Below are 144,179 nucleotides of genomic sequence, written 5' to 3'. Positions count from 1 at the left end.
GTCCAATCACGATGGAAACCATGATATCTTTGGGGAATATTTTACATCTAATATACTACATTGTGCCATGGTTACCAAAAGATTAATGTCCATCTCATTATGCTAAAAGCATTTAGTCCATCTCTAAGAGTTATCAAGTCTTAACATCTCCAGGATTTCTGACAAGTCCAAGTCTACAGTCTACACTGAGACTCAAGGCAAAACCTTAGCTGTGGGCTCCTATTAAAAAAAGTTAAATTCTTCCAGCATAAAATGGCACAGGGTAAACATTACCATTCTAAAGTGCAGAAATAGGAGAATAGAAAGGAACTGGACTAAAGCAAGACGGAAACCCAGCAGGGTAAGCATAAACACAGTAGTTTCATAGCCAGCACCCAGGGCAACCTGTGGCAAGATGTGAGTGCCAAAGGGCTTGAATGACCCCACCTCTAGAATACTGCCATTTGTACCCCTCATGGCCTGGCTCTTGGACAGACTCACTGCCAGCAGCTTTACTTGGACTGTCTGAAGGACTACAGTTGGTCCACAGTAGCAAATTACTTTTTTCTTCTTTGTTTTCAGCAGTACTCAGACTTTCAAAGTAATCTAGATCCCTGCCAGTATCCACATCAGTTATGGTAGATATCAGTTCTTTGAGTAACTCTCCAAAATGCCAGAATGTTGGATGCATACTCCATTCTTTTATTTCATTCCTGTGTGACTAACTATGACTTTAAAACCCTCTCATGATCACACTGAGCCTTACTAGATTCTGTCTGCAGTACTGAAGATTTTAATATTCCTACTATTTAGATTTCTTTGGCACTCTAAGACAGTGAAGACAGACACCACTATCTTGGCAGCCCTTGTAAAAGTTGAAATTTGATGTACATTTATTTCATTCTTCTTTTTCCCTGAGGGAGCTTCCGTGAGCTAAATAATCTGAGCAATGATGCCTCAGGATCAGAAAATCATAAAGAAAAATGATCTTTTTTTTTTTCACCTATTTCAACATGGCTTTTCTCAGCCTTGACCTTCATCTGCTTCTGGAGTTCTTATGAAGGGTTTTTGATTCATATATGGTTGCCCATGCAGTGTCCCTATGGGAGAATGGATTCTAGGAATTCTTCATACACTATTTGGTTTATATAACTCTCACCACATGATATACTTTTAAATCTGCTATTCCATTGGTGGTACACAACACACACACACATTTTTTTCAAACATACTATACTGTGCATCATAATTTCTGGCTGATTAAAATATAGAGAATTTTATTTCCTTCATTTATTTTTTTCTCTCAAGATCATTTGTTATTTTTGCAAGCAGAAAAATATTATTTGTATATATCTAATATTACATTGATGTCAGACAGTTTCCAATCTTTATCCTCACTCAAAATGAACTCTTACTCCCAAAGTTTTCCCATAAATTGACATATATAACTCTATTCTTTCATTTGATCAAATCCAAGAGCTTAAACTATACTCAAAACATCTGCTTCTCTTATTTTCCATACTTTATCTGCCAGGAAATTGTGTTAACTTTACATCTAAAACATATCTAGAACACAGCCAATTCATATCTTCTCCATAGATACCATCTGGGCTAAAATCTTCATCAACTTTACCTTGGATTATGAGACTATGCTCCCAACAGGACTTCCTGCAGTTAGCTTTGTCCTCTTTAAAACAATGAATACATTTAAAGAGATCTTCTACCAAAGAATATATAACATCATTACTCAAAAGCCCTTATTTATTTGACTCTCAGTAATAAACAATGTGTTTACAATATTATGCACATTCCTTCATGGTCAAGAAATTTCCTCTTAATACCTACTTTATGATACTTTGATCTTCTTTTCCTCTGTTCCTTGATCATGCTACATTTTTTCTAACCATTCTTTCTACTGGGATAGTCCATCCCCTTATAATTCATTGGCTAACTCCTTCATAACCTTCAAATCTTTTTGCAGATATCACCTTCTGGAGGAGATTTGACTCCTAACACAACATATTATTCTGCACTACATTCATCACACCCTTGATGAGAAAATATGTAACTGTTTCTTCTTCATTATACCATGCACACAAGCAGTCAAAATACACATAGGATGTACCTTAAACAATGATTCATTTATATATAGTAGCTACAGACTAAAATCTTCCTTCTATAAGAAAATACTAGTGCATGATTTAAATACTCTCTCTGGTAATACACCACAAACAAAATGATTCAGGAATATTTCAGTTTTTATGTATGAGGTACAATGTTCTAATGAATTCAATATGGTATCTTAAAATCCTATACTTCTCAAATACTTTCATTTTGTTTTCTATAATAGTGAATTGAAATGTTGAAGTTTCCAAAGTTAAGATATGAATACCAAAAGTGTACAACATTAAATCGATTGACAATTCACTCAACAAAAAATCCATTTGTTGAGTACATAGTATGTGATAGACTATGGAATTTGAACTGATATTATTGAAACAAATGAGTTTATTCATTCAATTGGGAAGATCAGGTCTAGTAAAAAAAAAAAAAGACAGATACAAAACTTTTCTTAAAGTAGCAAAGAATTCTATGTTAATAATGTGACTAAAGAATTAAGAGAACCAAAATGGATAAATGATAGAATAAATACTTAAGATTATAAACATTTTAAAATTTCTGATAAGATCTCAAGTTCAGCAGTGATTATGCATAACTATGTGTGTACTGTATCATAATCATCTTTTTCTCCCTTCATTTAGAGTGTTTGATTAGATGCTAGTTTATTTTACTATCTCCCAACTGTTAAAGAGAATTAGTGTCATTTACTGACCAAAGTAGGTATTAATCAAAGTAGGAGAGTGTATTAATCCTGCCTAGGAAGAAAATGCAGTCATTTCAGCAGTGTTGTTAACTGAAAAATCAATAGAACTCTCATCTTCCAGGATTGTGGGACTTTGGCTATGTGTGTATGACTGCACCTGTCTTCCATAGCCTGAATACTTCTCTAAGCCCCTAGTGTCACAAATTTAAGATGACAGCTGCGTATTTACCCTGTCAAAAATTTCAGATTCAATATCTGGTTCACTTAGTAACTTCATATTCCTACTAGTGTGATATGATGGGCAACACAAATGGCATATGGTAGCACACTAATGCTTTCTTGGAGGTATCTGCAAAATTTGATTTTTAAAATAACATTCTGGAAACTAGGAAAAGATGAGTGTTGTTTGATCAATTATTTTAATAAAAATGAATTAATCCAATTGAGTTTTTGAGACTCACCTTTGTTAATTAAAAAAATTTCAGGTTAAGTAGTGATGAAAGTAAAATGAGAAAAATTATTTTAAAGGTAAATCATCTATAACTTTAAAAATGTATTGTTATAAAATAATAAAGGTAATAAAACTCTTGTATTTTTAATTTTCAGAGCTTAACTCTCCAATTTTGATATATCTTTAAAGTTCTCTGATCAAACATAAACTTTCACCGAGACCAAACACAAGCACATATTCTTCTTTTTTCCTTGTAAGACTCTTAAACTAAGAATGCAAATAAGATTTCATAGGCAACCAAATGCTTGGTAATGAACAAAAGGATGCAAATTCCATTGCAAATTTTCATAGAATATAAATCATTTTTTAAAATATCAAAGTATTAATTATTTAGAAATATACCACATAAATCACTTATTCAAAATAAATACCCCTTCTTATATGTCATGTCCTTAAGCCCTCTGCTTATGGTTAAGAATCAGAATGTTAAATTTTAAATGCCTTTTTTGTCCAAGGAGGTTTCTATTGGCTTTAAAAGATCACAGGCGATTAATAAAGGTCTTTTTATTAGCAATTAAAACACTCCAATTATATCATCAGCATGCTACCCACCTAGTCTGAACATTTCCTCTACTATATATGACAAGAAACCATAGTAAAAGAAATTTCAAATGAAAAGGGTCAGGTGAGTTTGAATGGAAACTCCTACCAGCATACTAACTACAATCCTTAACAAAGACTTACTTTAAATTCAAATGTGATTTTTAACTTCAATTTAATATTAAATAACCACACTATAGTTCTCTGCAAAAAAAAGTTTAATGTCTTTTAATTTCAGTAAACAGCCAAAAATATATAGAATTTTAACATCAAGTGTTTTTCTTTTTTTGTTGTTCTTTTTCCCCCAGGAATTATTATTTTCTTAAATTAGATTATACCCTGACCTTACTAATCACACAGCTATATATTAAAGCTAATAATCTACATTTTATGACTAGTTCCTAACAAAATTTTATGCGCATAAATTTTAAAATAAAATAAAATGAATATTTTCTCTCTTAAACCATCTTATATTTGTTACATAGTCCCTTGGACTTATTAAAGTATAGAAAATTCTTTCAAGTTTTGATAACTTCATAAATACATGTTTCCATCCATGTTTTTCCATTTTATATTAAAATTGACTTCTTTCCTTTTTAAAACTATTTCAACATGTAGCAGGTATGCTTAATAATTGTAGGAAGTTAGTTTTGTTACATTTATTTGTACAGTAAGTAAAAACTAATACATTTACCTTCAATATGAATGAATTTTATAGCAGCATGAAAGGAGTAAGTTGAAACATTTTTAAAGAAAATATATGTTTATCACTCTAATTAGTTAATTTTATCTGAATGTATGGTGCAATTTAGTTCAGCCCCCCAAGAAAAATCGTCACAAGTTGAAGGTAAAAGATCATCAAATTTTCTGCTCCAGACAAAATTTCTTCAAAGAGCCATTTTAATGTATCTTAGCTTGCTATAATTGAGCAAGAGATGGACATATTATAACTTGCTTGTAAAATCTAGCAAATCAGTTAAATAAGAAGAAAATTCTTAAGACTAATTACCTGGAGAATATTTTGTTTGAATTCCTGAGATAGTACTTTTTCTTTTTTTCTAGTTTCACATTTAACTATTTGCTAGTGGATTTGTTCTTACTTAAGATATTTTAGTTGGCTATGATAATTTTACATGAACAATGGAAAGATCTGAGTTACAAATATGATAACCTGAAAGAAAAGCAGATATAATGGAGGCACTTTTTAAATTATTAAGCGTCAAGTGATAGTGTTCTATCTTGGTTAAACAAATAAACACTAACAGATTTTAGAAAGTTTAGTCCTTGAAAATTTTCTTAATGATTATTTAGTAAAAGAGATTTTTCGACCTGTGACTCAAGCACATATACAAGTATTTCTACACTAGCACTTAAGTCAACCTCTTTTGTGGAAAGAGGGCTAGGACTTGGTTCCACACCATTTTCCATCATAAATTGCTTCTATTTAAATTAACTGAGTTATTTTATATATGTAATTTGAATATGATAAGTGCAAATTTAGCACTAAGATTTCCAACCTTCTATGTTAGTCATTTATCCAACAGCTGTGTAGTATGAGTTTAACAACTGGGCTGGACTCACTCTTAGGTGTTTATGGTGTGACCTTCTTCAAGATCCTACACTTTAATGAATGACTATAAATAGACAAAAAGAAAATAGTATTTTATTTTATTCATTTATTTATTTTGCGTCTGTAGTACTAGGAAATGAAACCAGGCCCTCAAGCCTGCTGGAGTAGTGTTTTAATGGGATGTAACATGGCCAGCTCCAGTTATAAAACTTTAGGTAGTCCATACTAATAAGAAAGAAAATTAGGAGCAGTAGAGTGATAAGGTTGGGAAAATATCAATTACTTTCAAAAATTAAAGAAGACCTGTTTTAGGAGGTGACATTGAACCTAAAACTAAGTGAAATGAACTTAAGAAAGCATAAGGGGAAAAAATTCTGGAAAATTTTCTGAAAAAGAAAAATCAAGTGTATAAAATAAACAACTTAATCTTAGCATGTTTGAGAAACAGAAACAATACTTGACAAAGGTGAGAGAAGAGTGGACAAGGAGTGAGTGGGGAGTCACCACCTGAAAATGTACACAAGGCTGGATGAATGTGGGGGAAGGAAGAGCAAATGCATTTAGGAATGTGGACTTAATGGATTTTTGAGGAGATTGTAGAATTTGAATGAGGGATCAATGTGATTTTTAAAATATTCTAGTGAGGATAGATTTCAATAATCCATTAGTGATCCAAGTGAAATATTAGGAAGTCAAAAACGTTTACTCTTGGGATAGTTTTACAAATCCTATCTTAAGGAGTTAGAATAGAATTAAATTTGAGTTTCAAAAGAAAAAGAGAGAAAATTGCATGATATTGGATTAGAGAACATGTTTTATAAATTTGAAGTAAATTTGCATTTTTGACATTGTTATTTCATTATTTTGTTTGGCAGCCTTTTAAAGTAATTAATTTTGTGTCATTTTCTGAAATAACTCTTCTTTTTGTAAAACTAGGGAGAATATTCTATTTATCTATGGGTGTTCTATTTAGAATATTTTATTTCCTTCCTAGGTAAACGTGAACAAAATTTACTTTTATAGTCCACATGTTTTATTTAGGGATGTGATGATTTCTCACAAAAGATGACATAAAATTTTTTATTCTAAGAAAAAATAGGTGGACAGTATTAGAACTTGTATAATAAAATATATCAATTATTGAGCATTCTCTTGCTTTCCAAATAAGTGGCAAATAAAATTAGGCAAAATTTAATAGTGCTTGGTGTTATTCTTTATTATAGGTTATATAATTAATAAATTAGTGCTATACAGTAGTGTATTGGCAATGAAAATCTGGTGATCTTGAAACAACTATATGCCAGCTTTATAACTAATCTCTATGCCAGTACCCTTTCATCACATATAAGCACACATACAAACATATAAACATTTTTTTTTCTGAAAGAGAAGAAAATATAGTGGGAAACACACTGAAAATCAAATGCAGGATGACTTTTTGTTTTGAATTTAATAGGATAAGTTACCTTACACAAGTCATGTAACCTCTAAGAGAATTAGTTACATAATGGAAAACAATGTATATCTATTCTATTTGATGTGATTAAGAATTAAATGACTCAAAATAATAGAATATTGATGAGATTATGAATATGTGAGGAATAATCCATTGTTACTCAATATTCACTGTTAAGTATTTACAATATTCTACTGCATATTGTAGGTGTATAATTCTAGCAAAGAAAAAATGAGACAAATCAGTACTCATGGTTTTCATATTATTGTGGGAAGAAAAAAGAAGAAATGAACAATATGTCAAATGATGATGAATGGTAGGAGAGAAAATAAAGTATAAGAATGGGAGAGGCAGCATGGGGTTTCTGGGTGGCATTTCTCAGAAAATAATGTACTCTGAAAGAGCACAGGAAAGACACTACTTGAGCAGAGATCTGATGAAAGTGAGAGAATACTTAATGCATATGGCTCCAAGGTGCAAGCACACTTTCAATTCAAAAGATTACAGCAGAAGGCAGAGTAGTTTTAAAAGAAGATGTAACTGGAGCTGCAGAAAAAGTATCAAGTTTCAAAAGAAGATCATAAAATCTGATAATAGAAGCAAATGTGTTTTCTGAAATAATTCAAAATATTGATGTGTCAAAAATAGTAGTCATAATAGAAAACAGTGTTTTCAGACTTCTTTATACATATTTCATATTTTATTACTATTATATAGTAGATTAATCGTGAGAGGTGTGGATTCATAAACTGCTTCAAGCCTCTAAAGTATTTAACCTATGGACCAATTTTCTGGCTTATAATTTTACAACTCTTCATATTAAATGTCTCTGGTCCCTTTAATCATTCCTCATTTGTCATTACTACAATTGCATTAAAGGCACTGGTTACTTCCGCAGGCTATGTATCAGTTTTTGTTTTTGCCTCTTAATCTGTCATACCACACAACTGATTACAGTTCCATTTGTGGTCTGACAACAGATTGAGTGGAGTAGGACTATCCTTCCTCACCAATTATTACTAATAATGAAGTCTATGCTTGTATCCTATTGGCAACTAGACCATACTGCTGGCTCACATTTACTTCACAGTCAGATGGCTTCCAAATGTATTTTTATGTATATACACTAGTCTCTCACATACTTTTTTATACAGATGGATTTTTTTGGACAGAAGTCCAATCTAAATTTATTTCTATTAAACTTCATTTTGTTAGATTTAGTTCTATGGCATATTGCTAACATCTTTTTCATTGCTGATTCTTCTATTAAACTTTTCTGATGTGATTTATAGCCAGAACTATATATATAAACTTTTACAAAAAAAATCCACTATTTAATCAATGGTAGTTGCAAAGGAATTCCCATAGCTCTAAAATTTGAATTTCTCTCTCAATTGTTTTGTTCCTTATTACATTGAAAACAAAAAATTAAATTATAAGATGCATTCCAAGTTCTGTGGCCATACTTTCAGGTGGAGTTCAAAATATTATAGAAACTTCTTTAACTGGAAAACAAAAACTTTGGAAAGAAGAAAAAACTGAATTTTTAAAAAATTATCTTTTTAATATAATGAAACATAAGTTGAAACAAAAAAAGTATAAATTTAATGTATGCTATTTTTGGGTTGAATAAGCCTTTACACATTTTCTTACTGATGAAACACTATGCATTTTCTTTTTTTTTTTTAACTATGTATTTTCTTGAAAAAATGTTTCAGTTGTATATCAATTTTGCATTAGAGTTTTTAAATTTGAAGATCAAAGTTAAGTTTATAATAGTATATTATAATTGTCACTATTTTTTAAATACTATAAGTTTTAGTAGTTTCTAACTTCACCTCAAGATTATTTGCCTGTATTACGTATTCCTCTCATACATGCCATTTTATACCAATGTTTGTCTGTGTGTTTGTTTTCCCAATATTCTATGTCCAGAATTTTGACCTCTTTATAAAAGGAATGTTGAATTTTCTTTGTATTAACAATCAAATAACCTTCTACTCTTGGAATATGTTCTATGTTCAGCATTAATCATTGTGAACTTCATGAAACTTTTCCTTGATCGTTTTAAAATTAGGCTTCATTCATATATATTTTCTAATTGTCTTCCAGGGAAAGAAATTCTCTTTATTGATATTATTCATTATTCATTTTGTATAAGTAACAAAGCATAGCTGTTTGAAAATGACCTTCTAACGTAATTGCTCAAGGAGCCAAGAAGTGCCTGCTTTTTCTGGACACTGTGCTAAGATGCTTTCTTCTGTGTAGTGTAGACCCTGAACTGACTGATAATGAAGTCAAGCTCTGTTAAATAGACCACCTCCTTTCTATAAAAAACTATCTTTTTCAGATCTCCTACTTCCTCTCCTGGGGAATCTCATTCTCTGATCTCCACTTGAATGTGTGTTGACCTTCGGGTCTCATAGGTAAATCTATCCTCGTCACTATGACTTTTCTTCTGGTGTGAGGTTGCTTTTATCACATTTTCAGGAAAATGCCAGGTTTTCATCTTTCTTTTCTCTGATGAATGTGTCAAATCCTAGAAATATTTCTCTGAAACATTGTTACTGATACCTATGTGCTGCTGTATTACCCTGAATGACTGCTGAAAGAAAATGTTTCTTTTTGTGTACAAGAGTCAAATGAAGTTATTTTAAAAGCAACACATAAACTTGTAAAAAAATATTATGTCAACTGAGGTACAAATAAAACAAAAAATAGGACATAAATACCTTTGGTCAGGGAGAGAAGCCCATGGTCCTATAATTTAGAAGAAACAGCCAGAGACAGCTTCCTTGGAGTTTAGATATATATGTGCAAGAGGATTTCTTTTTAGGATGTACAGCAATGCAACCAGAGATTGAAGATACTGACAAGGCTTCAAAAGAACCAGTGATAAAACCATCTCTTCCCTCTAGAGCTATTTCCAGAAGACATTAGGAAAAAGTAATTGAACTGTATTATGTGAAAGTTTTGTCTTTGCCTTTTGTTTGTTCAAAGTAAAATATTTATTTTATTCCATGAAAACCTACACAAATAGTATGACCAAAACTAATATAAAACAACAACAAAGAGCCTTTTTATTGCTTTGTTTTCTAACTCATGTATCAATTCTACTGCTTAAAGTAGATGTTTTTCTGAGCTGAGTCTCAGTTACTTCTGTCATCCATTACATTTCCAGCTTTGTCAATATAATGTTCTAAATGCTTCTCTTTGTTTCCACTACCATTCTTTTAGCAAGTTAACAATGAACCTGAAAATAAGAAGAAAATATCCATTTAAATTAATCAGTGAGAAAATTTTCAGAAAAACTATTGTACAATCTAATATTTAAGCAAATTTGTAAAGTGAGAAAAGGGTCAAGAAGATCAAGAAAAGGATTTACTCAAAGTTTCTATCATGCATGTTAAGTTGTTAGATAATAAAAAGAGTAACTTTACTATATGAAGTCTTTTTTCTTCTAAGATTTTTGTCCAGAAGAATTAAATTGATTTGGGAAAATTCTCTTCAAGGGTATAGAAAAACACCCTGTAAGAGGAGTGAAATAAATACATCTAGCCTTTCAGTAGGTATTACTTTTCAGTGGAAATGTATCATAATCTGTGGGTTTCATAGATAAGAGGAGTGATATTTTGGCTTTAACTTTAGAGGGCATTTGATAGTAAGTCAAGGTTTCCTCTCAATAATGCTACTGTCCCACCCAGAAGCTCAAATAAATAACCTAGGCACCATCCTCTACTTACCTACTTTCTACACCATGCCTAGAAAAATCTTGATAAGCCCAGACTGATAATGTCATTTCCCAAACATCTTTCACACAACTTTCTGCTTTCTTTCAGCAGTAACAACATTATATTGGTTAGAGATTGTATAAGAGTGTGTGATACTTTTCTATTTAATAAGCATTTATTGTCTCATTGTCCTGGATATTTTAAGTAGTTTCTGTCCTTCAAGCTTATATTTTCTACTGTATCCTCAATATACAATCAGAGTTATCATTACCTAAATTAAAAATCAACTTATAATGTTACCCAAGAATAATAGAGATGAGGATTTGAAATCACATTTACAACTCTATGCCCAGAAAACAAACACACAAACAATTTCAAAATAACTAAGTAAAGATTTTGGCTACTATATACTCAATTTAGGAAAAATGATAACCATAATATGAGTTATAGACCTCTAACTATATTTTCAAATTCAACTTATTCCAGGCTTCTATAAACACTTTAAGTGTAGAATTTTTTTTTAAATATCATGATACACTGCCTCTGGATTTTTTATAATCTGCCATATAAATGTCTCTACCAAAGATCTATGCTAATTGCCAAAATTCATCTTAAGTATTATTATTTCTTATTACTATAATTTTATTTAACCTGCAACATTTATATACTAAATTAGTATCTCTCTATAATTTTCAGCTTCTGTAGCTCCTTTAACATACATTAATATAAAATACTATATGCTGTATTATAATTTCTGTTTATATAATTTTGGGTATAAAATTTTAGTTTTTGAATAGAAGGGAAATGTCGGTGCATTATGTAGTTGCATAATTAATTTTTGTTAAATGAAAGAATCAGTGAATAATTTCAAACAGTAAATTCTTACTGCTTATTCCTAAAAATCTGATACCTGTTACTAAATTTTCCAAATTTAGTGAGGTCAGTACATTGTGATAAATTATTTGCAATAAAATATTTTGAATGGTTAATTGGAATATTAAGGACAATGTATCACCATGGTTAAAAATTCTTCAATTCATTTTCAAGCAATAAATGAGTAAAATGAGATTTCACTATAAGAACTAACAATAGTATTTGATTTTTCACAATCTTGAAGAAGTGATAAAGACTTACAATCAAGACTTTCTTTTTGCAAGTATTGAAGATAGTATCATTTCTGGAACTTAGCATCTTCCTCCTGATAATGCTTTCAAAATTATTTTTATTAAATTGCATAACTAAGTCTTGAACAATCTGAAGAAATATACCATATGCAATTTATATAGATATACTATATGCCAAAAATTAATAAAATTTAACAAGTCTTTTGAACAGTTTTTACAGGAATATAAATTTCGATTTTCTTTAACTTTCTCAGTAGTATTTAAAATTTTCTGATATAAAATAAATACTGACTTTCCATTATGAATTATATGACTCACTTGAAATTATCTTAATTAAATATGTTATGAATACTCTAGCATGTTATGAAAATACTTCCTGCTTACAATAATTTCATTTGCTAAATATTTCCGGCCAGTTTAGCTAAGAACTCATACTTAAGAATCGCTATTTAATTGAAGGAAAAGATAAATAAAGCTCCTTTCTTTTAGAAAAAAAATGCCAAGCAAAATAAAACAAAATTTGGAAGAAAAGTACCACTAGTGTCTTATTATTTCAATATGAATACATATGATTTCTATTTTTGTCAATTAATGAATCGATGAATGAATATACACTACTTTATATTTAAAAGGCCTGATTGAGTGTGGTATTCAGTAATGAATCTCTTTAGTAAGATTTAATAAACATACATTTACACACAGAGTCACACACACACACAGAGTTCCTGATGACATTATCAAGTTCATGTTATTTTTAAAGGATTATCAAATCAAATCTTCATTTGGAGCATATTGCTAACAGAAACTTCCGCTCAGTAATATTCACAAGATTTGCCTGGGTTATAGAAGACAGAATTAATTTTCAATTGTTACTTATATAGTGACAGTATGCAATACAAAAAGTAACTCTTTTTTTCGAGAAGGATGAGACCTTTCCTTTATGGAGGTATATTAATTCATAGAATCCACAAGAGGCCTATGTCACAAATTTGAAACATAATCAATACAGTTATAAAAGGATAGCTTGACCCATTAAAATCTCCCTTTACTTCATTCTAATAATTATCTGATGTATTTGGGGGTTGGTAGTACATATGGAACTATTTCTTTGCTAGTGTTTTGTTCAATACGATGTGCTACAAAGCTCATTAAAATCACAGCATAATATAAATGTTAAAACCTACTGGGGAAAATATTGTTTGCTCAGACATAGAAAGTCTGGGTATGTGTGAGGGAAGTTAATATTATAATTATATCCAAGTAAGTAAATATTTATTCTTCCATGTGGGGGGCCTTGCCCCCCCCGCTAGAACTCTTGAGTGCCTTTTATGGACATATCCGGGCCTGCTGCAAATCTACCCGGCAACAAGGAAGTAGCCCCAGTACCCTCCTCTTGCTCCTCCCCTCTAGCCCTACGGTATATATGTTGTAACAGCTTCTGCAATAAACGAGACTTGATCAGAAACCTGTCTTGTCTCCATCTCTCGTGTCCCCTGTCCCCTCTCATCCTCGCTCCCCCTCTAGGGTCTCCGTTGACTTACCCGCGGGCCGGGACAAGTGGCGCCCAACGTGCGGCCAGAGAACGGGGGATCCAGTGAAGGACGCTGCTCAGGGGCCCTAAGATTAAGATTGAGGAACAAAGAGCACACTCGACACGGGAGAGGCTTGCAATTGACGTGGACCTGCCGTCTTTTTGCACCTCGGTAAGTTGAGCAGCGATTATGGGACAGGGCATTAGTCAGCACGAATTGTTTGTGCAAGGTCTCAAGAAGACATTACAGGCACGAGGGGTAAAGGTTACAGTCAAACAGTTGTTAAGATTTTTTGATTATATTAAAGATCTCTGTCCCTGGTTCCCTGCTGAGGGAACCATTGACGAACAGAGATGGAAAAAGGTGGGGGAAGCTCTCCAGGATTATTATGCCACTTGCGGACCCGGGAAGGTCCCTATTGCGGCGTTCTCATATTGGAATTTGATTAATGATATTATTTCTCATAAAGCGAGGGATCCACTGGTGGCGCAGGCTATACAGGCTGGGGAGGTAGCTCTCCGAGATGGTAAGGGGCTGACACCCGCCAGTGATTCTGACGCAGTCTCCCGGGCCAATATGGCGCCGGGGCCCAGGCCCGTTGAGACCACGACTTCTTTGTCAGACAAAGAAGAGGACTTGATGTCCTTTGACAGTGACGACGATCCCGCCCCCGACGGACATGACGTCCCTTCGGACCAACCCCAAACGGCCACGAACCCTGCCAAGCCCTGTAGGGCAGGGCCTCGCCGAACCCCTGCTTCCTTGCTTTCCGCCACCGCCTCTAGGACAGCCCCACCCTCGCGGAAGGTTCCGCCCCTATATCCCTCCCTTCAAGCCTATCGTGGCCCGCCTCCGCCCCCAGATCCGCCCCAAGAGGGCTCCGGGTCGGAGGAGCCCGCGGGGGGAGCATTGTGGGGCGACTCCGGATATCCCCCTCCTTATATCTCTTCAGGCCCCGACACTCCCACTCTGGCATGTCCTGTTGTTGATCCCCAAAAGGAACTCCGGGACAAAATAGAATTTCTAAAAGAACAGATAAGGTTAGAAAAGGAACACCAAGAACTTATTACCCAGCTTGAAGGCTTAAGAACAGGCAAAGCCCATAAAAATGTCCGTAGAGAAGACAAACTTAAGCCACGACCCCCCGTTAGAGGGGCGGCCCCTAGGGTGCCATCCGGGTCGGGAGTATCCCTGAAACTTAAAAATGCGGAAGCCTTTCCCGTAACTAAAGCTACTGACGCACAGAGACAGGCGTGAAGACACCACAGTGGTTTTGATTTTAAGGTCATTAAAAAATTTAAAACGGCTGCAGCTCAATATGGGGCCACTGCACCTTACACCATGGCTATTTTAGAATCGGTGGCAGAAAATTGGCTCACCCCAATTGATTGGCAGACTCTGGCCCGCGCCACCCTTACAGGAGGTGATTATTTATTATGGAAATCTAAATATGTTAAAAATTGCCGAGAAACTGCTAGGCGCAATGCTCAGGCGGGGAATGGATGGGTGCTTGACATGGTCCTTGGGGAGGGGGCCTACGCCGCCAACGACCAACAAATACAATTTGATGCGGGGTTATATGCCCAGATTCAGACCGCCGCCACTAGGGCCTGGAAAAAGCTCCCCTCCAAAGGAGACGTGAGTGCCTCCCTCACTAACATTCGGCAGGGCCCAGACGAGCCATTTGCGGACTTTGTCCACCGTCTTCTCACGGCGGCAGGCCGGATTTTTGGGAGCGCGGAGACAGGGACAGATTTTGTTAAACAGCTTGCTTTTGAGAACACCAATGCCGCCTGTCAGGCCGCTATCCGCCCCTATAAAAAGAAAACTGACCTTTCCGGCTACATTCGCCTTTGTTCTGAGATTGGGGCCGCCTACCAACAGGGCCTTGCCATGGCGGCCGCCATGCAAGGCTTCACAGTCAAACAATTTTTGCAACGCCACGTCGGCAATAAGTGTTTCCGGTGTGGGGCCACCGGCCATTTTGCTAGAGAATGCCCGACCACTAAAATGCAGGGCCCCAATGCTCCGCCCCCCGGGCCCTGCCCCCGATGTAATCGGGGGAGGCATTGGGCGAGTGAGTGCCTATCCAAAACTGATGCCCAGGGCCGACCCCTTCCCCCTCTTAAGGATTCGAATTCGGGAAACGGGAAAGGGGGCCAGCCCCAGGCCCCCAACTCCAAACAAATTTACGGGGCGCTCAATTTTGCTCCAATAAACAGCAATCCATTTCAGACCTCATCAGAGCCACAAAAGGAAGTGCCGGATTGGACCTCAGTGCCACCACCCACACAGTATTGACCCCAGAAATGGGAGTCCAGGCCCTCGCCACAGGAGTCTTTGGACCCTTACCTAGAGAGACTTTTGGCCTCGTAATAGGCCGAAGCAGTAGTACCATAAATGGGCTGTTGGTTTACCCAGGAGTGATAGATAATGACTACTCTGGGGAAATTAAAGTTATGGTTTCTTCTCCCAAAGTTATTAATACCATTCAATCAGGCCAAAGATTTGCTCAATTGCTACTCCTTCCCCTTCTCTCTACCTCTAATAAGGCTCTAAACAACGCCCGAGGCAGCCAGGGATTCGGCTTATCTGATGTTTACTGGTCAGAGATACTTTCAGCACAAAAGCCTCTCGTGACCTTGTGGTTAGATGGGAGACAATTTTCTGGGCTGGTTGACACTGGTGCCGATGTAACTATCATAAAGGGAGAGGATTGGCCTCAGGCATGGCCATTAAAAGACACCCTCACCCATCTCGGGGGTATAGGTCAGAGTGAAAATCCTAAACAAAGTGCCAAAGATCTGACCTGGAGAGACCAAGATGGTAATCAGGGCACCATTCAACCTTATATCATTTCAGGGTTACCTATTAATCTATGGGGAAGAGACTTACTATCACAAATGGGGATAATTATTTCCAGCCCCAATGAAATTGTCACTATGCAGATGTTTAAAAATGGGTACATTCCAGGAACGGGACTGGGGAAACACCCTACAAACCTTACTCACCCCATTGAGCCTGTCCCTCGGCCCCCTCGGGCAGGGCTAGGCCATTTTCCATAGGGGCCATTGACACTCCTGCGGCCCATGCTGAAAAGATTACCTGGCTCTCAGATGATCCAGTGTGGGTCGATCAGTGGCCCCTCTCTAAGGAGAAATTGTCAGCAGCTCAACAGTTGGTGCAGGAACAGCTTCATGCTGGCCATATTATTCCTAGCCACTCCCCTTGGAATACTCCCATTTTTGTCATTAAAAAACGGTCGGAAAAATGGAGACTCTTACAAGATCTTAGAGCAGTTAATAAAACCATGGTACTCATGGGAGCTTTACAACCTGGTCTCCCTTCGCCGGTAGCCATTCCCCTTGGGTATTACAAGATTATTATTGATTTAAAGGATTGCTTTTTCACCATTCCCTTACATCCTGCTGATCAAAAACGCTTCGCATTTAGCCTTCCAGCGACCAATTTCTGTACCCCAATGCAGCGCTTTCAGTGGCTGGTTCTGCCCCAAGGCATGGCCAATAGTCCCACCCTGTGCCAGTCATTTGTAGCCGCGGCACTCCAATCCACCCGAGACAATTGGCCTCAAATGTATATTATCCATTACATGGATGATATCCTTGTAGCGGGGCAATTAGGAAGTGAGGTTTTAGCTTGTTATGCTGACCTTCGACGGGCACTTGAATCTCATGGCCTCCAGATTGCCCCTGATAAGGTTCAACTAAAAGACCCTTATAACTACCTTGGATTTCAGATGAAGGGACGTCACATTTCCTCCCAAAAGCTTACCTTGCGGCTGGACTGTCTTAAGACTTTAAATGACTTCCAAAAATTGCTAGGAGACATTAATTGGCTTATGCCCTATTTAAAGCTCACTAAACATGACCTGAAGCCTCTCTATGATACCCTACAAGGTGATAACCACCCTACTTCACCTCGACAGCTCACTGCCGAGGGGCGCAAAGCCATCAATACAGTGGAACAAGCCATTCAAAATCAAACAATTAATTTTATGGATTATAACTCTCCTTTACAGTATATCATCTGCAAAACCTCCCTCTCTCCCACTGCTGTCTTTTGGCAAACCGCTCCCCTTTTGTGGGTTCATCTCCCAGTTTCCCCTAAGCGGGTCTTTTACCCCTATTATGTTGCAGTTGCAGACCTAGTTATCTTGGGCAGAGACCATGGAAAGATGTACTTTGGAAAAGAACCTGATGTCATTATCCAACCCTACCCTAAGGACCAGGTCGATTGGCTTATACAAACCACCGATTCCTGCCCAATTGCTCTTGCTTCTTATTCAGGGTTATTGGACAACCACTATCCTCCCAGCAAACTTATTGACTTTGCCAACAGACATGACTTCATTTTCCTGAAGATCACTTCTTGCTTTCCTCTGCCAGAGGCTCTACCCGTTTTTACAGACGGTTCTTCCACTGGAATGGCTGCCTATGTGTGGGATGATAACATTGTCCAGTTCCAAACCACCCACTCTTCGGCCCAGTTAACCGAGCTCCAGGCAGTCATAGCGGTCTTTACCGCATTTCCTGCCTGAGCTTTTAATCTCTTTACTGACAGTGCTTACATTGCCCAATCTGTTCCCTTATTAGAAACATGTGGACTGATCAAACTTGCCTCTCAGACTGGTGGTCTTTTCCTCCAATTACAAGATCTAATCAGAAAACGATCCAAATCCTTTTTCATTGGGCACCTTCGAGCCCACTCTAACCTACCCGGCCCACTTGCAGAGGGCAACCGCTTAGCAGACCTAGCCACAAGACCTCAGGCTTTTGCCTATTCAATAAATACTGATGCCCCCAGTCCGATTGACCAAGCACAGAAGGCACACCAATTCCATCATCTTAATGCTCACACGCTTCGCCTTATGTATAAGCTTACTAGAGAACAAGCTAGACAAATTGTTAAGGCCTGCCCTACGTGCACTCTGCACCTTCCTACACCTCATCTGGGAGTTAATCCTCGTGGCTTGATTCCAAATGCCCTATGGCAAATGGACATCACACATTACCCTAAATTTGGAAATCTTAAATATATACATGTCAACATTAATACATATAGTGGATTCATATTTGCCACCCTGCAATCTGGGGAAGCTACTAAACACGTCATTGCTCATCTCCTCACTGCCTTCTCAGTGCTTGGCTGCCCACAACAAATTAAAACAGATAATGGTCCTGGCTATATCAGCTCTGGCTTCTCCAAATTTTACAAACAATTTACAATAACACATATAACGGGAATCCCATATAATCCACAGGGACAAGGCATTATAGAAAGGGCTAATCTCACACTTAAAATTACTTTAGACAAAATAAAAAAGGGGGAATGGTATCCTACTAAGGGGTCTCCTAGAAATCTGATATCACATGCACTATTTATTCTTAACTTCTTAAATTTGGATGCCAAAGGTTTATCTGCAGCCAATCGTTTCTGGCAACCAGAGACGCAACGACAATTTGCCTCGGTGATGTGGAAAGACCCCCTGGACCACTCATGGCACGGGCCGGATCCTGTACTTATCTGGGGCTGAGGATCGGTGTGTATTTACTCCAAGGAAATGAAGTCAGCCAGGTGGCTCCCAGAACGCCTAGTAAAACAAGTTGATAGGTGTGCTGATGATGCCGATGACCTGACGTTGTCCAATCTTAACCAGTTAACAATGGCACCTACAATTACAATCTAATAATCATCAAGAGTATAGTATAATTCAATTTGGCTAGTTATATTTGGGTGCACCCTAATTTTACACACTGTCTTATATGTTTGTCTATTGTCTGTTGTTTGTGTTTGTACAGTTGAGCTCAATATGTTCCTTCCTCTTCAAAGGATATTCGCCTATTGTTAAATTGACTTATAGATAATATTATTAAACTAAAGACATGCTTTTCTTCCCAGGTTGTTAATTGATCAAAGTACCACTGAAATTTATTTTATGAAAGTGACGTGCATTGTTACCCACACGCAACAATCAAATTACAATTAACAGTTATAAAATAAAAAGATATATATTCTTAATTGTTTGTCAAAATGATTATAGATGGGAACTCCCTTTGATGAATATAGAAGTGGCCACCCAGAAAATGATTATTCTGGTCTTAATTCATTAAAGGGACCCCCTAGTAAATTTTATATTATATAATCTTATGGGAGACATATCACAATGAATATTATCTAAATATGTTATAAATTGATTGTATTGGTTGTCCTTGATATTTAAGCACTAAATATGTTGTTACAAAACGTTCATATTGGTTAAGTTCTGAATATGTTATTGTAGCATGTCCACATTGGTTATCTTCAAAAGCTTAATCAGGGTAGCTTAACTCTCTTATTCACAGTCTAGCCTTAAATGAACATTGCTGTTTTTATGCCAACAAATCTGGGATCGTCAGGGGAAAAATTCGCGAACTTCAGGAAGATTTAAACAGATGACGACAAAAATTCACTCAAAATCCCCTCTGGACTGGCCTCAATGGTTTCCTCCCTTATCTCCTCCCTTTGCTGGGACCCTTATTGGGTCTACTCTTGCTCATTTCTTTAGGGCCCGTACTTTATAACAAAATCATGGCCTTTCTTAGAGCCCAGATAGAGGCAATAAAAACAGCGCCCATACAGGTCTACTATAATAGATTGGCAATGGCTGACCAGGACGAATGTCGGACCATCGATTAGGTCCTTGCCGTGGCGAAGTGTTCTCGCCCCACCTGGTGAGTGGGCTGGCAAGCCAATGACGGGCAACTGAGCAAGCGTGCCATGCAATGAGAGAGCCCTCGTGTGCCGCCTAAGACAGGTGCCAGAGCCTTGATTCTCTGGTTAACCGATGACGGGTAAGGTGCACGGTGCAGACACGTGTGTTGCTCTGACCCAAGACAGGCTCAGCCCCCGCAGGCTTGGCTCTCCTGACGCCTTTCTAAAATTATAATTTTAAAGGGAGGACCTGTGGGGGGCCTTGCCCCCCCGCTAGAACTCTTGAGTGCCTTTTATGGACATATCCGGGCCTGCTGCAAATCTACCCGGCAACAAGGAAGTAGCCCCAGTACCCTCCTCTTGCTCCTCCCCTCTAGCCCTACGGTATATATGTTGTAACAGCTTCTGCAATAAACGAGACTTGATCAGAAACCTGTCTTGTCTCCATCTTTCGTGTCCCCTGTCCCCTCTCATCCTCGCTCCCCCTCTAGGGTCTCCGTTGACTTACCCGCGGGCCGGGACACTTCCATATATTTATCTTTCCACAAAAATAAAAAATCAATATTGTGTTTTAAAATACTTATGATTAAGAAACAAAATGAAAGATAGATAATAAGAAATAGGGTGATAGATCTTTACAAAATTGAAGGGGACCAAGAGACAGAGGGAGTACCTGACACCTCAGTTGAATTTTATGTTCTCATATCAAAAAATTTGTAATTATTTTAAAAATATATTAGTGGGGAAAAAAAGATAGAAAAGCTCCTAACCATTCAGGATCAAGTTTTAGATTCTAGAGATTTTGATATATTTCATTTGTGACTTAATACACACACAAAATATAATTTTGTAGTAGTGATAGTAGTTTTCATGCCCACATTTAAGTACTGTATTTTCTTTATTTTTTCTGTTTTCAAGCATCATCTCTACTAATTTATTTCATAAAATCATTTCATTGCTTTTCAATTTGAATTAAAAACACAAAATAAGCTCTAAAATAAAATTTCCATGTTACGAGTTTCAATTTTTAAGACTGCAGTTGGCTTTGTCTAAACATACCTGCTAAAGAAATTTATAATTGTCCCTTCTTTACATATTAAAGTTCACAAAACCTATATTAACAATTCATAATTGAGAATTTTATAAAATCCAATATAAACTGAGAATGATTTAATTAATTAAGCCCTATCATTAAAATTACTTGGTGGTTAAAGTGACTCTTGAATCTTATATATTGAGTCTATTGGGTGTGTGTGTGTGTGTGTGTGTGTGTGTGTGTGTGTGTGTGTGTCTGTGTGTTTCTTAGGGCATTATTTAATAATTATTTACTATTAATTGAGAGAGACTTCTTGATATTCATAAAAATGCATTGTATATCCATGCTTACCTTGATAGTTTCTTTCTGATAATAAAAACAGAATATAGAAAATTTAAATTCCAGCCTATACTTATCTTTATTATTTGATTGTTCAAAGTTCTGCATAAAGTAAAAGAGAATAAAGAAGGAAAATTTGAAATCTACAAATCATAACAGGAATGGTACCTGAGACTTTAGAAGGCTTTCAACATCAAAAACAAAAGTTAATTTTCATTCAGAAAATGAGAATGTCAGGTTCAACCTCTTAAGAGATTATATTGAAATTCAATAATTAGGAAATAGAAAAGGGGAAATATCCTCTCTGATTTTATAACTTTGGTACAATGATTCTTTTCAGAAATCTAAGATAACAAAGATATATTTACCAGATGAGTATTGCTATAGTAAAAGCTTATGAAAAAAATCAATCGAGTCGGTCAAAAAAGTCAGTATTTTAGATTTTGAAATATGCATCTTCCTTTTACTATCCCGCTACTCTTTCAGTGTCTCTGTTGAGCACCTTTTCTGCCACAACTTTTCCTTTGAACTTCTCCATTTTATCCTGATGGCTTATTTCACTTGCATAATCTCCACTTAACCTTTAATACTGCACATCCCAAATGAAATCAGCATCAGTCAATTCGTCCAAGAGAACAAAGGGAAGATGGAGCAGAAAACTTGCTGAGGAAATGCGTGTTAAGAATATGATAATTGAACAGATGTTAAACTACATAAGAAAAGATCAAAATGTATTAATAAATCAACTAAACAGAAGTCATGCAGACAGAAAGCAAAAAGGTGTTGTTTGAACTGAGTAAATATGCTTTTTTTCTTACTTTCTTTTTTTTATTCCCTCCATTAACCATATGCAGTTCCTTCAAAGCATTAATTTCTTAAGTCACACATTCATACTACAACCTGATTCATTTTTTTTTCTGTTTTTTTGTTTGTTTTTTTTTTGGTACCGGGGATCAAACTCTGATCCTTGCACTTGCGAGGCAGGAGGCAGAAGCACTGAGCTAAATCCTCGTCCCAACAACCTGATTTATTGATAATACCTAAAGTTCTAAATAATGCTAACAAAGTTTATCTGCTAAGCCCATATAATGAATGATTAGGATAAACGTGAATTGTATCAATTGTTAAAATATTCATTTTTTTTCTGTTTCGATTGGTTTGTACAGTGGTGGCCTAGGTGGCAGTTGACTGGGCTTTGAAGAGATGCTGCCAGCACTCATTAAGTGCATTAAAGTGACAAGGGACAGAGATGAATGTGCGTTCTATGGTCACCCATTACTCCAAAGGAACTCAGCTTCAGTGGAGGCAGTGTAGCTGGTGACAAATAGGTCATTTTATGGAAACATAATCTAGAATGACCAAGGTCTCTTTGAGGTCAGTCATTATGGGATGCACCGCTAATTCAAAGTGTGCACCATTCTGGACAGTTGGCAGTACACCTGGTCACCCTCTGGCTATAATATAGTACAAGATACAGGGAGAAGCAGAGGGTAAAGCTATTAATTCCTTTTGTCATATCATAGATCAGATTAGGATGTGTTTTGTCTTTTGATATCCTTTCCAGCAAATTTGACAAATCAACAAATGATATGAAAATCATGAGAAGGATTTGATGACTAATTTACACTACAAGGTATTAATCCGGTCATCAGATTTGTGAAGTAGTTCAGATTTTAAAGTTGTTTTCTCTAATAAGGAAGGGACTAATTGTATACGACTTTTAAAATTCCAATTTAAATTAATTATAGTTAAGTACTTTTTAAAATATCCAGTCTGTGTAGATTTTCTCAAGTGCCTCATACTTGGTTAAGAGTAGAAGTAATGAAATAATAGTAAATCTTGTCATCCTTTTTATTAAAACTCACATGACTTGTTATTTTGTGGGGAAAATAGCCAAATCTCTTTTTGAGTACTACACATTGTGTTTATGGACTGGTTCTCATCAGAGAAGGATGTGGAATGAGTGTTGTGCTAGTATTGTCACAGTGAGACAAGAGTAACCATTCTCCTTTTGTGTATGAGTTGTGTTTTATTTGATGTGTGTAAATGAATCCTAATTTACAACATCTAGTCTTCCTAGAAGTCAAAGAGGTTTCCAGTATATGACAAAAGTAGAGTCAGTAAACTAACAGATTTTGTACATTATGTTAAAATTCCTAAAGTGGATTGTTTTTTGAAAATGTCAGCATTGTAGCCCTCTGGGTTGGTAAAAAATGGAAGGGTTCTAGGACAGAATGTTCGTATTTTGAAAATACTTTCAAATCCTAGCTCTTGTAGCATGTATGCAGTTTATTCAAGACTGTTATGGATATATAATAGATAAATTGAGTCCTTTTTTGTAACATTTAGTCTTATCTAGATGTTTAAAAGTTTCCTGTGTGTAATAAATATGGAGGTAGTAAAATATAACTTTACAAGGAGAGCTGTACCTTTGTTCATGAACACTTCTGTTTGTAAACAGTTTGGTTCATAAACAGAAGGATTTGGCAAAATTTTGTTTTTGTTTTCAAATTCTGCAAAAGGCAACAAACATGATCAAAGCCCTCTTCCCTGCACAAACACAAATATGGAAATCTTTTCCAAAATCGTGGAAGAAATTAACTTTGTGAACAAAAGTACCACTTTATATCTTTGTTAAAATTTAAATGAAATATTGTCTTAGGAATGCAATTGTTAAATCATTTCAGGAAAGCAATTGTGAAAGGTAGAATGTTAATGTGTTTGTAATTGACCATTTTTCAGACACCGTTTTTCTGTAAGTCATGCAGGTTTTATTATGTTGTGTTATTAGTGTACACAGATGGCAAATAAGTCCAAAGTTTGCAGCCTTTAGTTCCTGGAGGTTAAAGAGGTTGCCAGTGTAGTTAGTAAGGTTAACACGTTTTGTACATTTCACGGAATTCACAGCAAAGCTTGCTCTCTGTAGATGAACTTTGGATTCAACCATTTCAAAGCAATTTATACGCTTGTACTTTTCAACTGGTTTGAAGGCAGAGAGAAGGAAGTGAGTAGGAAATTTTTCAAGGCCAAAATGGTTGTATTTAGAAGATACTTCATATCATAACCTTATTTATCAGTGCTATATGAATAGTTAATGAGTTCTTATATGAAAAATCTATTTCTAGATATGTAGAAGTGTTTGATGTATTTAAAAGTAGAAGTAATTCAATAGTAGTTTTTGTAAATTGCTTTAGAAAACTGATGAGAAATACTGTTTGGGAAAATAGAATTGTTAAACTACCTCTGAACAGTATACTGCTTGTACTTGTTCATTGGGTTAAGGGAAATGGAGGGAAGAAACTGCAAAAAGTGTTTTGTTAATGTATGATAGAAAAATGTCAGCTTATACATTGCTATTATGTTACATGAATTTAATTTAAATTTGCTATATTATATATTCTGCATAAATTGGACAAGTGCATCCTAATTTTATGATAGTTAATCTCTAGATATTAAGGAAATTGCTAATGTATGGCAAAAGTAGAGTTGGTAAACTAACACAGTTTGCATACTTTGAACAAAAAATTCACAGAGAAGGTTTCTTCTGCATAGGACTTTAGGAAATGTTATTGTAAAATCACATTAGAGTGACACGTGTTCCTGTATCACACATGATATTAGGAGAGAAAGAGTTGCAAGAAATGAATTATTCTAGGCTTGAATGCTTCCACTTAGCATATACTTTCAAATATAAACATTGTTAAATATGTATATTCAACACTGTTCTGTATAAAGTGGACAACTCGAGTCCATATTTGAAGTATCTAGTCTCTTTATATGTTTCCAAGTGTGCAATGTATGTTGAAAGTACAGGTAGTTAAATAACATATTCTTGTAAGTATACTTTTGTTAAAATTAATAATGAAAATTTGTCTTTATGGAATAGAATGATCAAGCTACTTATTTGAACAGTGTGTGTGTGTGTGTGTGTGTGTGTGTGTGTGTGTGTGTGCTGGTTTAGAGAAGAAGAAAAGAAAATGAAAAAGACTATTGACCACTGTCCCTTATGTCAGTGAGTTTTGTTTTACTTCACAGTACATATATCATATATAAAGAACAAAGGAGTTCCAATTTACAACATCTTGTCTTTCTAGATTAAAAACAAATGGCTGTGTATGACAAGAGTACAACTAACATGTTTAGTACACTTTTTGTTAAAATTTATAAAAAAGACTGTTCTTAAAACCATTAAGGAAGAGAATTTTTAAATTCCTCTCTAAGCATTACATATATGTATATTTGCCCTCTGGTTTAATAAAGATAAAAAGGAAAGAGTTCTAGGCCAGAATGTTCCTATTTCGATGATGATTTAAAATTAGAGCCCTTAGTAAGTACATGTACAATTTATTCAATTTTAATATACCTGTAATGGGAAATTTAAGTTCTTGTTGGAAGCATTTAGAATTTCTAGATGTTTAAAGTTCACCCACGTAAAAGTCAAGGGCTAGAGTAAAGCCCTTTAGGTATATTCTGTTACTGCACAGCCATGGTTGGATTTTTGGAATGGAACTGTCAAACTTGATGTCTTGCAGTGTATGCTGAGTGCTTATGGGGTAGGGAGGAGACATATGCAGAAAAGAAAGTGATTTTTGCCTGTTAAATGAGTTCAGATTGTCTAGTCTTTGTTCTATATGTACATTTTAGTTAATTTGCTGGTTATCAAGGGATGTCTTAATGCTCAAACTGCGTTAGAAGTAGCAAAATAATTCCTATATAAATGACCTTAGTGTTTGTTTTTAAAAACTGTCTTCTAGAAGTGACCTTTGTTAAAGCCGCCTCCTTGAGCTCTATGTAGTCCTGAACTTAGTCTCTGAAATGGTAGGGAGGAAAAGGGAGCTTGAGGGTAAGGGCTTTTTTCTACTATCTCCATATCTGGAAATGGTTTTAGATTATAATCATAGGGCTGTATGTGTATTTTTGGTAAAGTACTTGGGCTTATTGTATACAAAGTTCACACTCTACTGCATGACATCTAAGCTTTATACATGTCACAAGGTGACAATGGATGATAAAAAGTAGAAATAGTGAGTCAGCCAACTTCTAAATATCTTTTTTTCACAGTTGATAAAAAAGATGCACCTTAGACTTGGAGTTGTTACACAGGACTTGGGAATTGTGTATCAGGACTTGTCATTACGTTGCCAGCAGCAGGGAAAAAAGAATCATACAACAAAGAATATGTGCTGTGTTCAGATTTACATTTTGGTGAAAGCCATTAATGAGTGTACCTCTTCTAGCTGTGCTATAGGAATATGTTAATAACTCAATGGGAAGATGCTTTCTTGCTAATACCAAAACAGAAGAGAGCCTATAACTCTCAGAAACATGTGTGGTGTACTCTGTTATTTTATGTCTTATTTTAAATTGAGCATTAAGAGACTGCAGTATTTTAATTGTAATCTGTCAATACTATCTAGAAGTCTGTTGCTGTTGTTGTATTCTGTGAAATTTTTGTCCCCAAGAAAGGCAGGAATACAATTTCTTCTAATAGATTAAGTTAGTGTAGTGTATTCTTGGTTATCAAAACAATGTTTTTGTAGCTTTGGGATTTTTAATTGGTGAATATTTGTGATGTGTAGGAAAGCGTGACACACATTGTACAATCTCAGTCACACTAAATGACATGCTGTGCATACACATGTGAGACCTACAAGGACTCATCCCACTAAGCTGCTTAGGACTGAAAATGATTTTGTTTTTTCTTCTTATTCTTTTGTTTCCTGTAATGCAAATATTAACTTTTTAAAATACAAATATTATTTTTAAAACTTAAAAAGTTAAATAATTAAGATTAAATAAAATGAAAAGTCACTTCCTCCAGGTGTGGTTACTGGCTACCATATTGCACCATGAAGAAACATTTCCAAACAACTCTCTTATAAAATACTGATTTAAAGAATAAAATGGAATTTATTTTTATTTGTATATAACTTAAATATTATTTTATATTATTTTCCAATTTTGAAATATTTTAAAATATGGTTAGTGTATAACAAAAAAATTATTGTTAAATAATGACACCACTTCAGGGTAAACTAATTGAGTACATTACTTTCAAATACTGAAAAAAAAGTATTTTCATCATTTGTTTAATTATGCAGAATAAGTATATCTACAAAATATTTATATTTATTAACAAAATCTATCAAATCATACTTTGGAAGTATTAGCACCTGTTTGTCTTTGGGAAAATATTTTTACAGACTCAAAGTTTTTTTTTTCTGTCATTCAAATTAAAGCCTCTGCAAGAAATAGTTGTTGGTCTTCACAATGGTCTAAATGCAAAAAGAAAAATTTTTAAATAGAAAATAATTGTTTTCAGTTGTTTCTATATGATGAAATCTAGCTAAAGTAGAATGTTTCAGCTCTTAAGTAAAAGGCTATGTGGTTTTAGAGAGAAATACAGCATCTGAAATTTTCTTCTATAGATTTGCTGTATGGATCCCATTTATATGTATTAAAATGTAAAAATATCATTTTTTGAAAGTTAGTTATTACTGGTTTGTATACATGTTAAAAATGACATTAGGTCCCAATAATAATCTATTACATTTCAGAGAGTGCAACATCATTATCTAGATATCTGGACTTTCATTTGCATGGAAATTTTTCTTTAAAAGACTACTGGCTAGAAATAAAGGTCCTATTTTACAGTTTAAAGAATCCTTTGGTTTTTGTACTCTGCACAAAGGATAATAACTGTAAATATTTCATAAATTAGTATTTCACTATGAGTGCTCACATTTTAAATATCTAAAGTACACATTTAACAACTTTTGGTTTTTGAGAATTTTTACCTTCAAAAAATTGCTTTAATCCTAGCAAAGAATTTGCCTTAAATCTCAAAGGAGTCTTTGGACTTTTAATTTCAGCAATGCTGAAACTGTCAGGACTTTGTCATTTTTGAACTCAGGACCTTGAGCTTGACAGGCAGGTGCAGTGCCACTGAGCTCTATGCCTGCTTAGGACTTTGGCTATTCTTAAGAAATGGACTAAGTCTTTTGGGGGCCAGGGGCAGAATGTTGTGGATTGTTTCTAGATATTCCCTTAAACTCTTTTGTGCTCAGAGATAGGGCTTTTTGGAGGTGGCTGGACCTACGCTGTGTGTTATCTAAATGAGATTAGCATATTTCTGGGTGAGCTTGAATAGATTTGCTGAAGATAGAAGCCTTGTCTCGTCCTGGGTACTAATACATCCCGCCCCCACAATTCTTGCATTCTACATGCACATAAAGCCAGCACCATGACGATGATGTTAAGGACTGCCACCATCTGGAGCAATAACAAAATTCAGACAAGTTTTCTGCCAAATCATAACACACATGATCTGGTGTCTAATAGCTAATACAGCCCTTGTTTCTAAGTGAAAACTTCTGACCCTGGTGTTTACCAGGTGCATTTCTATCAGCATTTTGTTCTTCTGAATTCTGATCAGAATCTTCCATCAAGTTTAGTTTTCAGAATTCCAGGGCTAATTCCTTTAAAAAAAAAAAAAAAAGGAGTACTACTCAGCCATAAAAAGTGAAATATTAGAGTCATTTATAGCTAAATGGATGCACCTTGAGGCCATACTTTAATATTTTTTTTTTGGTACCAGGGATTGAACTCAAGACCTTGCACTTGCAAGGCAGGCAGCAACACCACTGAGCTAAATCCCTGGCCCCTAAGGCCATAGTCTTAAATGAAATAACCAGGGCTACTTCTTTATTCTGCATCTCCAAACATTTTCAAATTCTTCCTGCAAGCCAGTTCCAAAGGCTCTTGAACCACATGACCAGGGAACATCACAGAAATGACCCCACTTCTGATTCTAGAATTTGTACTGGCTACTTTTCTCATCACCAAGACACAATACCCAACACCCATATGATAAAAGATAGGTGTGTTTTGGCTCTCAGATTGTAGAGGTTTCAGTCAATAGGCAGCTGGCTCAAAGGCAGGGCAGGATGTCAGAGGGGCATCACAGAGGAGAAATAGTTCATGGTCGGGCAGGAAGAAGACAGCAAGCAGCAGCAGGAGAAGTGAGCCCGCCTTTCCTTTTCATTCCTAACATGCTACAGATCTTTTAAGTGATGCTACACCTACCCAGTGTGTAACTTTTATCTTCAATAAATCCTTTCAGGCATATCCAGTACTATGTTAATCCCATTTAGTTATTACACACCCTTAATCGCAGTATCACACACCCTAGATCAAGTCACCCCTGAAAAGTCCCACTATGAGTGCATGATGCTTTAGGTGAGCATCTTGATACAAACCATAAACAGAATTTAAGCAATATACACTGTCTAATGGGGCAAGTAAGGAAAACAAGGATATTTACTCTCTAACTTGTGCTATTTGTAAATGGAAGGAATCCTGTATAACATTTTTATTTTCATATATTATTAATTTTATTGGTACATTTCAGGTATACAATATGACTTTCATCATTGGGAATTTGCACCTTTACATAATCTCTCTTGGTTCTTATTTTTTACCCTTCCCCTCCCTTCCCTTCAACACCTCCATCCCTCCCTATTTACAAAGACTTTGTTCCCATTTTTTCATTTTCTCATATTAATTACATTCCCTTCTTTCTATCGCGCTGCCCCTTCCACTTTCCCTTCCCCTTTCCCTTTTTCTTCCTATTTCACATTACTTTACCTTCTAGTCCTCATTTATTTTTTATTTTTTATTTTTAAAATATATTTATTGGTAGATTTTAGGTATAGAATACATTTACATTTATCATTGGGTTCTTGTACCTGAACATGATGTATTTTAGTTCTTATTTTTCCCCCATTACCTGTGTGCCCTTAACCCCCTCCACCCTTCCCTATTTACATAGATTTTGTTTCCATTTTTTTTTCTTTTCTCATAATTTTTCCTTTCCCGTCTTCCCTTTCTCCTTCCCCTCCCGCCACCCCTACACCTTTGGACCTTTTCCTATTTCAAATTATCAATTATTCATTTTAATCATTTTCATCCTTATTTAAACTTTCAGTTTCTCCCACCAGAGAAACTATTCAATATTTACACATATGTGTCCTATTTATTTCACTTAAGCGTACTGCCTCATTGTGCATTCATTTAGCTATAAATGTTTCTAATTTCTCATTTTTTATGGCTGACTGGTACTTCATTTTATAGAAAAACAACATTTTCTTTACCCAGTCTTCAGTTGATGGGCAATTGGGCTGTTTCCAAGTTTTAGCTATCACAAACTATGCTGCTATGAACATAGATGCACATATAGCACTGTGGTATGATTCTTTTAATTCTTTAGGGAAGATACCAAGCAGGGGAATAGCTAGGTCAAATGGGATTTCCAATCCTAGTTCTTTGAGGTATCTCCCTACTGATCTCCGCAGTGGTTACACCAGTCTACACTCTGGCCAACAGTGGAGCAGGGTTCCTCTTTCCCTACAGCACCACCAGCATTTGTTACTGGTTGATTTCATGATAGCAGATATTCTTTCTGGGGTCAAGTGGAATCTCAGCGTTGTTTTCATTTGCATCTCTCAAATGACCATTGATGTTGAACATATTTTCTTGTTGATTTGCTATTAATACTTCTTTGAGAATTGTCTGTTAATTCATATGCCCATTTTGGATTGGATCTTTAAGGTCTGATTTTTTTAAGTTCTTTATATATTCTGGACAGTAGACCTTTGTCTGAGGAACTGCTGGTGAGACTTTTTTCCTACATTGTGGGTTGTCTCCTCACACTGTTGGTGGTTTCTTTTGCTTTGCAGAAGCTTTTTAATAAGAAATGATCCCACTTGAGGTTTTGTTCATATAATCTTTTCCTACACCAATGTCTTCCAGAGTTCTACCTAACCTCTCTGTCAGCTGGTTTAGTGTTTATGTTTTAATATTTAGATCTTTAATCCACTTGGATTTTAGTTTAATGCATAGTGAGAGATATAGGTCTAGTTTTAATCTTTGGCAGGTTGAAAGCCAGTTTTCCCAGCATCATTTTTTTTTTTTTTTGGCGGGAGTTACCGGGGATTGAACTCAGGAATTTATGCTTGCAAGGCAGGCGGCAGAACCACTGAGCTAAATCCCTGCCCCTCCAGCACCATTTATTGAAAAGGCTATCTTTCCTCCAGTGAGGGTGTTTGGCACCTTTGTCAAAGATGAGGTAGCTGATTGTGTCTGGAGTTTTTTCTGCATCTTTTAATCTGTTCCTTTAGTCCACAGGTCTGTTTCTTTGCCAATACTGTGCTGTTTTTATCACAGTGCTTTGTAGCATACTTTCAAGTTGAGGATTGTGATACCCCAACCCCATCTGTATTCCCTAGAATTGCTTTTGCTGTTTGAGGTCTCTTCTTGTTTCAGATGAATTTTTGGATTGTTTTCTCAAGGTCCATGAAATATGCTGCTGGGATTTCACTTGAGTTTGCATTGAATCTATGTAGCAGTTTTGGAAGTATGACCATTTTCACTAAGTTAGTTCTTCCTACCCAGGACCAAAGGATGTCTTTCCATTTTCTGATATCATTTTCAATCTCTCTTTTCAGAGTGCTATAGTTTTCAGAGAAGAGGTCTTTGATTTCTTTTGTTAAATTGATTCCTAGGTTTCAATTTTTTGGATGCAATTGTGAAAGGATTTGTTTGCCCAATTTCTCTCTCAGTGAGTTTGTTGTTTGTGTACAAAAAAGTTGTTGATTTTTGTTATTAAGTTTGGTTTTTGTACTGAATTTGGTTATTAATTCTAGAAGACTCTTTGTGAGTTTCTTGGGGTCTTCTATATAGATTATCATGTCCTCTGCAAATAATGACAATTTGACTTCTTCATTTTCTATCTTTATTCCTTTTATTTCTTTCTCTTGTCTAATTGATGTGCCTAATGTTTCCAAAACTATATTGAACAGGAGTGCTGATAGTGGATATTCTTGTCTTGTTCCTGATTTTAGCATGAAGGATTTCCATTTTTTGACCATTTAATATGATATTGGCTGTTGGTTTCTCATATATGGCCTTTATCAGATTGCGGTAGAAACTGTTTATTCCAATTTTTGTAGGGTTTTTATCATGAATGTGTGTTGGATTTTGTTGAATAATTTTTTTGCATCTATTGAGATGATCATACAGTTTTTGTCCTTGGCTTTATTAATATAGGGTATTATATTTATTGATGATGAACCATCCCTGCATTGGTGGGATGAATCCTGCTTGGTCCAGGTGTATGATCTTCTTCATGATCTTCTGCATTCTATTCGCCAGTATATTATTAAGGATTTTTGCATCATGTTCATTAGTGAGATTGACCTATAGTTCTCTTTCTCGATTGGGTCTTTCTCTGCTTTTGGGATCAAGGTGAGGCTTACTTCCAGAAAAGTATTTGGGAGTATTGATTCCCTTTCAATTTCATTGAAGAGCTTAAACAGTAGTGGCAATGGTTCCTCTCAAATTGCCTTGTAGAATTGAGCAGTGAAGACATCAGGGCCAGGACTTTACTTACTTGGTAAGTTTTTAATTATGTTTTCAATTTCATTGATTGATATTGGGTTGTTTAGAATTTTTAGGTCTTCTTCATTCAACTTTGGTTATTCATATGTATCTAGGAATCTGTCCATTTCTTCTGTGTTTTCCATCTTTTTGACATACAGGTTCTTGAAGTAAGTTTTGATGCTCCTCTGCATTTCTACTGGGTCCATTGTAATTTCTCCCTTTTCATTCCTAATTACATGGATTTGGGCCTTTTCTTTCCTTTTTTTAATAAGGTTGGCTAAGGGTTTGCCAATTTTGTTTATTCTTTTGAAGAACCAACTCTTTCTTTCATTGATTTTTTGTACCATTCTCTTAGTCTCCATTGTATTGATTTCTGCTCTGATGTTTATACTTTCTTCCTTTGTATGAGCTTGAGGTTTTTCCTGTCTTCTTTTTTTAGAAGCTTGAGGGTCAACATCAGGTTGTTTAATTGATCTCTCTCTGTTTTCCTAATATGAGTATTCACTGCTATCAATTTCCCTCTTAAGAATACTTTCATTGTATCCCGTAGATTTCGATATGTTGCATTGACATTGTCATTTAATTGTAGAAACTGTCTGATTTCTTTAATTTCCTCTGTGACCCATTGGTTATTCAGTAGTGTGTTGTTCAATTTCCATGTTTTTATAAAATTCCTTCAGGTTTTTTGCTATTGATCTTCAATTTCATAGCACTATGGGTTGATAGTATACCCAGAAGATTGTGGTATAAAAATAAATAAAATAGTTGCTGCCTTTGGAGACTTTGGCCTTGCTTTAGGCTGAAACTATAAATGTACATTCTTCATCCCAAAGAAGACTCATTCTACAAAAAATGTTCTAGAGCAACTGAAAACGTCTTCAATACATTGTCCACATTGAAGCAATAGAAGGTATGCGATATGAAAGAACAGAGATTTGTAAAGATTTGTTTATAGAAAGTTGATGTGAACTCTCTACCACTTAGTGGAAATAAAGGCTTTTTGTTGTTGCTGTTGTTGTTTCTCATGCCATGTTAAAAAAGACAGACTCCAAGGAGATGAGAGAGTTCAGTATTTATCCCATTGCTTCCTATTTGAGGAGGCAGAGAGGACACCGAGGAGTTTGCTTTCTTATTTCTACTTGAGAAATCCAAAAACAAAAAAAGATGCGCTGAGAGCTCCCTTCTGAGATGTGGGCCAAGAAGTAGAACATCAGGATTTGCATGGACTCCAACACTTTGTGTGTCAGTTTCATGTGAGTTTATTACTGAGTGGTCCCAAGGACAACTCCTCCCACAGGTTCATTTTAGGAACTGTGCAATAGGAACAAGCATAGCAGTTGTACAACAGGAAAAAATTAAAGTCAATGTCAACATTTTTAGGCACTGTAGAAGAATTAAGCTACAATTTAACTGAAAGAGGATCTTTTGTGGATACAATTAAGAGAGTTCCCAAATAATATATCTATAAAGGATAATTTTTCACACACACACACACACACACTCACACACACACAGTATCATCTAAGATTAAGTTTAACTTTAAACATCTCTTAGCCTCTGAAGTGGAATCATCGGAACATTTTTTATATGCCAGTTAGCTTTTGTTTCATCTGTTACCCAGATATATAATTGGAGAAATAAGATTTGTTTATAAATTTCATAAATGATTAATACTTTTGGAGAAATAAGAAAATATTTGTAAATTTCAGAAATGGTAACAAAGAAAGGAGCAGGCACTGATTTCTCTCTCCTAAATATCACATGGCTGCATGTAACCATTTTTTTTTCACATGGGAGGGGAAGGAATACCTGTAGCTTCAAATAAAATTGGTAGCATTTATGATTACAGAGAACTTAACATTCTAAAGCAGTAGTAAAATTATAATTTAAAGTTTATTTTATTAAATCTAATATATTTCACTTAAAATGATAGGAAAAAATGAATTCATCTTTTTTTAACCAGAGCTAGTTGGTAAATATCACAAAGTAAGCAATTTTTAAAGAAACATTGAAAAAAATAGAATTGATTTTTGATTGAATTGCACAGTTCCAATGTTATAATAGAATTGGGTGAGATTTGCTATGTTGCCATAGTCTATATTTCAATATTATCTATTTATAAAACAATGCTAAATTATAAAGATACAATAAAGAAACACAGAAATTTTCCCTATCTTCTAAGACTATATTATATAGTTTTGATTTTTGGTTTCATCTGTGAACCAACCTCTTTCAAATCATGTTGCCAAGAAAATTCTCATTGTTTTGAAACAACTCTATTCTCCTTGAATATTTTCATATTTCTGTTTGGCCAAAGAAGAATGATTAAATGAAAAGGATAATTTGGAAGCAAGAGATTATGTATTACCCAGAACATATTTGCTTTCATTTATAGAAAGACATGCTGCTCCCTCCCATTCTCCATTTCAGGGTGGGAGGAGGGGTAGGCATTCCATCTATACTATAATTTGAGGCTCCTCCCCTGTGGTGCAAATCCTTGTGCACATGCAGGTGTCATTTGGCTCTCATTGTCTTGTCCTATGAGAACTGGAGCATGAGGCTCCATAGCTGGTAAGATTGCTCTGTGAGTAAATAGGTCTGTTCAAGCTCCAGAAGCCTAAGACTTCCATGAAGAGAGAGGGTGAAAGAAACATTAGCTTGCTAACTTGTCGGCTTAGAAGTATCAGACATCTCAGACCCTTCATAGTTATGGACCTAACAACCTTACACTAATATTTTTAATGATTTCTTTGTTTTCAGCTTTCTAGCCAAACATAAAATAGAGCTAAGTATTCATTTAGATTCTGTTATGAATCTGAAAATACTATATTCATTCTCAATTTTTCATACTACTTTTTATTTCACTGTGTAGTCACACACCTGGTAACAATGTTGTATTCAACAATGGACAACATACGTAACTATAGTCCCTGTAGTTGAAAATTTCCTAATGGATAGTGATATTGTAGCCACCCTTTCATTGTAGCCAATATATTACTGATGTGTTTGTGGTAATGCTCATGTAAACAAACATAGTCAGGATGTAAATCTAGCTTTTCAAATTATGCATAGTACATAATAATACTTGAAAAATGATAACTGACTGTTAATGATTTATATATTTACTATAATTTTAATTATTATTTTAGAATGTGTTATTTCTACCTATAAAAGTCCTTTAGTGTAAAACAATATACCATTAGGCCCTCAGCACCTATGCATATCTCCTTTTTTGTGTCTCTCAATTGCATCATTTTCTCTTGTGCTTCATTAATCTTGTGTTTTTAAAAGATTCCACTGGTATGTTTTCACAATGAAGAAATTACACAATGATACATTTCTCAGAAGTATCTATGTTAAGTGATGTGTGGCTATACTTTTCACCAATGCTGTCTCCAAACTGCACTAGTCTAAACACACTGTGTTTGATCCCCATACCACTATTCATAATCAATGAAATAGCTGAAAATATTGATTTGATTTTGGAGCAATCAGTAAGTAGCCTTGATCATTGCATGAGAAAAGAGGAAATATTAATATGGTTTTGTCCCAAAGGAGGTGAATGTTTAAGGCTTAATGTCATATGTCACAATTTAAGTGTCATTTTTATCACTAGCTATTGCCCTCATCTTCTAGATACCCCTCCCCTTTTTGATTATCCTGAAGCTGCTTGGGATTCACACAACAGAAAATGAATGGTAAAACAAGCCCTTCCTGTACAGAATTTAGTACTTCAGCTCTTATCTATGAATTACCTATATTAAGTGGTCTCCTACTCTGAAAACCTTGAGAAATAGACAGTAAATCTCTTGCACTTTGCCCCAAATTTTACTTTCTTTTGCAAAAACTACAGCATGTGAAAATAAAGCCAAATTTTCACCTCTAGCCTTCGTTTGCTTTTAAATTTCCCTTAATTTCTGTTTTGCAGTATATCTCGTAATACCAGTCAAGCCCAGGATTCCTAAATGGTCATTTTGGTAAACTCAATTGTTGTTTTGCCTCTTCTTACAACAAATTCTAATACAATACACTCTCACGGCAAATGTTCCTTACAAGGACTCTCTTGTAAAAGCAAAATAGAATAATAATATTTTTAAATTACTTTACATTGACCTTGACACACTTTTTATCAGCAGGGTTAGTAAATTGCACAAGTTGTCATCTAGACCTAACTTTGTTGCTAACAACTCCCAGTGTGACCTTTATCAGCAACTTGCCTAATTTATGCCTCTGTTTTCTCATTTATCAAATGAAGAGGTAGGATATGGCTCAACTCCTCAGTAACTTCAATAAATACAACCTGGCTTTTAGCTTTCTTAGCTGTTTAATAAATAAAATATACCCAAGGTTTTCAAGAGTATATACTTACAGGGGGTTTTGTTTGTTCTGGGGTTTTTTTTGTTGTTCTGCAATAATGCTTGACAATTAAATTCAGCTACCTGTAAAATACCATCCCATTTGTTCAAAAGAACTGTGGGGTTATGATTGGCTGCTGATTTTCTTACAGCATTTATTTTTTTGAATTATTACATGTTTAATTTCTTGTTTGTTACTTTATTAAATGGAGCTCAACAATAACGAGACAAACTAGATCTGGGAACACATAACATAATGTTCTCAATGAGAAATTTTATGCACCCCTCTTATTTTGATCTTACATTTTAATGTTATTTTCAGGTTTTTTTAAATTCTACATTCTACAAACTATATGGCCCCCATAATTGCAAAAGCAACCAATAGATGGACAATGTTTCACACTGTCTGTGGTGCAAAATATTGCTTTCTATACTTCTCATTTGGGGAGAATAGAAACTATAAAACAACTTGAACAGGAGTAAATGACAGACACGTGGTCTTTCCTACAGTCCATTTACATGAACTCACCTATGACTCTTTAGTCAAAATAAGTTTTAGTGTAGTTTTACCAGATGCTCACAATGGATGCAGGTTAGTGAAGCAGCAAAGCAGAAGGCACCATGAGCTGATTCCTCCCTTGGCAACAACCTGAGAATACTTTTTACACAGGATTTTATAGAAAGGAAAAATGCTATGAACCAAGGAAATACAAAGAAAACAATAAACATCCTCCTTGTGATTCACCTGGATTACATACATATAAAATTATTTATTTTCCATATATATATGTGTGTGTGTGTCTATGTACATATGTGTGTGTGCTTTGTATCAGTGCATATTAATTTTAGCAAACACTGAACTTCACTGTGGTATTTTCACACATATGTAACATTTTCATCATATCTATCTCCCCATTGCTTTTCTTTACACCTTACTCCCCTCCTTACTTCCTCCTCCTGTATAAGTATATTTTTTGTTCAAATAAACTACCCTTACACATTCTTAAATATTAACTGAGAAGTCTGTACTTTTTTTTTTTATTTTGGTACCAGGGATCGAACTCTGGACCTTGCATTTGTGAGTCAAGCGCCGGAACCACTGAGCTAAATCCCCATCCCCAAGTCTGTACTATTTTTACAAAAACTTTCTTCCCTGTGTCCTCAGACAAACTGGATTGGTGTGATAGAGCCTTTGAGCAGATGGTTGTTCCCCACTTACACCTCATGCCTTTGATGCCTTGATCCTTTTACACAATATGTCTACATCATAGCTCAAAATTCAGTCTAGGGCCATGCTGGGAAGTAAAGCACTATATGTTGGTCCATAAAAATTACTTTAAAATATTCTGTCATAAGAATACAGGGATGTCTTTAATGTAATTTATCATATTGCTATATTTCTCAGTTACAAGGGTGATAGAGATTAACCCTATGTTTACCTTGATTAGAATTTTGCCAGTAAGTTTATTTTCAGATAAATTCACAAGGAAGTTTTCCTCATATTTCTTTTAAATTCAAAGTGCTTTAAATGGATCATTAGGTAATGTAAACCTAATTTTAGGTTTTATAATTTAGGTACAAAGATATAGCTGAGGAAATCATATAGTATGTAAATAACTGATTATGAATAGTGATAAAAACAAACTGGTATATTTGGTAATAATTCAAGTGAGGTTATTTTCTCTTTGTAAACAAAGTATAGTAAAGATGTTTTCACAGAATTATCAACAGAAAAAGCTATGCACTTTAATATTTTCATTTCAATTCCTTATTCATATAATTTTTATACAATTCCACTTTATATTTTTAAGATAAGAATCGACTATGAATTTAATCTTTGAAAAAGTATGCTTATGTTGCCTGTTGCTATTAATTTTTTGTTCCATTCTCTCATTTTACAACAGTGTGACTATAGTACAGAAAATACAGTTTTCTGCATGAGTTCTCCAGTCAACATACTGAACATGGTATTTTACTAAAGCATACCTAAGTACACTACCACATTTTCATTTTAAAATTTAAATCTAAATATGTAATTGGCAAAAGCACAGCTTGTGAATTTTATCCTAGACATCATTGCTAATTGAATGGTGAATTATTCACGTAAAATTGGAAGCTTGTCTGATAGCAAATATAAGAAAAATATGTAAGAACATTTAAATATGCAAAAATTGCATTGTTTATGATAATTATAATTAATGATAAATTTTCTGATGTGCAGGATTGCTGCTTTTGCATATGTTTGAGAAAAAGGTAAGAAAAGGACCAGTGGTGTTCATGGAAATTGAAATGTAAAAATGATCCTCTTTGGGCCTGGGTATTTAGCTCAGTGGTTTCACCACCTGCTGCACAAGTGCAAGGCCCCGAGTTCGATCCCAGGTACCAAAAGAAAAAAAATGATCCTTTTTTACATGAGCCTCAAGTTTCTACATTTGTAATATTTAGACGGTATTCTTTGAATGCTACTAAAATTTTTTTCAAATTTTCAATAGTTGGGAATATCTATGCTTAGAAGATATTTGATTAGAATTTATTTGAATCATCATTATCAAGCACATGTAAACTATTTTCCTGATCAGTGAACAAATTTTTAATTATCTTTATTATAAATTACAAGTTATTCAAGCACAGTTTTTCTAAGATTGTGCCAACTATGAAATTCACTATAAGAAGCAATGTTGAAATACAAATACCTTGGAATTCTCATAGACTTTGGACCCTCACAATCATAGGTTTAAATCCTACCATTGTGCATTAATTTTGCTGATCAGAGGATAAAAGGACAGTAAAGAGGTAAGATGCTAAATAAACATGGCAGTCAACCTATAATCTGCTCCAAACACCAAATATAGAAAAAGAGTTTCCTCTCCTTCATTTCTGTTTCTCTTCATTTCCACTGTTACTCATTTTTGGTTTAAGTGACATTCAGTGGTCACTCACAGTGCTCACATTTCTTAGAATAAAGGCTGCAGTCCCAGAGCTAAAATTTTGATTTTGCTTTTTCCTTCTTCATCAATATTTATTCTAAGAAGTGAGTGAAATGAAAGCAAAGTTACTGACCATGTGCTATTTTCTTCAGTATGGCTAATGTTTACACATTTCCAGCCTGAGTTTTTAAAATATTTTTGAAAGAGTAGACATTAAATACCACTGAATAAACAAAAGGTGGTAGAGGGAGGAGAGGAGAGAGAGAGAAAGAGAGAGATAGAGAGAGAGAGAGAGGAGGGGGGGGAGAGAGAATATGACAGACTGAGATTTCCACGAACTGTTTCCTAACCAATTTTTTGCAATTTTTATTTATTTAATTTCATTTTATATCTCTTCATTTTGTAATGTATTATTTTTCTTCTTTATTAGTATGTGTTTATAATAAATAATGTTTACATTTCTTGTGCAATGTATCACTATGTATCATATTTTTATCTTAACATGTGTTTTTGTGTGTGTGCTTGTGAGTGTGTGAGTGGTACTGGGATTGAAATCAAAGGTGCTGTACCTCAAAGCTACAGCTCCAGTTTTTTTAAATGTTCTTATTTTGACACAGGGTCACACTAAGTTTCCTAGGCTGACCTTGAACTTGCAACCTTCCTGCCTCAGGCTCTGAGTAGCTGGGACTACAGATATGTACCAACATTCTGGACCAAAAATGTGCATGTAATTGTTCATTCTAAATTATTTCCCCATGTTTTTGAAAGTACTGATTACAATTAAATGCTATAATTTAATTTAATGCATAATTGCCAAATATTTGTAACGTAATTTAATTAAAATATGCCTAGTGAAAGATTTAAAGTTTTGATTTATTTTATTATTTGCTATTATAAATAAAGTGACTACAAATATTCTTGCAAATAGTTTTTGATTATGCTCTTAGACTAGAGCCATTCAAGGAAAATATCCAGTGGGAATTACATTAATTTTCTCTTTAAATATTGTGCTAATGCCATCTAAAGTTTTATGCCAATATTAAGTCATCCAAAGATTTGGGAAAAAATTTTCATCATGCTCTCTTCCAACACAGGAATTGTTTGCATGTTTCGATTCAAAGGAATGTAAAACTTAAATAGACCTTCTGGAATTTGCATTTCTTCTTTGCCAAGTAATTTGTCGATGGTGTTTGCCCTTATTTCTGTCATATATTCACATATGAAACCATTTTGTTAAAATTGTCCTTCTTTGTCCCTATATGTTTCAAATAATTAATTATAAATTAGTATTTACTTTCTAATCTCACTTTGTACATGTGATATAGAAGCATATAAAAACTTCCTCAGGTACATACTAGCCTTTCTTTTGAGTCATGAAATTTGTATAAATTTGCTTCTTTGATGCTTCCTTTCATGTGACTCATTGTTTATACTTGTGAAGGAATATTTAAAATGAAAAAGTATTGGAGTAAAAACCATATGGCTGTTAATCATCATTAAAATATTGTCTCTCACTTTGGACACACCTATCCCATCATTCTTGCCACTTTCTGAAACAGTTCAGGTTCTCCTCTTTTGTGAGTGTCTTTAACTTCGCTGTTGTGACTGCCTCTATGCCCTGAATCCACTCAAAACATTTGTGTTTCATGACCATTTTGATTTGGGGCAAGAGCCAGAACCTGTGTGGTACCAGATTTTTTAAAACAGATGTATGAAGACATACCGCGATATATTTATGAGTCTACCTTTCAGTTGGATGGCACTTGGCAACAGGATTAATTGTATTTTTGATTGTACCTCATGAAGACATGAAGGAGGTCATCCAGAGCTTCTTTAGAAAGTTACAAAAACAATGAGTATGTTAGAAGCAAGGAAGAGTACTTTGAGGGAGATTAATAAATGTCAGTGTTTCTGTTAGCGTAATATATTTAAAAATTTAAATGTTCACTGTATATTAGTTTTTAAATATTTATTTTTATTAATGCATGTTTTGAGTATGTAATGATTACATTCGTTGTGGGAAATTGGTATGTGCACATAATATATTTTAATTTTTTATCTATTTCCCACTCCTCACCCCACCCCCCATCTCTTGGCGCCCTTCACTTTGCAAAAATGTTAGCTACCTGTTTCATATTATCTATCGTTTATTTTGCTGTTTCTTTTGTATATAGTTTAGGTTTCTCATATAAGAGAAACCATACAATATTTAGGCTTGTATGTCCACTTTATTTTACTTAAATGGTCTCAAGGTGCATCCATTTTCCTACAAGGCATTCAAATTTATCTTCTTTATGGCAGAGTGGTACTCCATTGTATATACATACCATCTTCTCTTTCGTTTTACCCTTTGTTTTACATTTTACTCATATGAGAGAAACATAAGGTATTTAAGCTTGTGTGTCCGATATATTTCATTTAGCATTATGTTTTTAGTATACTTCCATCTCCCTAAAAATGATTCCAAATTATCCTTGTTTCTTTATAGTTCAGTAGTATTCCATTGTGTATAAATATCACATTATTTTATCCATTCATCTGTTGATGGACATAAAGGCTACTTCCAAGATTTAGCTATTATGAATTTTGCTGGTATAAACATGAGCATTCATCTATCATTGTAATATGAAGTCTTTAACTCTTTTAGGAAGATACCTAAAAGGGGAATAGCTGGATTGAATGGAATTTCTTTTTTAAATATTTAGAAAAATCACCATACTAATTTCCATAGTGGTTTTACTAGGTTACATTCCAACCAACAATGTAGGAATATTCCTTTTTCCCATCAGCCTCTCCAGCATTTGTTATCTGATTTCTTGAAGTTTCCTATTCATACTGAAATAAGATGAAATCTCAGTAATGTTTTAATTAGCATATCTCTAATGGCCAGTGATGTTGAACTTTTTTCATGTATCTATGGACAATTTGATTTTCTTCTTCAGACAAGTGTCTATTCATATCAGTTGCCCATTTTTTTGTTTGGGGTTTTATTTGGGGCAATCTATTTTTTGTAATTTATATATTGCAGATATGAGTCCTCTGTCTATTGTATATTCTGATTATCCTTTGTAACCAAGACTGGATAGGGTAAAATGATTTTAAAAATAACACCTATAAAATGAATAACATTTTATTAAATAATAATTTATTTTCAGTACTTTTGATATTTACCATATTTGTCTATTTTTGAAGTCATCAAAATTAAAAACTCTTTGTGTTTTTTAAAATTTTTATTTTTATTAATACGTGTTTGCAATATATGATAACATTCAATGTGGTTGGTTGGTACATGTGGATAATATAATTTTTATTTTGTCATCAGATTTATCTTTTTATGTACTTTGAAATCTTTATCAAGTTAATTATTATAAACAGAGTTTCACAGCTAGACTAACAGACAAAAAAATATAAAACAATTATACTAATTTAAGTACATATTTAGATACATTGGCCATGCTGTATTACAATAACTTTTTTCTCTTTTTGTCCTATTGTCTGACTTTTCTTTTGTAATTTATTTATATATTGGGTTTCCTCATATAAGAGAAACCATGCCATATTTAAACTTATGTGTTTGATTTATTTCACTTAACATTGTAATCTCAAGGTGCATCCATTTTCCTACAAATAACTCAAATTTCTCTTTCTATATGGCAGGGCAGTGCTCCATTTTCTTATCCATTCATATGTTGATGAACTGATAGACCTTATTAGTCTTTAATCTGATCCTCAAAATGCATGTTACAAGGTAGTATATTGGAACAGCAGTCAGTCAGTTCCTGCTCACTGGAAGAGAATTTCTTACCATTATTTAGGTACACTGCATGTAAGACTTGATCTTCCACATTGACCTTTGCAATTTTCCCTTACAGAAAGTCTAAGAGAAATAAACTTTCTTCCGGAACACCCTTACATTCTGTTTTTTTAAAAATCTTTTGTAAATCTTTATTGCTTTCTAAAAATAAAGAGGGCCCTATAGATCTAAATAATTTAAGTGGAGCAGATATATGCACAGTATTTATTTTTGCATGAAAATATGCCTCTCACACACTGCTCCTCCCGCCAGCATTCATCAATGTCTCTTATTTAGGACACATTTTAATGCTTTTTATATGTTCTTGTGTTTATTTAGGGTTCATTCTCCTTTAAGCAAACTTTCTAACTAATTAATAAATGACTAATTTGAAAAATACAGATAGATTAATTATCATTAGTCTTTACTGGCAACATTTTAACTGTGTAGTCAGGTGTCTGTTTATGTTGCTGAATTTACAATGTTTCCATGCAGAGAATTTCATCTTTTTACAGAAGGTAAGGCAGATCCACTTGTCTGCTCGACCAAGAGAAGTAGCACTGCACAATGTAGAGACGCTGATGGGTAGCTGCCACAGTCTTGCTACCCACTATGAAGCTTCCTTTGTCAGGAAGTAGTATTAAGAATCTTTTCATTATTATTATTATTATTATTATTATTATTATTACGTTTTATTGTTTGTTTGTTTGTTAGACAAGGTTTCACTGTGTAGTTCAATCTGGCCTGAACTTACTATGTAGCCCAGACTGCCCTTGAATGCACAGTGATACTCCTGCCTCAGCCTCCCAAGTACTGGGATTACAGGCAAACACCACCACAACTGAGAGCATTGATATTCTTTCAGAAGAAATATAGTTACCCTCCGCAAATATGCTTACAAATGTGCCATCAGTGGCATTCTGAATCTGTGACAATACACACCAGGGGCACCTGTAAAATTATTCACCTTTCCACACTAGAAAATGAATCAAATTCAGAGTATAGAAGTGATTATCCCTTTTTTAAGTTTTTTGCTCTACTATCATCTAAGTCCAAGGCCATCTCACATCCCCTCTGTCAATTTTATGTTGGAAATCCTCAGTGATAAGGTGACAGAGTTTGACAACCCATTTACCTCCCCAGTTACTATCACTCATTCTACTGAATGCTTTATCGTTATTGTGGAGATATATAGGTAATAGCCTCTTTCTTGAAAGTTTTGCAGGTTAACCTTGTAAACATTGGGCAAAAATTCATAAATGAGTTTCTACTCTTAACTCTCTGCTCTCTCAATATTACTTCAGCTATACCCTACATAAATACGGCTATATTCATTTTTGTGGTGTTATATAAAATATAGATCAACACATGACTTTTTCACAAAAATTTGAAGCCAGAACATTCAATACAATTACAATTTTGATATTTGAAAGAGGCCAAAATAAGCAATATGTTAGAAATGGACAGAATTTTTTTAATTTGTCACTACTGTTTCTTTTTTTCTGTTACTTTTATTCGTGCATGTTTGCAGTACATCGTGTTTCTATTCCTTTTGTGGTACATGTACAGGACACACCCTGATTCCCCTTTTCACCCCTCTCCCTCCTCTCCTCCTCCTTCCATCTCTTGACCCCCTTTCCATTTGTGAAATATCTACATCTCTACTTCCTATTGTCTTTTATTTCACTCTTTATTTATAATTTGAGATTCTCATGTAAGAGAAACCATGTGATACTTAAGCTTGTGTGTCTGATTTATTTCACTCAACATTGTGGTTTCAAGGTAAACTTGAGTCATTTGTAGGAAAATGGATATATCATCATTTCTTAATAATTTTCTTTTTGTGTTAACAGAGCATACATTTTCCAAAATTTTATTGACTTTTATATTGCAAAGCCTTTAGTTTTATAGTGTATATTATATGAAGTATATATAACATAGCTACAATGTTGATTTTAAAGGTAATTTCACAGGTTATCACAAATTCAAATAAATCACATATTTAAACAGATTACTTAATAATAAAGTAGCTGTAAGTTAAAATCTAGAATGTCTGTATTTTTTTCTTTTTCTTTTCATAACACCGGGAACCAAACACAGTGCCTCATATGTGCTATTCAAGTGCTGTACCCTGAGTTGTACATCTAGGACTGTGTTTGTATACTTAGATGTTTCTTACAATGCACACTTAATATGTATGTATTCATTAAATTCATAACACTATGTTGACTTATGGATTATTAGATTTATTTGCCTTACTTTATATCCAAGCAATATTTTGTCTATTTTCAAGATATTGGACCCAACATTTCTTTTACCTGAATAAATTGGTGATTTAGAGTAATTGAATGTTAAAATGACCAAATCAGCTTTATAAAAACTAAATCTTATTGTCAAGCTACCATATAAATAAATTGGAAAATATTTGCTCATACCTTATTTATTGGATAAAATATTTTTTGAAAAAACTCATTATATTACTGTAAATGTTGATAATATTGAACATTCCTATTATATGTTTAAAATTTTTTATTCCTAGAAGAAAATTGCATCATAAAATTACAATTGACATATCTTAAGTGTTCTTATTCAATTATTTCCCATTTCTTTGAACATTTTATATTACCTGACAAAACTGAGCCTTGCCTACATGTTTATAATGTTCAAAACAGGTGACATTTCCCATCCCAGTGCCACCCACTCAATCACAGTTGAAAGAAAGAGAAAATCAGAGTTTAGTAGAAAAAGATGTCAAATTAAAAGGTCTTTCCATGTAAGTTAAACTTAGGATCTGGCCACTTACTGCTCAATCCCATGAGTGAGATCTTATGACTGAGATATCAGAAGGTAAATAATAATTTGGGTCACATTTCTACTGAAAAAAAGTAAAAATATTAAACAGAAGTAAAGGCTAAACTATCAATATGAGACTAATGTGGAAAAATGAAAAACATAACCAATGAATCCAAATGCAGCCATTCATAGATCCTGGGAGGATTTCCTTCCAGAAGCTGATTCTCATTTTGTGGTTAGGAATTTTAAAATTCATATTTTAACTATTGTACAAAAATTCCAGTTATTTTCTTATAACTCTGTAAAATTTTTTAATGATTGCACATATTACAATCTTAATAACTCATAATCTATTTCATTAACTCTTGTTTAAATTTCCATGTCTATAGAATAACGACTCATTCAATTCAGAATTTCCTTTTCTGATTTCTCCTAACATCCTGCTTGATTATGACCTTAAATTCAAGGGATACTGACTTGTTGGACTAGCATTCAGCAGTAAGTCTATGCTCCCCAGTTATACCAAGTCTAAAGCATTTACCTGTGGAATTTCTAACTAATATGATCAGATAATTCTTACATAACTGCATTTTTTCCAGATCTCTATTTTCTGACTTAAAATTCTGTTTTGATTTCTGGCTATTCATCATAATTATAGAATTTTCATATTTTTCTTACACAAAATTTAGTCTTTGAAAGTACAAAGCATTAAAGACTATTGCACATGCTATGATTTTCAAAATGCTGTGTGATACACAGCAATATCAAAGTCCTTTGGAAAGTGCAGTCTATGTGTTCAATAGTTGGTAGCCAAATCATTGATGTGAGGCTAGGGTCATGAGAAGTTTAAGTAGATGGAGAATAAACCTCACATAGGGTGTCAAAAGTATTTGCCTAATATTACTATTGAGAAATACTTGTATTTATCAAGATGCAAAGAATTTATTCCTAGATAGTAACCCACAAATGCTTGTTTGTGGGCTAGCAACATAGACAAATTGATAGATAAATTGAAGAATACACAATCATCTGAAAAGCACATGGTTCAAATAAGTCAAGAATTTTAATTGTGAGATAATAATAAGTAGTTTTGTTTGTAACAAGTAAGTGGACAAGAACAATAAAAAAGATGGGATCAATTGAATAAAGATGACAATATAATGTCTTTAATACAAGGTAACAGGATTTAAAATATTGTTCCAAATTTGGACAATATAATATGATGCAAATGTATTACATATATTCTTTTCATTTGATATCAGTGAATCTAATTCCTATATTGTATGTGTTCAGAGTTGTTACTTGCAAACAAAGTAGAAATTTCTAGAAACATACCAATATACAAGGGAAAGAACCCATAGTGTTCACAATAATTTTTAAAACATCATTTTATTTTAAAATGAGTAATATGGCCTAAATAGTTCCCCAAATTCCTTCCAACTTTAATAGTTTACTATTAAATAATAGTATATTAACTTTGGGACAAAAGTACAAAATTACAATATAGATATAAATCTTATAAAATTGAGTTGCAAGAGTTATTCAATTAAAATAGAACACACGAGAATAATCATGGAGAGAAATGGTACTGCCAATGTAGATGAGACAGGGAAATAAGTTACTGTTTGTTTTTTACTTTAACTTTGCTATTTATTAAAAAAGAACAAATAAACCAATATCTTCTTTTTTTCATAAGTGCATCATTCAGAAAGACTCAGGCCGTATTGCTTGTTCTCTGTCATTCCAGCAGTGTGATTTATTATGATTAGAAGAGAAATTATATCACTCTGAGAAGAGTTTCAAGATACTTGCATGTTAAAGGAGGAGGTACACATGGCTAGGTGTCTGGGGGCCATCACCACTGAGGCAGCCGTAAAAATGCTGTGAACAGGTATCACTGAACACTATAAAGCAGATTGTTTTAGATCTGTAAACTAGTACTGAATTACAGTCTCTTTTTTAAAATTTTCATACTTTTAAGCATGTTTCTTGCACTAGGAAACAACTGGATAAGAAATGCAGCATCTAAGCATATAGAAAACCATATACCTCAGGAACTTTTCTTGTTTCCAATCACAATTTGTTTTTCTTTGATTTCTTTAAGAATTGTAATTTATTCTCCCCATCCTCCTTTCTTCTTTCTACATTGTGAAACAGCAGTGAAAGCCACCGCATCCATTTGTTCAGGAAATACAATTTTGTATTCAGTTATTTTTCAAATAAATTTATTTGATGGAAAATTTTACCTATATTTTAATATGCACAAAACTCATGTTTCTGGAATTAATCAAAAAGACAATTTGTAAGTTAATGTGATATATATACCCAATTCTTAAATGAAAAAGAATTGACCATTTATCCTTCAATTTTTCTTTGTCTTGCTGTCGTTTTCCTTTAGAAACTTCCTATTTCCATCATTATTTTCTGTTAATGTGTTGTAGATTAGTGGTATTAGTTATACAAAAGATTAAGAGAATAAAAAAACTGAGCAACATCTTGTGCTAGTTTTGGTTAAAAATATTCATAAATATTGAAAAATTTACTGTCTTCATACTAAAAAAGATTTATATATGTATTTTAATTTTACTATATATATTCAAGTACACTTATAAACAAACACTTGTAATGTATATATTTATATATACAAGTTTTGCATATGCTAATATATGCAAATAAACAATACTATACCAGTAGTAAACATATACATATAAACATCATGTATATAAATATATATACATATAATGTACATCAAATATGTGTATAAATTGCTTTTCTCTTACAAACATTTCATGTGCATATTAAATTTATATAAAATGTTATACAGTGGATTACATATAGATTATAATGTACATTTATGAATTTATTTAAATATATATATACAAATGCTTGAGAAACTAATAGCAATTTATTTAAATATACATATACAAATGCTTGATAAACCAATAGCTTGATAAACCAATAGCAATGCTTAATGGTTTGTCATTCATAAGCATTTAAACATTTAAAGTAAACACATATATTGCATATATTTTAGTATATTTTATAATAAACTTTAATTGGTAAAATTATCTATATTATTCACTTCCCTCCATTGCTTTATTTGTTCAATGGGCTTAAACAACTTTATCATGCCTTATTCATTATGTTTTTCATTTTAGTAAAGGAAAATGACAGGTTAAAGGCCATAGTGCATACAAAATTCATTTACAAAAGTGTAATTGCTACAAACAAAAGAAAATTAGTGTTTCTATCACACGATACATTGATAATCTCCATATTTATTAAAATAGAGGATCTATTATTAGCTATTAAATTCAAAATCTATTATTAGCTGTTAAATTCAAGAATCTATTATTATCTATTCAATTCTGGGTAATTCACTTATTATAGGAAAGCATCAATGAGAAAATTGAATGACACACATGTGTAAATACCGAATAGTTTCTCTGGTGTGAGGAACTGAAAGTGTAAATAAGGATTAAAATAAATAATTGATAGTGTGAATAAGGAAGAAAAGGTCCAAAGGGGAAAGGGAAGTAAGAAGGGTTGGGGAAAGGAAAGAAGGGAAAGGAAAAAATATGAGAAAAGGAAAAAATGTAAACAAAGTCTTTGTAAATAGGGAGGGGTGGAGGCATTTAAGGGAGGGCAGGGGAATGGAGAAAAAATAAGAACCAAGATACATTATGTAAAGGTACAAGTTCCCAAAGATAAATGTAAATGTATTGTATACCCAAAAGGTACCAATAAAAGAATTTAAGAAAGAAAAAAATAGTAAGTCAAATTATTAAGTAGTCTTACTCCTACAGGTAGTATACTTACCAAAAAATAGTATAAAGAGAAAAGATTCGTCTATGTGTTTTTATTTTGGTTTTTTATTCAATTGTAATAAAAGTAAATTTTGTTCATCCCACTGGCAGAAACCAAATCTCTGCATATAAATAGATCACCTACTTAAATGGTTTTAGCAAATTTTAAAGCATTACATATGCATCTTCGTATAAAAGAAGTTACAGCATTCTGAGCTGCTAAAATAGTCTCAGACTGCCCACCCCGATCTGCGTACGCATAAGATCATAAATGATAATGCTCATTTCTAAGTTGGTACAAGCTATCAGTATGACTTTCAAAATATAATATATAACTTTAAAGAGAATAAAGAAGTTTTTTCCTTATTTTAAATTAAAAGCATTTATAAAGAATATCATTCTGTACCTCTGCCATGACTATTTGTTCTATTCTTGCTATTATTGGAAAACAATAGTTGTACTCTTTCACATTTATTTTGATCCTACTGAGCTACCTATTTGAACAATAATGCTTTCTTGAAATTCATTATTTGATGATATGATTGTGATATTGGATTTCACCAAGAAAATCAACATAAACATGACTGGAATTTATGCATACTCTCTATGCCTGCTGTTTTTAAAATGTCATAAAAATAAAAAGTTTTCTTACAATATGATGTTTCATTTAAAAGAAAACCAATAGGAAGTACTTCAAAAACTGTTATTTAATAATTTTAAAACTTTTTACCTTCACGATCAAAAATTTTTAACCTGTCTAGGTATATAAAATTATATTAGATGTATTATGCACTACATTACAGTTAATTAAATTCATGCATATACCACAACAGCATATCACAGTGAAAAATTAACTATATTTGTCATTTTATTTTGCTCAATAAATGTCACACTAAAATTTTACACATTTAGACTTGGTCATACAATAAATTTCTATTTCCTTCATGTCACCTATTTCTTATAGAATAATACAAAAAATCTTATAAAAATAAGAACTTTCATGTCTGTTATATTTAACATCTTTGTGTGTTTGGATTCCCTTGTATTTAAATAAGCAGTGTCAAAGAAAAATTCCAAGGTAATATTAATTTTTATTCTTATTGTCTAAATAAATAAAAGTAATCCCTAGATTTTTCATATGACAGCCTGTTGCTCCCTCAACTCCCATAAACTTACTGGAACATGCTTCAAGTGATAGGCTGTTTATGTCCATGCCACCAGTTTTTCCGACAAGTTGAAGGTCCAATTTTATAGAATAGGTAATAGAGAAGAAATTGTCTCCCAAAGATTTGTACAGTTATTTTCCTGGATGAGAGATAGGAATGGAGAAGACAGTGACAGAATTGTGAGCACAATATGAAACCAAGTAAGAGAGGTTAGAACTTACAACATCCAGTTATAAATGCTTCCTAAACATAGGTATCTTTTGTATGCTGTTAACAATAGAACCACAAGAAAAGGTCCAAAGGGGAAGGGGAAGTGGGAGGAGTAGGGGAAAGGAAAGAAAAGAAATGAAAAAATATGAGAAAAGAAAAAACAGAAACAAAGTCTTTGTAAATAGGGAGGGGTAGATAGGTTGAAAGAAGGTAGGGGAATGGGGAAGAAATAAGTAAGAACCAAGATATATCATGTAAAGGTACAAGTTCCCAACAATTAATGTCATCATATTGTATAACTAAAATGTACCAATAAACTTAATGAATTTTTAAAAACCCAATAGAACCACAAGGACATATTCCTGTATAGGAGCTGTATGGGATTTGGTGGGGACCAGTCTGACAAAGTGACTAATAAACTCCATTTCTTCAGTTTCCAACAACCCCAGGTCTGCTGGAAGCCTCTCCACTGTGTTGTCACTGATGCTGCCTCAGCTTCAGCCCTGTGTTAGCCTAGTATTGAAACAGCTGCCTCTCCACAAGAAATTCAACCACCTCAAGAATGTTATAGGAACATTGAAAATTTGGGAAACAGTGGGGAGGAATCCCTGGTGTAGTAATCTGCTTTCTGTCATCTGGCTCTCTCCTCCAAAGCCCTGTCTCTTTCTTAAACCCCTACCTGCCCCATGCCCTGGGTATTAATTCTTCTCATTTTATTATGCAGTTTCTTCACTCTTGCCTACAATCCTGGCAGAGTGCCACAAACTCAGCTCTATATTTCACACTACAGGCCAAGAAATCTTATTAAAGATGAGTCCCAACAGTGTAGCAAGTGCCTCCCAAAAGAAATTATCATGGCAGCTGACTAGGAAAAATAATTTTGTTTAATTCTTTATACAAATAAATATTGATTAAAGGTATGTATAGAATCTGATCTGTTCTGGCAATTTCCATATTACCACATTTATCCAAGCTACCTTGTTTTATATGTCCTGAATGAATGTAATGATATAAGTATATAATGATATAAGTATATCCAAACTGCTTTGTTTGCTTCTGTCTTGTCCCAGAAACAGAAACAGCAGCTTGAGAGCCTCATATAAGCTGGAAGACAAGATGTATTATTGTTCTGATCAAGATGTGACTGAAGTCCTTCTCATTCTGAATAAAGACAAGGTCTTCTCTATTCCCACTCTCATCCATTTCACCCTTACTTAACCTCTACAGCTCTTATGCTCCCTCTCAGACATCCAACATGTTCTCACTTTGGAACATTTGAGCTTGATATTCCATTGCCCAAGGTGTGTTTACTTGAGATATTTGTATCTCTTCTCTATGTTGCTTCACATATTGTGTCAGCTTAACAGTAAGGACTTTAAAAAATACCGTCCTTCCAAATATCAAACACACACAATGTTGTACACATACATACATGCACACAGAGATATACCAATCTCCCTAAACTCATTTTATTTATTATTCATTGTAATCCTTATTATTGTCTCTCATCATAAATAGTGTTGTAAGCCTGATATGGTGCCATATGCCTGTAATCCCAGCCCTCAAGAGGCTGAGCTTGAAGATCACCCTGAGTTTGAGACCAGCCTGAACTACATAGCTACAAAAAATAACTAAATAAAACAAACAACAAACAAAAAAGTGCCTTAATAAAGTAATTATTTAAGTGCTAGATTTATTCTTTTTGGAAACAAAATATAAAACTTACTTTTTGCAATGCAAGTCAAATTCCATGCATTCCATTTTTTGTTGTTGTTGTTAAATTCTTTCATTGGTACATTTTAGGTATAAAACACAATGACATTTCTCATCGGGAATTGTACCTTGACATAATTCATTGTGATTCTTATTCTTTCCCCATTCCTAGCCCTCCCTTCACCCCCTCTACCCTTCCCTATTCACAAAGACTTTATTTCCATTTTTTCCATTTCTCAGCATTTTTCCTTTCCCTTCTTTCCTTTCCCCTGCCCCTCCCACTACCCTTACCCCTTTGGACCTTTTCTTCCTATTTTACATTATCGATTATTCATTCTAATCATTGGTACATTTTAGGTATACAATATAATGACATTCATCATTGGAAATTTGTACCTTTACATAGTCTCTCTTGGTTCTTATTTTTCACCCTTGCCCAGCCCTCCCTTCAACCTCACCATTCCTCCCTATTAACAAAGATTTTGTTCCTATTTTTCCATTTTCTCATACTAATCCGATTCGCTTCTAACCTTTCTCCTATCCCTCCCACTTCCTTCCCCTTTGCCCCTTTTCTTCCTATTTCACATTACATATTATACATTTTAGTCCTTATTTACACTTTCAGTTTCTCACACCAGAGAAACTATTTGGTAATTATACATGTGTGTCCTATTTATTTCACTTAAGAGTATCGCCTCAATGTGCATGCACTTAGCTATAAATGTCTCTAATTTCTCATTTTTTATGGCTGAGTAGTACTCCATTTTAGTAAAAAAACACATTTTCTTTATCCAGTCTCCAGTTGATGGGCATTTGGGCTGTTTCCAAGTTTTAGCTATCACAAACTGTGCTGCTATGAACATGGGTGCACATATATCACTGTGGTATGATTCTTTTAATTCTTTGGGGAAGATCCCAGCAGGGGAATAGGGGGGTTAAATAAGACTTCCAGTCCTAGTTCTTTGAGGTATCTCCATATTGATTTCCACAGTGGTTACACCAGTCGACACTCCCACCAGCAGTGGAGCAGGTTTCCTCTTTCCCCACAGCCCCATCAGCATTTGTTATTGGTTGATTTCATGATAGCAGCCATTCTTTCTGGAGTGAGGTGGAATCTCAGCATTGTTTTTATTTGCATCTCTTGAATGACCAGTGATGTTGAACATTTTTCCATGTATTTATTTGCTATTTCTACTTCTTTGTCTGAGACATGTCTGTTCATATCAGATGCCCATTTTCGGATTGGGCCTTTAAATTTGGGAGGTCTGATCTTTTTAAGTTCTTTATAGATTCGAGATAGTAGACCCTTGTCTGAGGAAGAGCAGGGGAAGATTTTTTTCCCACATTGTGGGTTGCCTCTTCACACTGCCAGTGGTTTCTCTTGCTGTACAGAAGCTTTTTAATAAGAAGAGATCCCACTTGTTGATTGTTTGTGCTAGTTCATGGGCAGCAGAGGTCTAGTTCATAAAATCTTCTCCTACACCAATGTCTTCAAGAGTTCTACCTAAACTTGGTTAAAACTGGTTCAGAGTTTCTATTTTAATATTTAGATCGTTAATCCATTTCAATTTTAGTTTAGTGCATGGTGAGAGATATAAGTCTAATTTTAATCTTTGGCAAGTTGAAACGCAATTTTTCCAGCACCATTTATTAAAGAGCCTATCTTTCTTCCAGTGAGGGTGTTTGGCTCCTGTATCAAAGATGAGATGCCTGAGTGTGTCTGGCATTGTTTCTGCATCTTCTAATCTGTTCCACTGGTCCTCAGGTCTGTTTCTTTGCCAGCACTATGCTGTTTTTATCACAGTGCTTTGTAGTATAGTTGCAGGTTGGGGATTGTGATACCCTCTGCCATGTCTCTGTTACCTAGAATTGCTTTTGCTATTCTGGGCCTCTTCTTGTTCCAAATGAATTTTTGGATTGTTTTCTCAAAGTACATGAAGTATGCTGCTGGGATCGCAATTGGAAATGTATTAAACCTATATAGCAGTTTTGGAAGTATGGCCATTTTCACTATACTAATCCTTCCTACCCAGGAGTAGGGGATGTCTGTCCATTTTCTGATATCATCTCCAGTCTCTCTTTTCCGAGTGCTATAGTTTTCAGAGAAGAGGTCTTTGATTTCTTTTGTTAGGTGGATTCCTAGATATTTCAGTATTTTGGATGCTATTGTGAAAGGAATTATTTGCCCTATTTCTCTCTCAGTGAGTCTGTCATTTGTGTAGAGGAAATCTATCGATTTTTGTGTGTTGATCTTGTAACCAGCTACTTGACTGAATTTGGTTATTAAGTCTAGAAGACTTTCGGTGGAGTACTTGGGGGTCTTCTACATACAGTATCATGTCATCTGCAAATAATGACAGTTTGACTTCTTTATTTCCTGTCTTTATTCCTTTTATTTCTTTCTCTTTTGTAATTGCCATGGTTACTATTTCCAGAACTATATTGAACAAGAGTGGTAATAGTGGACATCCTTGTCTTGTTCCTGATTTTAGTGTGAAGGATTTCCGTTTTTGACCATTTAGTATGATATTGGCTGTTGGATTTTCATAGATGGCTTTTATCAGTTTGAGGTAGAGACCATCTATTCCAGTTTTTTGTGGGGTTTTTATCATAAATGCATGTTGGATTTTGTCCAATGCTTTTTCTGTGTCTATGGAGATAATCATATGGTTTTTGTCCTTGACTTTATTGATATAGTGTATTACATTGATTGAATTGCATATGTTGAACCATCCCTGCATCCCTGGGATGAATCCCACTTGATCAGGGTGCATGATCTTCTTGATAATCTTCTGCATTCTATTTGTCAGTATCTTATTAAGGATTTTTGCATCTATGTTCATTAGTGTGATTGGCCTATAGTTTTCCTTTTCAATTGGGTCTTTCTCTGCTTTGGGGATCAAGGTAATGCTTGCTTCTAGGAATGAATTTGGGAGTATTGCTTCCCTTTCAATTTCATTGAAGAGTTTAAACAGTAGTGGCTGTAGTCCCTCACTAAATATCTTCTAGATTTCAGCAATGAAGCCATCAGGGCCCTGGCATTTCTTAGTTGATACATTTTTAATTACATTTTCAATTTCATTGGTTGATATTGGGTTGTTTAGAATTTTTAGGCCTTTTTTGTTCAACTTTGGTATTTCATATGTATCTAGGAATCTGTCCATTTCTTTTGTGTTGTCCATCTTACTGGAGTATAGGTTCTGGAAGTAGGTATTGATGATCCTTTGGATTTCTGCTGGGTCTGTTGGAATTTCACCCTTTTCATTCCTAATTGCATGGATTTGGACCATTTCTTTCCTTTTTCTCATAAGGTTGGCTAAAGGTTTGCCAATTTTGTTGATTCTTTCAAAGAACCAACTCCTGGCTTCATTGATTTTTTGTATCATTCTCTTAGTCTCCATTGCATTGATTTCTCCTCTGATCTTTATAATTTCCTCCCTTGTATGAGCTTTGGGTTTGTCATGCTCTTCTTTTTCTAGAAGCTTGAGGTTCAGCATCAGGTTGTTTATTTGGGCTCGTTCTATTTTCCTAATATGCATATTCACTGCTCTGAATTTTCCTCGAAAGACTTCTTTCATTGTGTCCTATAGATTCTGATATGTTGTATTGTCATTGTCATTTAATTGAAGGAACTGTCTGATTTCTTCTTCAATTTCCTCTGTGACCCATTGGTTATTCAAAAGTGTGTTGTTCAATTTCCACATGTTTATGAAATATTTCCTGTTTCTTTTGGTATGTATCTCCAATTTCATTGCAGTATGGTCTGATAATATAAAGGGGATAACTTCAATTCCTTTGCACTTACTTAAACATGTTCTATGTGTGAGTATGTATTCCATTTTGGAGAATGAACCATGTGCAGCTGAGAAGAATGTGTATTCTGATTTTGTGGGGTGGAACACTCTGTAAACATTTGTTAAGTTCATTTTTTCAAGAATTCGATTGAGTTCTAGTATTTCATTACTTATTTTTTGTCTAGTTGATCTATCTACTTGTGACAGTGGGGTGTTTGAGGTCCCCTACTTCAATTGTATTAGTGCATACATGATTTTTCAGTCCATTAGTATTTGCTTTATATAGTTGGGTGCAGTAGTGTTTGGTTCATAGATATTTATGATTGTCATCTCTTCCTCTTGAATTCTTCCCTTTACAAGGATGTAGTGTCCTTCTTTATCTCTCTTAATCAATGTTGGTTTGAAATCTATTTGAACTGTAAAGATGATAGCTACTCCTGCTTTTTTTTTGCATTCCCATCGCATGGAGTATTGTTTTCCACCCTTTAACTTTCAGTCTATGAGTTTCATTCTGAATTAAGTGTTTCCTGTATGCAGCATATTGTTGGATTTTGCTTCTTGACCCATTCTGCCAGTTTATTTCTTTTGATTCGTGAATTGAGACCATTAACATTGATGGTTATAACTGAAACATATTGACTTATCATTGCCATGACTTTTTCCTTTTGTTGGGCTCTCCCCCTTTACATTTAATTTCTTGGCATGCCAGATGGGTTCATTCTGATTTGCTTCCTGGGGTTGTAATCCTCAATGTCTGTTCCTAGGATATTGTATAAAATTCTTTGGAGTGCTGGTTTGGTATTCACCAAGTTCCTAAGGTGCTCTTTGTCATGAAAGTATCTTATTTCTTCATCCATTTTGAAAGATAGTTTTGCAGGGTACATCAATCTGGATTGGAGGCTGTTTTCCTTTAGGGATTGGAATATGTCATTCCAAGCTCTGCTTGTCTGGATGGTTTGTGTTGAGAAGTGTACTGAGATTCTGATGGGCTTTCCTTTGTATGTGATTTGTTTCTTTTCTCTAACTGCTTGTAGAACTTTGTTCTTCTGTTGAGTTTCTGGAATCTTAACAATTATATGCCTATGTGTAGATTTTTTTTTGATCGAGGCTATTTGGAGTCCTGTATGCCTCATTTGTCTGTATGTCAAGTTCTTTTCCCCTGCTTGGGAAGTTTTCTGCCATTACTTCTGTGAAGAGTTTTCTTATGTCATCTGCACTCTCTCCTGTTTCTTCACTGACTCCAATCAGTCTTATGTTATTCTTGTTTGCATCATCCAGAAGCTGCTGGATTGATTTCTCATGTTCCTTTATAATTTTCAAATAATTTTTCTTTTCCTGGTCATTAATTGCAATCTTATCTTCTATATCTGAAATTCGGTCCTCACATTGGCTCATTGTGCTGTGTAGACTTTCAGTGGAGTTTTTCATGTCCTGGAAATCTATTTGCATCTGTTTTATGGATTCCATTTGTTTCCTATGTTGGGATTCCATCATATTCCTGAGCTCCTCTCTAGATTTATTAATCATGTCTTGCACTAGGAGCACAATCTCTACTGTTATCTAAGAAATTATTTCTGATTTCATTTTTTCCAGATCCCATTTTTTTTGCCAGTTCAGTGGGTCCAGGTGGTTGAGTATCAGAGTGTTCCATCTCATTTCCCTTTGGGGTTGCTGTAGGTGATCTGGAAGTCTGGTTTTGAGACTTATTTATGTGTTTTCTCATTTCGACTAGGGTGTGGGTGGTGCTGCTGGTGCCCACACAGCTAACCTCCTCTGAGCTGGGTGAGGTGGAACAGGAGCCGGGAGCAGCGGTAGGGATGGTGGCCCAGATGCCCCTTCCTCTGGGCTGGGAGCAGTGGGACAGAGTGTGGCCCAAAAGCCCTTTCATCTGGGCTGGGAGCAGTGGGAGGGCTGGGAGCAGTAGGAGGGAAGGTGCCTGGGAAGCTCCTTCTTCTGGACCAGGAGGAGTGCGACAGGGGCTCAGAAGCCCCACCTCTGGGCCAGGAGTGGTGGGAGGGATGGCAGCCTGGAAGCCCCTTCCTCTGGGCCAGAAGCAGCAGGATGGATGGCGGCCAGGAAGCCCTTTCTTCTGGGCTTGTAGTGGTGGGAGGGATGTTGCCTGGGATGCCCCTTCCTCTGGACCAGTGTCACTGGGACTGCAGCTCAGAAGCCCCTACCTCTGGGCCAGGAGCAGAGGGACAGATGGTGGCCCTGAAGCTCCTTCCTCTTTGCAGGGAGTGGCAGGAGGGTTGGTGGCCAGGAAGCCCCTTCCTCTGGACCAGGAGCAGTGGGACAGTGGCTCAGAAGCCCATTTCATTTATTTATTCTGCAAGTTACTTAATTTCTGTTTTCCTCAATTTATTCAACTATAAAATAGAAACAAATTTTTAGCAAATGTGACTTATCATGTTTTAGGAGATATAAATTCAGATGATATATTTAAATAGATGCTTTAATATTTAGCATAGAAAAAATACTTAATAACTACTGATATCACAATTTCTGAAGGATGAGTAGTAATGTTAATAATAAAATAAGTAAATAATAATGGGCTTTTGCTATTAATAGATGTTTTGTGGCCTTATGTTAATTTTCCAAAAATATAGCCTGTGATAGGGATATTTATTGAAAAAGGAAAGTAGAATAAAGAAGGGAAGATATTGTGGAGAATGTGGTCTTTGCTTCAGAATAGCTTGATCTCTATATAAATGAAGCCTGGTCTCCATATAAATTATATCACAGAGCACTTGCTGCTAGGGGGCCAAACTCTTATGCCCCTGCAATAATCCCATATGGCTGTAGGGACACCAAGGAGTCCCAGTGCCAGGCCCCTGACAAAGAAGCATCCACTTGCTTGAAGTTGATTCTCTTGAAAAGAGAGCAGCTCTAAATTGTTAGCAGGCAATCTGCACAACTGTTAAGTGGTGAGTCCACCTTAGAAATGAGACCTGGAAGAGTCTTCAAGGAAAACAGGATCCACTGAAACTTCTAACGTGTTATCATAATGTCAGAAATTTACTGATACTGGTTGCAGAGTTTGAAATTTATTCACAAATGGTCCCATATATATTTAAATAGAAATAGCTCATGTTCTTTCTCTTCTCTCCCTAGCTTGTAATTGAACTGCAATTTTAGATTGGTGATCACACTCAATTTTGTTGCCTCCTAGGAATCCCTGAAATTCAGAGAGCATGCTGTGGGATGGTGATTGATTTCTTTTAGTTTGTTTATCTGAAATTTCAAGGAGATTAACAGATGGGATGTCAGATTTAAATGAAGCCTTATTGCTTCAAGTGAAAGAGTAGCAATTAGGTTGTTGTCTAAGGAGATTAACACTCTGAAACCTTTACCTTCTAAAATACCACTAGGACAGGCTACTATAGATTCTAAGCAGCAGAAACAGCCCATACATCCTAGACCACTGATAAAACTTTTTATCTTTGAATTATATTTTGTTGGAGCCATCTGCCAATAATAATAGCTCTTTTGTTACTTATTACCAAAATATATGATGAATAGAATGCATTTTTAAAGATCCTATATGATAAAATATTATAAACTGATGAGCATTTAATGATTAAGGTGTCAGAATACACAAAGCGGATCATAAAGCAACTCATGAGGCAAATAAATAACAGAAATACTGCCTGGGTTATTGAGAATTCAAGATATATTTAAGTGCACTTTAAATAATTTTGAATCTGCTAAGATTTAGCATCTCATGGACCTCTTCCTGACTCAATCTTAGTTCATCACAGTCCACAAAAATAAATGTAGCAGAAAGGATTTTAATGACAAAAAACACAATAGTGTTGTACTCCCTCATATTTTAAATCAATTCCAGATAGAAGGTACTTTTTCATGTGATTTAAGGGTCAACACTTTATCAATACAGTAAAGAAGTTTACAATGCCCTCCCCCAATTTATAATTGCAAACAATACTGGAAGGAAAAGCAAACAAATATATAAGAATAATTATACACACAAATGATAGATTTATAATAAATACTTGATATGAACTGAAGTGGAAGTAATTGACTATACATAGAACTTTACAGTAGGATTCTGCAGTCTTGTTTCTGTTTGTATTTAAGCCAAATATTTCTTCAATGTTCAGTATTTCTACAATATAATACTGTGTATTGTAGGGTGTTCTCCAATATTTCTCAATCTCTACCCACTACATTATAACAAAAGTAACTCCAGATATGCATCAATTGTGACAATCAAATACCATATAGTTCTATATGTTGGCAAATGTCCCCTGTGGGCATAAAATTTCCCTGATTGAGAATCACTACTTTATTTTATTATATGTTTTATGATAGATGTGATGTTATGCTAGCAAATGGAAATACAAAATATGCAAAAAAAGAAGGCTTTCATATTCAACAAATTTCCTGTTTATTAAAAAGATGCATACATTTATAAAAATGATACATTTTTTAGGCAACTTAAAGTACATTCTCACCTAAAAAAGATTAGGTGCTGAAGATGGTACATAAAAGGAAGGAGACATCAAGTCTACCCTCTCATGGGCCTAACTTCTCAAAAGACCCTCTGAAATAAAGAAAACAGAAAGCCCACTTCATTCATAGGCTTTGCTATCATGATTTGATCAATATACAGAAAATTCTAGAAATGTCTTCATTAGTTTTAAATGTATAATTGTAGTTTCACTGTCTTCCAACTCCTGACTATGGGAATCACAGTGTGTATGGACTCTGATCTGTAAATATATAGCTCCAGTTGCTTCTCACTTGGTCCTTAAAGTTTCTCTTCTACATTCAATCAAATAAACTATACTAGTATATTTATATGTGTCATTAATATATTATTGAAGAGTTTTTTTTACACTTTTGTCCTACCTCGCATCATAGCTATTCTTTATGGCAACGTTTTGCAACATGTACAAGATATGATTGGAAAATATAGTGAATGTTAAAATTTTATTTGAAAATTTCTTTAAAAAATTATTAAAGTAAAAGACATATTACCATTAACCCCCTAATATTCCCTTGCTTCAAATACAATTATCTCATTGTTCTTGCCACTTTCTGAAGCAGTTGTGGAAGTTCTCCGTTGTGAATGTTTTTAGTTGCACTGTCCTAGCTGCCTTGTAGTCTGTTTTATTAGGAATTTTTTTGTTTTTTTAATAATGTATAACTTTATTATCATTCACTAAACACACACATATACAAAAATTATTAAAATTATTCAAAAAAATCAATGCAAGGGAAAAAACTATAATAATATTAGAATATAATAGAACTCAACCAAAGAAAAACTGAAAAGTACTTAAACATTTTTTCATATAATTTAAAAAAATCTCAAGCATTAACAAGATATCAGAAGAAGTGATTTGTTTTAGAAAGATTTTCAAAACTAATATTGAACAAACAGTAGTCTGGAGAAAAAATTCTAATTAACTAATAGACTCCACATAGGCCAAATTTCTTTTTAATTTAAATTTCAATACAGTCATATGACACGTGATGACAATATAATCTGAGAAATATGTTATTAGGCAATTTCATCTATGTGTATTGGAAAGTACCACACAGAGTGCCAACTTCTAGTGCAAACTGAAAAGTATGTGTCAATCATCTGTGATGGCCCCTTGATATTATCCAAATACACAGTTAAAGATGAGATACATGAGGCTACCACTGCCATAGCAGCACACTGTTTTATATAAGTAGGATTATGCTCCAAAGGATGAAAAGCACAGCATGTTATGATAAGTACCTAAAACAGTAACAGTCATTTATCACACTATTGAGTACTGTGTTCTATACATAGTTGTATGTGCTTCTTCTGGAAACACACGTCCTCTCCTTTGATCTCAGTGACTCTTCCTTCCCAACCCACTGATGAGCTCCAGCCTAGTCTCTATATACATCTCTTGCTATAATTTTAAACACAATCTTTATATGGACTCTTTCCATATGTAGAACTTAAGCTATACTACAAATATACAGTGACCAACACAGCATGGCATTGACAAAAACACAGATGTGTAGATCAATGAAATGTAATAGAAGATATAGAAACAACTCCAGGCAAACTCAGCTCTGTGATTTTGTACAAAGGGGCAAAAATCCCTTCACTGGAGGAAAGATAGCCTCTTTAACAATTGGTGCTGGGAAAATTGGCCATCCACATACAGAAGGTTGAACCTAGACCCATATCTCTTATCATGCACTAAACTAAAATCAAAATGGATCAAAAATCTAAACAGTAGAACAGAAGCACAATATGCTAGAAGGCAAAATAGGTAAAACTCTTGAAGAGATAGGTGTAGGTAAAAACTTCCTGAACAACAAGAAATACCATGAATCAACAAATATGATCAAATCAAACTAAAAGTCTTCTGCACAGCAAAGGAAACCACCAGCAGAGTGGAAAGACAACCTACAGAATGGGAGAAAGTTTGCCAGCCACACTTCAGACAAAGGACTAAACAATGTAAAACAAATAAATAATGTAAAAATGTTAGATCCCCCAAATTTAAAGACTCAATTAAAAATAGGCATCTGAAATGGATAGACACTTCTCATATGAAGAAATACAAACAGCAAATAAATACATGAAAAAATGTTAAACATCACTGGCCTTTCAAAAATACATATTAAAACTACACTGAGATTCCATCTCACTCCAGAAAGAATAGTTATCATCAAAAAAAAAAAGAATAGTTATTATCAAGAAATCAAACATAACAAATGCTGGTGAGGCTGTGGGGAGAAAGGGACACTTCTCCCTTGTTGTTGGTGGGACTATAAACTAATGTAAGCACATCTTAATGGAGATTCCTCAAAAACCTAAAAGTAGAAATTCCATTTGACCCAGCTATCCCCTTCTAGGTATCTTCCCAAAGAGGGGTAGGGAAAAGGAAAGAAAGGAAAAGAAAAAATATGAGAAAAGGAAAAAAATGTAAGCAAAGTCTTTGTAAATATGGAAGGGTGGAGGGGTTTAAAGGGAGGGTAGGGAAATGAAGAATAAATAAGAACCAAGATACATTATGTAAAGGTAAAAGTTTCCAATGGTGAATATAAATATATTGTATACCTATAATGTACCAACAAACAATATAAAAAGAGTTAAAGACATCATACCACAGTGATGTATAGATACCCATGTTTATAGCAGCACCACTCATTATAGCTAAATCTTGGAAACAGCATATATGTCCATCAACAGATGAATGTATAAAACGTGTCTTGAGTCATTTGTAGGAAAATGGATGCATCTTGAGACCATAATGGTAAGATGTTAAGTGAAGTAACTCAGACACACAAGCTTAAATATCACATAGTTTCTCTTATATGAAAAGCTCAATATACATATATAGATACATACACACACACATATATATATGAAAAGAAAGATAAAAAGTATTATAATCCAATGCAGACAATGTATCTAAAAGTGTACATCCTCTTAGTACAATTTTTAAATGTTTTTTATGGTCTTTAGCTCATTAGTTGTATTTTCAATCTGTATATATGATAATTAACTTGTTAAGGTTTTATAAGATAAATAAAAGAATCCGATGCTATAAAAATAAAAGAAGGTAGAGGGAGGGTGGGAAAAAGGGAATTAAAATGTGTAATGTACATGTACCAATTTCCTATATGTGATCATTATTACCAAAAAAATACTAATAAATAAAAATAATGACGACACACTATAATACTTTTTGGAGTTTTTTTGGTTTTTGGTTTTTGGGTTTTTTTGGCTTTTGAGACATGGTCTCACTATTATAGTTTAGGCTGGTCTTGAACTCACTATGTAGCTCAGGTTAGCCTCAAACTCTGTGATTCATCTCCCTAAGCATCCCAAATGCTGAGATTATAAGCATACACTTGTAAACATACCACTTCCAGCTCACCATAATGTTTATAGGAGCCTGCTTATCTACTTGAATGGCACTCAGCAACAATGTTCACTATATTTTTTATCACACTTTATAATTGGTGCAGAAATACAATGAATTAATATTGAGCTATAAAAACAATGAAATACTAACAATGAAAAACTATATTTTCCATAACATGGACAGAACTGACCATTATTATGGTATGTTTTGTGAGCTACCTAGACCAAAAAATTGTTGCACATGATCTCACTCACAAGTTAAATCTCTAAAAATTGATCTCATAGAAGTTGAGAGTAAAGTGGTTGTTACCAGAGTCTGACAATCTAAGTCAGGGAAGGGAAGGATGGCAAGAAGTTGACCAATGGGTACAAATTTAAAAACAAATAGGTGGAAGGAATGACTATTAGACAACAATAATGTACTGTACATTTTACAAACCTAGAAGAAAGGAAGTTGAATGTTTTCACCATGAAGAAATGAAAAATGTTTGAGGAGATACATATGTCTAATCTACTTTAAACATTATACAATGTGTATGTGAATCAAGCTGTTACTTGGTGCTCTATTAATGTGTACGAGTTTTATGATTTCTTTCACAGAGCCTTGCTATGTTGCCCAGGCTGTTAATAACCCAAGTTTCATGTTTTTAGGTATCAGTTAAAAATAAATTAAGATTTTGGATTATCTAAACTTAGCTTTCTTTGCCTGTTTTAAGGACATCCTTACATATTTTTATATCACCTTGTGAGTACTGAGATTCTTGAATGAGCAAAAGAAAATGCCAATACTCTGACTTCCTGCCTTGTTCTAAGTAATAGAGTGCTTTGTCCCTGAGCCAAGAATATTATGTGTTCCTTTATCACATATGAAACTATGGCAGGTAAACATATTTTCTACTCCTTGTGCACATTTTTTTTCTTCACAAAAGCCATGTACAATCATCATGACCATCTTTACTTATTTGTCTATGCTTTCTTTGAGTACCAAAAACTCTAGGGAACAGCTCAGTTCTGGAGAAATTAGAATAGTCATTCTGGCAACTTCTATGAAAACCATTCTCTCTCTCTCCCTCCCTCCCTACCTCCCTCCCTGTTTTCTCTCCTCATACCCATCTTTTCATTCCTCTTTCCTTTCTGCCTTCCTATCTTATTTCTCTCCTCTGTTTGATCCTTCCTTTCTAGCAGTATCTAATTTTACATTTTAAAATAAATTACAGAGTTAGTTATGAGTGTCAGACATCATCAGTAAGACACGTAACTGAAGCATTACACACTGTTCCTGTAAATAATTAGAAAATTGATAAAAACCAAGGCAGTGTTGAAATGATTTTAACCCTTATTTAGCTATAATTTATAGGTAACTTAATATATAGATTTAGATTAGATATGGATATGGACATGGAGAGAGAGAGATTAATTGTCAAATCTAAAATTTGCTCTATAATTGCTCTCAGATGCTTTCTGTTTTTCCTTTAACTAGAGTTTGAGCCTTAATCTCATTCCTCAGATGCATCCATGAGACTTACAGTGGCACTCTCTATTGAGATACTTAACCTGCTCACTCTATGGAAATAGGATTGCTTGTGTAGTGAGATTTAGCCAAGGAAATGTGATCAGAATAACACATACACTTTCTAAAGAGAACTTTGAAGAGCCAGGTTATATTTCCACCATTGTCCTTCACGAATTGCTGTCAGAATGACAATGTCCCATGAAAGGCAGATATAAAACCTGAAACAGATTATTTATCCCACATATTCATGCACACACAAAATCAGTAAGGATATCATCTTTTTTTTCCTAAAGAATTTCTTAACCTCTACGTTTTTTACTTTAACAAAGGAAGATTATTAACCAAAGAGAAAAGTTAGAAGTACATTGTTACAGAGACCTTAGCTACTCTAAATCAACAATATCAAGGACCGGAAACACTTTAGATGTAAAAGATTGATTTTTAGATTGAGAGCTCTATTTTTACACACTTGCTTCATGTATCTGAGGAATTCTGGTCAATCAGCCATGAAAATATCTAGAAAACAGAGATAGTCAATATTAGGTGATGGTACTTCTGAATAACCAATGGGTCACAGAGGAAATTAAAGAAGAAATCAGACAGTATCTTCAATTAAAGGACAATCCCAATACAACATATCAGAATCAATGGGACTTAATGAGAGCAATCTTACGAGGGAAATTTATAGCAGCAAATGCTCATATTAGGAAAACAGAATGAGCCCAATTAAACAACCTGATGCTGAACCTCAAACATCTAGAAAAAGAAGAGCAGGACAAATGCAAAACTCATGCAAGGGAGGAAATTATAAAGATCAGAGCAGAAATCAGTGCAATGGAGATTAACAGAGCGATAAATTAAATCAATGAAGCCAGAGTTGGGTCTTCAAAAGAATAAACAAAATTGAAAAACCCTCAGCCTACCTTATCAGAAAAAGGAAAGAAAAGGCCCAAATCCATGCAATTAGGTATGAAAAAGGTGAAATTACAATGGACCCAGAAGAAATCCAGAGGATCATCAATACCTACTTCAATAACCTATAAGCCAATAAGATGGAAAACACAGAAGAAATGGACAGATTCCTAGATACATATGAATGACCAAAGTTGAACTAAGAAGATCTAAATGTCTAAACAACCCAATATCAATCAATGAAATTTAAAATGTAATTAAAAACTTACCAACTAAGAAAAGCCCAGATCCTGATGGCTTCACTGCTGAATTCTACAAGATATTTAGAGGAACTACTTCCAGTACTGTTTAAACTCTTCAATGAAATTGAAAGGGAAGCAATACTCCCAAATTCATTCCTGGAAGCAAGCATTGCCTTGATCCCCAAAACACAGAAAGACCACACTGTAAAAGAGAACTATAGGCAAATCTCATTAAGGAACATAGATGCAAAAATCCTTAATAAGATAGATACTGGAAAATAGAATGCAGAAGATGATCAAGAAAATCATACAGCCTGACCAACTGGGATTCATTCCAGGGATGCAGGGATGGTTCAACATATGCAATCCAATAAATGCAATACACTATATCAATAGAGCCAAGGACAAAAACCATATGATCATCTCAATAGATGCAGAAAAAGAATTTGACTAAATTGAACATGAATTTATGATAAAAGCCTATAAAAATTGGAATATACGGTCACTACCTCAATCTGATAAAAGTCATCTATGAAAATCCAACAGCCAATATCATACCAAATGGTCAAAAACTGAAATCCTTCACACTAAAATCAGGAACAAGACAAGGATGTCCACTATCACCACTACTGTTCACATAGTTTTAGAAACATTAGCCAGAGCAATTAGACAAGAGAAAGAAATAAAAGGAATAAAGATAGGAAATGAAGAAGTCAAATTGTCATTATTTGCAGATAGCAAGATACTCTATATAGAAGACCCCAAGAACTCCATGAAAAGTCTTCTAGACTTAATAACCAAATTCAGAAAAGTAGCTGGATACAAGGTCAGCTCACAAAAATCAATAGGTTTCCTCTACATGAATGGCAGACTTACTGAGAGAGAAATTGGGCAAACAAATCCTTTCACAGTAGCATTCAAAAAATGGAAATACCTAGGAATCAACCTAACAAAAGAAATCAAAGACTTCTATTCTGAAAACTATAGCACTCTGAAAAGAGAGATTGAAGACGATATCAGAAAATGTAAAAACATCCCCTGATCCTGGGTAGGAAGAATAAACATAGGGAAAATGGTCAAACTTCCAAAACTGCTATATAGATTCAATGAAATTCTAATTGAATTCCCAGCTGCATATTTCACAGACCTTGAGAAAACAATCCAAAAATTCATTTGGAACAAGAAGAGACCTAGAATAGCAAAAGCAATTCTAGGCAACAGAGACATGACAGGAGGTGTCACAACCCCCAACTTGAAACTATATTCCAAAGCTACTGTGATAAAAACAGCATGGGACTGGCAAAGAAACAGACCTGAGGACCAGTGGAACAGATTAGAAGATGCAGGCAGGCCAGGGATTTAGCTCAGTGGTTCTGCTGCCTGCCTCGCAAGCACAAGGACCCGAGTTCCATCCCCAGTACCAAATAAAAAAAAAAAAAAAGAAGATGCAGAAACAACTCCAGATGCACTCAGCCATTTCATCTTCGACAAAGAAGCCAAACACCCTCACTGGAGGAAAGATAGCCTCTTTAATAAATGGTGCTGGAAAAATTGGGTTTCAACTTGCCAAAGATTAAAACTAGACCTAGATCTCTCACCATGCACTAAACTAAAATCAAAATGGATTAAAGATCTAAATATTAAAACAGAAACACTAAACTGGCTGGAACAGAGGTTAGGTAGACCTCTTGAAGACATTGGTGTAGGAAAAGATTTTATGAACAAAACCTCAGTTGCCTGTGAACTAGCACAAACAATCAACAAGTGGGATCTCTTCTTTTTAAAAAACTTCTGCACAGCAAGAGAAACCACCAGCAGTGTGAAGAGACAATTCACAATCTGGGAAAAAACTTTCACCTGCTGCTCCTTAGACAAAGGTTGATTATCTAGAATCTATAAAGAAATTTAAAAAATTAGTCCTCCCAAATTTAAAGACTCAATCCAAAATGGGCATCTGAAATGAACAGACATTTCTTAGACAAAGAAGTACAAATAGCAAATAAACATATGAAAAAATGTTCAACGTCACTAATCATTCAAGAGATGCAAATGAATTACCTACCATCAACATTGTACTTAAAACTCCAGCATGAAAAATATCTGGAAAAAATAGTAAAAAAGTACAATTTTAAACATTTCTGGACAATAATTTTGTCAAACAGATTAGTTCTTCATATGCAACTGAACTGGTAAGCTTTCCCACTGATGAACAACTTCAAGGACCAGAAGTTTATGTTGACTCACCTTTTCAGAAGTTTAGTCTGTTATCAGCTGGCTCCAAGGTAGAAGCATCATGGAAGAAGGGCACAATGGCATAAAGCTGCTTAATTCATGAAAACCACGGAACCACGGAACCGAGAACAGAAAACAGTTGCTATAGAGGAAGGGGTCAAGGGTCAATTATATTCCTCAAGTTAATTATTCCATGACCATCACAGACACACCAAAAAGTGTGGTTTACTATTTCCTTAGGTGTCTACCAAGACAATCAAGTTAACGATTAATATTAATGATCACATTCCAACCTTTGTCAACTTGTCACTCAAACTCATCCTTTAAACAATGTTTAATCTCCAAATAGAGACAATGACAAGTTCATAATTGCACTTATGATAATGTAATTTTTCTGTATGAAACTAATACTGTGCTCTTTCCTTCTTGAGTCTTAAAAAATACCAGCATTTCTCAAAAGTCCCAGTCCAAAATCTATTCTGAGACTCTGAAGTCTGATAAAAATGAAAAAGTAAGTTACACAATCCCAAAACACAAGGGCTTAGGGTGAATATGTTAATTTCAAAAGGGAAGAACAAGGAAATAGTAAAAGGATTTGAGCAAAGCAAGAGCAAACGTTCGGTCCTATAGCTCCATGAGCAGAATCTGGGGCACATGGAGATAACCTGTGAGTTTAGAGAGTTTGGGCAGCTCATCTTATGGCTTCGTGGGTTGCAGACCACATTGCCTTTCTCTTGGGGTGGCTCCTCTCACTTCCTAAGGCACTGCTTAACAGATGTTCCATATTCTTGGCATTTCCAACTCGCTGGGGCCTCCAGGTAGCTTTGGGTTCACTCTCAGAGTTTTGTGCATTGCCTGCTCAAAAGTCCTTCTTGTAATGACTCTAACAGTATTACACATTTCTTGCAGGTTTTACAGGTCTCCCTTTAAGTTCTGAGTGAAAGCTTCCATGACCCCATCACTCTTGTATTTTGCATGCCTATAAAACCAGCATCACATGTAACATGTCAAGTTCTGCTGCCAAATGAAGCAGTAGTTAGGCCACCTTGGACTATACCTGCAGTGGCTTCTTAGTATCTGGATGATGATTGAGCAGGGTGAGATGTATCAGTGACATGGAACCAATTTCCTAGGACTCCTTTCTTAAGCAGAGGGCCCAGGGGCTGGTTCTTCACAAAAAAGTTTACACTTTTACAATCTTCAACATGCCAAGGTTGGGGTAATCCCTGAGGTGATCTCAAGGCATCTTCTTGTTCTGATTCAAAATGCTTGTTTGTTTTTTTTTAGTGACACTAATCTCTTTAGCAACCACACCTTCTTTGACACCCAACTTTATATGTTTTTTTAAATAATAAAAATATTTTCTATTTTAAAAGAATCATCTTATAGGCAGTAATAACAATATTTTTTAAAATAAATTTTTAAAAATATTCTTGTTATGCAAAATGCCTTCCTGCCTAATTCATGAATTACCATCCCTGGGTCTGAAACATTTTGACAGAAATCAAAACGATGAGGGATAATTGCCATTGATAATTAATATAGTGTGATTTTAGGACATCTATGGTTGTCTACTGGTAATAAAGAATAAATATATCCTTTAATAATATTTTTTATTCATTTTATATTAATTTATAGTACAAAATAGAATGTGATTTTCTTTCTAGCATTTAGTCTATGTTTAAATCAAATCAAAGTGTAATCAATGAGTCCACAACTGTATTTTTAATATCCAATTCAAACATATTTGTGTATCTTCCATAATTATCCTATACATTATTGGCATAAAGATTTTCCACACAGACATTTCACTAAGAGCTACATAAAAATATATGGAGAGGAAAGCATAATTTAATTTCCTTTCACATATCTCCAGCCTGGTGTGTACAGTGGTATATCTAGTGTCACTTTAAGGTGTTCTTTAAAATAGTTCTAAGCCAATGAACTTCCTCACAAATCACTTTGAACAATGACCATCATCATAAAAAAAGCTGCATGAATGATAAATTAATGTGCTTCAAATCTCCTGTAAGTTACCAGTCAATCCAATAATCAGAAACCTTATAAATAGTATAAAAATAATAAAATGAAGGTGAGGAAACAAATTATGGGCTAAAACTCCTGACAAACTACTTCATTTAAAAGGAAAATAGCACATGCCTTTTCATATTACCTAATTGGATAGTACAACCATTACATGGGAGAAAATGACTAGAACACTACAAAACAGTCAAAAGTGTATATTTTTGTATTGAATAATAAATGAATGAGGTTTTCTTCTAGAAAATGATATTGTTCATAAAATTTAAATCTAATTTTTTTAAATGACAAAATTTGTGTCCAGGATTTTTCAGAAGATAAAGTAAATGCTTTTTTTCCCTCTAACATACATTAGCCTTCAACTGTCTTTAATATAAGAAAAGGAATTTTTGCTTTTGTTTTATTTGTAAACTCTTCCTGTAGTGATTAATATTTTATGTGTTTAATAGAATAATTTATAACAGTAACAAGAATAGATATTTTCCTATTTTGCAAATAAAACCAATGAGAACATGAGAAGTTAAATTCTTTTAAATTGAAGAACAGGGCTGGGGATTTAGTTCAGTGGTTCTGCCTCCTGCCCCGCAAGCGCAAGGACCCGAGTTCGATCCCTGGTACCAAAAAAAAAAAAAATTAAAGAAGAATATAGAATTAAGATTCTAAATACTTAAAACACTTCATATGTAATCATTTGTAGACAAATTTGATATTGTTGTATTATTATTACATGAAGTTCATTGAATATTGCTCATTGAATATTATAGAGATTTTATAGGGGGAAATATGTCATTCTTGATATTCAAATAAGAAACTTGTATTTTATCTGGAAAATAAAATTTCCATACACATGGTGTGTTCTTTGTCATTTAGACATCAAGTTACTATGATTTATTTTGTGCTTCTGAAAAATAAAAATGTTAACAGAAAAAAATGTTACTGATTTCTTGCTATAATTTCCTCTTCAGCGATATTATACACTTTTTCTAACAGATACATGAATATATACTAATGTTCATTTATAAAAATTTACCACTAATACACAATAACTTTTTGTAGCCCACCTTTAAAACATTAGATTATTTTAACATGTGATACAATTGAGGGATTAAATGTCTCAAAACTCCAAGGAAGTTAGAAATCACTACTAGTTGCTGTAACATTATAAATATCTGTGACAGTATTTCTGGGCTAAAAGTATGAATTGGAAATTCATACAAGAGGAAATTCCAATTATTTAATACACTTATGAAACAGCTTTAATTTAGGATATAATCAAAGAATTGCTAATTAAAGTTTTATTGTGATGCTCATTTCACCCATCAGATTAGGAAACAATTAAATCATATTATCAGGTATTGACAGGGAAGTCAGTAGATGAAAACAAACTGTATCATCTGTATAGAGAAGCATTTTAAGAAAAGTTTGGCAATATGTATTAAAATTTTACAAGTCCATTTTCTGTCATAGAAAAGATGCAAATTATGATTAGGGTAAAGACAGTAAATTTAAACTAGGTTCATTACTTGGTTAAAGAATATCATCTGAAAAAAAAACTTTATTTTTTATTTTTCTTCCTCACTCAAATAATTTTATATATTTATATATAAGGTATAGTGTGTATAAATACACAGGTAATATAATTGATGAAGGGCACAGAATCAAACAAGCAATCAGAAGACTAAGACTGGTAGTGATTAAAAGCTAAGATTTAATTCTTAGCACAATACTATTTTTCCTAGGAAAAATATTTTTGCATTATATTTTGTAAATAAAATTTTAGTTTCAGAAATCATTTTAAAATAAATCCAACTACAGCTTTAAGAAGAAAAAAACTTAGGCCTAGCTTAATGATTTTCCTTTAGTTGCTATTCAGCTTTCAGTCTCCAATGGAATATGACTGTTTTCAACTTTAGATAATTATTGACAGAATTACAATTCTTACATCTTTTTGAAAATGGGTTGTTATTCCAAATCATATCTCCAAATTCACGAACCACAATATTATATCCAAAAGACACTGGTTTAATAATGGATTATATAAAATCTCCAAGTCACTTTGATTATAAGCAGTACTTAGGATTATTGTTGTTGCTTTTGCCAGATAATGCAATTGCCAGGGAATTTTGATGTATATGAAGATTAGCTCACCCCCTACATTCTTGCTATAAGCTTGAAGGGAAAGAAAATTTTAGATCAAATTCTCCCATATATAGAGAAATTTAATAAGCAAACGTTAAGAAACAGACATAAAATAGTTCATGCCACTTATTTTGTAAGTTTTCTGACCTTTTAATTCTTCACCTACACCTTGAATAAAATGTTCTTTTGAGGAAGTCTTGCTAATATTCTGGAGATAGAATTCCATTTCCTTTTTAGTTGATAGCAGATAATTAGAAATTCTTATAACCAATGGCAGATGCAAGACCATGTAATGATAAAGCTTTATAAGAATTTTATGCTCTGATTATGCAAAGATGAGGAGTGATCCTTAAACACTTTAGTCAATTTACATATCTTGAATACTATTAATTTTACTGAGAGCCCATTACTAATACTCATTTGTAATGATTAACAAACCATTAATTTTACCAGTTGAAGTAGTTTTGTAAGATTCATTATGCTATTTGGAAAAGCTTTAGCATTGATTGAAATATGGATAGTAAAAATGCTTTTAGTAGTAACTCCAAAGTTTAGATTTTTTAAGTTTAATTATAACTGAACACCCTTAGAATTAAATTTCCTGATTAGGATAAGTGACTAAGCCTAGATGTAATATAATCTGTTCAATATAGTACTAACATTTTAAGTGCAATTATCAAAACAATGAGTATGCTCAGTTTTACCAAAACTACATACTTTGTATTAATTTTAAAAAATTAATATGACTATAGAGAGGTTGTATTTCATTACTATGCTCTGGTGCTGATTGAAAACTGGTGCATCAGAAACTTTGTTAAGCTAATGCTACATTTCTGTTTTGGCACAAAATATTTTGTTAATCTCACAAGTAACTAATTTCCTCCTTTCATTATCCTCTTCCATTCCTGTAATAGTTAAATTTCTTTGTTGGAAAAGCTCCAACTCATTAAAATAGGAGTTCAAAAATGATTTTAAAATTAAATTTATTGATACATTTTAGGTATACATTATGATAACATTTACCATTGAGAATATGTATCTGTATGTGCTATATCTTAGTTCTTGTTTTTTCCCATTCCCCTTCCCTCCCTTCCACACCCCAACCCCTCCCTATTTACAAACGCTATGTTTACATTTTTCCTTCTTTTCTCATATTTTTGCTTTCCCTTCTTTTCTTTCACCAACTCCCCCACACACCCTTCCCCTTCTCCTTTGAACTTTTGCTTCCAATTTCACATTATCTATTATACATTTTGGTCCTCATTTTTATTATTTCAGTTTTCACACCAGAGAGACAGTTTGATATTTACATGTGTGTCCTACTTATTTCACTTAAAAGTATGGCCTCAATATGCATCCATTTAGCTATAAATATCTCTAGTTTACCATAATTTATGGCTGAATAATACTGCATTTTATATTTTAAAAAAACCTACATCTTCTTTATCCAGTCACCAGGTGACAGGCATTTGGGCTTTTTCCAAGTTTTAGCTATTACAACCTGTGCCACTATAAACATTGGTGTGCATATATCACTGTGGTATGATGCTTTTAATTCTTTTGGGAAGATACCCATCAAGGGAATAGCTGAATCAAATGGAACTTCTAATCCTAGTTTTTTTAGGCATCTCCACACTGACTTCTACAGTGGTTGCACAGTCTACACTCCCACCAATCTAGAAAAAAATAGGGGCTCAAAATTGGCTTGATCCTGGCTCCATCTCCATTATTTCATTGCTCTACAAACCACCCTCTTGTTGGAAAGATCTGTCCTCAGGTGAGAATCCATTTTATAATAAAATTCACCGAGTTCCTCTTTCTAATATATCATCTTGAATGAAGAGGATATACATGTCAGAATTTTGAGTAGAAATTCTGTGCTTCATTTTGATTGGATGTGTTTAATTACATCCTTACCTCTGAAGCAATTATTGTCATCCTAGAAGGGGCTGTGATGATTTACATAGTCAAGGATAGAGGTTGAATTTCTAGTTGAAATCTGATTAGCCTTTCTGAAGTAGTATTTGGAAACCAGGGGCAATGGTAAAGAAGTAAGGAGTAATAATGACTACTAAGAAGCAAATAAACATGTATCCACTGCATTATTAACTATCTCTTATTTCATTATGGGATTATCATGAAAACACCTACAATTTAAAAAATTTAGATGATAGAGGGATATATATTAGATAATGTTCTCAAGTTTCCCCATACTGAATTTATGGCTGTAAGGGAAAGAAACAATCACTTTCTAGATATTGATTTAGTATTTAGCTATCTTTAAAAGACCATATAAATATGTATTATATATTTTCTCATTAGTCATTATTATGTTACTGTGATAATAGTTGTAATAGACTCTCGTGTGTGGGTATTAGCAAAAAAAATGGAAAATACAAATTATTCCATCTTCTTTCTTCAGAACATGTTTACAAATTAAAGTAGAGATAATTTAGGAAAGAGAATCTAATCCTGCAAGTCCTTGAAAAACACACCTGTTCTTCTCAATAAAATTTTTACCTTTAAAAGATTTTGAAGGAAGAAATGAGATGTGTCACCTTAGTGGTCTTTGATCTAGTCACTCACTTTTTATTTTCATTGTGAAACGAACACTCCTTGAAACTCAAACAAAAATTCTCAATTTTTTCAGGTTGCTCAAATAGAATACATTTGTAATTTGTCCATTTTTAAATTAAAGTAATACGTGCACAACTAGGCATAAATCTTCACGTTAGTTTCCATTGCCTCTAGTACCACAGAAAAGAACAGAAGCTAATAATAATTGGTATAGTCAGATTTAATTACTAGAATTAATGTAAAGCCTTTGTAATTACTTCCCATAAAGCTTTTTTTTTTTTTAATTTGATGAAAACGGGCCAGAAAAGCAGCTAATTTCAGAAATCCGGTGGCTGCTTGCCAAGTGTGTAAGCAACCAATGATAGTCCGGGTCATTGGCTCTCTGAAAAACCAAGGGTGCCTGCTAGTTGTAGGTTTCAATAACACTAATGGGAACTTTCAATTTAACTTGATACTTAAAAATGGCTAGTGGGAGTTTTCAATAAACTCAATCGATGTTGAAAGCAAAGTGCTATTAAAAACATGGGTAAACATTGATTTTAGGTTTCAGGTCTACTCAGGAACTATTCTTGGTGAGATCTCTTACACCTCATTCCATTCTTACAGTATAAACTGACTGCTATGCTAACTCTTGAAACTGCACACAGCAGTGGTCATGCTCAGCTTCTTGTCTGTTTCCTGTATTATTGCATTTTAAAAATCATGTAGCTTTTTCTTAGTAACCATCTTAGGATCAAAACAAATCTCTGGATTTGTGGCCTTGCGCAGGATGCATGCCTAATTTTCATTATGGCTGTAATTTTTGGCTATGTGACAGGCAGCAAATCTTATATTTTGAGCATTTCCATTAGTGTCACTTCTGACTCCATCATCATTCAACTTACGTCTACTGAAATATGCTTTGCTGATCTGGACAAAACTGGGCTATGAATTGTAGCTACAGATGGCTCCAAAACATAATTTATACTGAGCAAACTTTGAATGACTAGAGGAAAATTGACAGAAACACTACAAAGAGAATTTGTATATCACTTCAGTAAGTACAGGAATAAATTACAATCAAAACAACAAGAACAATAACTTTCTCCTCAAAATAACTGTTCATATCTATTCAACAGATATTCAAATAAGGATAGACATTTCATGGAAACATATAATACTTTCCCATTAGCATTTGTAGAAGATTTTTTTGGCTAGTTACTGGGCTGGCAGGATAGGAAAAGCCATGCGCTCTCAGAAGTGATCCACCATGGGGAAGGTCAGTGTGTGAAATTGAGCCAAAGACCTTGAGGGGAGCCAGGATCTTGTTGAATAACCCTATATAAATGCCAAGTCCGGAGGGATGAAGCTAGATGGTAAACAAAGAGCAGACTTCTATTCGTGAACCAGATTGTAGCTGAGGCAGGTTATGAAGAAGTAGAGAGAGAGAGGGCCAAGTGTCATGGAAAAGTATTTAACTGTAAAATATGAATAACAATTGATTAGAAAAATTTTAAACTTATTTAAATGTTACTGAAGTTATTTCTAAAAGTAAACTCATAATTTTCACAAATAACTCTGCTAAACTTTCTTGCGAATGAACTATGGAAATACACGAAACACGCTTGAATCTCTTTTTCTGCTATTGTTGTTGGCCTTTGTTTTTGTTATTTCATGAGGCTGAGTCTTGTTTTATGCTTCTTTTAGTTATCACTCCAAACACTTGATAGTCCTGTTTAATTGGAAGGTTCTTTCAATATTTGGGGATAATTTCCACATTTCTATTTTTTTCTCTTTTCATTTTTTTTATTTCAAGAAATAGTGCACGGATACTTTTCAACATCCTTTTCTCTTTGCTTTCACATTGACACAACTATATTTAATAGTGGAATTATTACTTTGTTTCCAAATTGGTAAATTTCTTCTGCTTTGTTTTAAAAATAAACTTTTCTTGCTTATGTTTCAAAGCCTTAACAACTTACCAAACTACTATGAGGATACAAATTTAATTTATGCAAGCATTTCTTATTTTTTTTTTCCTTGTTGTCTCTAGTGGTATTTCCCTTAAAGACCTGGTGATCTTTGTTTTTGTAAAAATTTTTCCTCATTCATTGCATTAATATATTTCACAATAAAGCATTAAGTCTGGAGTGCATTTTCTAGATTGATTTCTCAATATATATCCCTAGTTTTCAATCTATCAGAAATTCTTTTTTTTTTTTTTTTGGTACCGGGAATCGAACTCGGAACCTTGTGCTTGCGAGGCAGATGACAGAAACACTGAGCTAAATCCCTGGCCCAGAAATTCTTAATAGTGTGAGCATGTTAATCAATGTATACATATAGTGTCTTAGATTTCCTTTGTCATTATGTAAACAGGCTTAGTTTGTCAAAGGTTTATTCACATGACTGCATCACTTCAAGGTTGACTTACTTGTCACAATTCTTTCTCTAATTCTCCTGTCTCCCTCTTACTGTTATCTTTGTGATTACATTGGGCCTGTGTGGGTAATTCAGAATTAACTTCCTCTCTCAAAACTCTTATCCTAATCAATCCACAAAGCCCCCTTTGGTACTTAGGGTAACATATTTACTTATTTCAGTTACAAAGATGTAGATGTCTGTGAGGGATCATCCCTCCGCCTACCAAAATAAAATACATGTTTTATATCACAGGTTAGTATTCCAGAACATCCAGATTAAACCCTATAGACATTCCATGCACTATGTGTCATAATTTATTTAACATATTACCTAGTAATACTTAATTTAGCAAACATTAATTATTTACAGAACCATCATACTAGGAACAAAAGATAAATGAAGGAAAAATTAAAAATGTTCCTTTTGGGACATTTTTATGCAACTAATGATGAAGCTATAAATTGTATTATATTCTACTAAGTGTTAAAACAGGGGTGAAGGTTAAGAAAAGCCAAGATTGAGCTGACATTATTTCTCCATTTCCAATTGTTTGTGTGATTATGATAAATCTTTTTTCAACAACTGAGCTTTTATGAGTTTAGACATAAATTGTTATACCAAGAAGAAAATATAAGAACTATTTGAGAAGATTTTATCTATATGTACATTAGTATTTGTGTATATCACACCCATATCATTCCTGAAATGATCTTATCTATATTGGTGAGAAAAGATTGACAGAATTAGTTAAGAGAAATCTCATAGACTATTTGATAAATAAGATTAAACTTGATTTTTTCTGGTATTGTCTACTTTAGCTTGTCCAGTTTTGTGTTTTTAGAACCATACTAAGTATTCATTGATACACTGGCTGAATTATCAGAAACAGCAAATGAAAACATTGGAAAGAAGAGCTTGTGAATGTCTATCCAGGATATAGGACAAGATTGTTGCAAAATTCAATATCAGAGCATTTCATATTTGTGATTACTCCTGTAACTGCCTTTTCTCCAGCATAAAAATAAATTGCTGAAATTTCATTTTAAGCACAATTCTACTCTTACTGAATAAAGAATGAGCTAATTCCTGAAGTTCCTAAAGACAGGGTACACCTTATAGCCACTGAATATTGATGAAGAAAAACATTTAGTATATACACTGATTTAAAATGAGGAAATGTTATCTTTATCACCAGATTGTTTATGGAAAGTATGTTCAAAAAATATACCTTCAGGTTCCAGTTAATAGACATATAATCCACAATTTTCATAGGCTTGAAGTTAAGATAATTTTAAGATTGAATAGACATTCTCCAGCTCTTGGTGATCCTTATATATGAGTGATTTCAACTGCTAGATTAAAGAATTGTTATACAGAACTGAAAAAAATATGTATCATTACACCACTGCATTTAAAAGAAGAAGGCTGTAAAGCCCTGGGGTGCTACAAACAGCAACCCAATGTGCTGTGAAAACACATTAACTTGGAAGGATCTGCTCTGCCACCACCATCTGATCCTGAAATAGAAAAAAAAGAAGAAAACAAACAAAAATCCAGCAGAGGTGCAGAATGTTCCATCTAAGAAGTACAACAATAAAAAACGATTAGATCAACAGTGTTAGGCACTGAAAAGCACAAAATACCTCCTAAGTTAGAGAAAGGGATATTCACAACTATCATCTCGAAAGTAAAGAGCATGAAGGAAAGTGACAAGTAATCATTCTTGCACAGTAGTTATTTTGCAACACTATATGGATAATATGTTTGTTCCACAGATAAAAATGTTAATGTTTTTGTAATATGAATAAGAAATGTCCAAAGTATTTTCCTGTTTCAGATTGTTGTTTTTAGTTGATTCCTTTTTTAAAATTCTCATTTTAATTATGAAATTCCATTATATGGATATTTAGTTCATAATTTTACAGTGAAAATCCTATGTTTTTCTACTACTGGGAGCTAAATGGAAGACATGTTCATAATTTGGGTCTACATTTGAAAGTTTTACTATCCCAGAAAATGGATGAAAAAAACCAAATATTAACTTATTTTGGCACAATAGGGCTTTGAATTACTGGGGAAGAGCTTCATTGAGAACCAACTATGGCAGAGAACTTTATTGCTTCATCAAACATTTTCTGTCCAATTTATATCTCAAAACTCTTAGGCCACTTACATAAAAATGACAATATCATGCATAGAGCCCACTTTACATTATCTTACTTAAACTGTAAGATGGTTGTTTTTGTTCTGTTTATGCTGTTGTAACAAAAGAATTGAACCTCTTTCTTATCTTTATAAAGATAAAGAACAAAAATGTATTTACACAGTTCTAGAGGATGAGAAGTCCAACATCAAAGTACTGGCAGATTTGGTGAGAGATGTTCTTTGCTTTCAATATGAAGTCATCTTGTTTCATCCCATGCAGGAGATTCTCATGTGTCTTTATATGGTAAAAGATAAGAGTGTAAGTCTTTTACCCTTGAGCCTTTTTATGGGGGTCAATTCTCTTAACTTAATCAATTCCAAAAGGACACACTTCTTAATACAATTAACTAGGAGATGAATCTTTTAGCATCGATTTCAGAGAGGACACCATCATTCAAGCCACAGTGATTACTACTTTCAGGGTTCAGACCTAGGATGTTCCCCAAAAGCCTCATGTTCTCACATTTGGGGCTTATGGAAGGTGGGGCCTGGCCTAAGGAGGTGGTCTGTGGGGTCGTGACCTGCATGTATGTATCTCTCTTCCTGGCTCCCTGCTTCTTTGTTTGCTTCCTGGCCACCATGGTGTGACCAGATATCCTCCCCATGCCACTCTGCCATGCTGTTCTGCCTTGGAGCTGGCCAACTGTGGACTAATCTGTAGAGCCAAAATAAATCTCTTCATTGAGTTGTGAGTGTTGGATGTTGTGTCTCAGCCACTAGGAAACTAATTAAAACAGCCATCACCAACAAAAGTAAGTCCTTCATAATGAAAAAGGGAACTACATTAGGTATTTAAATCAGATGAAATGTTATAAGGAATTAGTTATATACATTCCAAGACAACTCCAACATTAGAAAAACCTTAAACTCCTTCCCCTTCCCCTTCCCCTTCCCCTCCTTCTTCTTCTCCTTCTTCCTCTTCCTCTTCTTCATTTTAGGGTCATGCAATTGAACCCAGGCCCATTGCACTGAACTACATTCCCACCATTATATTTGAGACAGCATCTTAGCAATATGGAACTTCTTGACTCTCCACATTCCTAATGCCATTTACATAATGTTAATGTTTCATCATGGCTCATTCTATTGGATCATCCATCCTGCTGTCCAAGAATGCTGATTTCCAATGCCTCTCAAAGATTATTACTTTGTATTATTGATGATAACCACAAATCAATTCTTACCCAGAATGTATGCAGAAAAATATAAAAACGTTCAATATTTCATTTTTGATTATGTTAACTGGACCATTCAGAAATATTTTATAGAGTTGAGGTGGAATAAGACATTTTCCCAAAATGTCTTCTCTAAAATTCCTTAGGTGATAACTATTGCTTTCTTAAATTGGTATTTTTCAATTTTGACTGTGCCAACCAGAGGGAGAATAAACAAGTATGTTTATCCTCTGTCAAGAGCACTAGAAATAAAAAAAGAGATTGGAATTCACCACATTAATGGAAAGTATGGGTTAGCACTAAGAAATAACCACCTTTAGTGCTCTCAGAGGAGATAGTCATTGCCACTTATATTAGCAGCCTACAGTTTCTGTAACAACAGGAACATGAACTGGTTGGCTTAAATATTTGTTGTCTCACAGTTCTGAATTATATAGTTAGTTCCTTGTGGGGATCCTGATGGAAAACTCTTCCATAATGGACTTTTAATTTCTGGTGGTTTATTAGTATTCCTTAGTTTGTGGCAACAAAATTTCAATGTTCATATGAAATTCTCCTTTCTCTTGTGCAACTGTCCTCTTTATACAAGGGCACAGCATACTGTATAAAGGCCCATTCTAATCATGATTTTCAGAAGGTCCCAATGTTAAAATAAAATCACAATCACAAGAACTGGAGGTTAGGACTTCAACATTTTTGAGGGGAAAAAATTTAATTCTTTACATTATCTTTCAAAGGCTGCCCGATGTCTGACATGTTGTTGTAGAAAAGTTGGTTTGAATGAGGAGTGATATATAGAGTAAAAGATGCCTACTACCTCACTCCCACTACTCTTCAGTGTTATATAAGGGAAATGGCAGCATGGTTGGAATTAAATGGGAAATGGCGACATAAGTTTACATATGAAATTTAACTCCTGAGGTTGTTGGAGGATGTGATTTCTTAACTAATTCTATATATGACACAAATTATAATTACCAAAAATCAGAGCAGGGGAAAAAAATAAGAATCAAGATATATCACGTAAAGGTACAAATTCCCAATGATGAATGTTACCATATTGCATACCTAAAATGTACCAATAAACTTAATGAATAAAAAAAGTATGTTGTCCTATGAGAGAAAATTGCTATTCTCATTTGTAGTGGTATGAAACTCATTATCAAATTTTAATTTTTAATATTAATATCTTATTGCTTCTTTCCATGGGAATATCTGTGGTTAGAGATAGCAGCTTATCTAAAACAACAGTGCATCAATATCTTTTCATTAGTGTTATAGTTTATACTAGATGTCACCCTAAAACCTCATATAATCGTAGGTGCAGCTTTTGTTTGAATTATGGATGCTCACAGCTGACTTGCTATGGGGAGGTAGAGCCAGGTTGGAAGAGGTGGCCACTGGGAGCAGGGCCTGGAAGGGCTTGTCACTCCCCCAGCTCTTCCCTTGGCTCCTTGCTTACCCAAGGCCACATAGGAGCTGCTTCTCCTCTGCTGTGCCTGTGCCATGCTTTCTTGAATTGGGGCAGCTGATTATGGATCAAAACTTCTACAAGTTATCAACCAAAAAACCCTTTTCTCCTTTAAATTGTAGGTGTTCAGTATTTTGTCACAGTGACAAAGAATGACTAAGACAGGGGTTTTCTTGGTTTTACATTCCTTTAAATCAAAGATTAAGTATAAGTTTTTGTCAGAAGTCAAATCAAAACACAGAAAAGAAAAAGATTTCCATTTATATCATAGTTTATAAATAAAATGATTATTTTTCTTTTTTTAAAATTTTTGATAGTTTTCTCAAAAGTGGTATTTAGGAGTACATAGATGGACATGTTGGTGTTAAGTGCAATTTTTGGTTACATTTGAAAAAGAAAAGTAGTTGTGTAGAATTATTAATGTCAGTAATGATAAAAATTCTTATGAAGAATTTAAATGAAGTACTTTAAATCTATAATCTATGTCTTGAAGTATAAATTAAAATATATTTTAAAAACTTTCAGAAGATAGGCTTTTTCATTAGGAAGAAAATCACTGAAACAATGCTCTAATCTCAAAGTATGCAGAATTTTAAATTCTAAGGAGAATATATGCACAATAAAGTGATTATCTACTATTAGTAGCTTTGAGAGAAAAGTTTTATTTAATGAAGAATTACTATTTCACTAAATGTATCACAACTTGGTTAAGTTTGGGTTTTAATTCAGTGATAATTTAGCTTTAGAATTTTGAGCCTTATCATAGACTAGATAAAAGAAAGGATGGCTAAAGTATCTATCAACAGCTTCTTGTTATGTTTCAATTTCATTATACATTTATATCATGGGACCAGAGTCTAGTTCTCAGTATTTTAAAATCAGGATGTTGATTTTATCAGTGTGTCTAGGGATGTTCACCTGTTAGTGTATTCATCAAAATAACAATAGATTAGTTTAAAAGTCAGAAAGCAATTTTATAGTTGTACATAGAGACATTGAAATACTAAACCATGATCTTCCTTTACATACTTGTTCAAAATTCCTATAATTTCCTACATTCTATAGAATTAAATTTACTATATTTATTTTGGTATGTAATGAATAGTGATGTTATTGCAAATATTTTTATACTTATTTATTATTACTTCCTTCCATTACTACTGTAACACAAAATTTTTTCTGCCTCCATATTTTTCCTGCTTTTGTCCATCATCTTCATTATAACTACCGATCAGATTGACACTGGTTCATTGTAGAGCTGTTCAAATTTTTTCAGGACTAGCTCATGTTATACCCTTCATAAAAACTTCTTCATGTCCACCTTCCATTTCCAAATGTCAAATAAAGAATTGTTATCTCTTTTCTATATACTTTTAGTTGATCCCATGGCTATATTTTCATTGATTTTGTTTTCCTTTTGATTCAACACTTTGAAGGCAGAAAATAATACATCTACATATAATTCTAATTGCTTTCTCCATATCTTTAAGCAAAATTTCTCCACTTAGTACTTTCCCACTAAAATAACAATTTAATTGAATATGATGAAATTAAAAATCAAAGGTAAGATAAGTATTTATACTGGCTAATGAGTTTTAAAATTTATGAGAAAAATTCAACTAGAAGAATTTGGAAGAGTTTTATGGGCAGTATTAATAAAATTTAGTAGCTTGAGCAAATCCTCTATGCCAGAAAGAAATATTTCCTAAGCAAATACAAACATTTGCCTTTATTACACTTTATGCCCCAGCCAACATATTATATAATGTTTGGCTCATAAGTAGGTGCTCAATAAATGTTGAATGAACTGTTGCCAGTGTCATAGTCTGGCCCTTTGCTCTTCTTTTTTCTCCTTGTCCAGACTTCAGGCATGCTTTAGCCTTCTGCTGACATTACATAGAAGAAGTAACAATTAATTAGGTCACAGTTTATGTTACATTGACTTTATTTTAGTCTCTTTAATGATGTTTGAGAAACACCCTTGTGTAATCACTTTCACATTTAGAATTCATCTGTTAGAATGGGTCACTTCTGCAGATGGCTAAACTCATTAATTTATATTGAATCTTCCCAGATTCAATATCAGACTAAAATCTTCCTAAGAGCTCCCAACCTTTGGAGAAGTATAACATTTGGAAACTTCCACCATCTATGATCTGAAGAAGGTGCTGAATGAAGCCTGATTTATATGCAAATTCATGTAAAGTACAAGTGAAATTGACTCCACACTTAAGCAGCCTCTTGCTATTCCCCATGGAGAACCAGCATGCCTTTAAGTAAGGTGATAATTTGAGTCTTAATTGATATTGACTCAAATGGTGACCCATGACCACTATTCTCCTCCAGAAATGACTCAGGATGAATCCTATTGAATTCTTATTCACTCTCAATCTTTTTTTTTTTTTTCTGTAAGAAATCAACCAATAACAAATGCTGGCAGGGGTGTGGGGAGAAAGGAACCCTTCTACATTGTTGGTGGGAGTGCAGACTGGTGCAACCACTGTGGAAATCAGTATGGATATACCTCAAAGAACTCTCATTCAATCTTAAACATTAGTGATAGCAGGCCGAGGATTTAGCTCGGTGGTGCTGCCGCCTGCCTCACAAGCACAAGGTCCTGAGTTCCATCCCTGGTACCAAAAAAAAACAAACAAAACATTAGTGATAGCAGAGTCTGAACTCTGCATGAAAGTAAGTCCACTATTACCTGTACAGAAAATATTTGGTAAGAATCTTTCTAAATACTTTGCCATTTTTTTCTGGTTGAACATTTATATTTTTGATGATGGTCCTAAATTTTATATTTTTTATAAGTAGCGAGGGTTCCTTGCATCTACGAACTAAATAAACCCAAAAGTTCAAGGGTCAAAGAGAAGGAGAAATCATGCCTATTTATCAGAAAATCATTATATAAGAAAGAAATTTCCTCCTTAAAGTGGAAAATTATTGTCTTAAGTGTCAAAAACACTCTGGGAGAGATCACTAAATATTAGAATTGAATGGACCTTAGAAACCCACTAAATCACTTCACTTTTCAGTGAGAAAATAAATATAGAAAGTTAGACATTATTAGGAAGGTAGTTCGAGAACTCAGTCCTGAAAAGATTCTCTAAAAAATGTTTTTATTTGTCTGGGCATGGTGGAGCACACATATAATCCCAACGCTCTGAGAAGCTGAGGCAATTTCCAATCCAGCCTGGGAAACATAGTGAATTAATAAGATCATTTCTCAAAATAAAACACAAAAATGGGCTGGTGATATAGTTCATTATGAAAGATCTGGCTTGAATCTTGAATACTAAAAAAGGAAAAAGGTTCCATCTAAAATATCACCACCTAATATTTTTTATTTAATTTTATTGCTACATTTTAGATATACAAAATAATGACATTTATCATTGGATATTTGCATCTTTACATAATCACTCTTGGTTCTTATATTTTCCCCATTCCCCTGCCCTCCCTTCAAGCCTTCTATCCCCCCCTATTTACAAAGACATTGTTTCAATTTTTTCATTTTCTCATATTAATTCCATTCCCTTCTTTCCTTTCCCCTACCCCTCCCATTTCCCCTTCCCCTTTGTCCGTTTTCTTCCTATTTCACATTATCTATTGTACCTTTTAGTCCTTATTTACGCTTTCAGTTTCTCAAACTAGAGAAGCTATTGGGTATTTACACGTGTGTGTCCTATTTCTTTCCCTTAAGAGTATACCCTCAATATGTAAACATTTAGCTATAAATGTTTCTAATTTCTCATTTTTTAAGGCTGAGTATTACTCCAATTTATAAAAAAATCACATTTGCTTTATCCAGTCTGAAGTTGATGGGCAATTGGGCTGCTTCCAAGTATTAGCTATTACAAATTGTGCTGCTGAGGGGCTTTTGGACCACCATCTGTCCCACCGCTCCTGGCACAGAGGAAAGGGCTTTTGGACCACCATCTGCCCCGTGGCTCACAGCCCAGAGGAAGGGGCTTCTGAGATGCTGTCCCACCACTCCCAGCCCAGAGGAAAGGGCTTCTGAGCCACTGTTCAAATGTTCCCAGCCCAGAGGAAGGGGCATCTGGGCCACCGCCCATCCCACTGTTCCCAGCCCCTGTCCCACCTCTCCAAGTTCAGAGGAGGTTAGCCGCGTGGGCACCAACAGCACTGCCCCCCCCAACCCTGGTCGAAATGAAAAGACACATAAATAAGTCTCAAAACCAGACTTCCAGATCACCTACAGCAACCCAAAGGGTTTTCAAAGGGAAATGAGATGGAACACTCTGATACTCAACCACCTGGACCCATTGAACTGGCAAAAAAAAATGGGATCTAGAAAAAATGAAATCAGAAATAATTTCTCAGATAACAGTAGAGATTGTGCTCCTAGTGCAAGACATGATTAATAAATCTAGAGAGGAGCTCAGGAACATGATGGAATCCCAACATAGGAAACAAATGGAATCCATAAAACAGATGCAAATAGATTTCCAGGACATGAAAAACTCCACTGAAAGTCTACACAGCACAATGAGCCAATGTGAGGACAGAATTTCAGATATAGAAGATAAGATTGCAATTAATGACCAGGAAAAGAAAAATTGCTTCAAAATTATAAGGGAACATGAGAAATCAATCCAGCAGCTGCTAGATGATGCAAAGAAGAATAACATAAGACTGATTGGAGTCAATGAAGAAACAGGAGAGAGTGCAGATGACATAAAAAATCTCTTCACAGAAGTAATGGCAGAAAACTTCCCAAGTAGGGGAAAAGAGCTCGACATACAGATAAGTGAGGCATATAGGACTTCAAAGAGCCTTGATCAAAAAAAATCTACACATAGGCATATAATTGTTAAGATTCCAGAAACTCAACAGAAGAACAAAGTTCTCCAAGCAGTCAGAGAAAAGAAACAAATCACATACAAAGGAAAGTCCATCAGAATCACAGAGGACTTCTCAACACAAACCATCAAGGCAAGAAGAGCTTGGAGTGACATAGTCCAAGCCCTAAAAGAAAACAGCCTCCAATCCAGATTGATGTACCCTGTAAAACTATCTTTCAAAATGGATGGAGAAATAAGATACTTTCATGACAAAGAGCGCCTTAGGAACTTCGTGAATACCAAACCAGCACTCCAAAGAATTTTACACAATATCCTAGGAACAGACATTGAGGATTACAACCCCAGGAAGCAAAGCAGAATGAACTCATCTGGCATGACAAGAAAGTAAATGTAAAGGAGGAGAACCCAACAAAAATAAAGTCATGGCAATGATAAGTCAATATGTTTCAGTTATAACCATCAATGTTAATGGTCTCAATTCACCAATCAAAAGAAATAGACTGGCAGAATGGGTCAAGAAGTAAAATCCAACAATATGCTGCATACAAGAAACACATTTAATTCAAAATGAAACTCATAGACTGAAAGTTAAAGGGCGGGAAACAATACTCCATGCAACAGGAAGGCAAAAAAAAAGCAGGAGTAGCTACCCTCTTTGGAGATCAAGTAGATTTCAAACCAACACTGATAAAGAGAGACAGAGAAGGACACTACATCCTTGTAAAGGGAACAATCCAACAGGAAGAGATGACAATCATAAATATCTATTCATCAAACTCTAGTGCACCCAACTATATAAAATAAATACTAAAGCACATAAAACATCATATATACACTAATACAATTGTAGTGGGGGACCTCAACACCTCACTTTCAGAAATAGATAGATCAACTAGACAAAAAATATGTAATGAAATACTAGAACTCAATCGAACTCTTGAACAAATGAACTTAACAGATATTTAGAGTCTTCCACCCCACAAAATCAGAATACACATTCTTCTCAGCTGCACATGGGTCATTCTCCAAAATAGACCACATACTCACACATAGAACATGTTTAAGTAAGTGCAAAGGAATTGAAGTGATCCCCTGCATATTATCAGACCATAGTGTGATGAAATTGGAGATCCATAGCAAAAGAAACTCAAAAAATTTCATAAACAAGTGGAAATTGAATAACACACCTCTGAATAACCAATGGGTCACAGAGGAAACTGAAGAAGAAATCAGACAGTTCCTTCAATTAAATGATAATGACAATACAACATATCAGAATCTATGGGACACAATGAAAGCAGTCTTACAAGGGAAATTCAGAGCAGTGAATACGCATATTAGGAAAACCGAAAGAGCCCAATTAAACAACCTGATGTTGAACCTCAAGCTTCTAGAAAAAGAAGAGCACAACAAACCCAAAGCTCATACAAGGGAGGAAATTATAAGATCAAATTATAAAGAGAAATCAATGCAATGGAGACTAAGAGAATGATACAAAAAATCAATGAAGCCAGGAGTTGGTTCTTCGAAAGAATCAACAAAATTGGCAAACCTTTAGCCAACCTTATCATAAAAAGGAAAGAAAAGGCCCAAATCCATGCAATTAGGAATGAAAAGGGTGAAATTACAACAGACCCAGCAGAAATCCAGAGGATCATCAATACCTACTTCCAGAAACTATAAGCCAATAAGATGGAAAACACAGAAGAAATGGACAGATTCCTAGTTACATATGAAATACCTAAGTTGAAAGAAGAAGACCTAAAAATTCTAAACAACTCAATATCAACCAATGAAATTGAAAACCTATTCTAATAGAAGACCTAGTAAGTGTGATAAAGTAGACAAAGAAAGTATTAATGAAGAAGGATCTTTACATGATTTATATTTTTTTTTAAATTATGCAGACTGTAACAGATGATATTACCCTCAATTTTATCTTTTGGTTGAATTAAAAGGTGTGTGGGAAAGGGAAGAGAATTTTTGAATGAAACAAGTTGTTTTACGTATATGTACCCAGTCCCCAAGATGAATGTAAACTTCATGTACTGCAAACATGTGCTAATGAAATAAAAAATAGATAAGATAAATAAAACTAGAGACATAAGAGAACGCAAAAAAAGATCAGAAAGCCAACAAACCCAATTTAAAATGTAACCTTCATGGTTTTGTTTTAGTAAAACTGCTTAATATATCAGATACTTGAGTTATTTACATAAGATGTAAAGAGGTTTCTTATTCAAAATTATAAAACTTTGTTATGCTGCTTTTTTGAATGTAGCTTATTCCCCCAAATAAGAATAAAATTTGTTCTTTTTTTTCTTTAAAAGGCAATTTATTCCAAATTTGAGGTGTTACCAAGAAAACAAAATTTCCTTGCAGTTTATATATAATTAAATCAATATTTATTATGCTCGAGGATTCCTACATTGAGTTATAAGGAAACAAATTAAGGAAAACAACCACAGTCTAATAAAGTCCACCACATAAAAGAGCACAGAGATATGTAGCCAGACATGACAATATTGTGTATTAATCCATTGATATGACTGGAGGACCTATAAAGACACAGAGAAAGAAAGAATTATACCTGAGTGGAAACAATGCGATTAATAAGACTTCGCAGAAAGGATGCTCTCTGCACTGTGCCTTGAAGTATAATCATTATTTTAACATATGCAGAAAGGCTAGGAATGGTATACTAGGCACACAGGAGCAAGCACGCTCAGGACTATTCAGTACCAGGATATATGCTGCTTTCAAGGTGAAAAGTTATAGGGAATGAGATCAAATTGTGAAGATCCATGAGGTCATTAGGGCAATGATTAGCAACATAGGAAACATAGTATGCGTGGTATGACAAATGATAATTGCTGTTTACATTTCAGAAGGAGAGGATCTGGAAGAAGAATATCATTAGGAGTGCTAAACTAATGTGAGAAAGATATCATATCAACCAGAAAAAAGCAAGTGAAATTAGAGGGGAAAAAAATAAGTCTTTGGAGCCATTTTAGACATTAACTTACAGGGCTTGTAGAGAGTTAAGAAAAGGAATCAGAAATCACAGGTGCATATTTTTTGGATTGTTGGATAGATAAGACTCTTTTACATTAGCTAAACTAAGAAATCCAGAAGAATTTTTGAGAATGAGAAAAATGTGCTCATAGTTGAAAAAGTTTATGTATGGTCAGGTGGGGACCTCTGGTTTCAATTTCAAATACACGTACAGATTTGACAAAATTGATTCTGTAAACAATGCTTTTAGAATCATTGAAATTTTGGCAAAAATTGAAAAGAGTTAAAATTAAGTATCAATACTCAACATTAGGAATAAATAAAAGGTCTCAGCTGAAAGCTTGGGAACATTCAAGGTCCTGTTCTTCCTTTAGATACCAGCTATTCTCATAGTCCAGACACAAGAAAACTGATAAAATATAGGCTTAACTTTTGAGACACATAAGGGTTACTTTTCAGCCACTGGCCTTGGAATCACAGCTCTAAATATGTACTTCTGTATTCAGACTATTGACCCTTCAAGTCCTGACTTTCTTGATAGCCTCAAGTCTAATATTTTTCTACTCAACTCTGTGAAATGCCACAGGATTTCAGTTGCTGCTTCCTCCTCAACCTCTCTGGTCCTTACAGTGAATAAACAAATCTCTTTGTAAGAGAAAAATCTGCAAAAAATTTCACATCAATATAACCTCTTTTCCTTCTTTCTGGAATATTCAACTCTAAATTCTTTACTTTTTCCTTATCTGATGATTTCAAATTGTTTTTCTTTTCTTTCTTCCATTCACTACTGTATCCAGGACTCTGCTTCTTTTTTCTTTTTCATTCATTAAATTTATTGGTACATTTTAGGTATACAATATGATGACATTCGTCATTGGAAATTTGTACCTTTACATGATGTATCGTGGTTTTCATTTTGCCCCTTTCCCCTGCCCTCCCTTCAACCCCTCCTCCCCTTCCTATTTACAAAGACTTTGTTTCCATATTTTTCCTTTTCTCATATTTATTCCTTTCCCTTCTTTCCTTTCCCCTATCCCTGCCACTTCCCTTTCCCCTTTGAACCTTTTCTTCCTGTTTCCCATTATCTACTATACATTTTGATCCTTATTTACACTTTTGGTTTCTCACACTAGACTGTGTTTTGTTACAGGAGCAAGGGAGACTAATCAGATAATATCTCTATCACAATCAAATTTAAATTCATCCCATTGCATTTTGTGTGTGTGAGTGTGTGTGTGTGTGTGTGTGTGTTTTCTTTTTGGTACCGGGGATCGAACTCGGGACCTCGCGCTTGCGAGGCAGGCGCCAGAACCACTGAGTTAAATCCCCAGCCCCCTGCATTTTGAATCTGTCTCTATTAAAGTATCACTGCACCATGCTTTAATTATTTACTTACTCTTTCTTCCAATTGGACTTATAAACGGAATCATAATTTATTTTATTTTGTTTTATTTTTATTCCCAGAACTTAGTGTCTGGCATGAATAAATGATATTTGGATAGGTAATGAGCCTTTTAAAATTATACAAAATTTTCAGCGACTTTGAAGGGAAGGAAATCATCTGACCCTGAAGGGAAAAAACAAGCTCTTTTTTTTCAAATATCTGTGTGACATCCTTGAACTTTACCCTCCCATCATTCTAAATTTCTTGATATGTCCTACCACCTCATTGCATATGATTTCACTTGTTTGTTTTTTTACATTTCATCAATGTGCAATAATCCATTTTTTCCTTATCTCTCTATGACAGTTCTTTTAATTTATCAAAGCAGCAGTTCCTCAGTAAAGAGTTCCTAACTCTCCTCTTGTCCTTATGGTACTTCAACATTTTGCATTTGGCTGTTGAACTTACTATTTGCTTACGTTCCTTTCTCATATGTAGAGAAAACTGAATGTGAAATCTACATATAAAACATTTTCCAAACCCCTCTACTAAAAGCCAATCTCCACAGATAGCTTATAGGCTGAGAACAAGACCTTCGCTTTCATTTCATTTTGCTTTAAACATAACACACACACACACACACACACACTAAACACAACAACAGTGCAGATATCATTAGTCCCATCTTATGTTTGAAAAAACCTATATTTAATGGAAGTTCGGAAAATTATTGAATATCCACCCCAAAACCCTTATATTGAGACTTGATGTCCAACACAATAGTTTTACAGTCAGGGCCTTCAGAATGTGATTAGGACTGGCAGGAAGAATTCCAAGGAATGGGATTAGTACCCTTATAAAGAAGCCTGAAGGAACTTGTTTCCCCTTTCCCCCAAGTGAAGACACAGTGAGGAGCCATCACCTACTGTGCAAAATCAAGCCTTTATCTGACAACAAATCCATTAGCACACTGATCTTTAACTTCTGGACCTCTAAGAATATTAGAAGTTAATTTTTGTTGTATAAGCTACCTCTTCTGTGGTATTTTCTTGCAGTGGCCCAAATGGAATAAGACAGACAGAAAGCAATATAAAATACCAAATAATGAAATGCTCTAAGAAAATCTTGTTCTTAATTTCAATACATGATGCCTATCATAGTATCTGACAGTGGGTAGACCTGGTGCTATATAAATCTTTTGGTACAGAATAGAATTACTAAAAAAAGTATACTATATTATTTTATTTTATTATATTACATTGTATTACATTACATTTCAATGAGATATAATAAGTCACAATTACTTATTTTCAAGGTTAATCTCCAATCAGTTAATTTGATTCATCGTCAGTTATTTTTTGGCATAGTAATAAAAAGATAGCAATGAATTCTTGACTTTAAAATCAATCTTATAAAAACTAAAGTATATCAATAAGCAATATCATGCTTATATATAGTTTTCATAAAATTATAGAAATATAGTTTTCATAAAATTACAGACAAAGGGTATGTGCCAGTGAAATGTTTTCAATAATATGGTAATCTGTACAAAGGATAATTATAAGCATACTTCATCTGTAACTCAGTAAATGTCCCATTGTTGAAATAATATAATAGATGAGTACTTGTGACAAAATACATTTGTGAACAGGAGACAAAGTTCTGATTTTTAGCTGTGCATCCTAAATGTTGTTGTATTATGGGCCTATTATAAATTCTTATAAACTTTGAGGCCACTGAAAAAAACTCTCATATTAAAGAATATTATAATCATTTCTTGAAAATTATTCAAAACTAGGCAAAGGGAATATTTTTCTCTGCAGACTAGAATAAGGGTTGTCTTGTGGTGAGCTCAGTGGGAAGAATCAATTTAAAGGCCAGTAAATCTTCATGAAAAATGTAGTATACATTAATCATGTATTATGTGTTATAATGCAACTTAAGCATGTAATAAAAAAGGTAGAGCTCTTTAGTAGAGGTATGGAATTGCAAGATTCACCTTTATGCTATTATATTGTGAGTCCCATAGAAGAAAGAGCTGCAATTCATGATACTGCAGGACCAAAATTAAAGGATTTATAATTGATGGAAATACATACATATCCATGCATATATACACACACATGTACCAAGTCAACTCTTTGAAAAAAATAAGCAGATTTACAATTCTTTGCAAATCAACACTGTGCTTCTCTTAGCTCTCTTTTGCACTGTTACCTAGCACCTTCTTAGATTAAGTGGTTCCCTATTTCTTTTGTGGGTATTGAGGTATTTCAAAGTGATTTTAATTATTCAGAGAATTATTTTACTTGAGAAAATAATAAAACATTTTCTAAGGTAAATTAGAAATAGTCTAGTCACTGAAACCCTCATTTTATATACTTATCAATAAGTCAATTATACGATGGTAGGAACAAATTTGCAAAGTGCAGGACAACACTATGGTAAACATTCACATTCACACAATATGAACCTAGTTTTAATTTTAAAGATAACTTGGTAATTTGAATATATCAAGGAAATAAGAGACATATATACATTTTTATCAGTTGCTCTCCATCTTTGTACTAGTTGAATTTTATATTCAATATGCTACTAGCATAGGGTACACATTATGGTGCAATACATTAGGAGTGAACCACAACAGATATTCTGAAAGGATGGAACAATTTTTAATTAGGAAATGGGGTGTTCAATTGTTTCAAGGATAAACATAATTTAAAGTTCATAATCTACTAAATTTACCACATTTACATAGAAGGTTATTCACTGCTATTAGAGTATTATTTGTGATAGATGCTAAAGTAAAACAAAAGTCAGGGTGGGGATTTAGTTCAGTGGTTTCGCCACCTGCTGCACAAGTGCAAGGACCTGAGTTCGATCCTTGGTACCAAAAAAGAAAAAAAAAAGTCAAATTTCTACTCTGAAACTGAAATGGATTTTTTTCTTTGCTTTGAGTTTGTATAAGGAGGCTCCAGAGGACACAGATGTCCACTTGCATAGATTTGGAAACATTAGGAAATAGTGCAGAGCTTCTTTGATGCTCCACCCTTCAGAAAACTCCCTGTATTCAGTTATCCACAAGATTTGTTATTTTCTATGCTTCTTTTTAATATTTATGTAGCAAAAAGTCTTTTCTAAATCCTTAAAGAGATAGATTAATTTGTCTGTCTGAACTCTTTATCAGTAATAAGTTCCTTTCATTTTAAAACTTATAAATCCATATTTTCTTGATTGCAACTTTATAACAGTAATATACATAGTAAACCACAGTAGCAAAACAGCCAATTGGAGCACAAGGACCCGAGTTCAATCCCCAGTACCAAAAAAAAAAAAAAAAAGAAAAAGAAAAAAACCCAGCCAATTGGTTATCCTCAAAACTTCTCAGTAAATTTCAATTTATAGTCATATCACCAAAATATTTGCTAAAGAAAAATATACATTCTAGTTGTTTTTACCATATTTCAAACATCAAACTAGGGGAACTGAGTTTTGTTTTGTTTTTTTAGAAATTCCTACTTGTGTGATCTCACTTGCTCTCCTTCCTAAATATTATCACTAGGTCAAGGCTAGGAACAAATATTAGAACCAATAAAAAGAAATAAATTTGCTACGAAGAACAAGGTAATCCAAGTGTCAATCTTCCTTTAAGCATTACAGCATTACTTCCTCAATTGGTGCTACTTGAAGTGATAAAGTTTGAACTGTCTATCAATTTCTCTTAGCAGACCTGTTGTTTTGAAAGACAAAGTGAGACTGAGCTATAACATAAGCAATAATGAAAACAACTTAGGTTCAGACTTCCAGATTTAAAGGTGAAGTTGAATGATAGAAGGCTTCCATGATACTAGTTACATGCAGTTGGAATAAGAAAGTAATTAGGAATCAGTATGAGCATTAAATAATTTTGGAGACAGGGTCTCATTATGTAGTTCAGACTGGACTTGACCTCACAAGTAGCCCAGGCAAGCCTTGAACTTATGGCAATCCTGATGCCTCAGCCTCGCAAGTGCTGGGATTACAGATGTGTACCATCACATCCAGCAGAACATTAAACATTTTTAAAGATATGTTTAACTAAATTGTTTATTTGTTTTTAGTTCTCAGTATTCAAATTACATGGCTTTAAAGAGATGGGTAGCACAGTTCAAATAACAGAATCTTACAATCTGCAAACTCCAGATATAGCATCATATGTTAGTTGTCTAATATTAGTTAATTGTAATTTAGTAACATAGAAATATATAAGTTAAATTTTTCCTTACAAATATTATGTTTTAGATGCAAAAATTTTACAAAAGAACTTTAGTACAAATAACTCTCACATTTGGAATAAGGTCCCTAAAAATTGGTGTAATCTTCATGCTTCCAGTCATAAAAATCAAAAATATGTATAAGCTAACAATGTTATATCATATAGTGAGGTTATACAAGAAAAGAATATAGAGGAAGATATGAAATTAGAAATTACTTACTTTGGCTATGTCACTACTGGTTCAACATTTTTCTATGAGTTCTGCATAAGTAGAAATTTTATTTGGTCTGTTTACTTTACTTGAAGTTTCATGGCATTATTATGTAATGAAATCACAAAAAGTTGTTTAATAAAGGTCCTGAATGTCCATTTACTCATCGAAATTTTCCACATACATTTTCTTGGATCTATAAAATTTGTAAAATGATGGAAACATTTTTTACTAGTTATGTGTTAAATATCTTACTACACAATGCAATACAATGCTGTATATTTTCTATACATACTAACTACTGAAATCTCACCATAACTTTATGAAAAACATAGCACTATCTTTTCATTTTACTGAATATTTTGTCTGTTTTTAGTGCCAATAAATATAACTAAACCTAGGCAGTGTGGCTGTAAAATCTTCATATTAATAACTACCATTCATTTATCCCAATCCCAGTACCTATTTATTTTTATTACATTTTCCCACTTTCTTCTTCAATCATCCTAAATCTACAATTTAGGCATTTAGGATTAAAGAATTCAAATTCAAGTGATTTAGTAAGTGTTTCAATGACAATATCATTTCCTGATGACTAAAAGACTTTTTTTTAAAATGAATGAATGAATGAATGCATTTTAAAGACCTCAAGTTCTCTTAGGTTCTCCATAAGTTGTCTTCTTAACTTAGATAAGTACTGTCAAACTTCACTTTCCAAGCCCTGTTGATCTTGAAGGAACAAGAAAAATATATCTGTTGTCATGAAAATTCTTCTTATGCCATATATTTATAAATTCTTCAGCCTTTTACTTCCTACATATAAAGGGCTATGTAAGGGCCAGGGATTTAGCTCAGTGGTTTCGCTGCCTGCCGCGCAAGCACAAGGACACAAGTTCGATCCCCAGTACCAAAAAAAAAAAAAAAATAGGCTGATAAAGGGCTATATAGACAGTTGCAGTGGAAGAAAGGGCATAAAGATCCATAAGAACACATCAACATTCAATGGAAATAAATACACGGGACTATTTCAGAGAGCTGAACTCCTTACAGAATGTATTATAATCAAATTACGTATAGTGAAGTGCCTTATGAAGAGAATGTCCAGCTGAGTTCAACAGTAAAGGCACATTTTGAAAGGCAGATAGACAAAATTATAACCTGGAATGCAAGTTGTATGAATGAAAATTTAAAGGTTGGTAGACTTCACTTATGCTAAATTATTAAAGAGGGATTGTGTAGGGGGCCTGTAATTGTGAGGATGAAGTAACTTTATGTTAAAATGAGTTGCATGTATATAGGGACAATACCTAAAATAATTGTCCTAGCAGGTTAATGTCATTATAAAATATAAAAGAAAAAATAGTAATACAAAAGACCCCTGTGATGTTTGATAATTAAGCACCTGGTGAGAGGAGGAATAATGTTATTTATAACATATTCATTAGACATTAAAATTACAGGCTGGAAAAATTGTTGAAGTTTAAAAATAAAGTACCAAAGCACAATGGATAAGAATTGAAACATCATGCTGTTTTCCTCTAATTCTCCAAGTTCTTTTTAAGAAAAATTTTGTAACATATAAGTAAGATTCATCTCTAAATTAAGGTAGTAACAACCCATTTATAGATCAGCATACATACAGAATTATGTATTGTCTTAATGCCTTGAAGCTAACACACCTCCCTAGAGATTAGGCTTATCTTTCTAGATACATCCTTAAAATTCAATTTCATCTCATCTTTTCTCAAAATTAAAACTATAAAGCCAGATCTCTACAATGCACTTTATAGACTATAAGAAAAGTGACATTTTACCAACCACATAAGCTAATAGTTAGCTTTAGTACCAAGGTAAGGTCTGGGGCAAAAAAGTTTACCAATACATTCAATTATGACATTTATCTGGCTCAAATTTAAAACAGATTAAAATTTTAACAGAGTATACTAGTATGATGCATATACAAATACTCTTCACAGTGGAATCATTTAGGTTACCTTAATGTGTTTGTTTAATTCTAGGAAACAACTTAAATTCTTTGCACATATAAAACAGAGCATATACAATATTTTATGGTTTTTTTTACTGCTAAGAGGAGTACCATGTTGTGATTTCCAATTTAATGTCCTATAATTACAGGGTATGATTAGTACTTGAAGTGCTTAGATACTTCCTATGGGAGTTAAAGGTAAGATACAAATGGGAATTAAGAATGTGAAAAGCTTGTTAATGTTAAGTTGACAGAGAAAGTTGTTTGATGAATGACAGACTTTTTACACAGAATATAACTATTTTTCAGATAATTTATAAACACTAATAGTATACTTCCAATTTCAAATTGACATAAAGCAATTGTATTAACTTCATGATATCAATCTATAAGTTTTGATTTGCAGCTTTAATTTTTCTTCTTGTTTTTCTAGAAGACTAAATATGCAGTAGAAAAACAATAAAATGTGGTAGAGGTATTTGCATTTAATTTTATTAAAACAAGTGATACAACTATATATGTACTGTACATTCTAGTGTTCCAGGTTATAAGTTACTCATTTTTCATATTTGCAAGGTATGTGAAAAAACTGTCTTTGGATTTAGATAAATACATTATTCATACTTCTCTGGTGAATAATAAACATAATAATAAATTCAACAGCAATTATATAAAATACTTGGGGAAATTATTCCTTCAAATATAATGCATTATGTTTCAAATAACATGTTAGCTACTCTACAATTTAGTGGCTAATTTTTCTAAGTCCAGCTCATATTCTAATATACTTACTTTTATTTATATAACATTATTCTTAACACAAAAACATATACAGTACTTGGTCCTGAACATTCTGATTTTCCCATTGAAGATTATTTATGATTTTCTTAAATAAAATAAAGAAATAGTACAATAGTATATTAAAGTATGGCATTTTCACTGTAGCCTATAAGTTCATATTTTAAAATAAAGTGAATATGAATGTGCCTTATTATTTTATCCTAAAATAAACATTAAATATTATGCCCATTTGATTTAGGCCTTCTATTTTAGTTATTCTAGTTTAGGTCCACAGTTACAAAATGGAATAAAGCCTAATTTTTTTCTCTTTTACCTTTATTTGTTACTCAGATTAAAATCTAAGTGTGGTTTATGCAAAAGTTTAGCAATTCTGTCACACATCTTTATCAGACAATTTATTTTTGCATTGTTTATTGTTTTAGCTACTCTACAATTAAATTTCTTAACTGACTACATGACATAAAAATGGTACCTTTTCTATGAAAGTAAAAGATTATGTGGCTGGCTAATGCTTTTTAGACTTTTACTGTAGATGTTTGATTTAATAAGTTGACAGAATCAAATAGGTTTCATTTTTTGCTTTCTAGTTAAAATTCTATTTCTACAATGATATTTTCAATTGTTAAGTATATTCATAAGAAATGACTTTCTTATCAAAATTCTAAATGAAATGTGAATCTGTTAGACTTTTATTTATTTCATAAGGGCCTATTCATAGTTTCATTTAAAAATTGTTTTATAAGAAATCTAGTTCTTTTTTTCCTTTTCTCATATTTATTCCTTTCCCTTCTTTCCTTTCCCTTACCCCTCCCAATTCCCCTTCTCCTTCTGCTTTGGACCTTTTCTTCCCATTTCACATTGTCTATTATACATTTTGATCCTCATTTACACTTTCAGTTTTTCACACCAGAGAAACTATTCAGTATTTACACGTGTCCTATTTTTTTCACTTGAGAGTATCACTTCAATGTGCATCCATTTAGCTATAAATGTCTCTAGTTTACCATTTTTTATGGCTGAGTAGTACTCCATTTTATTTTTTAAAAATCTTCTTTACCCAGTCACCCTTTGATGGGCAATTCGGCTATTTCCAAGTTTTAGCTATTACATACTGTGCCACTATAAACATGGGTGTGAGTATGTTGTTGTGGTATGATTCTTTTAATTCTTTTGGGAAGATACCCAGCAGAGGAATAGCTGGTCAGATAGGACCTCTAATCCTACATTTTTGAGGTATCTCCTTACTGATTTCCACAGAAGTTGCACCAGTCTACACTCTCACCAGCAGTGGAGAAGGGTTCCTTTTCCCCCACAATTCCACCATATTTGTTATTGGTTGATTTCTTGATAGCAGCCATTCTTATAGAGTGAGGTGGAATCTCAGCGTTGTCTTCATTAGCATCTCTCGAATGATCAGCGATGTTGAACATTTTGTCATATCTTTATTTGTTGTTTCTACTTCTTTGAGAAATGTCTGTTCATTTCAGATCCCCATTTCTGGATTGGGTCTTTAAATTTGGGAGGTCTGATTTTTGAATGTTCTTTATATATTCTAAATAGTAGACCTTTGTCTGAGGTACAGCTGGTAAAAAATTTTTCCCACATTGTGGGTTATCTCTCCACTCTGTTGCTGGTTTCTCTTGCTTTGCAGAAGCTTTTTAATAAGATGAGATCCCAGTTTATACTGCTAAGATAAACTTAACTTTCTCATTCACACTATATCCTCCTAAACTCACTATTTGAACCAGATACCTTAACTACCTTTTAAAAAGGTGTAAGGATACCCCCTTTGCCTATTGACTCTTGAATAGTCTGATGAAAAGCAGCTTGTCCACTAAATTTAATAATGAGTATACGTCGGTGTGTTTCCCAAGTCCTCTGTTGAAATAGATTTGTCAAAAACTTCTTTTAATGAGATTTCGTGACTCTCTAGAGACTCAAGACACATCTGCTACACCAGTTTGAAGTGATGTAGAGTGACACATGTACTGATGATGAACCAGTCACAGTCAAGAACCTTAAACTGCATCTTTGTTTGGATAGAATTTTATTTTTTCTATTTATAAAAGATATTCAAATAAATTTAAGCATCAATATTATTAAGAAGGAGAATCAGTTTCCACAACATCCTTTGCTATTACAAATTGTTATCAGACAAGGATTAGTACCAAAACACAAGTATGAGTGAATAATTTAAATATTGTCAGAAAATTGTGAAAAATTAACCATAGCATCCAAAGGCAAAGAAACAGAGGAGGGATCCATGGAGCTCACTTATAATAAAAGAGGAGAGAAGAGATATGGAGTAAAAATAGGAGCCACTGATCTTTCTTTCATTTCTAATGAACACTCTCCCTCAATTTAATATCACTTTCTTCTTTCTCATTAATTTCAAACAAGTGAAAATTTTGTATTTTTTGCTTTTCCCCCTTGCCTCTCATTCTTGATTCTCTGAATATTGCCTTATTCTTTAACACTTCTGTGCAAAAATTTTACTATGATACATGATAAATGTCCATCCAAAGTTATATTAATCGATAATTTTATCACCTTCTTTCTTGATATTTCAACATGCCTACATCTTTCACCTTGAAAGAATTTCATCCTCTTGCTCTGTATCCCTTTTTAAAATTGTTTGTTATTGTGGTTAGTTTTTTTCAGTTTTTAGTAGAATATGTTTTTAGTACATAATGACTACATTTTTGTGAGTAGTTGGTATCTCTAGAAAACACATCTCAATTCTTTTCATCCTCCCTCCCTCCATCTCCTGATCCCTTCCCATTTGAAAAAGATCTATCTCCCCATTATCTATCTTTTACTTTGCTGTTTATTTTATTTTAGGCTTCATATGTACTTAATTCTTATTTTCAGTACCTCCCATGAGCATGTATTCTGCAACATGTCTCATAAAAGTTGGTGTTCTGTTATTGCCTTGCCTTTCTTGTCACTTCATGCACTCTTTCATCTACCTTGTCTGTAATCACCTTACAAATACAGTAATAACTTCCCAAAGAAATTTTATCTTCAATCCACTGATTTAAAAGATTGTTTAATTCAATTGTCCATTGTTAAACTACTTACCTGACCCTCCGCAAGCTTCTCTTTACCCTTAATTTTTCATTGTGTTAAAAGGATCCATGATCAATGTTATTACTCAATCTAGAAAAATGGGTTTTAAGAGATTTTTTTATGTCCTTTAACATTTAAATCTGAGTCCTTATGTTTGCATGTCTGTTTTAGTTTTTATTTCTTGCTTACTGGTACCATCATGATTGCTTCATTGTCCTCCAGAAAAAAATTATGTTTCACATGCTTTTCACCATCCTATGTCCTCCAGTTTGTTTTCTGCTCGCACACTCTAAAGCCAGAGGGATATTTCTGAAATTCATAATTATGATGTTTCTTTACATTAAATTTCTTCAACACTTCAACAGCTTATATAATAAAATCCAAAGTCCTTTAATTAAATGAATTTGAGCCATAATTACATATGTTCAATTATTTGCAAAATGTTGTCTGGCTTCATTTTTGGAACAAATATAAGAGTATAAATAGAAAACAACTACAACTAGACATAAGAAATAGAGTCTTAGGAAACAAAAAATGGTATTAATCATTTATAGAAACAAAGATCCAATTTAAAAATCCAAAGGGGTAGTCAAAGTCCTGAGGTACATGTGTCTGAACAGAGTAACAAAAAGAAATTAAGGATAAATATAGTCATAGATGATTACATAAAGAAATCTAATATTAGAAGCTTGATGTTTAATTTGTAAAACACTTTGATATTAATTATTACTGATTTTATTTGATTGGCTAGTTTAGGTTGTAATGAGAACAGAAATTCCCTCACAAATGAATTAAGTGAAGAAAGAATCATTTTTTTGCGTGAAATATCGAGCTTAAATCCTTAAATCCTTAGATTTTTCATGGGCCCAATCTACTATAGTAACTTCCTAGACTAAATAAATTACCACAAATTTAGTATCAAAAGCAACACTCTCATTTTTCTACATATCTTCATGTCATGAATCCTGGCATGACATATTTGTATCCTTTATTGGGAGTTTCACAAGGTTGAAATTTGGACTCTGTAGGTTGTTTTCTCATTAGACAGTTAAATGGGGAAAAGATTAGCTTTAAAGTTTCCTAAGGTTGTCTGGGGACTTCATTACCTTGTAACTGATTTTTAAATTCTCTTCAAATGTGTTTATGTTCTGATTAGTACAAATAATCCTCCTTGATTAACATATCAACATTATTTTATTAATTTAATGTCAATTATTTATATACTGAAGTCCTAAATAAATTGACTTTAAAGTCAAACAGATTATATGTAACAAAAAAACTTTGTCATGTTTTATTGTTTAAAGGAATAGTTATTCCTGCTCACGTGCAAGGGAAGAGGATTATATATGGGTATGGTCACTGGAACTCATGGTGCTTGTTTCTACCTAAATACATATTCAGGACAGGTGCAATAGGCAATGAATTCAAATGAGTTTCATCTCTAGATGTTTTAATAAAAGACTCACTACTCTGGGTAATAAAGCTGGAAGAAGCTACAAGAAATTGTCTAGTCCATTGTACTGTTTAAGCTTATCAATTTGACTGGATTAAGAGATTTCTGGATAAGGGGGTTTCATCATGATGGCAGAATATTCATCAGTGGTTAACTCCACTGATGTTCAAAGTTGAAAGTGCTCTTAGGTGGTGAAACCCAGTTGGTGGTGGATCACTGGTGATATGGCTTTGGAAGGTGTACATATTATTTGTGTTTTTCTACTGTGAACTACTGCTCATGCTTCCCAGAAATGAACAAATTTGCTCCACCACTCATTAACTCCATGACATTTCTTCACTAGTGCCAGTACACCACGCACTGAAACCATAAGCACAAATAAACCCTTCACACTTTCATTTGTGTATGTTGGGTATTTTGTCAGAGAGTGGAAAATTTGACTAATATACTCAGACAAAAAAAACATATAATGCTATTTTTGAGTATTGCAAACTGAATTAACCAGAGCTTCCTTTCTTCCGTGTCTAAATCATAGACTGCTTCTCTTACTAATCCTTCCAATTAATTCTCCTTTGTTAGAGTCTGGCATTCAAAACAAAAGACAAGTAGCATTTTCAAAAAGTAATATCTTGGTTACTGTCAGCTTCAAATACTTTGGTATTACCATTGAATTTTAAGTGTACTTTTGTAAAATAATTTTTATTTCTTGTATTTTTGTGTCATTTTCAAATTTGCTTTTGTTTTCAAAATGTGTTTTATTTAAACTTACTTGAGTTTAATCTATTCTTTACTAGTCTAAGAGTTTAATGTGTCAGTTTTCATTATAACAAACACATTATATGGGTTTTAAAAGTAACATATTAGGTAAATATTTCCAAATTATGTTAAACTGAAGGAGTAAACATTCTCATGATAGTATGAAGTGTTTTACAATTTGTACTTGTTAAATAATAGCTTTTGTTTTAACAAATATTTTCTGAGTCATATTCTTTTTATGTCTTGCAATGGTTTAGTATGCTCTCTCTATCCTTCTTTAGTCAGTATATTTTCAATGTTGCTATCTAGGTCATGAATAAGAATGTTAAATAGATCTGGGCCAAGCCTCTATGGAGCACTTCTTATTATGTCTTCTGTTCTCACTCTGAACTACTAATAATGACATTTCAGCTAAGCCACCAATACAATCATTCTACAATTAGTTGTAACTTTAACACTTCAGTTGAAGAATTTCCATTTTCTGATATATTGATGAATGCATCATGTGAAACAACAAACAAAAGTCTTGATTTATCATATTTATTAATTTTCTTGTATTTTTGAAAGCCATTATTTGGTGTAACAAGGAGCTTTTAATCTGAAAAAATCCTATGGTGCATATTCCTCATTAGAAAAATTTTTGTTAAGTTCAAGCACAAAACATAAATAAATTATAGTTTCAGGATAACATTTTTCATCATTTTTTCTTTTAGTTTAAGACCCTTCAGAGGTCTTGTTGATTCTTAATGAATTATATGAAACCAAATCTCCTAGCTTCTTTTATTATTCAAACCTTCAATTCCCAAAAAGTTTGACTAATTCAGGATCTCTATGTTTATACAATCTTTCTCTGTTTCATTCTGTTTCCCACTCCATTTTTTTGTTTAGTTTTAGGCCTTCATTCTATACGTTCTCATTTTAATTATCTATAAAGATGAAGGATAAAACCAATAGCATTAGAAATCTCTTTCTTTTCCATTGTTATTCTCCCTTATCTAGTTTTCTCCAGAAGTCATTAAAGTTTTCTATATATAAGTGTTTCCATTACTTGTATGATATGTGTAATTGAATCTCATTTATTTATTTTCTCTTATTTTTTCTCTCCAAGTACATATTCAATAATTTCCCCTGGTTTTTGATATGTTAATAGCTACTTTTTAAAGCATATTTTATATTTGACTAGATTATGGACTTAGCTAAATACTTTTATTATATCATCCTGAAGGTGTAATTATAGATTTCATACAATATATGCCTTTCTATATAGTGATAGTTTTTTTAAAAATTCTTTTATTGGTACATTTTAGGTATACAATACGTTTACATTTATCATTGGGTGCTTCTACTAGTACATGATGTATCTTGGTTCTTATTTTATTCCCCATTACCTGTGTGCCCTTCACTCCTGTCACCCTTCCCGATTTACATAGATTTTGTTTCCATTTTTTTTTCTCATAATTTTTCCTTTCCCTTCTTTCCTTTCCCCTTCCCCTCCCACCACCCCTACACCTTTGGACCTTTTCCTATTCCAAATTATCAATTATTCATTTTAATCATTTTTAATCCTTATTTGCACTTTCAGTTTCTCACACTAGAGAAACTATTCAGTATTTACACATGTGTGTCCTATTTATTTCACTTAAGAGTATGGCCTCAATATGCATTCAAAAATGTTCAACATCACTGGTCATTTGAGAGATGCAGATGAAAACAACACTGAGATTCCACCTCACCCCACAAAGAATGGCTGCTATGAAGAAATCAACCAATAACAAATGCTGGCGGGGCTGTGGAGAGAAAGGAACCCTTCTCCATTGTTGGTGGGAGTGCAGACTGGTGCGACAACTATGGAAATCAGTATGGAGATACCTCAAAGAACTAAGGTTAGAGGTCCCATTTGACCCAGCTATTCCCCTACTGGGTATCTTCTGAAAAGAATTAAAAGAATCATACCACAGTGATATATGCACATCCATGTTTATAGTGGCACAGTTTGTAATAGCTAAAGCTTGGAAACAGCCCAAGTGGCCATCAACTAGGAACTGGATAAAGAAGATGTGTTTGTTTTTTTTTTAATGGAGTACTACTCAGCCATAAACAATGAGAAACTAGAGACATTTATAGTTAAATGGATGCATAATGATAGTTGTTTGAATGAAAAAGATTTCCCAAATTCAAGGAGAATGGAGAAAGGAATCTAATTTAGTAAGAAATATTTTTAAACTTGAAAATAAAAGTGATTATGGTACACTTATTAACACAGAATTCATTTTGGTTTTCTTCAATAAAATTTCAAGAAATCAAATAGTTATAGATGCCAAAATATGTATTTGTGGCCATAGAAAGACCCTGCCATGCGTAAGTGTACATGATGAAAATGTTTGCTCTGTATTTTTTTATTACTGTGGATATGGGTTTGTTGATTTTGTTTATCTTTTCAGAAAAACTCAAAATCAGAAATTAAAAAGAAGATATTGAAATATTGATCTCAGAAAAAAAGTGACTATAAGGGGTTATATTGAACAATTATACTTCAACAAATTATATGATGTAGCAGAAATTGACATTTTTCTGGAAACATACAAGTTAACAAAATTAAATTAAGAAGAAATATAAAATCTGATGAGAACAATGAAATAGCAAGGGATTAAATCAGTAATCAAATCATAACATTCAATTAAGAATTAATAACAGTGTTTCTTAAGATCTTCCAAAAACTGGAAAAAGGAGGAGCACTTCTAAACTCATTTTATGAGGTGAACATGACTATCATACCAAAGCCAATTAAAGACACCACCAAAAGTAAAGCTATAAGTGATTATACCTGGGGCCGGGGATTTAGCTCAGCGGCACTGTGCCTGCCTGGCAAGCACGAGGTCCTGAGTTCCATTTCCGGAACCAAAAAAGAAAATAAAAATAAAAATAACTCTATCTGTTAAACACATACACAGAAATCCTCAAATTAATACTACCAAATTGAATTAGACAAAGTTATGACCAAGGGAAATTTAAACCTGGTATGTGAAGACAATTCATCATAAACAAACCAATATGATGTACCACTTTTACAGAATAAAAGATAAAAACCACATCATCTTAGTATAAGTAAGAAGCATGGTACAAAATTAACATTGATTCATAATTTTTTTAAATTTCTACAAAAGAGATACAAGAGGATTTTATCTTGCAACATCAAAAACCATATATTGACAACACACATCTAGCACCATATATATCTCATACCATTACATAAAAATCAACTCAACATAGTTTAAGGCTAAACATAAGACTTGAAACTATACAACTACTAGAAAAAAATATAGGGATATTGGTCTTGACATTGTTTCAGGAAATTACTGAATTTTACACAAAAACACAGGTATCAAAAGCTAAAGTAAATTAATAGAATTATATCATGCTGAACAATTTCTGCATAATAAAAGGAACAAAAGTGAAAAGAAATTTTAGCAAACAGTATATCTGTGGTGCATTTCAAAATTATACAAAGAACTCAGTCCATTCAAGATAAAAAAAAACTCATTTAAAAACTGAACTAAGGATTAAGTAGATATTTAGTGCATGAAGACTAACAAATAACAAGCAGATACATGCAAGGATCCTAAATATAACTAACTCGGCTAATCCCCTTCTAGCTATCCTTCCAAAAGAGTTAAATACATCATATTACATCAATGCATGGATGCCAATGAATACATCAGCACAATTTATAATAGCTAAATATAGGAACTAACCTCTATGTCCATCAACAGACAAATGGATAAAGAAACTGGTATCTATATATACTACTTGGATATAAAGAAGATAAATCAAAGTCCTTTGTAAGAAAATGGATGAATTTTTAAAATATAGTGTAAAATAAATCAGACATAAAAGCCTAGATACATCTGGTTTCACTCATATAAAAAATCCAAAGTATAACAAAAAGTAAAGTATAAGATTGATAAAAGGAAACAGGGAAATAGATCTCCTGCAATTGAGAAGGGGATCCAGAGATGGAGAAGGTGGGGAGGGCAAGTGAGGTGACACAAAAATATTTAAGATATGTTTTGCATGTGTACCAAGTACCCACAATGAATAATCATTATGCGTCACAAACATTAACTAAAAAAAATGAAAATGGGAAAAGGGACCTAGAGATGAAATGAGGGAGAAAGGAGGGGAAAAGAAGGGCAATAAAAGTAATTGTTATATTAGGTACATGTACCTAATCCCTAAGATGAATAAAACATTATTTATAGAAAACATGTTCTAATTTTAAAAATTGTAAAAATAAACTCTAAAGCATATCATTTCACAATGGTTTGAATGGCTATTATCAAAATGACATAAGATATGCAATTTAGTTGAGATGTGGAAAAAATGAAACTATGTACATTGTTGGTAGATATGTAAATTACTAGAGCCATTATGGTCAACATTATGAAGGTTCTTTTAAAAATTAAAAGTAAATTATCATACCATCCAGTAATCCCACTTCTGCATAAAATTAAAAAAAAGAAATCTGTACCTCAGTGTGAAATTTGCATTCTAATACTCATTGAAGCATTATTCACAATTGCCATGACAAATGTAATATTGAACCAAGAAAGGAAGATGTTTTACATTCTTGTTAGTGAGACTCTATGCCTGAAACCTACAAATTAAAGCAGAAAGGGTTAATTTTAACTCACAGTTTGTTGATGTTTCAGTTCACAGTCACTCAGCTCCAAATCAGTGCAATATGGCTGAGGAACATGGTAGAGGAGAAATAGTTCATGCCCTGGCAGCAGGAAGTAGAGAAAAATCAAGGGAAGAGGGAGAAGGATACATTCTTTCCAGTGCCCTCAGTGACTCACTCTTCCCACTAGGCTTCATTTCCCAAGATCACATTTAGCTATAAAGTCATCACTGCACTGATGAATATCATGCCCCATGAGCCAATTGCCTCTCCAAAGCTCTGCCTATAAAAGCATGAGGCTTAGGGGAAACAATCAGGAATAAACTATATCACAATATATAGAAAAATATATACAGAATATCTCAAACATAAAATTTTGTAAAGAGCAAAAGTAAACTTTGATTAGAGTTAAGAATAGAGATATCTTTGAGCAGAAGAATGTGAGGACCTAATTGAAGGTGGCAAGAGAGAGTTTCTAGATTATAAAATAAGGTTTAAATTGGTTACATGACGAATATATATATATATATATATATATATATATTTGTATGTTCTGCTAAACATCTTTGAAATGTCCTATTTTCTATGTTTGTTATTTATTTTTAAACTGTATCTCCTAACTATGTATTGCTTGTAAAAACACAACTGCTTTTTTTACTGACTTTGCATTCACCAGTCTCATATGTTTGCATTCTGATTTTATTATGTATACAAGTTATAGATCATAAATATTGTAGTTTCAGTTCCAGATCACTCCAATAAAGTAAATATTATAATAAAGAATGTCAAATTTTTGGTTTCTCAGTGCATATACAAATTCACATTTTTTGTACTTTGTTAAGTATGTAGTAGCATTATTTCTTAAAATATTAATAATCATATGAGCTTTTAGTGAGTCATAATCTTTTTTGTTGGTATGAGTTCTTAGGTCGATGTTGATGGCTGCTGACTGATCAGGGTAGTAGTTTCTGAAGGTTGGGATGGCTGTGGCAATTTTTCAAAATAAGAAAACAATGAAGTTTGTCACATCTGTTGACTGTTCCTTTCATGAAAAATATCCCTGTAGCTTGACTGTGTGTGATAGCATTGTATCTATAGAAGTCCTCTCAAAATTGGAGTCAATCCCTCAAATGGCACCATTTTACCAACTAAGCATATGTACATTCTAAATATTTTGTTGGCATTTTAGCAGTGTTCACAGCATCTTCACCAGAAGCAGATTACGTCACAAGAAACCACTTTATGTGCACATCCATAAGAAGCAAAACTTCATCCATTAAAATTTTATCATGCAATCACAGTAACTCAGATCATCGGATTGCACTTTGAATTCTAGTTCTCATGTTTCTCTTGCCATGTGCAACATATCTGCAACTACCTCTTCCACTGGTCTTGAGCCCCTCAAAATTATCCATGAGGATGGATAATGAACTTCCTACATCCTGTCATGACTCATGAATATTCTTAATGGCATCTTGAATGTTAAATCATTGCATTGGGTTGTCAGTTTGCTTTGCCCAGATCCATCAGAAGCATCACATTCTATAGTAGCTATAGGTTTATGAAATGTAACTCAAATCATAAGACATGAAAGTTGAAAGTACTTTCTTGATTCTACTCTGCAGAATGATGATGAGTTAGCAGGCATGAAAACATCAGTCTCACTGTACAAATATGACAGGGCTCACTGATGATCAGTAATAGTTTGATAGTGATGTGTGGCTGTCTAAAAATTCTTTTCAACAAAATAGTATTTGAAATTAGAAAATGTAATTGGCTCTATAAATTTTATCCTTCAATCTATTAATATTTGCTTGATTTTTATTTTAAATTCATGTATTTTATCAAATTTACTCTATAGCTTTTAATACAATAAGTTTGAATTCTTTATTCACTTTTGAAATTTTCTGCAGTGTTCAATAATCATATAAATTTCTCTTAAAACAACAATTTTGTCTACATATCAGAAATTTAGCTACATATTGTGCAATTCTATTATCCCTTTCTTACAATGCATATTTTTATTACTTTTGAAACACACATATGATTTTTGAATTTACATGTTCATTTTGAATTTTTTGACTCACTGAGAACTTACCTTGTGTAAAATTAATAATGATATTGATACCTGACTTAAAAGTTTCTATACTGTTACATTTATGATTAAAAATAAATATTTATTTTTTAAATATTGCTTTACTTAAAGTCTCTTATTGAAAATTTTATTTTTTCTTTATCAATTTATTTTAATTGAGAAATAATTGTGAATATTTATGGAGTACAATGCATTTTGATCTTTGTATATATTATAAAAATAGTCAAGGTAATTGACATTCATCACCCTAGCAGTTTTTTATTGATAGTAAGCATATTAAAAATCATATTTTAGGGGCCAGGGATTTAGCTCAGTGGTTTCACCGCCTGCTACACAAGCGCAAAGACCTGAGTTTGATCCCCGGTACCAAAAAAAAAAAAGAAAAATCATATTTTAGGGAGTGACGGTCTCTTGTTGCCTTTGCTACCTTGTGCATGCTATGTTGCTTCTCCACTGATGTTGTTGTGATGTTTGGAGCCAGGGGATTATGGACTGAAACCTCTATGAACTAATGTGACCCAGGCAGCAGAGCTGACATTCCATGCTGAAAGATTAAGACACAGGCCTCAGGGATTTTGCAGTTTAATACTCATTAGATTGTTCATCATTCTGAGAAGATTTCTAGATGTTGCTGGTTTCAGTTGGCAGCTTGCTGTGGAGCCATTCCCAAGGTCTGATGCTTGTTTTATGTTTCAAGACAGAAAACACAGGGTTTGGTGAATGAAGGTCCCACCAAGATTACTGGTCAGAGACCACCACCCCCAGCACTGAGGAGCAGAGCCCCTGACAGTGCCAAGGAGGAGCTTTCCAGTCCATCTTACCTCCACCACCAGTGCCTAGGAGCACAGCCACCTCCACCACAGAGGAGGAGGTTTCCAGGCTGCCATACCTCCGCCCTCAGCACCTAGGAACAAAGCTGCCCCCAGCAACAAGGTGGTGAGCATTCCAGGCTGCCATACCACTGTCCCCAGTGCTGAGGAGGTGAGCCACATGGACACAAGCAGCACACACCCCTCAACATCTCCCTTGAAATGAGAAGACATGTAAACAAATCTCAAAACCACACTCCCAGATCACCTAAAGATATCCCAAAGGGAAATGAGATGGAACAATCTGCTACTCAACCACCTGGACTCCATGAACTGGTAATAAAAGAGGATCTGGAAAAAATGAAATCAGAGATAATTTCTCAGATAACAGCAAAGATTGTGCCAATAGTGCAAGACCTGATTAAAAAATCTAGAGGGGACACAGATAAAAAAAAATAGAGGAGCTGAGTAATATGATGGAATCCCAATATAAGAAACAAATGAAATTCATAAAACAGATGCAAACAGATTTCTGGGAGATTAAAAACTCCATTGAAAGTCTACACATCAGAATGAGTCAATGTGAGGACAGAATTTCAGATGTAGAAGATAAGATTGCAATTAGTGACCAGGAAAAGAAAGATCTCTTTAAAATAGTAAGGGACCACAAGAAATCAATCCAGCAGCTGCTAGATGATGTAAAGAAGAATAACATAAGACTGATTGGAGTCAATGAAGAAACACTAGAGAGTGCAGATAACATAAAAACCTCTTCACAGAAGTGATGGCAGAAAGCATCCCAAGCAGGGGAAAAGAACTTGACATAAAGATAACTGAGGAATACAGCACTCCAACTAGCCATAAAAATAAAAAATAATCTACACATAGCCATGTAATAAGATTCCAGAAACCCAACAGAAGAACAAAACACTATAAGCACTTACTGAAAAGAAAAAAAATCACTTACAAAGGAAAGCCCATCAGAATCACAGCAGACTTCTCAACTCAAACCCCCAAGGAAAGAAGAGCTTGGAGTGACGTATTTCAAGCCCTAAAGGAAAACAGCCTCCAACCCAGATTGATGTACCCTGCAAAACTATCTTTCAAAATAAATGGAGAAAGGAGATGCTTTCATGACAAAGAGCACCTCAGGAAATTCATGAATATCAAACAAGCACTCCAAAAAAATTTTAGACAATATCCTAGTAAAAGACTATGAGGATGACAACCCCAGGAAACCCAGCAGAATGAATCCATCAGGAAAGACAAGAAATTAAATGAAAAGGAGGAGAGTCCAACAAAAAGAAAAAGTCATAACAAGGATAAGTCAATATGTATTAGTTATAACCATCACTGCTAATTGTCTCAATTCACCAATCAAAAGAAATAGACTAGGAGAAAGGATCAAGAAGTAAGATCCAACAATATGCTGCATACAAGAAACACACTTAATTCAAAAAAACACTCATAGTCTGAAAGTTAAAGTGTGGAAAACAATACTCCATGTAACAGGAACCTGAGAAAAATTAGGAGTATCTATCCTCTTTGCAGATCAAGTGGATTTCAAACCCACACTGATTAAGAGAGACAAAGGACACTACATCCTTGTAAAGGGAACAATCCAAGAGGAAGAGATGACAATCATAAATATATATGCACCAAACACTAGTGTGCCCAAGTATATAAAAAAATACTAATGGACATGAAAAATCATTTAAGCACTACTACAATAATAGTGGGAGACCTCAACATCCCACTGTCACAAATAGGTAGATTAATCAGACAAAAAATAAGCAATGAATTACTAGAACTCAATCAAATTCTTGAACAAATGACCTTAACAGATGTTTACAAAGTGTTCCACCCCACAAAATCTAAATACATATTCTTTACAGCTACACACAGTTCATTCTCTAAAACAGATCACATACTCACTCGTGGAACATGTTTAAGTAAGTGCAAAAGAATTGAAGTTATTTCCTTTATATTATCAGACAATAGTGCAATGAAGTTGGAGATCAGTAGCAAAAGAAACCACAAGAATTTCATAAACACATGGAAATTGAACAGCACAGTTCTGAATAACCAATGAGACACAGAGGAAATTAAAGAAGAAATGAGACAATTCCTACAATTAAATAACAATGGCAATACAACATATCAGAATCTATAGGACACAATGAAAGCAGTCTTCGGAGGGAAATTCATAGCACTGAATACTCAAACTAGGAAAACAACCGGATGCTGAACTTCAAGTTTCTAGAAAAAGAAGAGTAGAACAAACCCAAAGCTCATACAAGGGAGGAAATTATAAAAATCAGAGGAGAAATCAATGCAACGGAGACTAAGAGAATGATACAAAAAAATCAATGAAGCCAAGAGTTGGTTCTTCAAAAGAAAAAACAAAATTGACAAACCCTTAGCCAACTTTATCAGAAAAAGGAAAGAAAAGGCCCATATCCATCCAATTAGTAATGAAAAGGATGAAATTACAACAGACTTAGCAGAAATCCAGAGGATAATCAATATCTACTTCAAGAACCTATAGGCCAATAAAATGGAAAACATAGAAGAAATGGACAGATTCCTAAGTATGTGTGAATTACCAAAGTTGGATGAAGAAGACCTAAAATTAATAAACAACCCAATATCAATCAATGAAATTAAAAGCATTATTAAAAACTTACCAACTAAGAAAAAGCCAGGTCCTGATGGCTTCACTATTGAATTCTACAAGATATTTGGAGAGGAACTACTGCCACTACTGTATAAACTCTTCAATTAAATTGAAAGGAAAGCAATACTCCCAAATTCATTCCTGGAAGCAAGCATTACCTTGATCCCCAAAGCAGAGAAAGACCCTACCTAAAAAGCAAACTATAAGGCAATCTCACTAATGATCATAAATGCAAAAATCCTTAATAAGATGCTAGCAAACAGAATGCAGAAGAGCATCAAGAAGGTCATACATACATCCTGACCAAGTGGGATTCATCCCAGGGATGCAGGGATGTTTCAACATACACAAATCAATAAATGTAATATGTCAGGAGCAATGCTACATAATTTGAGGGGAAAATCATTTGGTTAGCCTAGTTCTCCTGCCTACAGCCCAGCTATGGAATTTCGAGACATAATTCCATTTTGGCCTCCAGTCACAACTGAGACTTCAATGATCCCATAATGCTGTGATTCTCCAGGACAAGATTACACCAGCTGAAGACATCCTGGGAGGAACAAACATCTACTCATTTCCACATTGTTCTTGGATTGTTACATCTTGTTTACCTGTATGTACTGAACTCTCTGCAAGTCATTTGTTACATTTGTTTCTCCCAATGTACTGGATAAAAGGTGCCTTAAACTGGGGGCTTTCATCTTTGCCACCCAGAGCAGCACTGATCAGACCCAAAGCTCAGCTTCTTCTCAGTCTCATTTTTCTACCTTTCCTATAATTCACCTTGTGCTGCCATGGCTTGTAGGAAAGTAGGACTCGCTTCAGAGGTTGCAGCAATGTCCCCTTTCCCTGTTCCCTACAGTAATACATTATATCAACAGAGCCAAGACAAAAACAATATGATCATCTGAATAGATGCAGAAAAAGCATTCAACAAAATCCAACACCCATTCCTGATAAAAACCCTACAAAAGGGGGCACGGATTTAGCTGAGTGGTTTTGCTGCCCACTATGCAAGCACAAGTACCCAAGTTTGATCCCCAGTACGCCCCCAAAAAAACCCTACAAAAAATTGGAATAGTCTCTATCTAAGTCTGTCAAAAGCCATCTATGAAAAACCAACAGCCAATATCATACTAAATAGTCAAAAACTGAAATCCTTCATGCTAAAGTCAGGAACAAGACAAGGATATCCACTATCACCACTCTTGTTTGACATAGTTTTGGAAACATTAGCCAGAGCAATTAGACAAGAGAAAGAAATAAAAGGAATTAAGATAGGAAATGAAGTAATCAAACTGTCATTATTTGTAGATGATATGATACTCTATATAGAAGACCTGAAGAACTCCACCAAAAGACTTCTAGACTTAATTACCAAATTCAGTAAGTAGCTGGATGCAAGGTCAACACAAAAAAATAAATAGCTTTCCTCTACATGAACAACAGACTCACTGAGAGAGAAATAGGTCAAACAAATGCTTTCACAATAGCATCCAAAACCCGGAAATACCACGGAATCAACCTAACAAGAGAAATCAAAGACCTCTTCTCTGAAAAATATAGCACTCTGAAAACAGAGATTGAAGACAATATCAGAAAACGGAAAGGCATCCCATGCTCCTGGGTTGGAAGAATGAACATAGTGAAAATGGCCATACTTTCAAAACTGCTATATAGATTCAATGCAATCCCAATTGAAATCCCAGCAGCATACTTCATGGACCTTCAGAAAACAATCCAAAAATTCATTTGGAACCAGAAGACACCTAGGATAGCAAAAGCAATTCTAGGCAACAGAGACATGGCAGGGGGTATCACAATCACAAACTTAAAACTATACTACAAAGTTACTGTGAAAAAAACAGCATGGTACTGGCAAAGAAACAGACTTGAGGACCAGTGGAACAGATTTGAAGATGGAGAAACAACTCCAGACACACTCAGCCACCTCCTCTTCAACAAAGAAGCCAAATACCCTCACTGGAGAAAAGATAGCCTCTTTAATAAATGATACTGGAAAAACTAGCTTTCAATTTACCAAAGATTAAAAATAGACCTATATTTCTCACCATGCACTAAATTAAAATCAAAATGGATTAAAGATCTAAATATTAAAACAGAAATGTTAAACTCACTAGAAGAGAAGTTAGGTAGAACTCTTGAAGACATTGGTGTAGGAAAAGATTTTATGAACAAAACCTTAGTTGCCCATGAACTAGCACAAACCATCAACAAGTGGGATCTCTTCTTATTAAAAAGCTTCTTCACAGCAAGAGAAACCACCAGAAATGTGAAAAGACAACTCACAATCTGGGAAAAAATTTTCATCTGCTGTTCCTGAGACAAAGGTCTACTATCAAGAATCTATAAAGAACTTTAAAAATTCAGACTTCCCAAATTTAAAGACCCAATCCAAAAATGGGCATCTGAAATGAATAGACATTTCTCAAAGAAGTAGAAATATCAAATAAAAATATGAAAAAATGTTCAATATCTCTGGTCACTCAAATGATGCCAATGAAAACAATGCTCAGATTCCACTTCACCCCAGAAAGAATGGCTGCTATTATTTAATTAACCAATAACAAATGCTGGCAGGGTTGTGGTGAAAGAGGAACCCTGCTGCACTGCTGGTAGGAGTGTAGACTGGTGCAACCACTGTGGAAATCAGTATGGAGATACCTCAAAGAACTAGGACTGGAAGTCCCATTTGAACTAAAGGTGAAGAGGAATTGGGAGTGGTTGGGGAAAGGAAAGAAAGGGATAGAATTAATATGGGCAAATGTAAAAATAGAAACAAATCTTTGTAAATGGAGAAGGATGGAGGGGTTGAAGAGAGGCCGGGGGAATGGAGAAAAAATAAGAATCAGGAGAGATTATGTAAAGGTGAAAATTTCCAATGATGAATGTCATTATATTGTATACCTAAAATGTACCAGTAAAATTAACTTTTAAAAAATCTTATTTTAGAGCCGGGGATTTAGCTCAGTGGCATAGCACCTGCCTGGCAAGCATGAGCTCCTGAGTTTGATGCTCGGTACCAAAAAAAGACCAAAAAAGATCATATTTTAAACTGGGTGTAGTGGCATACACCTGTAATTCCAGTACTTGGGAAGCAGAGGTAGGAGGAGTGCTGCAAGTTTGAGGTCAGTCTGTGCTACATAGTGAGTTAAAGTTAAGCTTGAACTACATAGCGAGACCTTGCCTCAAAAAACTTAAAAGTTAAAAAGATGTCTTCATATCTTTGTAATATGCAATACACTATTGTTAACTCTTCATAAAGTGTAATAGAGCATCAAAACTTATTCCTCTAATCTATCTAATCCAACTAAAACTCGTACCCTTTGGTCAATATATTCCGCTTTCACATTCCTCCTTTTACTCACCCCTCCACACATCTGAAGATCCCAAACTTCTGGGAACTTTCTACTTTCTATTTTTATTAGATGAATCATTCTTAGATTACATATATAAATGAGATCATACAGATTTGTCTTTTTATGCTTGACTTTTTTCATTTAGCACAATATCCTTCACTTTGTTCTGTATTATTATGGGTAAAAGAATTTCTTTCTTTTTTAAAATTGAATATTGCATTATATATATATATATATATATAGTTTTCTCTTCATCTATTCATCTTTTGATTATATTTAGGAAATTTTCTTGAAACACAATAAATGAGTTATTACATTCTTTTGTGCTCTATCATAACAATATATTATCTCTTCCATTCAGTGTTTTCAACGCTGTATTATAATTGCCTACTCATTCATTCTCCTCAGCAAATTTTGAGTTCTACATAGTTTGGGACAATATCAGCTCAGTTCCTGCCTGTATCTCCATTGTTGGACAAATCTCAAATGCTCCATGATCTATTGAAGACCATGGAAGCATCTTTTTGTTTTGGGTTATAACAAGGTCACCCCCAATCCCCATATTCTTTGAGGCTGGGCTGGTGGAAGGTGATTGAATTACGCTGGCACTATACCTGGCTTGATGTCAGGAGGTAAGGTTTGTTGGAAGAGGCAAGTCAATGGGGGTGTGACCTGGAAATGTTTATTTCCCTCACTGGTTCTGTCTTTTCTATCTCTCTCTCTGCTTTCTGACTGACAATATGTGAACAGTTCTACTTCACCATCCCCCTCTGCCATGCTGTGTATCCTGGGAGCTAGCTGACTATGGATTGAAGCATGAGCTAATTTAAATCTCTCCTCCCTTTAAGTTTCAGCAACAAAGAAAGTAACTGAAGTTTCATATGGTGTTGGTTATACAAACATGCAGAATGTATGAGTTGTGGGCTCAGGAAAACTTTTACTTAGATTTCTGCCTGGGAGGCCAGGCAGTGTGCCCCTGAGAACCTAGTGGGTGAAGTTGTGAGAGAAAAGCTGAAAGTATAGTGGAGACCCCAGAAATGTTGATAAGCCAGAAACTTGGAAGATCTGAGGCATCACACAAGGAGTTAGCAGCCAGTCTAAGAGAGTAATCATGAGCCGTAGGGCAACCACCAGCAACCCCACAGGATCAGGACTACAAAAACTATTTGAAATTCAAATTTCACCGCAATTTGTACTGGGTGCTAGACATAGAAGGTTAATGTTCACCCTGCTGGGTTTCAGTCTTGAGTTGATCCAATTGTTTTCTATGCCCCTCTTCTTCCTTTCTGAAGTGGGTATGATTACCCTGTATTTTTGTATATCAGCAGTGTTTATCTTTCTTTTTCATTTTTTACAGAGCCTCACAGGTAAAAGTGTGCTTCAGGGCTCAGAGGAGAATTTAGGTTTGTATTTTTCAGCAGTGCTGAAAATGTTAAGTCTTTGATAACTCAGAGATGGAATAAATGCATTTTGTGTGAAGAGATGTCCATTAATCTTTGGAGTCCAGAGCCAGAATATTATTGTTTTTATTTAGATGTTCCCCTAAAGCCTCATGCACTTAGAGGCAGGCTTGTGTAAGATGACTGGATTACACTACAACAGGCTTGGTGTTAGAAGGTGTCTGGTTGGAATAGACAAGTCGCTGGGGGGAATGACCTGGAGGGGTTTATCTTCCTCCCCAGCCCCCCAACCCTCTCTCTCTCTCTCTCCCCCTCCCCCCCCGTCTGCCATATCATGCCCAACTCTCTCCACCACCCCTTCTGCCATCCTAGATAACTATGGACTAAAGCATGAGACAAAATAAATCTCTCCTCCCTTTAAGTTGAAGAAGTCAGGAATTGTGTCTCAACCACAAGGAAAATAACTATGACAAAGGTCTTTCACTTTTGTATATGCATTGATAATACATAAAAGTCTTTTGGAATATGTAATTTTCATTGCCATTTGTAATTTTTAACACAATCTGTATGTCTAGTGCTATTATGAATTATTTGCCTGTTTCTTGGTGTTTTTCTACAACTAGTTTTCTATTATTCCTAGTCTTTCCACTTGGCTCAGTTCCTGACACATACTATGCATAAATTATCTACTACCCTAGTCACTTTTTATTGTGTTCCTGAGACACAGTACTTCACAGTACAACTTAAAGTAAGAGATGTTTATTTTGACTCACAGTTTTAGAAGTTTCAATCCATAATCATGTCTCCAATGCAGAAACCACATGGTAGAAGGGCTAGGCAAAGAAAAGCAGCTCACTTCACAGCCATGAAGTAGAGAGAGAAAAGAGGAGCCAGAGAGAGATATATCCTTTCAGATCATATGCCCCATGATATGCTTCTTCCAACCAAACATGACCTACTAAGAGAATATTCATCTATGAACTAATCAGCAAATTAATTCACTGATGAGCACAACAAGCTCCATGTATGAACACATGGGACATTTTGAGGACATTCTAGATCTAAAGCATACATTTATTAAAATATTAAATTCTCAATTCTCCTTTTTTGATGTTTTCCATATTATTTCATTCCTTCTCCTCTGGTGTCACAATCGTTACTAAGCTTTTTACTGTAAGTTTTCATTACTGTTCCTTTTCTGTGTTCTCTCCCCTTCCAGTTTCTTTTGACATTGCTAATCAAAAGATGAGGTAAGAAATTTTTTTTAAGCCTGGTTTTATTATAACTCACCCTAGAACGAATTCCTTTTGAGAAAAGTTCCCAAATTCTTAATATATCTTAATTTCTAGTGAATATATTCTTTCGCTGCTATTGTAAACATGTCTATTTATAGTTATTCATGCTTCCATCTAGGATTTTAGTAAGTATCATAGTTATTCAGAAGAAATTCAGCACTGAAGTAATATGTTAACTGTGATTTACTTAAAATTGAAACATATACTTTTGAAAGATAATCAGTGAATTACACTTGTCCAAGTTAAGAGAATAAATTATAAGCAGAGTAATTCATCCATTTAATTTTCAGCATAATTTAATGCCACTTAAACTTCAACTTGGATTATATTTTTGAATTTAGTTAAATGACTCCTTTTTATGAGGGCTGGGAATTTAGCTCAGTAATTCCGGTGCCTGCCTTGCAAGCGCAAGGTCCTGAGTTTGATCTCTGGTACCAAAAAAAAAAAAAAATGATCGTTTTTTATATGAAAAAATATAAAGGAAAGAATAAAAAACAAATATATAAAAATGAAATATAATGTCAGGAGCCTTGTTACAGTTGGAAGACAATATTGGGAAAGAATACACATCAAAATTAGTGAACCTTCATTTAACTTCTCTGGACAACCTGTAAAAAGTAAAGTAAAGTTGAAATATTACACTTACTGAGAAAATACTTAGTGAGCAAAATACACAACAGATACAATACAGATTATATCTTCACAACATAAATAATAGATCAACAAAATTAAAAAGTTAACAGGAAAATTATGCATAATAGAATGAAAAGAAAATAGACTAAACAGTATTATTATACTCTGAAGAATTTCTAAAATCAAACATTATTGACAAAATCATAAATGTGTATTTTTGAGTGTAAAATTTTAAAATTTTGTTGTTAAAATTAACTTTAAATAGCTTATATTTGACATAAAATAATTAGAGAAAAGCTCATAATTAAAATATGAATGGCATTAGTTTGTATGTATGTATGAGAAAAATATTAATAGCTAAGAATTCAAATAGCCAAATAGGTCTTAAAAAACAACACATTCATAATAAATGCAAATATAAGCAGATATAAAAAATATTAATCACATTTACTAACAAAGAAATAAAAAAGAAAATAAATATGATTTTTCTCCTTTAGCACTTAAGCTTGAAAATTATGAGAACTTGATTTTGATAAAATTGGAAAAATAATTTATTTTTCAAAATCCGTAGAGGTAAGGTACAGCTATGAAAACTCATTTAGAGATCAGATGAGATACCCATAAATAGAGACGACTGATATATAATAATAATATAATTATATACTAACATAAATTTTAAGATTATTACACATGCTCTAAAGATTTAATGTTACAAATGGTGCATGAGAGGACACTTGGAGACAGACTTTGAGTGAGCAATAGGAGCTGATTTTATTTCTGTACAGGTGTGAACAGACTGAAATCAAGAAAGATTTCTAGCTAGCTGGAACAGAAGTTTTACAGGGTTTTGGGAAAGGGGCTAAAATCCTAAGAAATCTGGAGTGGAATGTTTATGATTGCGAGACTAAAGATGGTCAGGGAAAGTGTGCAGACAATTACTGGTCTTTTTTTTTTTTTGCTTAAATTCTTTTATTGGTACATTTTAGGTATACAATACATTTGCATTTATCATTGGGTGCTTGTACCTGTACATGATGTATCTTGGTTCTTATTTTTACCCCATTACCTGTGCACCCTTCACCCCTCCACCCTTCCTTATTTGCATAGACTTTGTTTCTATTTTTTTTTTCTCATAATTTTTCCTTTCCATTCTTTCCTTTCTGCATCTCCTCCCACCACCCGTACCCTTTTGGACTTTTTCCTAGTTCAAAGTATTTTTATTAGTTATTAATCCTTTTAATCTGTATTTACACTTTCAGTTTCTCACACCAGAGAAACTATTCAGTATTTACATGTGTGTCCTATTTATTTCACTTAAGAGTATGGCCTCAATATACATCCATTTAGCTATAAATGACTAGTTTCTCATTCTTTATAGCTGAGTAGTACTCCATTTTATAAAAAAAGAAACACATCTTCTTTATCCAGTTTCCAGTTGATGGGCACTTGGGCTTTTTCCAAACTTAACTATTGCAAACTGTGCCACTATAAACATGGGTGCACATATATCTGTGGCATGATTATTTAATTCTTTTGGGAAAATACCCAGCAGGGGAATAGCTGGATCAAATGGGACCTCCAGCCCTAGTTCTTTGAGGTATCTCCACACTGATTTCCATAGCGGTCGCACAAGTCTACACTTCCACCAACAATGGAGAAGGGTTCCTTTCTCCCCACACCCCCGCTAGCATTTGTTATTGGTTGATTTCTTGAGAGCAGCCATTCTTTCTGGGGTGAGGTGAAATCTCAGTGTAGTTTTCATCTGCATCTCTCAAATGGCCAGTGATGTTGAACTTTTTTTATGTGTTTATTTGCTGCTTTCACTTCTTTGTCTGAGAAATGTCTGTTCATTTCAGATGCCCATTTTTGAATTGGGTCTTTGAATTTGGAGTATCTGATTTTTTTCAGTTCTTTATATATTCTAGATAGTAGCCCTTTGTCTGAGTTACAGCCACTAAAATTTTTTTCCACATTGTAGGTTGTCTGTTAGCTCTGTTGGTGGTTTCTCTTGCTGTCCAGAAGCTTTTTAATAAGATGAAATCTCAGTTGTTGATTCTTTCTGCTAGTTCACATGCTATTGAGGTTTTGTTGATAAAGTCTTTTCCTATGCTAATATTTTCAAGAATTCTACATAATTTATCTTCCAGCAAGTTTAGTGTTTCTGACTTAATATTTAGATCTTTAATCCACTTCAATCTTAGTTTTGTTCATGGTGATAGATATGGGTCTAGTTTTAATCTCTGGCAGGTTGAAATCCAGTTTTTTCAACAACATTTATTAAATAGGCTATCTTTACTCCAATGGGGCTAATTGGCTCCTTTATCAAAGATGAAGTGGCTGAGTATGTCTGCAGTTGTTTCTGCATCTTCTAATCTATTCCACTGATCCTCGGGTCTGTTTCTTTGCCAGTACCATGCTGTTTTTATCACAATAGCTTTGTAGTATAGCTTCAAGTTGGGTATTGTTATACCCCCAGCCATGTCTCTGTTGCCCAATTACTGGACTTCTTGGTGCTGAGGAAATTGTGTATTCTGTCCTAAATTTTCTTTATGACCATCTTTCTTTTTACTGCAAGTAGCGTGGCCCTTTTAGTAGTTCCCTGTTGTTTTTTGGGGGTCAGATGTTTGCTCAAAGGGTCTCACTTAGGTCAGGCATGACATTCCTACCTTTTTGTTATTATATACAGAGAAGGGCAGGAAAGTGGGCAATGTTCTCATGACTAATAAATACATGACAAATGGACAGCATGGGCAGCCTAGTTTGGAGAAAGATCTTGAGGAACAGGAATATATGGAGGAGTGTTCAGGTGCAGCATCTGTCAATTGGTGATGGCCTGTATCTGGTCCTATAAAAATTGTGAGAGAAGTCTAAGGAGGCATGGCCCAAAGAGAAGGAGGAGGATGATAAAGACAAGAGGTCCAATCAATGGAAAGAGTATGAGGCCCAGCCCCAAATACTGGTCCAAAAGTCACACAGGTGCTATTTAATTTCTGAAGCTTTTCTGTTAGTCTCTTAGCTGCATCTTGTACTATGCCTGACTGATTGGAATAAGAATAGCATTGTTTTCCCAGGAAGATTCATAACCCACCTTTGTCAGTGGTAAGAAGATCTAAGTCTCTATGATTCTGGAGAGTCACTGGTGCCAGAGTAATCTATCTGGTTATGTAAGGTGATAATGGAATCAGCTATTTCTTTGAGACTGTCAGAAAGATCTCAGAAGAGGGTTTGGTAGTAGGTCTCAGAAGTAGATAATTCTGTTATGCCAGTACCTTCACTAGCACTAATACCCAAACAAATAACCTGGGGTATTAAATGTATGGCTCTTAGTTATCAGACCTGGACTCTACACATGATAGACAGACTCTGGTTTCCTGTTTTTCTGCCCATTTTTTGACTGAGGTATGTCAATGTGCAGGTTCAGGTTCAGTTAGTGGGGAGGCACTGGTAGGTGGAAGTCCCAGAAGGGAAAAAGACACCTTGGCTGGGTAAGCAGAATTAGTTGTGGATGTTAAAGGGGTGTGTGAGTCTTTGGTTTTCTCTTTCCCAAATACCCAGGGTACCTTCCAAGGTAGCACCAATTAGGGGCTGGAAGAGCCCCTGCAAAAGATTTGAATGGTTCTCATTGTTCTGTTTTCCCATTGTAGAAAGAATCTTTTGGTGTCTATTATAAGCCATTGTTAGGAGTAGTTAAAGGTAGGTAAGAGGAGGAAATCTGAGTGGGTGGGAGATTACTAACAAGGGGTCCATGGATATAGAGTCATGCATGGAAAATGGAGGCCATTGCAGAACCCTGACTGTTTATCAAATAGTGATTTAGTTATAACTGGGGGGGAAGGGGGGACAGACTGAGTAAATGAGGCATCCTAAACAACCTGATAAGTCTCATGGTCATCTAAGGTCAGTAATTGTAGCATACAGGTACATTGATGGGGGAAGAGATGTCCTAGTGGTATGCCAGAAGATAGAGTATGCTCAATGTAAATAGGGTCCTGGAAGATTAAAATAGTACCAGTGGTTATGAGGCTGTGTATGGGCTTAGTTGGGCTCTCAGGTGCAGAGGTGAGTGTAAAATAGGACTGGAGGAGTCACACCACACATTTTGACTGGAGGTTTTTGTCTTGCCAGTAATGGGGAAATTGGATACAAATGTTTTGTTGAGGGGTTGAAGTGAGCCCTTCATTTTATATCAGGGGTGGTATGTGAGTTTAGTAAAGACCCAAGCCTAGGGAGGAACTGAAACAGCTGTGTAGGTGGTTGTAGACATGGAAATATAGAGCCAGCTAAGGAAGGATTAGATTGGTTCAGTATGGAATGAGTTAACTGTAGGGTCTTTTAGAGATAATTAGGAACTACCAGGAGAAGCCATAGGGGTGCAATGGTAAAGAAAAGGAAAACTAACAGGGTCAAAAGACACAGGGAGGGGAAAGGGAAATATTTACCTAGGAAAACAATGAGTATGAGCATGAGAAATAATTCCATCCCTGAGGCAAAGCACAAATGAGGTGAAGTTCCAGAAGAATTAAGGGTAATTTAACAGGAGCAGTGTGAGAAGGAAGTAAAACAACTTGATCTCCTCTGGGGATAAATCACACAAAGTGCCCTGAAAAAAGAGATCTACTATCCAGATAAGGCAGAACATGAGAGTGGAAGTCTGAGGATGAAATCAAGTAAGATCAAAGCAGACTGAATGAAGAAAATAAGTAAAATGACAGGCGGGGCAAATGTAAGGCATTTAAGTATCTTCTGAGATTTGGATCAGCCTGATGGAAGTAGGGGAGACTACTTGTGATTTCCACAAGGAAGAGTCAAGCAAGTTGTCAGCTGGACACAGTTTCCCCTGACAAGGATGAATCCAATGGGAGGGTCCCATAGACAAACAGCCATTGGAGTGCTGTAGACAAACAGCAAAGGTCTTCTCCACTTAGACTGTAGAGACTTGGGATTTAAGTCTTTTATTAAAACCCACTTATTAGCCAGGGCATTTTTGTAAGGCTAGGTGCTAGGAAAATGCAGAAGGTTAGCAGCATGTAGTATGTCTTTTCAGACTTGTTGTAGAAAAGACAGTCTCCAATGAGGTTAGTTTCTAGGCTGAGGTGTGGACCTAGCAGAAAGATGTGGCTATATGAAAGCTCAAATGGACTGTTCCCTATATGTTCCCTGGGGATTGCTCTGACACCCAGGAGAGTGATCAGAAGCAGGGAAACCCAATCTTTATGGAGTTGAAGTGTGTATTTAGTAAGGTGGGCCTTCAGGAGGGCATTAGCTTTTTCTAATTTCCTGGATGATTTAAACCAGTAGGGTATGTGAAAGTTCCATTGCATACCAAATGACATGGACAGCTCCTGGATAATTTGGCTAATGAAAGCTGAGCCATTGTCTGATTGAGTGGAAGTGGTAAGGTCAAACCAGGGGATATTATCAGTAACTCTGAGGCTTGTTCTGAGCTGGTGAGAAAGCCTTTTACCCACCCATTGAAGGTGTTGACTCAGACCAGGGATTATCTCAACTTTTGCACTCCTGGCTTGTGGATGAAATCAATTTGCTTGTCCTAAATTGGGTAATAATCTCATGCTTGAAAGGTTAGAAAAGGAGCGAGCCACAGGGAGCCCTGGGGTGTGGTTACCTGGCAAACAGAGCACTGACTGGTGATGGTTTTGAGGAAGGTCTTTCAGGAGGGAAATCACATGAGAGGCTCAAGCAGATGAGTTAGGAGTTAGTAGCCTGCATGTAAATTGTCATGAAGAGATGAAAGGATGGCATGTACCTGTGAGGCAAGGAGGAGGAATTTTTCCCTGTCTTGGAAACCACACATCTTTGATGGGGAGATCTTGATATTGTTGGTGTTCAGAAATCAAGTAGGCTGAAGTGAAGCTGCAAAGGGCAAAATATTGATCCTTACGGGTGTGAAAGGAGAAATTCACTGCCTCTTTTGTGGTTTTATCTGCAAAGGCATTTCTAGCAGTTATATGGTCTGAACATGTGTGGAGTCTCATCAGGGAAGCATAACCACCCATGTCAGTAGGAGAGTGGCCTGAAGAAAGGCTTTAATGAGTGTAGCATTAATGCTTGAAGACCCTTAGGAGGTGAGGAACCCTATTTATGTCCAGATGGAGCGTGATTTTGTAATACACAAAATGAATACTTGACTTCTGTATAGATCTTAACTTGTAAGCCCTTAGTGTAAAAGCATGAATCAGAGCAGTTAATTCAGCCTGTTGAGAGGTAATGGACAGAGGAGGGGAGCTGCAACTTCTGTGATAGGGTCACAGGAGACAGTAGCATTTCCTGCCCTGGCAAAGGAGATAGGAGTGGCCTTGTATGAACTTCCATTGATAAACCATGTGTGGTTAGGTTTGGAGATATGAGAAAAAGGGAAAGTTGTTGTGTGTATTGAAGAATTGCAGTCATGTGGTTCAGGCTTTTTAGAAAGAGGTGGTTGGTTGAAAAAGTGAGCACCTGGATTAAAACCAGGCCCTGGGGTGAGAGTAACCATGACAGTCTCTATGAAAAGCACATGGTATTGAATAAGGCTAGGGAGGGAGGGAAAGTGTGAAAGGTGGGATGAAGACATGAGTTCCTGAATGTTGTGGGAAGAATAAAGGGCAAGTGGAGCATGACTAGTGATTTTGAATGTTTCTATGCATATTAAAGCCACAGTGGCAGTCACCTGTAGGCAGGGAAGCCAGCCTATGACAATGGAGTCAAACTGCTTGGAGAGAAACACAAACAGACAGGGACTGGGACCTTGTGTCAGAACCCCTACTGCACATCCCCTTTATTCTACTGTATAAAGTGGGAAGAGATGGATTAGGTCTGGGAGGGTTAAAGCAGGAGCTATTTTTAGGGCCTCTTTTAAGGTCTGAGAGGATGTGTGAAGGAATGTTTTGTGATCTAAGGGCTAGGCAGGGTCTCCCTTTATTAGTTTGTAGAGGGGTTTTATGAGGAGTGCAAACCTGAGACCACAGCTGCCAGTTGCAGAAATATCCTAGTATTCTGAGAAAGGAAAAGAGTTGCTGTGTGGGAGTAGGGACTGGAATCTTGGAAATTTGGTGGGCACAATCTGGAGGTAGGGCTCTGGTATGTTTGTGGAAAATGATTCCCAGATAGATGACAGTTGGGGAAGAGATTTGGCCTTAGAGGGGAAGACATGATATTCCTTGGAGTCTATATGTTGTAGTTATAACAGGTTGTCTTTACTAAATGACTAACAGGAGGGGCTACAGAGGAGGAGGTCATCTACATACTGTGTGAGATAAGAGGAGAAGGGATAAAAAGAGTAAATCACACACAAGGGCCTGACCAAATATTGGAAGCTGTCTTGGGAGACCTGAGGTAAAACAGTTCAGATCAGCTGTTGGTACTGACCGGTGTCAGGGTCTGTCCAGGTGAAGGCAAAGAAGCTGAAAGGAGGAGTGTAGGGGAATAGTGCAAAAATCATCTTTTAGATCTAAGACAGAATAATGAGTGGTGGATGAAGGGATAGAAGGATGGAGGAAAAAAGTTTGTAGGGGTTTGGCACCATGGGGAAGGACAATCTGATTAATGGTACAGAGATCTTGTCCCAGCCTCTAAGAGCCATTTGTCTTTCATACCAGGAGAATGAGGCTGTTGGAAGAGGAATTGGCAGGGGTTAAGAGACTGTGCCATAATAGGTGAGAGATAATAGGTTGTAAGTCCCTTAAAGCCAGGTCATGGAGGGGATATTATCATTGGGCAAGGTAGGGGTGACCAGACTTGAAAGGGATGGTAAGCAGTTGTTGGAATGAGGGCAAGCATGAGATGAAACTATACCAGACTCTAGGGTTGAGATGAGGGGAAATAATGAAAGTTTGGAGAGAGGCAGGGAAGGGGAGACCAGGGCAGCTGTAGCTGTCGGTTGTGTCCTTGGGTTTGTCAGAGTGGCTGACAGCTTGATTAAAATGATTTGGCCTAAAAAGGGAATGGGACAGATTGGGATGACTAAGAATTAGTGTAGGAAAAGGCTTTGACCCAACTGATACGAAATTGGAGCTATTTTAAAAGGTCTGGCAACTTTGAAATCAATCTCCACAATAGCAATTAGGGACAGAAAAATTGGTCCTTGGAAGAAAGACAAAGTAGAGTGTGTAGCACTTGTGTTGATGAGGAATGGAATGGACTCACTCTCCACCATAAGGTTTACCCAGAGCTTAGTATCTGAGATGAACCAGGAGGTCTCTGCTGCATCCAGATGGTATTATTCTTTGGTGACCAGGCCACGGAGGTCCAGAAAGGAGGCAGTTGGGGTCCCAGGTGTTGTGGCACAGAAGTAGCAGGGCAGCTGCTAGTGCTGGACAATTTGACTTCCAATAGGGACCCCAACAGGAAGGACACAGTTTGAGAGTAATCCTGGGTTGCAGGCATTTCCTAGCCCAGTGACCATTCTGGTAGCATTTGAAGCATGGCCTTTGAGTCAGGAGCACCTTTAATCCTTTATTAGTTACCTGCGCAGCCAACTCTGACAGGTTTCTTACAGCAGATTCGAGCATCTGCAGCTCAGAAATATGCTGCTGTTGAGCACTTTCATCTATGAACTATGAAATTATGAAACTATGAAAACTATAAACTATGAAAACCAAATTTATTAGCTCCTGCTGTGAGGATTGAAGGCCAGTCTCCAATTTTTATATTTTTTTACAAATATCTGGGGCAACCTGAGTAAGAAAGTACATCTTTAGAATGAATTGACCTTCTGGATTTTCTAAATCTAATGCTGTTTATTGCCTAAGGGCTGAGCCAGGCAAGCCATAAACTGGGCCAGATTTTCATTTCTAACCTGGGTGGTTTCTTTAAGCTTATCAAAATTAGCTGCCTTATAGGCCACCCTGCAAAGTCCCTCTTTTAAGTAACAATGTGATCTTGGCTGGATATGTCCCTGGATCCTGCCTGGGAGTTCCAGTTTAGGTTTCCCCAGGGGACAGCTGTCACGCACACAGAAGATCAGCTTGAAGGAGGTGCTGCTGGTGCCCATAAGACTTGGCCAGGGAGATTACTATGTCTCATTCATCTGAGGAGAGAGTGGAGCAAGAATAATATTTATATCATCCCAGGTGAGGTTATATGACAGGGTTAGGTATTGGAAGTCTTGGATATATTCGATGGGATCTGAGGAAAAGGAGCTCAAATGCTTGTCAGTGAGGCTCTGAGGGAGGAGAGGGAGCAGTGGTCTCTGCAGTCAATGTAGAATGTTCTTGGTGGAAGGAGCTTATCAAAACTACAGCTGTGGAAGGAGGTGTGGGAAGCTGCCAGAGGAGATCAAGGTTAATTGGATATGTTGTCAGGGTGAAGTCCATGTCAGGTAGAGGGGGTGCAGATGTGAGAGGAAGAAGAAGCATCTAAGAGGACACTCAAGAGGTGCAAAAAGGGGGGATGTTACAAAGTATAAAGAATACCTGGGGGGGGGGGTGCTGGGGATTTAGCTCAGTGGCTCCGCTGCCTGTTCTGGAAGCTCAAGCTCAAAGACCCGAGTTTGATCCCCAGTGCCCAAAAAAAAAAAAAAAAAAATACCTGGAAGGGTGAGGAATTTAGCTTAGTGGTACAGCCGCGTGCCTCACAACTGTAGGGTCTTGAGTTTGATTCCTGGCACCAAAAAAAAAAAAAAAGAATACCTGGACATAGGGTACTTTCAAACATTTTCCCAGCCTCTGGAAATAGTTGTCTAAGGCCCTTGGGATGAAGAAATCAAAAATGTCATTCACTGGTCATTGAGAGCCATTTTCTAGTTTATACTGTGGCTACGCAGTGTTTATCAGATGTTTAAAATATCAGAATGTTTAGAATGTCTGATGTTTAGGCTTCAGATCACGGTAGAGGCAGAGAGGTTTCAGATTTTGTAAGAGACAGACTAGGGGAGAAAAAGAAGACTAGAAGAAGGAAGGATCCCCATAGGAGCAGAAAGAGGTGATTGTCATGACTGGTATAACAAATACTGGTGACAGGATCAACAGTGGACATCTCCAGCTGTGACACAGGCTGTAACAGAACATGGGTGAGTGACAAAGGGTCATCACCATGACTGGTCAAACACCAAAGGAAAAGACAGTTCTTTCCCTGGGGATTTCTATGACCAGTGCTGGATTTAAAATGGCACAGAAAAGCAGGACAAGCCTCTCTGTCCTGGAAGGTGAGAGGAGAGAAAGAGATTCTAAGGAGGAGAGAGAGTGGACCTATGGAGTAGCTGTAGTGGCAGCAGGGGTGGTCCAATGGGGAGAGGTGTTCTTAAAGGCACAGTGTAGAGAGGTGTGGGAGATGTCTGAAACGGGAAAGGAAGAGGTGGTGGCAGCCGTGTGGGGGGTGTTTCTTAAAGGTGCATGTAGAGAGGAGAGAGAGAAAAGTCTTAAATGTGCAGAGACCATTAAAAGTTTCAGAGAGGAGAGATAGAAGTCTTAAAGATGTGGAGAGTGGAAAAGCAGAGCCAAGGTGGCTAAGAGGCAGATAGAAGGCCTTATTTGGTCTGAAGCTGCTGGAATGGCAGGAGCTGGAAACCTACCTGGAGTGCTGGAGCAAAGTGCAGAGACCTATGTTGCTGAGTGGCCTCAGTAGGGTATTCAAGATAGGGTGTAAAGTCCTCCAAGGAGGGGAACCTTATCCCAGGTTTTGGGCACCACATGTTACAAATGGTGCATGACAGGCCACTTGGACACGGGCTTTGTGTGAGCAGTAAGAGCTGATTTTATTTCTGACCAGGTGTGAACAGACTAAAATACAGAAAGGCAGGTAGATGGGGCAGAAGTTAAATTTTTTAGGACTTGGGGAAGGGGCTATAATCCTAAGGAATCTGGAGTGAAATGTTGAGGGTGTCAAGGATGGTCAGTGCAGGTGTGCAGATAATTACTAAACTTCTTAGTGCTGAAGAGATTGTAAATTTTCTTTATGGCCACCTGTCCTGTTTTCTGTGAGTGACATGGCCTTTTAGTAGTTCCCTGTTTTCTGTTGGGGGCCGGATGTTTGCTCAGAGGGTCTCACTTGAGTCAGGCATAATAATTATATATTAGTATATGTTCATATTACATATATAGAAAAAAAAGTCCTTTTTAACTCTGGGAATTCATGCTAAGGAAATAAAGAAACATAAGACATTCTCAAATATAAACTTATGTAAGATAGTAAGAAATGTAGAAAGATGAATTGAATATAGGAATAATTAAGTATATCCATCACAGAGGAGTATCAATGATGTTTTAAAGAATATACAATAAGAGAAAACATTATAAAATTTGGAAAAATTATGAGTTTATACTTGGTATTCAAAAATATCTCAATTAAATAAATGTTTCCCTCTATTATCATTAGACAGCTTGAGGTATCGCTGGCACATAATGGAGTGTATAAAGGTTATCAAGAAAATCAAATTGTTATCTATAAAATTTAACTCTTTTCAAAAATTGTTTCGTCCATCTTAGATAATTTAAATTTGTAAATGAATCTTATAAGTAGATAAAGTCTACAACAAATCATACTGGAATTTTAATTCTGATTGTATTGGATCTCTGAATCCAAACAAACATTTGACAAATCAACAGTATTGAGTATTCTATTCTGTGCAATTATCTCTTCTGTAATCCTTGAGTTCTTTAATTTTCTTTCAGTTTTTGAAATTTTAAGTATAAATGTTCTACATTTATTTTTCAAGTATATAACTAAATGTTTTATATTTTTAATGTTTTCATACATAATGCAACATTTTGCAAACTTCCTAATACCACATTATATCTGGCAGCTTCTGTATACATTTCATCAAATTTTTTATATAAACAAACCTGTTGTCTGAGAATGAAGACTTTTTAAATACTAAACTAGAGGCATTTCTAAACTGGAGACAATTTAATTTACTTGTCAGGTTGGATAGTGAAAACTTCCATTGAAATAAAACATCTAGATATTTCACATTTGGATTTTGCCATCTGTAGAAAAAAGTTTGGGCTATTAACTAGAGATAGATATTGTTATGAAATTGATAAATATCACAGTATTTAGAACACTAGTAAGAATCACAAGTAATTGTATTTTAATTTTAAACACTGAGTTTGTTAGTGCAAGCTTTGGATTCTATAGCTGAATGGATTTTATGAAAAGAAGTGTCAATGATCATTGTGTCTGTAAAGAAGTAATTTTTAAAAAGTAAAATATGCGTAAAATTGAAACACTAAAGTCTTATTTTAATTTTGTTGACTAAAATATCAATATTTTGGAACATAAATAAAGAATCCTTAAAATAAAACTAGTCTTACAACTCATTTAATACTTAATCTCTTTACCAAGTGTTTGAATGGCTTCATTGACAAATGATCCACTCTATTCTAAAGTACCTCAAATTACTTTTAGGTTTAACTAATTGTTCAGGTAACTATTGTGAAGCTTTTATTTGAATTCAGTCTCTCAGTATGTTCTACCCAATGATCCTTGTTCTACTTTTTTTAGTTCTATGCTCAGACTCTCTATCCCAATCTTTCTTCTCTGAACACAATTCAACTTTTATAAATTTCTAGTAGTGAGAAATACAAAACATTGTCTAGGCATCCTCTCATCAGTGTTCTGAATAATATTCCTTCATAGACAGTTTAAGGTGGCTTTTTCTGGTAGCAAATGTCACTGTTCCAAGTGGAATTAATCATCCCTATTTTGCATATGGAAAATAAAGAAAAGCATAAGTTCTTTAAGTAAAATATCAATCTGACTCATATGTGTTCTGTAGAAGTTTCTTGACATATCTGCTATCTTCTATAGAAAAATTTTTCCTATACTAGGCTTTACAGTTTAAATTACAGAAAATAGTAATTTCTTCTTTATCTAATTGCTATTTTTCTGATATTTCTAATGTCATTCATCCATTAATCACATCAGTAGTGCTCCAATATTGAACAGATTCTAAGGTAGGCACTAGAACTTTCAAAAGAAAAAGCAAAGTTCATGCCCTCAGAGGTTCACAAAATAGTGGCCTTTATATTACAGTGTAATAAGTCCAATAAAGAAGGATACATAAAGTTGGTAATGAATAAATAAGGGACCACTTAACCCTGCCTCGGAGAACCAGAAAGAGGGTGGCGCATTTCCTCTAAAACATGTATAGGAGCCAGGGATTTAGCTCAGTGATGCCACCGCCTGCCTCTCAAGTGCAAGGTCCTGAGTTCAATCCCTGGTACCAAAAAAAAAAAGGGGGGGAAAGATTAGAAATAAGCAAGCTAAGAAGGAAAGAAGGGGCATGCAAGGCCAAAGGAATCTCATAGACAAAGAAATTGAGAAATGATAATTAAAAGAACTACACAAGATGAAATTTGAATTCCTCCTATTATATAACTCATATTCGAAACTTTTTGGTTTCCATTTTTGTTTGCCTGTTGTATTACTTTTATCTCTGTCTATTTATCCAGAAAGTACTTGCAGGATTAGTTCTACTTAAAGACATTGCAAACATCAGGCATGAACATTATTCCCAATTTTATCTATGGATTAACATACAGATGATGTAGAATGATTGTGGCTTTATCTCAGAATAATCTATTTTTTTAAGATTATGTAAATGTTTTTCGTTAGTAGAACATACAAAATGGGAGGTGGAATTTGGGGCATTACATTTACTAAATGACATAAACAGTAAACTGGACAAAGCTGTAACATTAATAAAGGCTCTGTGGGTTTCTAATTGAGATGGGCAGTGTCACTGAATTGATAAAACATGTCAGCATAGTTTTATATTAATGAAAGCATAATCTTTGTTAAAGCCCTAGCATTAGTACTTTTGATAGCAATAGCAGTCTCTGCTTCAACATCTGTTTTATGTAGGTGACAGGCTGACAGGAGAACAATCAAGGGTTTATTTCTGGTTGAATTTTAGTTTCTTCTTTCATTTGTGGGTTATTGTTTGAAAAGAAGTATATCCATATTCTTTGATTTGTCAGCAGTCTTCCTTTTAAAGTTTTTGAAGCTTGTCATAGATAGATGGGAAACAACTGAACTTTTTAGTTATTTATTACATGTGCATGCTGTCCTCTATGACTTTGAGTTTGAAGTAAGTAAAATAAGTTATACATGCCTAAAACCTGGGTTTTAGCATATTTGTAACAAAAGTTTTTAAACTTGCATAATTACTGGCATCACTGTAGATTTGTGTCACTCTAGCTTGCCTAGCACACTTTTGGGATTCAGAACATATTTAAATAAATCATGACAATGAGCTTCAATTCTGACTAGAGTTAGAGTAATTCTATATATTTTGAGAAATTAAATTACTTTAAGTGAAAGGATATTAACTTTACATCATCATTAGTGGCACATTTATTTTCATGAGTTGTTCACAGGAAGTAAAATAAAACATTTTTGAAGACACATTAGTGTCTGGGTCTAGGATGCTGGTTAGCTTGTTAGAGAGGTACTTTCACAAATGATACTCTTGTGAACAGAAAAAGTTATCGGCCATAGCTTATCACCTCTGGAATAAAAATTCTGACTAGTAGATCATAGATGTTTTCTGTACAACATAAATTAAAGCAGTAAGAGTTGAAAAATGTAAAAACTGGTTAGTCTGACTTATTTCACAAGTCAATGATGATGGGTAGTCTCTCTAAAACTTGAAAAAGTACAGGTCAATCAATAGATAAATTATACCTGTATATACTTAGCAGAAAACCAATTGTAATTCTGTCATGCAATCCAAATTATCACATGAAACAAAAAACAATAAAATATACATGAATTTTTATTTGACATGAGTCAAGATTTTCTACTTGAGACTACATTTAAATTTTTTTATTCATACTTGTTTGGAGTACATGATGTTTACGTTTATCTTATGAAATGGTTACATGTACTGAGGATATACATGAATTTTAAGCAAAAATTTAAAAAGTACACCCTTCAGCAAAAATGGGTTAAATCTTTTAATGTCCCCTGCCTTTTATGTTTCTATGCATGTATTTTTTAAATACACCACCTTATTTATTTCTCATAAAAATTACAGCAAGGCAAGAAATGATTGCCTTCATTTTATAGATAAGTACATTTGCAGAAAAGTTAAGTAATCTAAGTGCACCCACTTTCAGTGCTTTTTATTATCCTATTATCATGGCAAAAGTATGCTGAATATGTGGTCAATGATGTGTCCATATACTTAGTGAAATGTACTTATAATATTTAATACATAGACACAATAAAATATATGATTTTATTCACTTATTGAACTTTATTAGACAAAAGTAAATTTGTTGTAGGCAATTCTATAAGGTTAAAAAAATCAAGGTAAATGTTTATGTTTGTATAATCCTGAAAAATAATTAGCAAGTGAAGGGTATAGTTTTAGCTGTAGTTTAGTGCATAGTTTTAGCAATAACTTTTGCTGGGCTTTCTATGAATGTACCTTTATTAGATCGAACTTGAAATAGATGAAATGGGGCATTTTTTAGGCTAGTAAAGTGGTGATGTACAGGTTCATAATGCCATTCCCAGTGTGATGGATTAACTAATGGATTAGTGTAATGGCCAGCTGAACTGAATCAGGGTGGTTAGGTATGGAAGACCCACCTGAGGATTGTTACCATTGGCATAAAAAGAGAACTGGAGAGGAAGATTGCTGGCTCTTGATTTTCTAGGAGAAGCTTGCTGTGGATGGTTTTCCTGATGTGAACTTTTCTGTGTTCTTTGGAGGAGGAGATCAGGGCCTCGCTATTGCTGGGAATGGCTACTGTTCTCATCAGGAGAGCTCTGATCTTCACCATGAGCATCACTTCCTGCTCCAGTGTAGGTCCCTCAGCCTGGTGGCATAAATCCTTGACCCCACCAATACAGGTTCTGTGGCTTCTATAACTGGCTTTTAAACCTTCCATGTGCAGATCCTCAGTAAGGACAAGCGTGAGACATTGCCATGGGCTCTAGGCCACTGGCTGGACTCATGGAGAACATTATCTTGGACTCTAGACCTTCAGCTGGACTTGTGTGGGACACTGCTGCGGGATCTAGGCCCTTGGTTGGATTCAATGGGCCTCTAGTGTGTGGGTAATCTCTTCCACTCCTCCGTATTTGACGTTTTTGTGAAAATATAAAATAATCCTATAAATTATGTGCCCTGTATTAAACATATTCTCTGGCCAAAACCCTGACTACAACACCAAGAATGAGTTTTTAAAGTAAATTTTGCTTATTTTTATGGTACTCAAACATTTAATTATAAAAGAATGTTATAAAATGTCACTTTTCTTACACATGCAAATTCTCCCTTTCAGCTGAAAGTAAGTATGGTCATATGTATTATTAAATTGTGCTAAAAATAGTAATAGCAAATAATGTTTTCAAAGATGTAATTAGCTCACATATGAGTAAAAAATCTGTAGTCTGCTTTATTTCAGTATATATCCCAAAAAGCTAAAGCACGGTAAAATGCTATATTTCAGTTAATCTACTTTCAACAAGTTTAATGCATATTGATTGTAAATATTTAATTAAAATTTAAAAGTATAAATCAAAATATAGAATCTTTAATCAGATTATACTGAGGATCTCAATTAATATGTTCCTGTATATCTCTAGTCATTCACTAATGCATCCAAGAGTGCTAATAAACACCTCCAAAGTGCAAACACTTATGCACAGTACATTCTACTGAGAAGTCCAGGCTCAATAGTTGAGCCCAGGGAGGATAAAAAACAAAACCCTGATCAAGTTTTTCTAATCATAAAAGCTCTCCTGATCAAATGATACCAAAAGTAAGACCAGGCAGCTATTAACTCAGGAAAGGTTTAGAAGTGTGGAAGAGAGAAGGGGAAATAAAAATGTATTTCAAAGAGAAAAATATGTGAGAAAGATTTAGAGATGAAAGAAAGATCAATATGTTCAAAAAATTTAAAAATCAACTAACAATGATTTCTAAAATTGAAGAGGAGAAAAATCAGACTACACAGAAATATGAGAAAGTTCACAAAAACTGAGATTTATTCTTCAATGAAATGGGAAACAGAAAGAATGAGGAGGCACCAGTAAGTATATTTACAGTTCATAGAGATTGTGTTCGGGGACATAAAACATCAGCCAGTCATCAAGGAAGCTGAAGCAGCAGCTCAAGTTAAGAGTCTATAGTTGTTTAAAAATAGGCTGATGACAGTGAGGACAGAAAGAATAGGATAGATTTGAGATGGTTCTGCATTATTCAGAAAGAACCCATTATTGAAATGAAAAGAGAAAAATAAATTGAGAATAAATATAGTTTGTGGTTTGAGCAACTAGATAAAGTCAACATTGGCTGAAATAAGTGATCCAGGAGAAAGATTAGATTCAATGAGGAAAATTATATCATCAAATTTAGAGATTTTCTGTTTGATATGTTGGTAAACTAAGGCTTCCCTAACACTAATGAACAGCTTACAAAACAGAGATCAATTTTCACAATTCTGGAGTCTGGACATCAGAGTCCAAGAATTTGGCAGCATTCGATTTCTGTAAGCCATTCTCTTTGTCCTGTAGAACACCATTTGCTTCTTGCATCTTCATACAGTTGTGTGTGTGTGTGTGTGTGTGTGTGTGTGTGTCCTGATAACCTCTTTTTATATGGACACAAGTTACATTGATTTAAGAGGCATTTCAAATACCTCAGTTATCTTTTAAAGGTGCTATCTCCAGTCATAGTCTGAGATCCTGGGAGTTAAGAATTCAGTATCTGTATTTGGAAGGAAGAGAGCTACAATTCAGCTGGTTAAACTCACATAGACCATTCAAAATAGGGATCTGATATTCAGAGAATCAAGCATAGCTATCAGCAGCAGCAGCTTTCTTATCAGAATTTTTAAGGATAGTGAGTACAGAATAAGCTCCAGGATATAATCCACAAGTGATATATTCAATAAATTTCAAATATTAAATTAGTATTCTCCCTGGTCCTCTACTATAATATTACTAAAGCCCTGCTTGGTTCCTTGTTGTTACATAAATGCACCAAATGCCTTTGTCCTCAGGGATTTTGCATTTGCTTTTTCATCTGTCTTGAACATCTTTCTTCCTCATACTTACATGATTTGCTCTGATAGTTTCTTAGAAATATTTGTTCAGATATGACCTTTCCAGAGGATTTTTTCAATCATCTATTTCATTTCTCCATTGTACTTATCACAAATTGATGTTATGTATTTGCTTGTTACTATTCTTTATATCTCTGTAATTTATAACTCTAAGACAAAATACAATTTGGTTATTTTGTTCATTGTTTTACACAGTGTATAAAAAAGCTTGACTCATATCTGTTGAATAAATTAATATATAAGTCATTTACTTCCTATTGTTCAGCTCATTTACTCAATGTTTTTAATCAAATAAAGTCAAATAAGGCTGCTAAGGAATATTATATTTAATATCCTAAATATTTTTTCTTTCATTTTTCATTTTCCATATACATTCATTATTTTTCAAGATAAAGATAATCACATGATTTAAAGTATAAAATATTGTTTAAAGTGTATATAATATTTAAAAATCTGCCTAAATGCCTCCCTAAACCATTTTATCATGTTCACCTCTTATCATTTGAGGTTTTACTTCTGATTTCTCAGCTGTGTTTGATGTATCTCCTCTCTTCAAGAAACTCCAAGGTCTGTTCCTGTTTATTTATTCTGATTTTATGCAAAGGGATAAGTTATAACTCCTTGAGACAGAGCATCTCATTTTCCAAGACACCCCACAGATGTCAGCAATTACACTATTATACAAAAGGTTTCCATCCAAGCAAATAATTTGTTTTCTGGTGAAAAATAAAGGATATCTCACCTCCAGAGAGATTTTTTTGTTTCTTTCATAACTGTGAATGACCTATGAGACCCATCTGGTCTTTCCACAAATGAAAGAAAGAAAATCCTTCAAGGGTAAAATATTATTTATTCTATGAGAAAACAATTTTAAATTAAAAAAGAAAATGGCTTATATCGTAGCATGTGTGTGATTTGAATCACTTTCAGTACAGTATTGTTGTACCCACTTAAAGTATTTTTGCTGTATAATACAGAAGTAGAAGGAGAAAATATTTTATTTCAGAATAAGTATTTCAGTAAGTATGAAAAACATTCTTATATCATCAAAATAAATGAAATATTCTCATGCATGAATATTTTGTAACTTACTGACAAATAAAGTCAAGTAATACATTTACATTATACATATGTTTCTAGGAAAAAGCTCCAAAGGTACTGTAAAATATGTTTTTGCTTCATATATAGGATAGATAAAGTTCAGCCACTTTGTAGAAGAAATACAATAATTGAATTAGACAAAATAAACTCTAATTCACCCATGATTATTGAAAGTACATAAAACAGTTTTATTTATCTTAATTTTTTATTTTCTTTTACTACATTATTTTTCATGTAGATAATAACCAGTTCTTAAATTTTGTTTCAATTAATTTTGTGGGGATTCAACATTTAGGTTATACACTACAAATTAAACAAATATATGCTACAGCATTCTTTTTTTTATTTTATGGCTATTTCCCTGATTCAAGTCTTCATTATAACTCATCTGGATATTTAGTGGTCTCTGTTGTCTTACTACCAATAATTTCAAATCAGTTTGCATGTTTCTTAATATCATTATGCTATGTCTGAAATAGAATGGAAAGTGAAATAGTGAACCAAAATGAGTGTTAAATCCTAGACACTTCTGCAAGAAGCATGGCTTTAGCTTAAATTAGGCTACCTAATTAATACAAGCTGAAAATAGTGCCAATACTGGATGTCTGAAAAAATGAAACATTGAATGAAATATAACAAGTATTGAATGACTGCTAATTTTCTTCCATCTTTCTGGAACAACAAGCATACAAACAGCTTTTATTACATAATATTTCTTAATAGGTACTCAATAATTATTTTTAATCTGGTACTGCTGGCATGTGTATATATATGTATATACATATACATGTATATATACATATATACATGTATATGTGTGTGTATATATATATGTGTATATATATGTATATGTATATATATATATATGTATATACACATGTATATATATATGTATATGTATATATATATGTATACACACACACACACACACACACACACACATATATATATATATATATATATATATATATGGTTGGGATGTAACTAAGTTCTCCCTGGATCCAATCTCTAGTACTGCAAATAACGTTTTCAGATAGAGTTCAGTGAATATACATATCCACAATTTACCTAGATGGTTTAATTGACTTGGACCTTTACGTTAAGAAGGCATTTTTCTGTATAAGTGGTGTGACATGTTTCATAAACTACTTCCAACCCAATGGTGAAAAAAAATGTGTAACGATGGCTCGTGGAGAGCCTGGGCAGGAAATCACATCTTTGAGGTCAGCTTGCAAAGTTTAGTAAGACCCTGTCTCAAAATAATTTTTAAATGAAGTATCGATGTACCTTTGGTATACACAAAGCCCTGCGTTAAAACTTTAGTACTCATCAAACAATAATAATAATAATGATAATAATAATAATGATGAGGGAAAAGAAAAAAAAACTAACAAAACCCAAAACTTCGGGCTGGGAAACTCATTATGTTACTATGAGGCTACTAAATTACTGCTTTCTCAGTTGAAAATTACAACTTGGAAAGAATAGACTAGCAATAGTATTAAAATAGCTAACATTTTATAATACTTCCTCTACCCCAGGATCAATTTGAAGTATTTTCTTTGTAAGCTAATTTAATCATCACAACAAATCTATGAAGTAGAAATTGCTATAAAGCTTATTTTTACAATAATTGTAAAGTAACAAAAACAATAAACCACAGTTGAGTAATTGCTCATGGAACTCTAGCTTGTCTATTCTTACAGATAAATACAGATATTCTAAGATTCAAAGTCACCAATCTGGTTTTAGAGCATATACATATGCTCTTAATTTTTATGAGATACACACGCCTTTATATCATACCATTTAATGTACTTTGTTCTATAAAATCATCTCTAAAGCAGTTAGAAATTCATCATTTCCTACAACTTCCTGTCCAATACATCCCTATGTTCTGGCCAATTTTGCTAGAAAGGTCTGGTTTTGAAGCCAATAGAAATTGAATTTAATTCTGAATTTGCCAATCCATACATGTATTTCATTGCAAATTTCACATCTCTTCTTTTAACTCTAGGCGTTTTCTCAACTTCATTTTATGGGTTATAAATTAATGTTTTAATCACTTTGATTTCAGCCCAGCAATAGCTCCCTGCAAACAACTTACTTCCCACTTTGGAAGATTAGGAATCTTTTTTGCCTTGTTTATCGCATGTGCAGAGACATTTGTTAGCAGGAGCACACAAGTGTTATT

The sequence above is a fragment of the Heterocephalus glaber genome, unplaced genomic scaffold (assembly GCF_053883595.1).
Source record: "Heterocephalus glaber isolate CG9 unplaced genomic scaffold, H.glaber_assembly_v1.0 deba00000122, whole genome shotgun sequence".
NCBI classification, from domain to species: domain Eukaryota; kingdom Metazoa; phylum Chordata; class Mammalia; order Rodentia; family Bathyergidae; genus Heterocephalus; species Heterocephalus glaber.
Note: the sequence above shows the minus strand (reverse complement) of the source record.